At 40.8% G+C, this 129,622-nt stretch overlaps 6 protein-coding genes across 10 annotated transcripts; 4 read left to right on the top strand and 2 right to left on the bottom strand.

Moving 5' to 3' along the window:
* The first annotated feature begins 10,704 nt into the window (after positions 1 to 10,704).
* Positions 10,705 to 19,142, top strand: prdm1c (PR domain containing 1c, with ZNF domain). 2 transcript variants are annotated; one of them, XM_085247146.1, is made up of 8 exons: positions 10,705 to 10,828; positions 12,432 to 12,683; positions 13,985 to 14,104; positions 15,088 to 15,340; positions 16,757 to 17,772; positions 17,933 to 18,061; positions 18,249 to 18,309; positions 18,449 to 18,697. In XM_085247146.1, the coding sequence occupies exons 1-8, from the start codon at positions 10,802 to 10,804 to the stop codon at positions 18,556 to 18,558; spliced, it is 1,968 nt and encodes a 655-aa protein (XP_085103272.1). In that variant the 5' UTR covers positions 10,705 to 10,801; the 3' UTR covers positions 18,559 to 18,697. The 2 variants fall into 2 exon arrangements, with proteins under 2 accessions (XP_085103272.1, XP_085103271.1); XM_085247145.1 differs by having other exon boundaries at positions 18,249 to 19,142.
* Positions 19,143 to 20,777: 1,635 nt separating this feature from the next.
* xkr5a (XK related 5a) lies at positions 20,778 to 26,344 on the top strand. Its single transcript, XM_085247147.1, has 7 exons — positions 20,778 to 21,034; positions 21,975 to 22,158; positions 22,354 to 22,538; positions 22,637 to 22,849; positions 23,184 to 23,353; positions 23,581 to 23,692; positions 24,169 to 26,344. The coding sequence occupies exons 1-7, from the start codon at positions 20,902 to 20,904 to the stop codon at positions 25,110 to 25,112; spliced, it is 1,941 nt and encodes a 646-aa protein (XP_085103273.1). The 5' UTR covers positions 20,778 to 20,901; the 3' UTR covers positions 25,113 to 26,344.
* Positions 26,345 to 29,289: 2,945 nt separating this feature from the next.
* On the top strand, positions 29,290 to 36,680 carry tram2 (translocation associated membrane protein 2). Its single transcript, XM_085246982.1, has 11 exons — positions 29,290 to 29,493; positions 31,307 to 31,370; positions 31,570 to 31,679; positions 32,651 to 32,767; positions 32,902 to 32,960; positions 33,934 to 34,018; positions 34,198 to 34,268; positions 34,681 to 34,785; positions 35,092 to 35,235; positions 35,561 to 35,718; positions 35,921 to 36,680. The coding sequence occupies exons 1-11, from the start codon at positions 29,374 to 29,376 to the stop codon at positions 35,995 to 35,997; spliced, it is 1,110 nt and encodes a 369-aa protein (XP_085103108.1). The 5' UTR covers positions 29,290 to 29,373; the 3' UTR covers positions 35,998 to 36,680.
* Positions 36,681 to 36,952: 272 nt separating this feature from the next.
* Positions 36,953 to 42,440, bottom strand: efhc1 (EF-hand domain (C-terminal) containing 1). Its single transcript, XM_085246981.1, has 10 exons — positions 42,211 to 42,440; positions 40,253 to 40,474; positions 39,882 to 40,169; positions 39,627 to 39,776; positions 39,206 to 39,392; positions 38,688 to 38,914; positions 38,011 to 38,151; positions 37,539 to 37,752; positions 37,127 to 37,336; positions 36,953 to 37,037 (listed from the first exon to the last, which is right to left on the bottom strand). The coding sequence occupies exons 1-9, from the start codon at positions 42,274 to 42,276 to the stop codon at positions 37,155 to 37,157; spliced, it is 1,677 nt and encodes a 558-aa protein (XP_085103107.1). The 5' UTR covers positions 42,277 to 42,440; the 3' UTR covers positions 36,953 to 37,037; positions 37,127 to 37,154.
* A 612-nt stretch (positions 42,441 to 43,052) lies between these two features.
* eva1aa (eva-1 homolog A, regulator of programmed cell death a) lies at positions 43,053 to 115,984 on the bottom strand. 4 transcript variants are annotated; one of them, XM_085247455.1, is made up of 8 exons: positions 115,595 to 115,984; positions 95,920 to 96,143; positions 93,741 to 93,864; positions 91,379 to 91,531; positions 83,777 to 83,920; positions 49,294 to 49,428; positions 46,334 to 46,516; positions 43,053 to 45,083 (listed from the first exon to the last, which is right to left on the bottom strand). In XM_085247455.1, the coding sequence occupies exons 1-8, from the start codon at positions 115,701 to 115,703 to the stop codon at positions 44,704 to 44,706; spliced, it is 1,452 nt and encodes a 483-aa protein (XP_085103581.1). In that variant the 5' UTR covers positions 115,704 to 115,984; the 3' UTR covers positions 43,053 to 44,703. The 4 variants fall into 4 exon arrangements, with proteins under 4 accessions (XP_085103581.1, XP_085103582.1, XP_085103584.1 ...); XM_085247456.1 differs by lacking the exons at positions 83,777 to 83,920; positions 91,379 to 91,531; positions 93,741 to 93,864; positions 95,920 to 96,143; positions 115,595 to 115,984 and adding an exon at positions 70,854 to 71,345; XM_085247458.1 differs by lacking the exons at positions 83,777 to 83,920; positions 91,379 to 91,531; positions 93,741 to 93,864; positions 95,920 to 96,143; positions 115,595 to 115,984 and adding an exon at positions 70,854 to 71,345 and having other exon boundaries at positions 46,334 to 46,512.
* A 624-nt stretch (positions 115,985 to 116,608) lies between these two features.
* On the top strand, positions 116,609 to 119,254 carry mrpl19 (mitochondrial ribosomal protein L19). Its single transcript, XM_085246755.1, has 6 exons — positions 116,609 to 116,764; positions 116,979 to 117,099; positions 117,221 to 117,339; positions 117,439 to 117,573; positions 118,248 to 118,429; positions 118,730 to 119,254. Exons 1-6 carry the CDS (start codon positions 116,686 to 116,688, stop codon positions 118,949 to 118,951), a joined length of 858 nt encoding a protein of 285 aa, XP_085102881.1. The 5' UTR covers positions 116,609 to 116,685; the 3' UTR covers positions 118,952 to 119,254.
* Positions 119,255 to 129,622: the final 10,368 nt, after the last annotated feature.

Here is a 129,622-nt window from a genome sequence, read left to right as displayed (position 1 = left end):
TACTTGCAAAAATAGACTAATACAGCTTGATAAAGCTGGAATTCCAGTAGAAGTCATTTCAATTTAGAAATGAATACACAATATGTATAGACCTGTAAACAGTGTTTATCTTATTTTTTCTTTTCTTTTTTGATAGGTTAGCAGTCCACTCTAAACAGAGCAGCTTTGTTAAATAGTGACATTATTGGTAAAGGTTATCTGAGTCCACTGGGAATCTCCATCACTAGCCTTATCTATCTGACAGCACAAGAGGACGGTCAACTCTTCCCTCTTTTTGCTTCCTGCTCATCATCGTCCCCTCCCTTCCTTCCACTTCTTGCTTAATCAATCAGCGCTGATTTGACCATTATTATCTCTGGCACCTACTCTTACACAATGACTGATAGCGCAGGATAAGGCTCACCGAGGCAGCTCATAGCTTGAGGAAATGAGCGGAACTAAGTGATTAATTATAAGATACAGTGTGTTTCTTAGAGAACTGATGGGCTTTAGTTTTATTTGGCTTATTATGTGTATTTTTAAATGGAATTAAATGTATTTCCAGCAGTGATCTAGCTTGTTTTATATAAGTTTATTTATCTGTGACGCAACATTTTGACTTCATGTCATTCATGAGGTATGCAGATAAGAGGCTTGTGACAGCTTTAATTATGTAGTTGCGTTTGCATCAAAAAGGAAACACATTGTTGGGATACCGCTGGCGATCAGATGTGCAGATGTCTGCAGGGAGATTGGAAAGTGTTTTTACTTTTAGACTTGGCTTGAAGCATTTCCCGGCTGTCACATGGTCAAACCGGGTGGAATGCTTTGAAAAGTTCAAACTGTAAAAGATTCTTAATCAGTGAGATCTTTTCATGGGTGAATTTACAATGAAAGTAAAGAATGAGAGAAGCTAAGTGCAGGTGATGGAAAAGCAAGAAGTGTTTCACCTGTGTTGTCTTTTCCTCTGTTGAGAAAATATAGTTGCGAGCGGGATATATTTCAGGTTGTGTCATTGCTGTGTTCGGGTTGTTGCATTGTTCCTGGGCGGATAGATATGATCTCTTTAGATGGATTTTTTTTTTAGGTCGGAAATGTTTGTGGTGGTGTTTTGAGGTCAAAGTGCTGTCGCTGCGCTCACCCACCCCCACAGCCCCTCTCACCTCCAGCCCTCTTCCCTTTTTAAGCTGGACTCAGGAATACCCTTCTGTGTGAAGGGGATCTCTTCCTGTTTGCCGATTGTCAGGCCATTGTCCTCTGACGCCTCTGTTTCCCTGACAAACTGAGGAGAAAAAAAAACACTCAACAGTTTGAATGAGCATGTTTGTGTTTACCTTGCAATGCGGACTATTTTATGCTCATAGAGTAGTTGGGTTCATGCACTTGTATATTTGACATAGAGCTGGGATGGGCCAGGAGCTGCCCATGCATGAATTACCCCCCCATGCCCAATTTCCACCATTGTCCAAAGCCTGTCCGGAGATCCACGCAACCCACCCACCCCCACTCTAGCCCTCATTGTCGGAAGCACCTGTCTCTGTCGCAGGGGTTTAAGAAGGATGACCACCTGTTGTGTCACCGTGTAGAGTTACCACAAATTTATCTCATTCAAAAAACCTCCACTCAGGCTGGCTCCTGTGATGCACTGCATTTCATTGCATGTGTGAAGCTCTTTTTGGTTTTGGTTTGACTAAAATGCGAACCAAAAAGAAAACGAACAAATCAGTAAAGCATAAAGAAAGCTGCCGATGATGCCCATCTAAGGAGAAGAGATGACACTGATATCAGCACCTGACTGGAAAAACCAGTTTAATGTACCAAGATGAACTGTGCTAAACAGATCTAAGTTTTGTACGGATTGTGAAATCTGTACATCGCTTAGTCATTATAAGAGCTATGTAAGTAAGTAGATCTCTTCTTCAGCTCTGTCTTTAAGCTTTTCTTCAGCATCTACAGATAGATTGATACTGTATTGATGCCATAAGGGAAATTATCATGCTACAGCAGCAGGATAATGAATAAAAATAGTACAGTCTACAATAAATAAACAGCATAGTTAAAATAAGTAAGTAAAAATGCAACAAAGCGCAAAGTGAGGGCCTTATGCTGTGAGACAGTGTACAAATGTATATATGCAAAAGTGACTAAAAAAGTAGAAATAGGTTTAAGTTAAAGAGTAAAAGTAAGATCAACATTGTGCAAAATATTATGTATGCTATAAATCTTTTATCATGGGACAGGCTGACTAGTTTTCATGTAATCTGTCAGTGCAGTTAGTTGTGACATTTTTTTATTTTTCATCTCAGATGCTGTCACTGTGCATTTTCCTTTTATGAAGTGTTTCCCGAAGATTCTTGGTGTCACAGTCGAGTCCCAGTAATTCGATTTAATAATAGTAGTCCAAAGGGATCCACACACAACAAAACAATACCCAGGCAATAATAAGGATGCTTTTAATCACAGAGATCACAGGGGACAGCTTCCTGGCTGGCTGTCATTAGCCAGGGCTGGGATAACAGTGTGTGACGATGCGGTGGTGGTGGGGTCAGTAAAATCTGTCCCCTCAGATATCCTCAGACAACAGGATGTTATTGAGTATCCAGCCGAGGGAAATTACAGCACACGTGGAAGAAGGATGTGACCAGTGCAAAAATTATAGGAAATGCTAAATGCCTTTGTCATGGTGTTCAGACGTGCTACTGTGCCATTTTCATTGACTCTCGGGCTAAGGCAAGATGCCGTGACTCATGCCGTATGTTGACAAGTGACAAAACAGCCATTATAAAATTGGGTTTGAGCTGTGACAACAAGCCCAATGTTGTCCACTAGTGATCTCACGTCTGTGTATTTCGGGATAACGCAGCTAATAAGGTCCTGTCAGCATCTATTCAGACATACAGCCGAGATTTCATTCAGCAGAAAAGCATAAAATAAGAACCGCAATAAGACCAAGTCAATCACCCCGAGGAGAAAAGACGTTTGCCATTGTTTGTACCGATTATGTTGAAAAGGGAAAGAGAGCACTCAGGTTACCCAAAGGCAACGCGGTGAAAGAGCTGAGAATAAAAAGGCAGGTTTAAAACAACACAACTTTCAGGTGCCAAGGGTTTTTGATTGCTTGTTTGTGCTCCTTGTCGTATTCACGCACCCAGAAGTAATGGCAGCGAAAAGAAACGATGATGTCACTGTCTGAAAATAGATCTTCATCTTTCAGTTGAAGCAATTTGTTTTCCTTTATGCTCCGTCTTTCCTCCCGGTCAAACTTGTCTGTGCACTTCTTCCCGCTACACTGAATCAAGTCTTGCCAATGTCTGGCACTCATGTTTTCAAACAGCGATGCTTTCATCACACGCATCTGCAGTGGCTTTGTGGTCTTTATTAGTTAGAAAAAGGGGGAGCTAAGTGGTAGAACAAAACTGAGATATCATGATACTTCGACCTCAGTTAAAGAAGTGGTTTGTAATCACTGTGGTGAAGTCCACAGTAACCGGAGAATCGTTAGGGAAATGATAAGTTTCCCTATGTCATATGTCCATCAGCTCGACCTGTCTCCTGTCTTTATCTCCTTTCCTTTGTTTTGTCTTTGAACCTTACCTGCTTTGTTTTCTGGGTTTGTCACAAAGAGAAGAGGAGGAGCTATCAGGAGGAAAATGAACGTATTGCTTGCGTGCAGACAGATATTACCCTTTCAAAATACACAACAAATATGTGTTTGTGCGTGCCCTGTAATTTTGCAGTTGACATGTGCACTTAGAGTGGGGCTCTGGGACCCTTTTAATGACCGGGACGGGCAACGCTGGAGACAGGTGGAAGACAGCGCTGTCTGACTGGTCTGAAGCGCGTGCGTGTGTGTGTGCGTGCATGTGTCTTTGCATTGGTTTCTAAGTAGTCGCACATACTCAGATGTGCCGACAGACATGCTGGCACCCGATGATGTCACTGGTGTTGTCACTGAATAACTGTAAGCTTCCTCTTTTTGTGACAAAAAAAAAATGAAGTCGCACCATTTGTGCTCACTTGCTCAAACAGGACGTTACAATAATAGCAGCACTCTCATTAGCACAGAGTTCATCAGTGCCAAAAAAAGTTTTTGTTTTTTGTATTTCTCAGTATTACTCTCTTGTTTGCCCATTGAAAGTGAAGTTGTACAAACTTACACAGATAGCTTTGTATGAGAAAAACTGTGGTCCTAGCACAAAGGGAAAAATACTATAAAGTACAAGCCTGCACATGTAGTGTTTCTTGTTTGAGTCAAGAGATGACCTAGCATATTGTTTTTGTTTTGTTTTGCTTTGTTTTTGGTGTAGTTGGTAGAGTCTCTGCACTCTACTTCCTCTGTTCCATTCTCTATGCTAATCTAAGCTAACTGTTAGGCTAAAAAAATAAAGCTAGCACTCAAGCAATAGATTTTACAGTTCCTTAAATGGCCACTTGGGGCTGGCTACAAGAAGAGCAGAAGAAGTGAAAAACCTGACCAAGACAGCAGGAAATGAAACAGATACAATTGCAAAGTGGGCAAAAAAGAAAATAAATAAAATAAATGTGGTTTAACAGGAACCAAAAACCACAGAACATGTGCTCCATCTTGGTAGGTATTTTTTTCTTTGCTATGTTACTTGGAACTAATGCGCAGATATGTGTATATTTGTTATGCACGGATACAGTTTGCTAGCTAAGTTTTCTAGCTTAGATGATAACTTCACTTCACCGTCTTATCTAGACCTAAATAACATCAGTTACCTAATTGTTAAGTGATAAAGTAGCTGTTTGCAGGTTGTAGACGCTATTGCATCAGACAAAACTCCACTGCTTACATTTCCCCATCCCCTTAAACAAAGCAGTCTTTTTAGTTTTATTTTTTTTTCTTTTATTTGATCTTCTTCCTATATTATTACAGCATTTGTCATCATGTGGTATTGATTTAATTTTTAAATTTTTCTAACAATTTAACCCTCATCCGGCACATTACCTTGATTAATACAGTTTATATTAGCCTGATACAACTATAGCTAGCTAGCTGAAGACAAAAGAACACTGTATTTAAACTGGTTTTTCACTAATATTGTTAATATTTAGGATTTGTTTCGATTAACTCATTTATGTCTTATTTTAATACTCCTTGTATTGACAGTTATCAGTGTTTTCAAGTAACTCCAAGATACCCATTTGCTGTATTTAAACAATTTAAGTGCTCATCAAGTGCCTGCAAACTCATTTTCTTTTGTGATTCATAGAGCGATGCTCCTTTGGTGAAGGTATTTCATTTGATACTTTGTTTTAAAAACCATCACACACAAGAAGTGTATTTTGGTCAGCACTGCTAATAATTAAAGAATTGTCAAGGTGAGATTCAAAGGATTATTATTTCCTGTGTAAGGAACTGATTGCACTCACTGAAGAGGGCACTTACAAAGTAAGCAAGGGGTAAGCATGAATACGTATACAGCTAAGCACATTGCATCAGCTCAGGGGTCACAGTCGGACTTCCTGTGGATCTTTGTTCAAAATATAAAAGGAAGTTAAGCATGTATGTGTGTGGGTGTATGAGAAAGAAATAGTGAGGGGAAATTCTACAAGTGGCTAAAAAAATGACTGCATGGATCAGGTTGGCCTCATGGATGGCTACTTGTTCAACAGCCATCCAAAATATGAGGAGGCTGCTCCTTAGAGACAAAAAATATGATAGATATAGACATAGACAAACAGATATATATATACACAAACACACATAAAGACATGTCAAAAAGAGAGTTTTTATGGGATTCTCTAGAGTCCTGTGAAAATCTTCATACACACTATCTACTTCCATAGGAATCAAAAACGTAAATAGCGTGCAGTTGCTGCAAATTTAAATTCAAGTGGTTTTTTGATGATCAAAAAGAGTGAGCATCTCTATAAAAGCATACATTTTGGTAGTTTGTTGGTTTGGAGAATTCAAGTGTAAAATCCTACAATCTTCCCAGGAGTGGATGTCCCAAAAAACCCAAGAGTCAAATTTCAGACTCTTTAGGCCCCAGTTAGCAAGCTAAATGCTAAAGTTGGAGCATGACTTAAGTTCCATATGTACAAACCAATTCTGGAAAAATGTCTAGAACAGACCAAAGTAGATATGTTTGACCATTGGTGGAAACCAAACCAAAGACAGGATATCAGCGCAGACATCTCTTATCAAATGTGAAGCACAGTGATGAAGGGTTGAGGATTTGGCTTATTAAGGATTCACAGGACATGGGAACCTTACTGTCATGAACCCCTCTGTATGCCAAATTCTAGAGTGAAATGTGAGGCCATCTGTCCGACAGTGACAGTGGCAAACCTACAAGACAGTGGCTGAAAAAGAGAATAACCTAGGTGTTGCAATGGCTTGGTCAAAGTCCAGACCTAAAACTCAATGAAATGCTGTGGTGAAAGCTGTGCATAAACAAATGCAAACCTCAATGAATTGACGTAATGTTGTAAAGAAGAGCGGGCTAAAATTCCTCCCCAGCAATGTGAGAGAATGACGTACTGACAGTCATACAGTAAATGATGACTTCAAGTTATAGCTTCTAAAGGTGGTTAGCTAAAAGAATCTTGGTGCGCACTAAGTTTTTCAGAGGATTGTGGAAACTGTTTTTCACATGACTTTATAACACTACTGTGTATATTTAAGAGATTCTGACTACATACCATTTTCTTTGGGGTTGGGCAGATAGGTTGAAAAAGAGAGTGTGTGTGTTTGCGTGAGTATGTGTAATAGTTTGTGTGCATCCTTCCCGGATGACAGGCCCCTCTGTTGGTCATTATTACAGTCTGGCTTAGTAATCAAGAGGAAGACAAAACAATGTGAAAAGGCTTTTGATACAGGCAGGTGTGGCTCCTGGGGGTCTGACACTTCCTTGCTTGTACAACTGTCTGTCTAAAGATGTCTGTAAGCACCCCCCTTGTTTTCCCACTCAATGCTTCAAGTGAAATTTAATGCAGCAACTGCTTCTTCTTTCTTTCTTTCTTTTTTTTTTAGATCAGAAACAAATGCTGTGGCTATTTTAGAGTAATAGTCGGACCTTAAAGAGAGTCAAAACGTTTCCTAATTATTAGTAATGGTGATAAAGAGGCATGATACAACTAAAGAGTGAGAAAAAGTACACCTCATTTCAGACAAAATTCTCAGGAAGGACTTTGAGGGGTCAACCACAATGCTTTGGTTCTCAGAGCAGCATGTTAGTTTCCATTATCAACCATCAGGTTACTGTAAACTCATGTGATACTGTGTGGAAGCATGTGCAATAAAATAAACAGTGAATCGAATTTTTTAAACCCCCCAAAAACTGTTTTTACAGAGAACTAAGGATTGCTATATGCATGACAAGACTGGCATGACATTCTGATGCCAGTTAGGATAAGAACATACAGACACCTATAATTTCTACTATCCAGCCTGTTAAGAACATCTTTTGTGGGTCAGCTGAGTACAGTGATACATTTTTTTCTTCCTGTTCCCCTCATCTCTGTGGGTGGCTTTGTCAGGATCTGAAAAGACATCTGTTGTGAAGTGCAGTAGCATTCCTGGCCCTGAAACCATGATAATAACCCTTGGCCTGTCAACAGGAGATCATCCAGCAATTGAAGGGAGATTGCTGGACTGGGTGGGTGGTGGCTGTGGCGCAGCGCTGTCAGGTTTTGTTTTGTTTTTTTCAGATTAACAAATGAAATGGATCAGAGGAAAGAAAAAAAGATGGAGAAAGACGGCGTGCATCAGTGTATTTCTAATTTAATAAAATAAACCCAAGTCATTCATTGCGTTCACATTGCTACCACCGCCATGTAGATGTAGCTTATCTTGCCTCAATCAACTGTCAAAGACCGGATGAAATGCACGTGAGAGTAAATGTTTCCTCAACCACAAGCTGTCGAGAGTATAGGGTATTTCGAGGTAAAGGAAATCACTTAAAGTAACATGAAATGGATGAGGAGGCTGTCATGGCTGACACGCTGATAACACCACAGTAAGGCAGGGTGACATAGGTCAGAGTAGGGGACAGTGACAGCAAGATAGCTGTGATAAAATTCTAAATATTTCTCCTTGAGTCAGCCGTAAAACTTCAGAAAAAAAGCCAGAGGGGGAGGCTCTGTTGAACAATTGAGGGGTAATGGGTTATAAAATGGGCTTAGTCTTAGCCATCTCTGCCAAAGTGCATTGTCCTCATTCTTGCAGGAGGTGACAAGGAAGGAGTGGTCACCTTTGGTTCTCCTGCGAGACATAACCCAAGGCAGATTGCAGATGGAAATTATAGAGCAACCCATGCCATTAATGGAGCCTTCCCCCACAGGTATTCTTGGCTTGTGTTAAAGCAGGTTTATAATCATAAAATAGTTTTTACATGTACCGCAGGAGATTTAATCAATTTGATGATTAAAGAGAAAAATTCTCAAAATGTGAAAAAATGGGTAGATGCTGTGGTCTATTTTGGTTTAATTAACCCCTTCAGCAGAAAAGCTGAACGTATCTAATGTGCAAAGCAAAATTTAGAGCTGGTGCTATTTCATGTAAGGGCAATGCAAAGGCAGAACGATCCAAGTTTTCCCAGGAGGGTGCAAATTGAAACCTGCTGCTCATTGTGAGCTAGCTAAGAGCTAATGCCTGTACAGTTGGCACACTGACTTCTGTTTGGCAAAGCCAAATTCATGCAAATGATGAAAGTAAAACATTTGCTTCACTTTCTGCCTGAAAGCACTTTTAATCCCAGTCTGCTCAGCGTTTATTGTGATAATGTAAATCTAAGGGTGGCTGTTCTTTAGCCAAATACTCATTGCCCTGGTTTGGGTTCATGACATGTCTACTTTCACTTCCTACAGCACATCCTAAACCGGTTAAAGTCAGTCAGTGATCTTGTTATTGTTAGTCTACTTGTATGCAGCTTACATTTCATTACACTTCCTGCTCACTGACTTCATTCTAAGAATGCCATCTTAATTATCAGATGATCTAAACCAAGTTATAACCAGCTACACGGGCATATGTACAACCATACTCAAAAACCTCCACACGTACGTGTAAGTTTGTCTCCAGGGCCTGTACACAACTCAGACTAGAAGTCCATGCTGTCATTATGAGAATTACTCACACATACCTATGAGTAATAGACATAGTGTAGAGAAGGTCCAGATAAAGAGGCATTAGAGAGGAAGAGGAGGAGGTGGAGGAGAGGAGAGCTGAATAGAAGGTGATGAATGAGATGACTGAAGGCAAAGAAAGAGAACGAAAGAGTGAGAGACAGAAGTGGATTTTAAATTACATGGTGGCTCATGTCAGCAGTCCTAATTAGTAGCTTGGTCAGGTGTGGTGAGTGGGCAGGAAGCATGAAAAGGACAAAACACCACAAAAACAAAGAAGAGTCTACAAGCGCCAGAATCCACTTGACATATGCCAGTTCATTATGAACCTCCCCAAATTGAAAGTGAATGTGATCAGTGTAGATGTTTAATGTGCCGTGTGGAATTAGGTTTACAGATAGGTGTACGGCGTGACGGTTCAGAGCGTGGCGCGTGTCTAGCGCGTGGGTGACGAGAAAGAAAATTCTGACAGTTCCTGAGCTGGCTGGAAGCCGGCCAAATCAAATGTTGTGTTTGGAGAGAAGTCAAGAAGAGGAGGGAGCGGAGGTGGAGGTGAAAACAGGGCTGTTGATCTCAATCTTACCTGGGCATTAACAAATTCTGGACCTCCCCCCCAGTGAAGTAGTGTGTAGTGGCTGATTATAAATGTACATGCACCAGAACACACCCTCAAGAGTTTTCCAGTTATTTGTCTTTATCGCAGCTTATAAAGATTTCTAAGGTGTGACACTGCTTCTTGTTGCACCAGCTTGCATTTTAATTTCAAATAAGGTGTGCATGCACAATATAACCCAGAAACTGTTGTTGTGTATTTGTTTTCAGGATTCTCATTAGAAGTACCTATTTCATCATTCTTAGTATTACAGTGACATAATACCATAACAAGAATTGTGATTAATCTCATGGGTTTGTGTATCTAAAGCTCTGAAGCATCAAGTATCAATATGAATGAGTCAACCAAGCAAAGCAGACATATTTCTACTTACAGCTGTTTATTTAGTGATTTTTAATTTCTTGGTATGTAATAAAAATCATCTTGGTGCATTTATTGTGTATGTTTTTTTAACTGATGATCTTATGTAGCTACAGAACCTAGAGAACAATTGCTTCGTTTAAAAGACTATTACAGACGATGAAGTTTTACAGGTTGTTAAATCTCTATGTTGCTGCAACATTCTTCATGTAAGATATCCTTATTACACGACTACATGAATTACGACTAATCTGACTAACTTTAAACCTACAATTTACAAATAAATGATCTAATTTCCTCTGCGCGTCCTTGACTCGCTAACATAACACAGGTATGCCCTCTTCCAATCCACAACAGACTGAAAATGAAGATGCATTTGTTTGATCCGGACATAGCTGTGTGACAGCCTCCCTGGAGAAAGCCTCTTGCCTCGGGGCAAGAGTGTGACACACACACATGCACATGCACACACACACAAACACGCTCCAAGGAGGAGTCATGGGGCAAAGGGGAGAGAGGGGGAGGGAGCATGAGAGGAAAGGGAGTGTATCTCTCTCTCTCTCTTACACTGTCAAACACACACACACGGTGTATGTGAGCAAGACTCACATACACTGACTGCTCGGTTGCGCAGTCAGTATACTGAGGTCTGCTCAGAGAGAGAGAGAGAGAGAGGAAGAGAAGACAAGAGGCAGAGAACAGCCACTGGTTGCTTCTAGACACTCAAGCTCAAGAAGGGCACAGACAGCCTGACCTATGTGTGGCTCCTCACAAGGCTTTACAGTAAGTCTGCAACATCTGTCTCAGATCATCTTCTTAATTTTTACAGGAATAATATCGATTGTTCTATATTTTCAGCATGATTAAGAAGAGTTAGACGTTTTTGGCTCGACTTTTCTTTTCTGCATTACGACACTCTCCCACGAAGTGCAATCTCAAAGTGTGCTTTCTAGAGACAGCCCGTTACATGTCGCCCCCGAGCCACAGCTGTGTGCTCTTGACTCATGTCTTGATTTTTCAAAATATATTTTCTGCTGTGTCACTTGGTTCAATGGTTTCGGAGTGAGCTGTCACACTTGTGACAGTCATTCCGAGTCAGCTGTGGTGACACTTCAGAGAAAAAAATATAAGGTGTAACATCATATATAAATCTCGTCTCTTTGAACTTTTATTTGCATTTGAGAATCCGTTGACATTCTTTTGTTATTGCTGCATATATGCCACTGAGTACAGTTTCTACCACTAGTGCTGAAAACAACAAAAAGATGAGCGGTGGGCTTTTTTATCGCAGCTTACTGACTGTAGATTTATTTATACATAAATGGGGAGAATTTAGAATTTCTATTCCTTGCAGTCATTCCCTCAGGAGTGAAGTTTTGACTTGACTTTTTATCTCTCATCAGTAAGGAACGTAAGTCACATGAGTGTTTACCATATATTAGCAAGAACCAGGCTTATCTACCACTATCTCAGAGGCAAACTGATGAGTCTACAAAGGAAGAAGTTCTCAGACAACACATCTGAGCGTTGCCTTTTAATCACGAGCCTGCCATCCGCTTTTTCACTCTTCTTTATTTCAGTCTGGGAGCCGTATCTTTTGTCGCGGCTGAGTTGCCTGACAATCGCAATGTCGTGAGAAGGGAAAGAGTGAAAATAAGGGACAGAAAGAAAAGGAAACAGAGAGTAGAGTGGCACTTCTTTTCTTTGTTTCGACATGTAAGAGCAGTTGTTTAGGAAAGGGAGCCACTTCGGGGCTGGCAATCAATGAGCAGACGTACTGCTTTTGTGCTTTTGATCAATTGGTGGTTTTTTTGTTTTTCTTTCTTTACATGTGTCTTCATATTATGGGGTTTTTGTGGACTGAAATCAGGCATATCTCACTCTAGCAGCCCTTCTGTGGCTTTTTAATACGGTAAATAGTCAGTATAGAGTGTTAAGACCTGGCCGACAGCCAAGTCTCAGTCAGTTCGGAGGAAGTCTGGTTGATTCCCTGGTAGTGCGGGTTTCCTTGTGAAAGTGGTCCTGCTTCGGGGCTGACGTGCACAGGAACCTCTGTTATAGCCCCGGGGTTGTATTCTGAGTCACAGGATGTAAAGGACAGAGGGGGGCAAACTTGAAGGTTCCACTTTGAAGTTTGTTTGTCCGGTGTTGGCAGTAGACGGGAAGGTTAGTTTCTCTACAGCATCACAACTGCCTCCTTCTCTGTATCACACTTCACAATCTGGGACCTACTTTTAGATTCATTCAAAACTCAACTCGATTCTGCATCTGCTGTTTTATGAAAGAAAGGTTTGCCTTCCACCCTGTATAACCAAAATAGCGTTTAATAATAAAATCAGATATAGAATCATATGGATTTAAGAGCATTTTTCTTTATTTTCCATAGGCCGCCTCTTCATGTACCTCAATCATGTTAACCTCAGAGAAGTCAGCTCAAACTGTGGGTGCCACTGCAGCGATGCCAGGAAAACACGATGTTGATATGACATCATGGAGCGAGGCAGACTTTGAGGAGAACTGCACTTACATCGTGAAGGACCAACCTCTGGAAGGCGAGTCCGAAAACAATTGCAAGACACGAGCTGAGAGATCGTTGCCCAGGAACCTGGCCCTGAAACGCTGCCATGACTCAGCAGAGGTAACCAAGGCCTTCCGTGTTTGTTCTTTTACAAACAGGCAAGACATTAATGAAGACAAATAGTCCCAGTCCAAATATATCAAAGCAGCTATGTGATGTTTTTAGTAAATGACAATTCTTTGCGTCACTCCAACATCCTTCCATCCTCTCATCTATCCTCCGGTGGGAAGTACTTGACATATTGTTGTCTAATTTGAGCTTTTCCTCTCTGCTATGTGTATGTTGAAGCAAACACAGACACAATAGCCAAGCCTCTGGGCACTCAGCCTGAGGGCTCTATGATTAGTAGTTATCTTAGATTCCCATCCCTTTGTTCCAGCAGAAAATTACACCATTAGGCAAAAGCCCATAATATACATAATACCCTAAATGTTCTTCCAGGTAAAATATGTGTCATCTAGCATGGAGAATTATTTCCATCCTCTCATCTATAAATAAGTGAGTGGATAAGGAACTGACAATCATATAGTGTGGTAAATGCATGATAAAAGGTTAACCGCAAAGAACTAGTCATGAAAAGGAAACACTAAATTTCCTCTACAAAAAGTGTAGGGAAGGGAGATCAGAGGAAGTATCCCTGACATCTGCAGTAAAATACCTGCATTTACCACTTTGACCTTCTTATAAGAAATGTCTGGTTGACGCTAAAGAACAGGATACATGACAGTAATCTGTGACACAAGGGCAAGTCAAATGATGCCTTTAGACAAAGTCATTGAATGCAAGGACAAAAATATCTGGATAAACTAAAGACAAAACTGTAGGCCTGAGTCTACAGTGTAAAGATGAAAGAGAAATACACTACCATCGCTTTAGGGCTTTTGCTTTTTTAACATGGAGCTCAAGGTGCTAGCTGGGGTGTGACCATGACACCTTATCCACTCTCCCCCACCCTGGAGGACTGAGACAGAGGACTGAGTTTCACACCTGGTAGTAGCAGAACAAGACTAGTAGTGAAATTTTAATATGGGAGAGAAACTAAAGATAACTTGGTCGATTGGCTTATTAAATATTTAACATGTGAAGGAGAGAAAACATTCAGTCACAGCCTCTGAAAATCCTCTCAGCCTGTATATTATAAAATAAGGACAACCTGCTTAATTGCCTTTTTCCACATAAGTGTCTCCAGGGGACAAAAATATTCAGTGAATTGACCAGATTCTTTGGAGGCTGTATTCCAAAGAATCTCATCTATCTTAGGATGTTTTAACAACTAAACGTGCCTGTAACTGCTCGCTCAGATCTTCTGTTTTATTAACTGACCTGCTGTTTGACGATTATGTGCTCTCTTTGTTTAACAGGTGCTTGGGGTGATGACTAAGGAGATCATTCCGAAGGGAACACGCTTTGGCCCTTTGGTGGGTGAGAGCTACACCAACGAAACTCTGCCGAAAGACGCCGACAGGAAGTACTTTTGGAGGGTAAGCAAGCCTCATGTGAGACTCTGCAAACTTAAATGTTAAATTCAACGATGTGCCTTTCAGAACTGTTCACATCCTGTATCTCTGACTGACTGGAGATGCTGCTTTGGCTATGTCGTGGCACGAGTTAGCAAATGTGGTCAACGTCTGACATCCTGTCAATGTATGAGTCAAATTTGTCAATGGTCTGGTGTTTTTAAATGCCATTTGCCTTGATAGCTTTCAAAAGTGCATGCACCATATATGTCAGTGTGTTTGCCCGTTCTGTGCGCTTCTGTCTGAGGTCTTTCTCTCTCTCTCTCTGTCTCTCTCTCTCTCTCTCTCACACACACGCACAAGCACACACAGCTGTTTGGTTTCAGTGACGCAGCGGTTCTCCTGTGTCTTCGCTTCTCACAGTAGTGGTATCACTGCCAGTAAATACACCATACACATGTCCGCACTTCTCCAAACTAACAAACTCTCACACTGACTAAGCAAGGAAGTGGCTTCAAGCCTGAGAACTGTTTATGTTACACATTCAGCAGCATCAGGGCATCTTCCATTGCACACATGCTCCTGAGTAATTCTATAGCATACACTCAGCAACCTTGACATCATGCAACTCCAACCAAAATTTTGCAACAGTCTGACAATTTGTTAATAATACAGCCATGACTCAAGCAACAGCACAGAAAGAACACTTTTGTACAATCGCAGAGGAAGGGAGGAGGTGAATAACTTCACCGTGAATGTAACAGGTGAGAGTAAGGAGTGGGTGAAACAGTATACCCAATACTACAATCCAGTCATACAGAGAAATTCTTTTTGAGTGTTCCCTTTGTAACTCATATTGTGTGCTGCAAAGACTTGCGCCTATCCAACATGAAAGAAATTACAGCATTTACCATAAAGGCGCGAGGAAACTGTGACTTCATGGTTTCAGGTTCACTTCTAATAATCAAGTGAATTATTTCTGATCTCTTGTTCTGCTCACGCTATAGGTCTTCTCAGAGGGGCGCTTACACCACATTCTGGATGGGCTGCATGAAGAGCGGAGCAACTGGATGCGTTACGTCAATCCAGCATGCTCTGTGGAAGAGCAGAACCTGGTTGCATGCCAGAGTGGCTTGGACATCTTTTTCTACACCACCAAACGACTTCAGCCAGGCCAGGAGCTTCTGGTGTGGTACTGCTCTGAGTTTGCCCAGCGTTGTAACTACCCTCCACTGGGACAGCTGGCTATTGACAAAAACGGTGAGTGCGTGTGTTTTTGTGTGTGTTGTCAATTTAGGAATGCGCAAGGACCGAGTGCTGCTGAAGTCAACAGAAACTAACACGGTGCCCACGCATCGAGACGTATCTGGTTTGTTCTGTCATTGTGAAGTAAGGCCCCCAGTCAAAACGCCAGCCGACTGACACACTCTTTGTGTACGTGTTTAAGAACTTACTCCGTCACACCCATAGCTCCTTTGTTGACGCAGAAGACAAAGGAGGATAGTGGAGACTTGAAAGCAGAGAAGAGCTGTCTCCAGGTGCAGCAGCAGTACTGGCGTAAGATGAGACCAATTTCAGGATTTTAAGCAATGTTTCAGTTTCCCTTTTAAACTCCCACATAGAAGGCTGCCGGCAGCTCATTCAGCCAGACAGCATTTGGCATTCATTCACAAACAGTAGGAATGTGCATGCTAGCAGAAAGACCACGCAGAAAAATACTAATTCAAACACAGTCACAAAAAGAGGCCGCTAGAGGTGCTGATGGCACTCTGGCACGACACCCTTTATTTATTTGGTTCTTAAGGAGGAAGCGAGGTAGGAATTTCTCTACTGACTACTTGAACTTCCTGACAAGGTGACCTGCTGACAGATTGATATCTCACTCAGTGTTGGCTGTTTGTTTGCTGAGAGCTGGCCTCCCTGGAGTGGGGGCAGGGTAACCTGGGAGTGAACAAAAGATAAGAGATGTGCTGTTTGTGTGGGTTGTGGGTTAATTGTGTCTAAAAGTAGGTGAAATGTACATGCAAACCAATGTATTTGGTCTTCCTCTCTGTTGTCGGTTTGAGTCCCTTGCTTATTCTGTGGTAAAGTCAGTGAAGCAGTACCTTTTTACCTAGATGAAATGCAAATTTCAATCCAGATTTTCAATCCAATTTATAAAATCGTTTCTATCTGTTTGGGAGCTGTAGTTTATTTGTCACTTCCAAATGACAAGTTGATTTTTGTCTCCTGTACACTGTGTATCCTGTCTGTCTTGTGACAGAAAATACACCTTCAACTGCCCAGCCCTCTAATGCAAATAGCACACTGTATCCACTCACTCTTGCTCTCTGTGCTATCTGTATCATGATCAGATCCCCATTGTTTCATTTCTGGTGTCCACTTTAACAGAGTGCAAAGGTCAGGGACATTCAAACAGTCGCATCTGATAAAAAAAAAAGTGCATCTCCTGAAGTTTAAAGTAAATTGTTTGGCTAGCGTAGGTACTTTTGAAAGCAAACGTGCATAGTGATTAAGAAAGAAAACATACAACACGTGTGCTTGATAAGACGAATATGTGCTTGTATGGCTGCATGTGTCAGTTAGTTGAACGATGATAATGTTACATCTAGTCTATGTTAAGAAATGAGTTTCATGTCTCTGATGATCTTTCTCTATTGCTTATCTGTCTAACAGAACAGAGTCCAGTGAAGAAGACAACAAGGAAACGAGGTCATACGGTCTCTGAAATCCTACAAGATGACCTCTCCAAATCCCCTTCTACCTGCATCAGACGTGTGGACAGTTTTTTGCCTCAGACAAATGTCTCAGCAGATTTTCCTTTATGTCCCAGTGTTGTCTACCCACCTCAGCCTATCTCCAAATCTATGCATGCTAATAGATATGCATTTCTACCACCTCTGCCATCCTGTAGCCCTCCAGCTGCCAAAAGGCCAGCACTAAGCATTCCTGTCCCTACTAATGTCCACTTTGCCTTTCAGCACAGTCAAGGCCCTCCCGTAGCAAAGCCTTACCAAGATCCCTGTATGCCCGATATTGCTAATTCTACTCTAATGCACGGCCCCTATCTACTGCCCCACTACTCACTTGGCCTTCTACCTCATTCATATCCATTCTATCGTGAACAACTGAAACCTCACTTGGCAGTCTCACCCCATGTATCGCCCTTTCACAACTATGCACATTTTCAATCGGCTTTAACCAGTGGTTGCAAAGACTTGACACGTGCACTTTCTGATTCCAAACCAGACCTCTTTCTTTCACCAATCTGTGAGCACAGAGACAACAAGGACCTCATATCCAAAAGAAGAGCCTACCTCAGCATACCCTCACACGACCTCAGAGATTTCAAACACTCCCCTCCCACCAACGTTCACACAGACCTCGCTGTGCCTGCCACATCCACCGCCTCATCTATGGTCACTAAAATCCATGAAGCACAGCCGTCTCTCACACCTGGAGGATGCTCGCCGCAAGAGGGAATGGCAGCCTCCTCAAACTGCCTCCCTTCCAATTTTACCTCTGCCACTCAAAGTGAAGCTGAGGATACAATGGACCTAAGCAAGACAAAGCAAAGTGGGCAGACAATTGGCTACAAGACCCTGTCTTACCCTCTGATGAGGCAGAATGGAAAGATCCGATATGAATGCAACATCTGTGGAAAGGTCTTTGGGCAGCTGTCTAACCTTAAGGTTAGTTGCTCTTCAACACATTAAAGCAGTGCGAAAGAAAATGACAACCACCAGTTGAATACAGTGACTGGAGTATAGTATAATTGAATTAACCAGTTCCTCTGATTTCCTGAGTTTGATCGATAACAAATAAATTATCATATCTCCGACATCTTCTCAGGTTCATCTGCGAGTACACAGCGGGGAGCGTCCCTTCGGGTGTCAGACCTGCAATAAGAACTTCACGCAGCTAGCACACTTGCAGAAACACTACCTGGTTCACACAGGAGAAAAGCCCCATGAATGCAAGGTAAGGCTGCAGCTGTCGGAAATTGCTGGAAAGCATTAGACGCCTTATATCACTCTCGTAATAAATACGTAGGTGGACTAAAGGTTTGTACGTCAGAAACAAAACATTGAAACATCGCAGAGGTTATGTGACTAAGAACAAAATAAAGACTCATACAGAGATTCCCTTCTGCTGTGTTTTTACATAGGTGTGCCACAAGCGATTCAGCAGCACTAGTAACTTGAAGACCCACCAGCGGCTACACTCAGGTGAGAAGCCTTACCATTGCAAGCTCTGCCCTGCTCGCTTTACTCAGTTCATCCACCTCAAACTCCACAAGCGCCTCCACACTGGCGAGCGACCACACCGCTGTCCTCACTGCCCCTGTTCCTATCTCCATTACTGCAGCCTCCAAGTGCACCTCCAAGGCTTCTGCCCACTCTTGCCCCTGGCCTCACACAGATACTCGTCAGAGGAGCTATGTCGAGTTAACTCTGAGATTGAGAGGTTTGACATGAGTGAGGCGGCAGAGGAGCTTGAAGCCATGGCTGCAGAGGTTGATATGGACAAGGGGAATGTTACCGACCTAATACAGAAGATAGAGACCCGTGTCTCGGGCCACCGGGATGCTGACAGAAGGGAGGCTGAGAGAACCAACTACAAATCAGCAAAAGAGCGCTCGGGTGTTCAGCTGCATCACAGCAGTCCTGTACCTCTTCATCCAGCCAGCATCAAGCTGGAGTCAAGCTGCATATCAGAGCCCTAAGACAGTCCTGCTAATCCATCCATATAATCCTTACAGGTCAACTCAGCAGCTGTCTGTTACTGCCCTATTTGAAGTAAAGCCTTATCTCAATCATGGATTTCCTAGCCTATACTCTACGTAGACCGCAGCATGTGAAAAATCTAGACTTAACCAGCCTGGCCTGGAAAAAGTGACTTTTTTTTATTAAATGTATAGATCTTTGATAATTTATTCAATTACTTTTAATCTAAAATGTACAAAAAAACAACACATTTTTTGATATTTTGATTTTTATATCTCTGGAATGTCTTGATGGAACAACTACACATGTGATTATGCATTAAAAATAACAAAGATGCTTGCTTTAAAATGTGTTTTTTAGCATGAGACTGAATGTTTCTGTTTGTGTATGTATGCGTAATTGTGTCCCGTGATTCACGTAACTATTACTGTACAAGCATGACTTCATATGTAAGTGGGTTAAGCACTGAAATGACAGCAAAAAGAAAACCTCAACTTGCCTTTTGGGTGAGTATACAGTTCTGAATCGGAGTTGCAGATAAACATCCTGTTATGAGTCTTGGGATACTCACAACCAGTAAATACCAACCCGTCATCATGGAAGGAAAAAAAACAAAACACACACACACACACAAAATTGAACAAGATTATCTTCATGATCAATATTCTGTGAATAATTTTATACACGTATATCTATATTTGAGTTTTGGTATTAGGCAGTTGTCAGACATTTCACTCACACTGTGTGACTCCACAGTTTTAGTAAGACATATAAATAAATTAAAACTCAAACAAAGAGAACAAAACAGACTTAAGATGACTACTTTTATTCACAATGAACGCTGATTCATACAGCGCAGGCTTGTGAATAAAACTGCAACCATATCTCTAAATTAACACAGCTATACTTGCTATACTCAAGAATTATTACAGGATTTTCTATCCAGTATCCTTCTGTGGTTCTTTTACTACAACCTAAAATAGTGTAGTTGTGGAAAGGGTTAAAAACAAAGTGCCGATTTATGCGAGTGATGATGAGGTAATGGGGCTCTTGTAAACTGCTCTGGAGCTTTTTCTCCATTTAAGAAAGTAAATTAAAGAAGTGGTGGGTCAAGTAGGTGTCATTAATGGCTTTCAAAATGACACAATCGTGACACAGTCCTCGAAATATGGGGCGTAGAACTACTGTAAGTGGTGCATGAACTATTAAAGAAAGACTCCAGCTGTTGTCATGACCTTCAATTAATTGAAATTAAATCTTCCTTTTTATTCAGTGTTTATTATTTAAAACTTGATTTTACCAGAAAGCCCCATTAGATTAAAACCTGTTGGGTTTTTTTTCAAAATGACAAAAAATTGTTAAAACAAATATAACATGAAAGCACATAAAGTAGAAAATAAATAAATTAATAAATAAAGCAAGTCAGAGTCAACAAGTAACACAAGTCCTGCTTATGAATAGCAACTGCAGTCTTCTTCCACAGAAGTGGTTATCTTAGGGCTAAACATTCGGATTTGGTGTACTCTTAAGGTTAAGTCACGATCAAGTGCCAAAATAGAAAACACTATTCGGCCTAGACAGCGTTAACACACATAATATGGGAGCTTTTTCTGCTTTTGGCCCCTTGAAACCCGATTATAAAGGACACAGAGATGTGCACCGGTGTGATGTGGGGGATGAACTTTATTTATTGTTCTAAAGTCGGGCATGGCAGACAAAAAACGCACCAGAACCACAGCTGTAAACAGCGCTCACCATGACCTGCGACCTCCACATGCGAGGAAATTCACGCTCAGATCAGTCTGCCGTCTATCACCAGTCTACCAAGTAAGATGCAGCACTATGGAGTCACAAAAGATTTGAAGAAATAGACCGTGATGCAGAAGAGGTTTCCACGGTGGAGGGAGGAGAGGCTCGCTAAACTGATGCACCTTTAAACCGTGCTGTGACGTCAGATATTTTGACAGGGGGCAGGCAGCGGGAGAAGAAGAAGAAGAAGAGGAGGAGGAGGAGGAGAGCGGATGTACCAAGCGGGGGCCAAAGGATGCCCAGGATAATGTCATCGGTGTGTCCTCCTTCCCACCTATCCGCATCATGATAAACGCCGCAGGAGCGGTCGCCCGCAGGATACCGTCGGCGGCGCGGCGGAGCGGGTGCTGGATAGCGTGGTGCCAGGCGGTCCTGCTCGCCGTGTCGGGGCTGGTTATTGTGGCCGAACGGAGCGCTCGTAAGTGGGGATTCCAAGCGCTAGCGTGCTGCTAGCTTGCTTGCCGTGTTGAAACTCAACCTCGTGGAAAATAGATGTTGGGCTTTCTTTTTCTTTTCTTTTGCCGTAATGTGATTGAAAATGATGCTACGTGCTGGAGCCGTCTCAGCTGCGGCCGTACTTCACGTTAGAAGAAGCACATTTGGGAGATGCTATGGCACAGCCGTTAGTACTCAACGGGAAAACATAGCTGAATTCCGTGTGCACTGCAATCCAATATCGGCGTTGGTTAGTCCACCTTTGTTGGCCAAACTGGGCCCCCCGAGACCTCCTGTGATCGTAAAACAGGATAACACAGCCTATTAGTTATTGAATTTAACTAGTGACTTTAATTAAGTGTTACTAAATTGCCGTCGCTGATCAATATTCGCATAATGCCCAACTTTTAAATTATAATTCTCCACCTTACACCTCCCCCAAAATATGATTGAACACAATAAACACTTGTTTTTCCCAAGTCATTTTTTGCACATTTAGGATCTGTATTGAAAACAAGGTGCAGCACAGCGTTATGATTTCCTGACTGTGCAGATCAATGGGGCAAGGTCAGGACACCAGGAGGATACCTGGATGCGTACAGAGTGTGACTTTGTCTTCAGCAAGTATACCATTACCAGAAGATAAAAATACTGTGCTGCTGCCTGAGATTCACACTTGAGACATTCTGCCATAATTAAACATTTAAAAAGTGAATGCGTGCATAAATGAATGGCTATTTAGATTATCAGTAGAGTGGCACATTGATAAAGCTGTACCAGTGAAGCTAAGAAACAGCTAATGGCTGTTTTAAAGTGGTGTGGAATGACTCTGGTGTCTTTTCTGTGAGCTTGCGCCATCCCATTAGAAGATATCATTGTGCATCTGGGTGTTTGTTCTTTTTCTGTGTGTGTTTGTGTGTCAGTGATCTACTGTATAGGGTTTTACCTTTGGAATGAGGAGACACAGTGGGCAGGCCTCACACTTGGCCTCTTTCTACCGGGGACAGCAGTTCAGCTGCTAAGTGTGAAGTGGTACTATGATGATGGTGATGACAGGCGATGCTACCTCTCTGTTATACACATCCTGCACTTGGGCATTTTCAAAAGGTAAGCTCGTTTTTTCCATTCGATGTGCTTTACGTAGATACATTACAAAAGCAGACTATGTTGTTAGAATGTAATAATTTTTAGTTTTTGTTAAAGTACAGGGCAAAAAAAAAAAAAAATTCACATCACTCTGAAACCTTACTGAGTCGGTTATATTTTATGCCTCCTCTGGTTTTTGTCTCCATCTTCTGGCAGGTTGTGGGACTGCATGAGGTCTGTGCTGCGCATGCAGGGCTCAGTGGCTGATCTGGGAGCTGCTGTTATGCAGCAGGCAGATGTTGCTGCCCTTTGGCTGCTGGAAGCCCTTGTCCTCACGCTGCCTCAGAGCCTGCTGCAGGCGTACATCGTGGTGTCTACTGATGTGGGCATCGCATCACCAGGTAATTTTATGTTCAGTTGAATCACGGGATCCGTGTGATGTTTATGGCCTGTAACTTGTTATATTACATTTTTTTTTTTATGCATGTTTTATCTACAGTGGCGTATTGCTGTGGCTTGTGTGTGCTGTCTATTGCGTGGGCCCTGGTGCTGTACAGCCGAGCCTGCTGTCTGATAAGACCAGGCCACCTGGCCATGCCTCCAGCAGCCCTGCTGTGCCAGCTGGTGTGGAGGGCATGCATGCTGGGTGCCAGGGTGACCTGCCTCACATTCTTTGCCAGGGTTTTTAATTGGTGGGTTTGTGGAGTAGCAGGTGAGCACTGAGAAGCGACTTTTATTTTGTTAAGACACTTGAAAGCCGGAGAAAGTGCACAGTTATATTAAACTAGTACATTACATTAAAGGGTACAGGAGACTCAATGACTAGTACACGCACAGATTTCCATGTGAAATTCCTTTGAGCTTAAAAAAACCCATTTTCTATTAACTCACATTTAACCACTGAGTTATGTAATTATCCTCAGAGCACTGTGACATGTCCTCTTGATCCAGTTTTCTGTTTCGCCTCTGCATCAGCGTTGCACACTGTATATGGATCCTGTGTTGCACTTGTAGACCTTCTATTCTATTTTTATGTTGACCTTCAGGTTTTCACTGGCTCACGGCCTCCTTTTGGCTGGTATCACAGCAACCAGACATCTGCACCGGCCCCTGGTGTTGGCGTGCTTTTAATGGCGTCATGGGGCTCATCCACGTCTTCCTCTTCCTCAACATCAAAGATGGACCCTCGCGCTTCCGCATGGCCAGTTTTTATGCAGTACGTCACAAGTTAAAGTTATTATTCTTCAACTTTTCTTTTTTTTTTCTGTTTTCATTATGTTGTTTTGTGCAGCTTTGTCTCATCTGCCTACTCACAGGGCAGCAGGGACAAACAGATATAGATACATAAGTTTGCAGTGTCATCCTCACCTCTGTGTGCTAAGCCCACAGTGACGTAAAGCTGTCTACAGATGACTGATGGTGCGACCTTCTCTCCTTCTTCAGTTCATGCTTGTAGAGAACGCCACTCTGCTGCTGGCCGCCTCTGACTTCCTGAGCGAAGCATCATGGGACAGCATGACCCTTCCCACCACTGTGCTGTGTGGCTTTCTCCTCGGTGAGTCATTTGTTTCTAGAGAATTTGCTGTTTGTATTGGGAGATTAGTCATAGTTAGAATTATGTCACACTGTTTATTAGTTTCTGTCATACCCAAGTGATAAATCCCCCCGTGTTTATTCACAAATTCTTAGAGGTATTGTTGTACAACAAACATAGCTACCGATATGCTGCCCTACTTGCAATACTCTTTATATGTGAGATTTTACTGTGCAGGATATTGTAAATCTCTTTATCTGAATACGTAAGAGTGGAGATGGGACCGTAAGAAGGCAAAAAATAAATGTAACCTTGAATTTTTTGTGTGAGGTTGATATGCACGATAGAATTAATATAGTAACAGCCAGAGTGGCTGCTGTGATCTCTGCTGCAGCCTCCCTCTGTGATTCAGACTGTGCAGTCAGCTAATTGCTTGTGAAAGACCAAAACATACCTGGGCCACTAAAATCAATATTTCCTATTCCTTTGCTTCTTAGGTGCTACCTCTCTTGTCCTATACTACCGGTTCCTGCACCCCAAGTCCACAGAGATCTCCCAGGGAACAAACCACAACCACATGGGCAGTACATGCATAGAACAAGGGGAGTCCTCCTTCTCTCTTGGGGACAAAAGTTTGCCAGCTCATTCTATTCAAAACCATGGCAGCTTCTCCCTCTCAGGTGTTGCTGGTTCTCTGCTGGAGCATCCAGGGAACTGTGGGGGCAGGCCTAACAGCTCCTGTCCGTGTTACCACCACCACTGGCTCTTGATCCGCCTTGCTCTGAAAACAGGAGATCTTGGTAAAATCAACAGGGCGTATGGGGCTGGGGGAGCAGCGGCCGTACTAGACATAGAGGAGTACAACCAAGAATTTAAAAGTAACGAGGGCATCACAATTACAGCTGGAGGAAGCTGTGAGGGTGTCTCAACCTCCGAGTCTCAGGGGAAAGGTCTGGCACCCCTCTCGGACTGTAAAGACGAGTTCCAGAGCGTAAGCGAACCCACGTCGACTGAACAACCGGAAGAAGACGACAGTCTGGAGATGGAGAGCCCGATGGAGTCGCCCACATCGGATTTCAAACGCAGCTCACCAGAGGGTAAATCAATGTTTGGAGACAGCCCAGAGCCCTATTTCTGCCCTACAGAATCAAGTTCAACCTTATACTTCAGCGCCGATCCCCAATCTCCAAGCAGCGCCAGTAACCCCCGTTTGGACCGGGACCTTGGGGCTCTGGAGCAAGGCGTTCGCCTCAACTCAATCCCTAGTGATCCAGCCCTTCACAGAGATGTCCGTGGACTCATGGGCCGGGTTGGACCACGATGTATTTCCACCCCTAAATTGGACTCAGGGGTGTTAGACTCCCCTTCCAGTGTCCCTCATCTTAAAGGTCCAAGAAAGCAGCTCATATTATCCCGAAGGGATGAGGATGAAAACTTTTAGCTTACATGTGACAGAATCAGGGAAGAAGTAAAAACGGATCCAACATTAAAGGAGTACACCAGCTTTTAAAGGGAGTGCTTTTTCAGCAGTCCAGCATTGTAGAATTAGAAAGCTGGCAGTAATTTCTCCTTTTGTGTATACACATATATTTAGTACACTGTGGGGCGTATGCAACAATTGTGGAATAATCCTCTCAAAGCATAAACGATTTTTCTACAAAAGCATTCCTTTGCCCAAAAGCCGGACACAGAGTAATGCCTTCAGTAGAGCTCATTTACCACAAAGGTTGTGTGTAGAGCTCAGACACACCTTCTGCCTGATGTTCAGCTGGCATTTTCATTCTTTTGGTCACAGTGAACTTAAGCCTCAAGAATAATAACAATTATACTGTGCAACAAAATGAACACCGGTCGGTCAAGACCGAAACTACGTAATAAGGAAGTAGGCATTAGTTGTATCAATAAACATCATCAAGTATGCAGATGCTTCATGATCTTAAAAAGGGGGATGATCTCTTTAATACGCACTAAAACTGCTGTTACTCATGTCAGTTGCCAGCAGCTATGAAAATAGAGAAACTAATCCTGTATCTTTCAATGTGTCTGACCTCTGAATCATAACCATCTCACTATAAGCCAGAGCCTTTTGGCTTCCTAAAAGCACAAATATCTTCTGTATCATATGTCTGTTGCTGTGATGCTGTGATTTTTTTTTTCTTCTTCTTCTTTTTTTATCAAAAAAACAAAACAAAAAACTGACACTTTGACTCTCAGATAGGTTATCTTTTGTATGATGTTAACAGGCATCGCTTTGAGCAGGGCTGGTGTGTGGGCCTAGGGAAACTGTTTGATGTGTTGATTTACATGTTGACCATGTAATTGCGGAACTGTTTTTGCAATTTACGTTTTGTTGGAAATGAAACAATGTCTCAGGCACTAACGTCTCAAAGCTTTCATATGTTCTGCAACAAAGTGAAAAGATGCTTATGAGATATTTGTGGTGATTTTTTTTTTTTTGTATGTGCTCTTGATTACTATTGGCAGGGGCCAAATGTACTTTGCCCCTTATTGTGTTCTGTAACAGGATTAAAGTCCACTAACAAAGCAGTGAAATTATGCTGGGTTTTCTCTCATGCCCAGCTGACTGCCTATATGACATTTTGAACTGTGAAGTGTAAAGCCACTGGTGGCTCTGAATAAGCAATAAATACAGTACATGTTTAGGTGAGTGGAGTGAAGATGTGTCGAGTGTTTTATTCTTTTGAGCAAAGTACGGTGATGTGCAGTCTTGACCCAACCATCACTTAGTATTTATTGAAACATGCAAACATCCATGGAAATATAGTATATAAAGTGGGGAAAGAACTCGTTTTTTTACAGTTCTAATCACCTTTGAAGTTAACATTTGAGATGGCCAGCTATCTAGGGAAGCTTTCTTGGAATTTAGGTTCCTGAAGGAGACTTCAGAAATAATTCTCCGGGCTTCTTTAAGGACATTCAAAGCTCTTCTTTGGATGTTGGCTGCCTTTTGATCCGTTTTATGTCAAGATGATCCCACACTGCTAGTGTTTTATTGTGTTTTTTTCTGTCCAGTTATGCTTTTATTGCACTGAAAGTGTGTTTGAGATCATTGTCATGCTGAAAAATTAAGCTCTTGCCAATCAGATGCTTTCTAGGATTGCATAGTAAATCATTATCGGTATTTTTCTGTGTTCAAAATTCTTTTGACAGGATCTCCAACACCACTGAGTAAAATACAGCCCGAAATCATGACAGAACCTCCACCATGTTTTACAAATGGCTGTAGACACTGTAGGCTGTAGGCTTCAAGTAAGTAATTCTTTATTTAAAAAGCCATCCCTCGACACAGCTGTTTAGCTAATTATAGGCCAATCACCAAGCTTCCTTTTATCTCAAAAGTTCTTGAGTCAGCGAACTGAAAGGAATGGTTTATTTGAAGAGTTTCAGTCAGGTTTCAGAATGCCTCACAGTACAAAAACAGCATTAGTGAAGGTAACAAAAGATCTTATGGTCCCCGACAGTGGACCTCATCTTTGTGCTTGTCCTGGTAGATCTCAGTGCTGCATTCGATACAGCTGACCTTAATATTTTATTACAGTGATTAGAGCATGCTTTAGGTATTAAAGTGGTTAGAATCATATCTATCTAATAGTCTCCAATTTGTTCATGTAAATGGAGAGTCATCTTTACACAATGACGTATATGTTTCTGTAGGCAGTATCACTAGAAGGCATAGCATATGTTTTTACTTCTATGCATATGATAGCCAACTTTATCTATCCACGAAGCCAGATAACACACATAGATTACTTAAACTGCAGGAATGTCTTAAAGACATAAATACCTGGAGAAAAAAACCCCCAAAACATTGGCCTCAAGTAACACTGAGGACTCGGAGTCACTGTTGACCAGAATTTCCATTTGCTCAGTATCTCTAGAACTAGAACCATCCTGTCTCAGACTGATGCTGAAAAACTAGTTCATGCATTTATTACTTCTACGCTGGGCTACTGTAATTCATTATTATCAGGATGACCTAAAAAATCATCAAAAAGCCTTCAGTTGATTGAAAATGCTGTAGCAATAGTAATGCAAGGAACTTGAGAGAGAGAGAGAAAGAGAGAGAGAGCATATTTCTCTCATACTGACTTCTTTTCATTGGCTCTCTGTCAAAATCCAGAATCGAACTCAAAATCCTTCTTATCACATACAAGACCTTGTATAATCAGGTCCCATTTTATCTTAAAGACCACACAGCACTTTGCGCTCAGACTCCTGGTTTACTTGTGGTTAAAAGTAGAATGGGGGCAGAATGCAAAGGCACTGCCTTCAGCTTCCAGTCGCCTCGTCTGTGGGACCAGCTCCAGTTTGGATTCAGGAGAAAGACACTCTCTACTTTTAAGATTTGGCTTATAACTTTCCTTTTTGATCAAGCATATAGTTAGGGCTGGATCAGGTGATCCTGAATCCTCCCTTTGTTGTGCTGCAATAGGTCTCAGCTGCAGGGGCTTGACATAATGCATGATGAGTGTTTCTTCTTCACTCACCCTTTTTTCACTCACTATGTGTTTATACACCACTCTGCATGTAATCAATAGTTATTATTAATCTCTGGCTCCATTCCACAGCATGTCTTTCTTATAATTACAGGCACTTTACTTCACAATATAAAGTGCCTTGAGGCAACTGAACTGAACTGAATTGTAGATGGATCGGCTGAAGGGCCTGATTAATCTCTTAAGTCCTGTGTTGAATTCCACCCCACCTCTTAAGGGCATAACATTCAGATACACTTCATCTGCTGGAGATTCTTTTGTCCTGTATTTGTCCTCAGATTTATTTAAGAACATACTGCACATAAATCAAGATGTGCCAAAGCCAACACTAATAAGGCTTTGGGAATCATGTTGTTGCTGCAAAAATACAATTTTGTCCACTATGTTGTCGTTGCCTTTTTTTTTTTTTTTTTTTTTAGATTTAAACTAAAGAAACTAAAGGAGCAAATTACGCAGGCTGCTAGTAACAAAGTCCCTAAAGATACAATTTAAACTAGGTTCTTTGCTTAGTTTTCTGTTATCTACATTCCTCTGAAAACAGTTTGATAATGAAAATGAGTGAAAAACTTTAAAGACCTTCAGAGAACACGGAAAAACTATTGCTCAAGAGTTGGGAGTTCGCCTTGTAATCGGAAGGTTGCCGATTCGAGCCCCGGCTTGGACAGTCTCGGTCGTTGTGTCCTTGGGCGAGACACTTCACCCGTTGCCTACTGGTGGTGGCGCCAGTGTCCGGCAGCCTCTGTCAGTGCGCCCCAGGGTGGCTGTGGCTACAATGTAGCTTGCCATCACCAGTGTGTGAATGGGTGGATGACTGGTTGTGTGAAGCGCTTTGGGGTACTTAGGGACTAGTAAAGCGCTATACAAATACAGGCCATTTACCATTTACCAAATGATGCAAGAAAATATGGCTCCTTGGAAGCAAAATACAAAGAAAACAGGGATAGCTCAAGACTTTTGCACAACATTTTATGCCAATTCTGCATGCAGCTGCAAAAGTGGTTATAATGAGTCTGACAAGGCAGACTGAATCTAACTTTGTGTAAATCGACCCAAAGAAGGTATTTATGGCTCTGGCCCTTTAAGACGACGCGCATGCGTACGTCGCCGAGAAAGTTAACTCACTGAACTTCGTAGTCAGAAAAATTCTGATTTTTAAAACAGAAGGGAAAAGTCCATTGTGTTGACATGGCATTTCGCCGAAGAAATAAGAGCTATCCTTTCTTCAGCCAGGAGTTCTTAATTCAAAACCATGCTGACATCGTATTCGGTTTGGTGATTTTCATTCTGATTGGACTGATGTTTGAGGTGAGATGAACTCACATTCCTTTTTTCCTTCTCTCGTCTCCCTCAGCTGTTTTAAGATGGCAAAGCCTGCGGCAAACTCTAAGCTCTAACTTGAAATCCCACTTAAAGCGATTCCCGCTTTGTAGAAACGGTTGCTCATAAGATTGCCTGTTAATTTAGCTGTTATCAGTTTCGCGGGTTTGTCGTTCGTGCTGTTTTTGTGTTTTAAATTTTACAAGTTTGAGGAAGGAAAAAAATGTTGCTCTGGTCGCAGTCAAAGTAACAATCTATGCGTTGCTCTTAAGGTAGGAGGAAACGGGTTTAAAAAAGCAGCTGTGCACAAACTACAGCGTTTTCGTATTATTGCTTTACATGTTGAAAGTTTCCTTTTGTCTTGTCTTTAAGTTTCTAGAATCTGGGTAAAACCTAAACACTTGACTTGGGTAGCAAAGCTACATGACTGTTTAATCGCATGACAGTGTCTTTCACAGCAAAAACTCTTTGCAAGCAATTGTTTTTGCAATTGTCAGTTACCAGACATTTCTAAAATAAAATGGGTGTTAAAGCCTTTCCTGTATTCAAATTAAAAGCAACGACTTTCCTTCCTATGAGTTCCAACAAACTTCCGCTGCCAGCCGTTTTATTTTGAAAGTCGTGAACGGAAGCTGTCTGACTATTTGTCAGTGTCTTGACGCCACTAGTTAACTGCCACGTCTCAATATTTGCTGCTGTGACCCGGGGGGGTCAGCTGCTCTTAACACGCTTTGACCTGAAGGGATTTCACCGCTGACCTTTAGTGAAATAATTAAATAGATTATTCGTGTAGTAGTTCTTCCTTCTGCGTGAGCACAAACACTCCCAGGCAGCCACCGCCTGGACATTTAGTAAAGTTTCAAAACGGAACCCTGGCTGTGATTACACAGCTGATCGAAGAGGGGAAAAAAAATAGGGGATTTCCTTTATTTTTTTCATCACTGGAAAAAAAGAGAACGAGAGTGCTCTACATGTAGTCAGTTATGTTAAATTTTGATGACATGTCACCAGTAGCCTCCATCCACAGGGAATAACTGGCGACTTGTTTCACTGTGGCGCCCAAACTGGTATCAGGGGACCAACAAGGTCTCTTGGGGTGAGGGGTAGGAGGGGGGCTGTGGTTTCATTTTTTTTCACTTTGCTTAATCATATGTGTTAAGGTCAGAATTAGGGTTAGGGTTAGGGGTTAGGGTTAGGGGTTAGTGACAGGAATAATCAAAAGTATTTGCTGTATGCATGTTGAAATCTGGATCATCTGAATATAACAATCGGATCCTGGATCACACTCAGCAACCTGTAACAGGTGCTTGCAGGCAGGTATGGCTTTGTTTTGAAATAAGGTTTATACTGGGTTAAAACAAAAACCTCTGCCATTCTATTTTTTTAATTATTTTTTTTTTAGAAGGACATCTTAGAAATCAGTTCTCATGAGGAAGTTATGACACCAGATGTGTGACTGTGTGACAGCTCTGCTATACTGATAAGGCTATTTCCTTAATCTCACACACCCACTTGCTAGCTATATATATATATATATATATATATATATATATATATATATAGCAAGTTTATTGACTATATGTTAAACTGATATGGCTATTGTACTTCAGTAAATGACAACCCGATTAAGAAAAAAAAGGTGTTACAACACTGCAAGGGGATGTGGGTGGGGGTTGTCAAAAATCCTTTATGAAGGAAAGACTGACTTGTGTTTGCTCTACTTGGAAGCCCACATTCTTGAGGTTGCACTCAGGCAGGTTCGCTGAACTATGCTGCTGCTGACGTCTCGTCTAATTTCCAGGCAACAGCAAAGACGGCCATACTGTTCATTCAGCCTCAGTACAACGTCACCACGTTGTCGTCAGGTACGAAGAGCCAGATTTTGATTACGTGCTTACTTTCATTCAGCCTCTATTAACCTTTGACTCATGGAGTTTCACTTCTTCCGTACCTTTTCCTCTGCGTCACGGTATTATTGAAGCTGGATGTTCTTCCAGGATGTTTAACACACCCCTGATAAATAACATCCTATGTGTGTTTCATATCTCCTGTGTGTGTTTTTAGAGGGAGAGGTGACGTTGTACCATTACGGATGGAAGGACTGTGCCACCATCCTGTTCTATTTCTTCATCGCCATCATCCTCCACGCAGTAGTGCAGGAATATCTTCTGGATGTAAGCATCTTTTTACTGTTTTACAATGCCTCAGCTTTTTGGTGTGTTTCTTTTGTCTGAAACATATGCTGATTATTTCCAGCAGACAGATTTAAAAAAGATTAAAAAATGAGTAGGTAATTAAAATGAGGGAAAATGTTTTTGTTCTGGGTATGTAAATTCTTAATAATTTAGTAGAAAGGTTTTTGGAAAGGAAGCGCCATAAGGTACCCATTGCCACAAAAGCACTGCCCCAATAAAACCCACATAAAGATTCATTAACCACTATATACACATTCTACTCATTGGTTAAATGAAGGAGAACACTACAGGTTATGACCAGGTTGTACCAAGTTACATAAATCTTTCCAAGACCATAAAGAAGCTTTAAAATAATCAGAATATTACTGTTTTCAGTGTAGTCATCCAGGCTTTGAACTGATTAGCTTAAAAAACCCCTTCAGTGCACAGTATTAGCCTCTTTACTGTTTCAAAAACATGATATTATAATGAGGAAGATGCGTGCCATATACTGAAACCAGGATATGTGCTGTTTCATCTCATGGTGTTTGCATCCAAATGCTCTCATTGTGTCAGTTTAAAAGAAACCACATGGAAAAAAAAAAAAAACCACACATGCCAGTTATGAATATTTTAAACAAAAGAGCTTAAACAGATTGATGTGGGGGGATGGCGGGAGAGCCAGGTTAGTATTTGGTCATTGTTTAGAAATAGGCCAGCGAAAAGGATCGGGTGTTATTTTCGCAACATCACCACGGTTTCCAGCGTGTCTTGAAAGGAATACTTCTTCAGGCAAGTGTTTAAAGTAGCAGCCATAAATAGCTTCTGTCATTTTTTATTTTTTTTTGTCCTCCTTACGGTAATCCTGTAACACTTCCTTGTGCATGACAAACGCCAGAGTCAACATGCCACCCGTTATTGCCGGGATCTAACCTCATTCACGCGTCCTGTTGTTATGGTTCATGTTGCAGAAAGTGAACAGACGTCTTCACCTCTCCAAGAGCAAGAACACCAAGTTTAATGAGTCGGGTCAACTTTGCGTGTTTCACTTGGTGTCTAGTGTGTGGAGTTTCTACATCCTCATTACAGTGAGTGAGACTGCATTCAAGCGACAACTTCCTAGTGAAGGAAATGCCGCACATATTCTTAAAACAGGCGCTCACACGCGCACATTAATAGATAATAGTATTAATAGTATAAGTGTTCTAATTTCTTCACACAGGAAGGATATCTCCTGCATCCCAGCACCCTTTGGGAGAACTATCCTCATGTACATCTCAGGTATATATATATTTATATATATTAATTTAACCATAAAACACTAACTGTAGCTAACAAATGTCATGTTTATTAGGAGTGAGACACAATACCAATACAGCAATCTATCATAACCTTTCCTCTTCTGATACTCTTATCTTGATGCTGCTGCCAGATTTTGATTATTTTGGGGTTTGGTTTTTGGCCTGGGTGTGGACCTGAGTGCAAATGATCTTCAGATGGTTAAGGCAAATTGACAGAATGAGTTTGTGCATCACGTTATATTTAATTTTGGCTGTTAAATAAATAAAGTGTATTAAAGCTATTTAATCTAAGCCCACTTAATATTTCAAATTATTTTGAAACTCTGATTCTCCAACCAGTTTTACTTGGTGGAGTCTCTGCTGCCTGACTTTTTGTGGTGGCATTTATCAAAATAACCAGGGAGAATAAGAATAAGAGGTTATTAGCTATAATCATTATTAAAATATGATAATGGTAGTATACAAATGTGTACTGTAAACCAACGCATACAGATCAATATTTAAGGTTTGACTCTCAACATCCAGTGGAACACAAACTGGGTGTCATCAGGACGCTACAACACAGAGTGAACACCATGCCCACAGATACAGTGGCCAGGAAAACAGAAGAACATATCAAGAAGGCCCTGAGTTTATGTGGTTATCACAGCTGGACGTTTTTCAAAGATGGGAAGGCACCTAGTAAAAAGCTCCAGGAGAGAAAAGAGCATTATGCATTTGTGCAAAGTAGGAGCCTTTTAGGGTTTCTTTTTCAGAAGTGGGGATCATCAATTTTGCTGCAGAAACACGATAAGTTGGCTGTCTACAAGCTTGTTGTTTTTTTTTGTTTTGTTTTTTTGACCATAGTCCTAATTATATAATAAAACTAAGACGAAACAATCAGTGAGGCAGGATGTAGATTATGTGCTTCTCCCTCTGTCTTACCCATGCCTGTCTGTGTGTGTCTGGTCCAGGTTTCAGGTGAAGTTTTTCTACCTCACTCAGCTTGCCTACTGGCTCCATGCCTTGCCAGAGCTCTACTTCCAGAAAGTCCGCAAGGTCAGTTGGAGAGTCCTTGAAACTGGAGGAGTTCTAAAGTGTGATTAGATAAGCTCTGTTTATACTTGGGCTCATGTATATTCTGCATGTGCATTAGACAAAGTTGGAAAAGGACGGAGAGGTGGAGAAAGGTGTCAAGCTTTAAAATCATTTGCAAATAAAGGCTGTTTGTTTTCCAGGAGGAGATTTCTCGCCAGCTCCAGTACATCTGCCTGTATTTGCTCCACATCTCTGCAGCCTATTTGTTAAAGTAAGAATCCCTTTGAAGTTGGCCAGTAAAATCCAAAGGTGTGAGTAGAGAAGACTCACTAAATGCTTGGTATTTGAGTCATTTCGAGGTCTTTTAAATTCTTTGCAGCAGCAATTTTCACTCTGCTGCTCAACTTAGTGTTTCTTTTGTCAGCAGGGATGTAAGGGAGAAACGTGGCACTCAAAGAACCTTGATTTGAAATCTGTGAGGGAAAAACATAAAGATTTTTAGATATTTCAGGGTTAAGTCAGATCAAACTGTACTGGTGATTCAGTTATTTTAGATAATGGCTCAAAATAAGTGTCCAGCTGCACTTCACGGTGACTCCCGAGTTGCAAGATGCTCGGGCTGCTTAGATGATTTCCTTTTATCACCTAATCTCTCGACTTTGTGTCTCCTCTTTCCTGCCTAGTTTAAGTCGTGTGGGTCTGGTACTCCTCTTCCTGCAGTACGTGTCAGAGTTGGGCTTCCACATCGCCAGACTCCTGTATTTCACTGATGAGAACCACCAGAAAATGTAAGCTATCTTACCTGCGAAGAGGCTTCAGCAGGTTTTACTTGATAAAGGAATGAGATAGAAGTAGATCAAGCCCAACAGTGCGACCTTTTAAAAATAAACTTCAGTGTTTTTGTTCGTAAGCAACAGCATCATGTGTTTTCAGCGTTGTTCACCTTTTGACTCGGATAGTTTTACAGTACACAATAATATTACAGTGTTCTTATGATAACCACTACCTTGAACTGATCATCTCAGCAGCTTTTTTTTTTTTTCCTTTTCCTTTTCCTTTCTCTGGGCCCAACCTCGCTGTGTGTCCTCCCCCAGGTTTGATCTGTGGGCGGTCAGCTTCGTGTTTACGCGGATGTCTACGCTGACCCTGATGTTCCTGGCAGTGGGGTTTGGTTTGGCTCGTTCTGAGTATCAGGGGCTGGACCTGGAGATGGGGAACTTCAACACTGTGTTGATAAGGTGAGTTATATTGAGAGAGGGAAAAAAAGAGCAATGTCCAACATCTGTGGATAATGATTTATTTTCTGGTACTGTAAGAACTGTTTAGAGCTACAGAAACAACATAAAAGTATAATTACATTGTGCCCTTCTAGTGTTCAGTTTTGTATTGTTTTGCATCATTCATTTTGAGGAGGATGTATAGGAGCCAGGAAGGAATTTAGATATTTTATTTAGGCTATTAAAAATATCATACATTAGCATCATATGTTTTAACATTTTGCAACACAATCGCCCATTTTTACGAGCACACGTTTGTTTTTGTTCTTTCCTTTGGCCCTTTCAGGATGACCGTTCTACTGTTGGTATGTTTAACTCAATCGTGGCTACTCTGGAAGTTTATTCGCTTCCAGCTGAGGCGCTGGAGGGAGTTCAGACACGAGCAGGCTGTTCGCAAGAAGTCTGCTGCAAAACAACCCCTAAGGCCACTAAAAAGAGATTCACGTGAGTTTAAACACCTGCTCTGCTGGCTTTCATATTTCACATGCATTACCTGTTAAATACTTGCAAAAGAAAAAGGAAATGAGACTTAACATTTGTCTCTTCTCTGCTGTCATTTCTGCTTTCTTCATTTATCTTAATCACACCGATTCTTACATGTGCTGCATTAACAGAGGTACTGATTTCTCCCTTCTCTGCCTGGCAGTTGGTCACCATGAAAATGGAGTTCTTAAAGCTGAGAACGGAGCCTCTCCTCGGACAAAGAAACTCAAATCCCCTTAAGATAACAAACTGACTGGCCTAAACAGGAGACCTTAGCCCTGGCCAAGGCTTCTCATCAGCACCGCAGCGAAGCTGATAGCCACTGGTCATCAAGCTTCTGGATGTGTATTTCCTGAGATGCCACGGGGACTCAGTCGCTACAGACTTAGGCTTGAATGCTGGAAAATGAAATCCAAGGAAACCCCTTGAGCCCCAACAGACATTTTCTCTTCTCATCATATCAGTATTTTTTTTATTTTTTATTTTTTTTATATACATCCACAAAGCCTGTGATCCCACCCTGAAGCACACCATTGAATGCAGAGGGAATTCAAAAGTAAAGTGAACGCGGTGTGTGGCACATTTTAATGTGTATGTCCATGCTGAACGTGTTGATTAGTCCTCATACACAAGTACTGTATTGGTTGTAGCATTGTGAGATATTGCAGCTCTTGCCATTGAGCCGGCTTTGCTTGTTTTCTATTCTGGTCTGCTGGAGCAGAAAAGCGTTACTGATGATAAAGTATGATATGAGCTTACTGTCGAAATCATGCAACTGTCACTGGTCACTTAACAAATATGCATTAAATATGTATGTTGGATATTACCGCATGCTATTTCATGTTTTCTTTTTTTTTTTTTTTTTTTTTCCTTTTTTTGTTTTTAATTTCTTTATTAAATAATGAGATTTTTTTCTGATATAAGTTTTGCATCTGAGGTCTTTTCAGCTGGTTTACATTTTATGCACCACATGTGTTTAAAACAAAACTACAAAAAAAAAAAAAAAGAATAATCACTTGTTGGAATTTATGGTGTGTGAATGGACAAATTTGAAGTCTCCTCATTAGAGACGCCATAAGGTTCATTTTAAAGCAACAACAAAAGGTCGCTGTATTTATCATTTGTCTCACTGTAAGGTATCACTTGAAAGGTGTCATGTTGATTGTTTAATTGTCAAGGAAATTTTAGTAAAGGCTTTGATTTATAGTAGATTTATTGCAGAAGAAGAACTCTGAAATAAGGAATGTCTTCACATCAAAGAAACGGCTCTGTTGCTTCACCTGCCAATGAGAAAGGAGGGGGGGGGGGGGTTGGCAATTAAGATGAGCATGAACTAATTAGCATTTATTTTTTCCAAAGAGATACCTACCTGCACAAAGGTATCATTGACAAATAATTTAGTCTAAATGGCTGGTATAGTCTTTCCCATCTTGGTCAGGTGGCTGGGTAGTTAGAATTTCCACACCCAGCTTCTGCCGCAAAGAATCCAGCGTCTTGGAAGGGATGTCACTCCAGTTAGACTCCAAGTATTTGAGCACATAGTGGTCGGCATCAGTCAACACAAAGCGGTGACCAAAAACTGAAAGCGGGCAAAGGTAAATTTTATAATCTTGATATTATACTAAAGATAACATTTAAAATGTCATAACTGAGAAATGTTACTGTATAAAAAAGGAATATATAATCATTTTCAATTTAAGTCAGAAACACGCTTAAAAGAAGTTGGGATAGTGGCATGTTTGTTTTCCCAGTCCTGATTAACATAGGATTTCAGCTGTTACCTTCCACAGTGGCCCCGATAGCGAAGTCTGCAGGTGAGTAGTACGCAGGTTTGTCTACAGTAGAGCCTGGCTTGGGGACACGAGACTTTTCCAGAAATTTTCCACCAATGACACCAGAGTTGCGTGTGGTCTTTTCAAAAATGCTGATCATGTCATTGGACAGGAAGTAGGACAGGATGAAACGGCGGTCTTCATCTTCAGGATTCTGGGAGTCCTGGAATGCAACATAGGTGGGCTTAACCAAGGTGTAAAAATAAAATAATAGCTTTTTGCATAATCACCCCTTTTTTAACTAAATTTTTACTGAGGAGTAAAAATGTCTCTAATCAGTGTTTCTGAGCAAACCCTGTCCATTGCAGAATGAGGAGCAAGGCTGGGCTTTTTTAATCTCATTAGAATGGTCTACTTTTGGTAACTTTCAGTGATTCAGTTCTTTTGAACTGCTACAAATGCTCTGCTAAATGTTGCTCACCAGTCTGGCACTGTAGCGCAACACTTTATGGTCGTTCTCTAGCATCTTTACCACGTTCACTTTGGGAGGCTCGGGAATCAGACGCAAACAATTCTGAAGAGAATCCTCAAGTGAACCAAAACCATTGTAGGGAGGAACTATCTGTAAGGATGGACAGCATGGAGAAAGAGAGAAGGAAATAGACACAAATGTACAAAAACATATACACTTCTGCTGCTGTAGTCCATCTGCTTAACTGAGCTACTATTGCCTTCCTATCACTTTGAATTGGTCTGGCTTAAAGCGGTATAAAGCATGCCTCCTCAGTGATACAGTCTAGCTCTGACAGCATGGCTGGAATTGCTTTTTACCTTCTGAATCTGTCTGTGTGTATGCAATCATGGCAAAATTAGGTCCTTGAGACACTTACTATAGCAGAAACTACCTCAAAGGTAGTTTTTAGAGCTTTATCGGGTGTTTATATGACTATCTGCAGACAGATTCTGTCAGTATGATGCGTCATCACTGTATAAGATGTGTGTGTATCGCTGACATTATAATGAACGTCAAATTCACAGATGGATGTAGTTTATAATTGTTTTGTCTGGTGTAATCCCATTCCAAGATGGGCTTCAGTTTAAATTAAAATTGTTCCAACATAAAAAACAAAAATAGGTTAAATATACAGTTCAATTTACCTTCTTCCAGTCTTGAGGCATATCAACCTTCTTTGGTATCTCTATGGACTTCATCTCCATTTCCGGGTGGTTCTTCTGGTAATATTCTTTAGTGAAGCCATCACAGTCATAAAGCAGGAAGTTGCGCCCCAGTAGTTTCATCCTTTGACCCACCTGGAAGTCTTTTGGGGAGTAATACTCATCCACCTCTTGCTTTGAGACCTCCATCACTGCGCTGGGGAAGTTCTCTACAAATAAACAAGAGTACAACAATGTCAAAATTAAATATACAAAATATTATCACAGTCTCTGTGTATTTTTGATGTATCTAGAAAACCGAGTACTTTGTAGAAGCCAGTGTAATTAATCTTTTTACATAACATGTCATCATTTTTGTCATCATTGCATAAAGTCGTTTATGTCATACATAAAGTAGGCAAGAAAAAAAACATAACTGATGACATAACTCGCTTTACTGCACTGTATCAAATCAAATCTGTTAAATGCACATTTAACCAACACACAGTACTGCATCAAACCTGATTTGATCTTTTTGGGTAGTCTCTGCCTCCGCATCAGGATGGGGAAGGGATCCAGGCCGCTGTTCGGTTGGTGGACCTCTGCGACCTCCACTGTATCATCCACCAGGTAATAGTGAATGGTAACAGGCCTGGACTCCCCATACAGAGAGTCAGCATCATCCCACAGAGTGAAGAAGCGTAACACCTAACCAAAAAAGTGTAGAAGAATGAAACTACAAATACAGGCATGCCTCTATTATATCTGCCATTTATTTTATGGCAGGGATACCCCATGAAGGAATTTAATTTCTAGCACTTATTAGAACTCTAACACAAATCAAGATCGGTGGATTCAAACCTTGGACGTTGCTGTGATGTGACAGTGCTAAACGTGATAAATGTTACACAGTCAGCTTGTAAAGGACTGAATTTCATTCACCTTGCGGTCCATGTTGAGAAACTTGTGCAAATTATCAAATGTGGAAGGTGTAGTGTGACACGGTGGAGGGTTTTCACGACGGATGATGTAAGGATCCGCTGGCATTGGCTCAGGGTCATTTACAATCATGCCTTCACTTTCCATGAATTCCTGTATGAAGAATGAGAGATCAGAACACACAGGAAGTGTATTTATAACAGCAGACTTCTAATGCATAGTTTCATTTCCACAGCATTCAAACACATAAGGTTGTACCTTAGTAAAGGTATCACACTGGGTGATGCGGTATTTGACCCCATACACGTCCAGGTCCATACCAAGGTTGAGATCTTTCCAATGGTAATGCTCTCCACGTTCATTCTTGGGCAACTGGTGGCGTTTGATCCGCTTTCCCTGTGGTATCCCAGAGTTCTCTACTGTGGGCTCGATGATGCAAATGCTGTCATCCTCTAGGTAATAGTAAATTACCACAGGGCGCACACGGTACTGCTCTTCAGGAGAATACAAGATAGCCTCCATAAAATATCCATAGTAGCGCAGCGCCTGCAAGACAGGTGGTAGTGATGAATAACAGATGAGGAATCTTTATGTTTTTATGAGTTTTACAACTATAGGTGTTACCAGACCTTCTTGTCAAGGGCCACATGAGCAGGGATGAAGTCTTCATGTACTCTTTTACCAAAGGCGCAATAAGTAAGGTCAGGTGTCTCGAAGGCTAACTCACTAATCTCTTGTTGAGTGAGCTGCTCTGATAAAAGAGGGTCGTTGCCAATGCCCACAGTGGGACGTCGGGGCAGAGCATAGCCATTCCTATAGCTCAGAGTTTGGGGTCGATGGAAGGCTGACTTCTGCAAACACAGAGGAAGAAATTAATTAGCTCAGGTAAATACAGACAGAAACGTAATTACATGAAGCACTTATCACTAATTGATGCAGTTTACACTTAAATACCAATATGGGAGTGTTCTGTCCAATGTTACAGTAGTCTGTGCAAGTCTTGAGCCACCCATTGTGTATATTTTGTTCCAAGTAGCCAATAATTCTCCAGGCTTTCTTAAGGTCTTTTCACATTGTTCTTTTGGCTGCTTTTTCAAGGATTTTAATTCAAGTCCTTGTTCCTGACCATTTTTAGAGGAATTCTTTAATTGTTAACCCACTTGACATTGACCTATGAATGACTGAAGCATTAAAAAAGACACCTACTTCAAGCAATGACCTTGTGTTGTCTACACATAGCAGAAAACTGTACAACATACCGATCTAAAAATATATCTCTAGTTATCTTACTAGTATACCGTCACAAAAACACATCATCTGTTCCCATAATACAGTAACACAGTTTATTAGGCACCCATGAGTAAATCGCAGTGGAGGTCTGTCGTGGTTAGGGGCTGAATTTCAGACAGCGGTGTCAAAATTAATTGAATTATGAACCGATTTTGATCAATCATGTCAATCCATAAAATTGCCGAAACCTTTTTTTTCTTTTTTCTTTTTGCCAAAACACACTTCCAATGCGGTGAAGGCATAACTGGATAGAAAAACACACAAGGTAGCACAATCTGTGATAGACTGGCCTCCCCAGAGTCCAGACCTAAGTGTTCTGATAATTTTTTAAATGGCATTTTTCTATTCCCTACAATCCAACATCATCCACCCAAGTGCTTTCTATAAACCAATCACTCACATTGGAGAGCTACTTGGGGTTAGTATCTTACCCAAGGATATTTGGCCATACTTGTAGCCGGGGATCAAACCACTAACTGTCCAATTAGTAGATGACTTGCGCTACCTCCTGAGCTACCACCCCTGTTAATGTAACAAAAGGCAGCTAGAATCCAAAGAAGATTTTTAAATGTCGTCCAAGAGGCCTGGGGAACTATTCACGAAGACTACTTAAAGAAATGACAAGCATTGTTGCCTAAGAGTTCTGTTTGTGTTGAAGAATAAAGGTGCTCAGACCAAATATTGACTTTCAAGGTGATTAGAATTGTACAAACTCTGTTTTTGCCTTCAGTACTGTATTCCCATGTATGTTTGCACGTGTTCCAATACATTCTTGCACCCATTTTTCATTTCCGAGGGGTGGCTCAAGACTACTGAACAGTACTGTAGATCAAGTATGCCTGTAGGAAAACAAAATAACAATAACATCCCTAAAGTAAAGCAAGAATAAATAAATAAATACAGATAAATTCTCTCTGTGTTAACTGTCAACAGTGAATTTGTTAATTTTATAAAAAAATAATAATTATGTGTTATTATGATTCAAAGCATTGCTGTTCATTTTTATTAGGGCTTGGTAAAATAAAATAACTTTATCAAAGACTCTTTAGAGAACATTTAGAGATGTTTTAAAGGTCACTCGAGAGCTGGCTAGTACCTTAGCAACACAACCTAACAAGTGGAGGGATGTAAGAAGACACCTGCATTATTAAAAAAATAATCGACAAATACCCCCCCCCCCCCCCCCCCCCACCACCACCACCTTCAAAAAAAAAAAAAAAAAATTTAAAATTCTGTCAATCGTTAATGTTTCAAACTACTAAGCAAACCCTATAGTTTTGTTTAATCATATTCTTACCGTCACATCTCGAAATGTATATCCCGGTAAAAATGGTAGTCCGTGGCTGTTCCCGGTATAAGACATTTCCAGTCTTGATATTTTTTATTTTTTTTAAAAAGATTTCCTCCTCTGCACAAGATGTTAGCAGTGGGAATTGTGTAATTTGTGGATTTAACAGCCGTTTTCGTTGGTGTGTAAAATTGCACGAGAGCTCTCACGGTGGTAAGTTTATAGTATCCATGGTAACGACAGGAGCGTCTCAGTGGAAACAAAGCAAATATTTCCTAAAACAGATTTAATTTCGCGGTAAAAACCCCATGGAAATACTGAAATTCACAGCGGCAAACACAAACACAAAGGAATAAACACGGCAAACATAAAATACAATATAATAACATGATATTAAGTTGTTATAGTTTCTATTTTTTTAATTTGCATTTTTATTTTAAGTATTTTTTTATGTTATATCCAATAAAACAATGCATTTATCTATATAGTTGTGCTGACTTTGTATAGCTAGCCAAAGTGATTTGCAGTCATAACTTCACTCCTCATGTGCTGCATTAAAACACACTGTAGAGATCTATCTTCATCACAAGGTGGCGCTCAATAACAAATCTTACAGATCCAGTGAGCCGCTGGCTCACAAGTTCTCCTTCTATGACCTCCTTGTGTAAATCCGTATTATGTATGAACTCACTGTATTCTCAGTACTGGAATTGGGCTAAAGCGTCTTCTTTCTCCTGACACTCACAATATAGTCTTAAATTCAAAAATATAGGTCAGTGTACACAGTTGCAGCGTGTTTTTTTCAGAAGAAAGTGCAGAAGGAAAAAAAAAAGACATGTTATTTTTTTTTAACACAGTTTATTCCAAGCACAGGAGTCATATTTTGGTCTCTCACATCACCAGTTATTGGCATATTTTAATCCCATTCAAAATTAAACACAACAAATATCCTTGTTAGAAAACAAACAAAAAAACAAAAAAACAGGAGAAGTGCAGGGTGTACTGTATGTATGGTGGAGGGAGTGTTGTGAAAATGACCTTAATATGTCCTGTTTACTCTTTAATTACGCTCACAAAAATACCAAACTGATTTATGAAAACTAACTCTACGCTTGAAGTCAGGGAAGCACGAGCAGAACTGGACTGACAACTGGTTATAAGATTAAAGTGGCGACATAATTCGCCACTTTCTGCAGCGCTGGTTTCCACGGGCATCTGTTTAGCATCTTTGAAATGAATACACAGATGGCGCAAGACCTGAAATTCACACATCTGTCACGAGACAAGACCATAAAAATATTTTGTAGCAAGGTCACTGATAGAAATTGGCACTTACTGGTAATGCACATTTACATCTGGGGAGAAGTGCAATGTTTAACAGACACATTCAGCTTTTACACATGGTCCACCTCAGCAAAGGGAATATGCATACAACGAGATGAATGTATGATTTCCAATCAATAAATAATTTGACCAGTTACAGAGAGACTCATCAGCTTCATTTCTGACAAAGAGATGTAACAGTTGGAAAAGGCACTGCACTGTGAGTTAAACATACTGTATCAAAAATAAGGTTTAAAAATCACTAAAACCTCTTTGAGGCTCTTTATATGATTTTTCTAGTTCTTCTCTTTAAATGCTGGCACAGCGGTTTAAATGGGCCGATCCCCTTCTTAATAGCCAAAAAACAACCAAAACAAACATCAACCAAACACAGAAACACTAGGATTGCATCCCTGAGGTGCTAGACCAGACAACCTTCGCCAAGTATAAAAATATCTCATAATAAACCATACTTGACAACAAAAATACGCAACATTAATAAACTATTAAATATTTTAAAATATATTTCAGAAGGGCTGAGATGAATTCCCACAAAAATATCTTTTGGTTTTATAAAGCTCAAAAGGCAGCATGGTTATTCACTGTGGAAAGATTATCTTACATTGTCAAGTGCACTTGCTTTATGCTACCCCTCTGCTAAAGTTCACACTTGAATACTGGAGGGTACAGAGCATAAAGCTGTAAGTGTCACAGTCTCTTCCAGCTGCCTGGGGTTCTGTATAAACAGACCTGTCTGAGGCCTTGGTCCTTCAGTCACCATGTAGTCTCTGCAGGCCTATGTATGTCTAAGGCAGCTAACCCATAAATCCCCACTTCAAAAAGGCCTGCGGAGGTCATGGGCAAGGCAGTGCAGCCTTTCACCTCTTGCTTCCTCCAGCCAAGAGGTAAGCTTACCATACAGAAAGGGAGCTTATTGTTTTACTCAAAAGGGGAATAGCTTATGATACCCAGAGGAATATGCAAATCAGCAGAGAAGGAGGACTTTCTTTAAAAGTCTGCAGTACCTTCCACTTTTCTCATCAGTAAGAGTCCAGCTGCTTTTGCATTCATGCTTATAAAGCTTCATCGAGGCCTTGTCCCTTTCCACTCCAACCCAAGTGTGTTCTAAATTTTTGTTTGAGTCAAGTAAGCCGCCTATCAATCATCCCTCTGCAGTCCTCAGTAATACCGATTGAGGCTCCGTGTCCCTGGGATGTCCGGCTGTCCGTTCATCCAGATCTCCCGGATGATTCGCTCCCTTTCCTCAAGCCTCTGCGCTCTTTCCAGCTCCTCCGCCGACGTGAACACGTTCATGTTGAGCGTACGCTCAAAGCGCCGGTGTCTCCGCGCCGACAGATCTGAGGTGGTGTCCCAGTCTGAGTCCGAGTCGCTGGAATCGGAGGATGAGTCGGGAGGACGCGGTCGTTTCTTGGCGGGAGGCCGCTGGCGGGGCTGGCAGTCGGTGCGACAGGAGATCTGTACTACCAGGGCGAAGAGGGTGAGGAAGAGGCCCAAACACACACCACAGACAAAGAATAGTGCAGCCCTCTCTGGGTGATCTGTTGTACAAGAGAAATTGGAAATTGTTAGTTGACTTTATGAGGAAAATGTGTCGAACACTAAGCTGAGTCTTTCTCACTGGGTTTCTTATTTTTTCCTGACCTGTTTAGTCAGATGCATTTCACTCAGTGTAATGAACATTGTCTGCACAGCAAGTGTTCACGTGGCTTGGTTTAGTTAAGATGTCTTACAGATTCTGCTACTCCTGGTTTTCATCTTCAGCAGATGTCACAGCTCTGATGGGGTCTGTGTTTCCCCACTGAAAAAACCAAAGTGACTCTAGCTCCATTAGTACGAGACGAGAACGGCTCTCCCTTTTCAATGAATGAATGCCATTTTCAGCTTTGAATCCTTCGTGTCTTACTTGCATTTTGCATGCAGGTACTTTGCATTTGCACTTTGAATGCATCCAGCTCAACTGCAGACACTTCTGTTTATATTATTGTTCATTAATATAATCAATTTCATTTCTCTTTTACCATTAAGACGTTGAGAATTTTTCTTGAAATCCTAACATGCAACCTTTTTTGCATTCTGAGGAAACCTTTAGAGAAAGCTAAAAGCTAAGTGATCTAAGTAACCACCTGAGCTCATGTTCACTGCATGCCTTGTGTATTTATCTGACCTTCTGTGCTGCACATTTCACTATGTATAAACTGTTTATAGCAGGAAACAGGCAAACTATTTCAGTGACTGTTTTAGCAGCTGCTTAGAGCTGGTGACCCACACTGTGTAATGTATAGAGACATTATCGCTGCTTACATCCTCTGGCTCACATTTACCCACCTATTAGTGAGAAGAAATGGGAAACGGGGATTTTACACACATCAATCCATGCAGTGCAATCCCGTGGTCACTAATCTCATGGGCCAAGAAGCAACCAGGAGCTGATAATGCTCTTGAACACAGAGATCCAGCCTTATTGTTTGCTAACAGAGCAACAAGAATCCCTGCGGTGGAACTGTATCTCTTTCCCAAAGAGATCAAGTTTCTTTCGTCCGCCCCTTTATTTCCCGAGGGGCCGCCACAGCGGTTGGATCTGCATATTTCGATTCGGCACAGATTTTACGCCGGATACCCTTCCTGGTGCACCCCTCCCATTTATCCAGGCTGCAAGGTGAATGCATTAACCTTTACACTGTGTGGCTACTCCCTAAGCAGATGCAGTTAAGATCTCTAAAAGTCTAACTGCCAGAGATTACGCTACACATGTGATGTTACAGTAGATTTCAGAACAATGTTACCCGACCTGATATGTAAGTGTAGGCTGCCAATGCGTTACTAATGAGGGCCATGTTGCCACTCGATGTTGAGTTGATGATGGGATTCATGTCCGGGGGACGCAATGGACTTTCTTCTCTTTCTTCTCCTCCTTTTCCGTTTTCAAAAGACTTTTCCTCGTCGGCGTTGGTCTCCCTGGGTTTCTTCCTTTCTGGAAAAAAATGTAAATTAACAGGACATGAGTACACAATGAGTAGTTTACAGCAGCTACATGTACAGTTACATTATGATGGTGATGCTTTTACAGTAAATCCAGAATCTGCTGTTGCTGATTCATTGTAATGACATCAGTCTCAGTCGCCTACAGTCTCACAGTGGTTTGGGGGAGATTTTATCGCATAAATTTTCTAAAAAGATGCGTCACGCATAAGACACACATACACGCACACACGTACACATTCACAGGGAGCTTTGTGATTCAGAAGATAACACGACATCCTTTTCTGTAATTCATTCTGACTCAGGTCATTAAGAAACAGAGAACCACATGGAAAAGTTTGTACTCTGGAGACATTTCAAAAGCTTCCCAAAATCTTAGAAAAAATGTTTCTATTTATAGATGGGAACGACTACTTCCTGCTCTAGATTTTTCTTTTTTTTTTTTACTTCTTTCAGTGTTTACCAGCTGGGTTTTGTTGTGCACTCACTGCAAAGAGAGTGTGTGAAAGAGAGAGAAAACAGGAGCACCATGAATTAATTATGGGGATTCATACTCATGTTACAGCTGCCTTTAGTTTACCTGACGTAGTTGTTTATGGGGTAGCGTGGAACTACTGCAAGTTTAGCTCCACTGAAAAAAAGCAACCAAACCTCAGACAGTCAAAATAAACAGAAGCATTTAGTTTAGTGACCTGAGCTCTCTCTCTCTGTGTGTGTGGTTGCATAGTCATTTTTACATGCTTTATTTCTTTTGTCAATGAAGGTAAGCATACTCTGGTGATTTGTCACACGCAGGAATGACCTCTAATTGTAGAGTCTCTAAGGTGTGTCGGGCTCTCTTTATCTGATAAATGCAGTTTATACTGGAAGTGCTCGCTGATGAGGTAAATGCTTCCACCTGGACCTACGGCTATGTTGCACACATGAGCTAACGTTCAACCGCAATCTGTCTCAACTCACAGAAAACAGACAACTTTTGTCACATTATCAATGAAAATATAAAATACGTTGTTGTTATACTGTTGTCTCTACGAAACAATACATTTGTGTTCAGAGGACTAGCATTCCTGTGGGAAACTAAAGACACCCTTCTTACTTCCTTAGGCAATAAGAGCATACATACCAGCCAGATATTGCTAATCAAATGCACTTCATTAACTGACAGTCAGCAAGTGTTAGCACCTCTATAAAAACAAAAGTGTTGTCAGTTCATTGGTCCAGTGTGTTCAGGTGTGTGTTAACACGACATCCCAGTGAATTCAACCTAAGATCATGTCGTGCAATGCACAAAGAAAGAGCTTGACTTCAATGAAATAAATGGAAAAAGAAAAGTCAAGTAATCTGTGTGAACTGCACAGCAGCAATGCCACATCAAGAAGCAGCTGGAACCAAAGATGGAGACAATAAAAAGTTCAGTGTTTGTGTTTGTGCCATATGATGTTTACAAAGCTGTATTTTAACTTGTACACATAAAACCAATTTTGCAAGGATAGGAAATAAACAAGACTGCATTCGAAATCCATGTTTATATATATAATGGTATTCCTCTAAAAGCTATGATATCATGGTCTTAAGCATCACATAGTTTTGCTGAATTATAGTAACAAGTACATAAGTGTACAGAGTGAGGAATATATGATAACAGCGATAGAAAAGGCATAATTTATCAAGGCAGTAGTACAACACACAAAGCTTTTAAAATCTGAGAAATCAAAATTGAATGAGAAAATTAATATTTATATTAATCCATGTATGATTAATATAAATATCCTTATTAGCTTATGATGGGAAGCAAATGGATACAAGTAGTTTATTAGTGGTGCATTAGTCTAAAAGTTCAAATCTGCCTCTTCAATTATGCATGTACTCACTTGTGTTATATAGTAAATACAGTAAGTAGTGTTTTTATGGTATGCCACTTCCTGGACTATTTTTTGGCAGAGGGCAGTGACTTCCTGGAGCCTTTGCTGTCTGCATGGCTACCTTTGGTGATCAAGCAAAAAGATTCAATCTATGTCAACATACCCATCATTTTGTGCAGTCTAACATTAACTAAAGAGAAATGCTAAAGTAAGAAGAACAAGGCACCTGAATTTACAGTGAATCACATCTTTATTTGGTTGAATATTTCTTTTGAAAACCTCGTCTTCGCCCTGTTTTATCTGCTATCACACAATCTCACAAAAAAGGTTATTCCAGAGTTAGTTTTTGAGCAGTGCGTACATTCGTGGCAATAAGGAGGAGAAATTCATGCATCAGGAACCGTCAGCGCTACAGCACACGTCTTCTGTCCTCTACCTCTCTTAACTGCTCATTCATTCTTCTATCCTCCTAATCAGCACAGTGCCAGTAGCCTAGCAGAGTAATTAGTGTGCTGGATGCAGGCCACCATTGCTCATGAATAAAGCTTTGTTTAAGTTTCTTTCTTGCTGGCGTCTATTCTTTTTCATTCTCTCATTCCGTTGTTCTTGGTCATTCATTCTCTGGGAATTTGAAAGCCTGACTTAGGTTGTTGTACATGCAGTGCAATCATTGGTTGTTGGGAAGGAGTATATTGTGAGTACCATCAATCAGAAAGGATCCATATGGAAACAGTTGAACTTGTGTTACTTTGAAAACGCACACAACCACGCTCTGACTTAAGACCTGAATTAGATCAAGGTCTGATGCTCAAGAGGCCTCAAACCTGTTTAGCGTTAACTACATTTCATGGGGGGGTGGGGGGTGAGAGTGTATGAGCTTATACACTATAGTTGTCATTTGTCTCACCTGGAACAGTGTCAGGGCTTTTGACTGAGCTCCCCTCAGGAGGGCTGTCTCCCACTATGTTAGGGTCATGGGCGCTGGGTGCTGGGTGGTAGGCTGGTGGTCTGGGGCCCTGCTCGTGGAGCAACTTCTTTGGGACTACAAAGAGAAGGAAGTAAAGCAAGGAAGGGGTGTTTAGGGAAAAGAAAGACAGAACAGAGCATAATTAGACAATGCAGTATTGGAGTATTTGTAGGTAAAGGAGGTAAAGGGCAATGCAGTATTTGTAAAGCAATATACTGGATTATATTTTCAAAGCAACCAGTTTTTGATCAGAACTATCTTCTTCTCTACCCTCTAGTGCACACAGCTGTGCAGTCTGTCGTATTTGTTGCTGTTGTTGATAAGGATTAAGACTCACATCAACTGCTGATTCATTTCATTAGGAGTCAAACAAAGGTAAACATACTCAAGAGTATGCTGTCACCGACGGTGTCAGACAGCGTTGTGGCCATGATTCACACACTCTTCCGGACCATGCATGCAAGTTCCCAAAAGTTACGCTGCCCCCGCCATCACAACCCCCCAACCTAACAGTGTCCTGTTAGTCAAGGAAGTTTCACCCAGACACAAACCTACTGGGCTATACATTCCTGCCGGCTCACATGTGGTTTCGGAGGCCGAGCCGTGCTCCGGTCACCGTGTTTGTCCGCTCTGTCAGACTGGCTGACCATTCACAGCTGAACAGATGACTGTCTGTCCAGCTGTTGGTCATTCTTGCATTTTCACTGCTGTTTGCGAACAACGGCCACAAAGACAAATCTGCTGCTTTTTCCCCCCGGGAGATCATCAGTACTAATAGTAAAATTATGACATGAAAATTGGGGTAAAAATTCAGCATTTGCTTAAAGGACGACGATAAACACGCTGATCAAATTACCAGAGACGTATTTTGGCAGTGATCCAAGAGCCAATCAAAGCACAGGAAGGAGCAGAGCAGGCCACACTCCCCCGTTGCACTGGATGCTGCTTTCGGCTTGTGCACATTTTTCCAGTTGTAGGCAATGATGAAAAGATTGCATGATACAATTTGTGTAATTATACTGTGACATTTTGCCTTTATCGGATATTGGACAGTACTGTCTGATAAGAAATGCTGGTGGCCACAGTTACATGATCTTCGTACTAAACCTGTTCTTCCACAACAGGACAATTAAGCAGACAAAGAGCTCTCTTTGAAGAAGCAATAAATAAAGATGGAGGATATGGCTGCTTAAGTAAACCAGTATGTTGCCTCTACTTTGCAGGATGCATTTATGGTGTTTAAGACCAAATTAATATGCAAACCATTTTCTTAAGGTTGACTTGGTAGATTTTTGTGCCGTGCATCAAAGAAGAATGAGACAACACGGAAAAAATGTGAGTCTTAACACGGAAATGTGGTCAGAAACTTGTAAATAACTCATGAAAGAATAAAGTTACATTGAATCCAAGCACTCCATTGTTTTTCTTGTGACATTACCAATAAGTTTGATGTGTCACATGGCCCTCTTCCTATTTAAAAAACAAATGTATCCAAGATGGCCGACTTCTAAATGGCCACCATGGTCACCACCCATCTTGCCCCCTCACATATACTAATGTGCCACAAACAGGACTTTAATATCACCAGCCATTCCCATGTTATTACGGTGTATCCATATAAATGGCCCACCCTGTACAATCAATACCATTTTAACTTCTGACAATTAAACAGAGAGAGCAATAGACATGAAAAAGACGTTTTTCTTACAGCAGTTTAAAGACTGCACTTAAAGTAGTTTCAACAGCTCTTGTTCCTGGAGGACTTGGATCTAACAGGTCTGACTTTAACCTCCTCAACATCAAGTAACAACCAGTATATGATTTCTGATCTTTGTTTCAGTTTAAAGAAGACCATTAGCAATGTAGTTTCTCACCAGTTGTATAAACATACATGTATATTTGTATTTTTACATATTCTTGGGCAAAATACTGAAATCAGTGCTGCTCCTGATGTGTGAATGTTAGATAGAAAGCATTTGTATAAATTTGTGTGTGAATGATGAATGAAAAATGTTATTTAAAGCACTTTGAATGCTTGAGTAGAAAAGTGAAAATAAGATTTTCATATCTGTAAAAAACTTTATATAATTGTGTTATCTCGTGTGTGATCTGTCAACAGAAAAGATTTTTAAAAATCAGACTTAGAAGCCCAAACTAACCTGGTTTGGTTGGGTCAAACTGAGAGGATATTAAAAAAAAAAGCAAAATTAAGAAGTGAGATTTGGCCTGGCAGGTTCCCTTGTTCCTTCTCATCAGTCTGACACACTAATCACAGGGCTTTACAACTCCCCCACTGCCATGTTGCCGTGGTGCCATGCCACGCCCTTATTATAGGCTTCTGATTGGTCCTAATTGGCTGCACATGTGGACCAGAGTCATAGCTGAAGAGGGGACAATGTGGCTTATACACACTGTGAAACATGCATTTTCCTCACTAACAAAAGACTATGTAATCGGATGCATTACCTGGCCAATACACATGCACACACAGTCCATCAATCATCCAAAACAATAGTCTGCCAAGTTTTTCTGTACACTTTATTTGCTAACAAAAAACGGTACAGTATAGTATAGTATATTGACTGCTGCCTTTCTAAAAATAAGTGTCAAAAAGCTAAAACCCCTCAAAATAAGCGACCGCAAACCACGCTTAAGGAGCCAAGCATTTAAACTAAATCAGTAAAAGAGAGACAGAGGAGTGCAAGGGAGCGAAACCCAGCACATAAATCACACTCTCCAGCCTTCGTTATAATGACATGGTCACATAAATGTGGAGCAAATGAGTCCTCGAACTTCTTAATATAACTCTGTTACATGGGATCTGTCCCAGAACTGTACCTCTCAGAGCCCTGGATCGCCACAGGGAGCGAAGATACGAGGCGGGAAAGAGTGCCCTTAACAATGGGCTGTGTTTACACTGGCAGAGCCCAGCTTTGTTTTCACTGGGCTCTGCAGGCCAGAGAGTGTGTGCATGTCTGTATGTGTCTGTGTTTGTGAGCCATATGCTGACCATTGCAGAACACAGTTGGGACAAAGCCCTATAAGCCAGAAGGGATATAATGAAATATTAAACCATAGTAAATCTCAAAGACCTCGGCCAATAATTTGCACATACTTTTGCCTTTATGGGTTTAGACGGGAGACTGCTGAAGACTAGATGTTTGAGGTATTGTTTAAGGGCATCCTTGATGGTTGGTCAGCTTCAGCCGCCTAAAATTTGACCCCAAAAATGAGCGCAAGAAACTGTAAAATAGACATGGAGACACTGCATAGAGATGGGAGTCGTTTCCCGTGTCAGAAACTTCCAGAGTTTGTTTCAAATGAGATATTTATCATTTCAAAAATAGCTTGACTCTTTAATCTGTTGTATAATGGATAATAAACACGGTTAGATGGCAAAACACATAACAGATTGGGTAATACATTTTTCTTAAATGGACTCTTCAAAAGAACCAGTCGACTGACACAATGTGCACGCACACGTGTGCATGTGTGTAGGAAGTCTGAGCAAAAAGGTCTGGTTTTCATCAGCACACAGCCAGTGCCAACTTAATCTACGACATTAAAGTGCTGGTTAAGGCTCCACTTTCACTTGATACACAAATAAAGGCAGTGCCTCAAAAAACTCAATGTTTATGGACACTCAGATTCACAAAATGCTTTTAATGTTCTATTATGTCCTTTCAAGTCTCTGCTTCCCACACAGGCAGGCATGTAGACAGACATCTGCATGCACATACTCATGAAGCCATCCACCAACCCGTACACATACACACACACAGTCATTTTTCACTTAGCTAATGGCATTCCTGCAAAATAACATGCAAGGTGAATAGGGCAGAAGCTGAAGGTGTTGAGATTGCATTCCACCTCTCCCTCCCTTTGCTCTTTCTCTCCAACCCACAGCGTAACACTCTAACACCATCCAGCTGACAGCAGCTTATTGAGCTTGGGTATCACTGTGTGTGTGTGTGTGTGTGTGTGTGTGTGTGTGTGTGTGTGTGTGTGTGTGTGTGTGTGAATGAGAGAGAGAGAGAGAGAGAGAGAGCACATTTAATAGCAGTGTGGGAGGCTGCCAGTATTCAATAAGCAGCATGATTTTGCATTTTCCAGATAAGAATGGTATAAAACAACATAAGTGCATAAGTGTAATACAAAGCTGGGGTCTTACAGCCATGTTTGTACTACTTCGACCTCACACTGTGAAAATTTATGTTTTTTTTTCTAAATATCCCCGTGCTTGCATGATTGAGAGCGCGTGTGTCGGTGAGCATGATTAACACACTCACTCTCGTCTTATTTATACAAAGTAGACCAGCTTTTGCACCAGTAATGTGAACTCTACCAAGGGACTGGTGGTCTACACCGAAGACCTTTCCTGGTTCTGCTTCCATTTTTATGTGAGTTTGAGGAATCCAAATTTCTTATATTACTCCATTAGGTTCAGTAGCAGTGTACATGCATGTGTGTACAAAAATACTGCACAATGAGACTGTGGTATCCATAAAGGAGAATGCCAGTGGTTTTAGTTCATTAAATATAAATGGTATCAAATTTACACAACTTGACTGTTTTATGATGCATGCTGTAAGTCTTACATTTACTTTCTAGATCAGAATAGCTGTAAATTTACATTTTATGCTACATTAGCTCAAAGACATGCTAAAAGGTTAGTTTTCACAAAACAACCACTTTTTGCCTCCCACACCTGTAAAATACAGAACCTAAAGATGTTAAACTTTACTTTGTGCTCAAAATAATTCTTGAGTCTTTCTAAATGTCTTTCAAAGTTTTTCTTTGGACATTGGCTGCTTTTTCACTCATTTTCAATCTAGTCCTTCTATGTGACTTGGGTATTTTATTTGTTTGTAAGGCCACCTAACATGACCTATGAATCATTCAAGCATAAAAGGCACCTAACTCAAGAGATACACACTGGAGGCTCTGTCATGGTTTGGGGCTGAATTTCAGCCAATGCTTTTGGGGATCTTGCCAAAACTCATTGAAAAGTGCTGTCAGATTTCGATCCAACATGCGGCATCATTTGGAAAGCATCTAAATGGCAATGACTCAATTTCTGAGCATGACAAACATCCTCAAACATATTGCTGTAAAAGCATACGTGCATAGGAAAACACACAGTCGAACACTATCAATCATGGATTACCCTCCTGAGTTCCCAGACCCTGACATTGAGTAAGCAGTATGGGATCATCTTTATAGGGAATGCGACAAAGGGCAGGCGACATCCAGAGAAGAGCTTTTATTGTCCCTCGGGAAGCTTGTTAGAATTTTGCCTCATGTACTTTATTTCCATGTATGCTTTCAGATGTTTCAATAAATTACTGCATGTATTTCCCCTTCTCCTAGAAAAACATAAAAAAAAAAACCAGATTAAGAATTTGAAAAAACTTTGAGAAAATTTGAGAATCAAACCTCACATCTTGGAGGGGCGGAGAAACCTTTTCTGCTTTATGTTTTGGCTCAGATGCTTAAATGAATAATGCAAAAAGTTGCGTCAAGTTATCTTGTCAGTGTGGATTGTTAAAGCTCGAAATAAAAGAAGGCCATGTCCTGATGAAGCTTTTCTAATATGCAATAATGCAGGTATGCAGTCTGTGTAAGACCCATTATGAAGGTGATAGAGTCTAAAAGCATCCAGAGTCAGGATACTGTGGGTTGGGAATGCATTCCAGAATGGAGAGAGTGGAACAGCTCAAAACCCCAAACCCTGCGTAGAATTTTTCCCCACTTACTCTAATGGATAACACACAACCCTCTGCTGTGAGATACCCACAAATGCTAATGTATGCAAACACACATACACACAGACGCCCCGGCATGGGACCTCAACATGAACACTCTCACTTCACCACAACCATTGGTTAAACTTCCAAATCCCAGCCGTGTGGGATATTTAAACAGTCCACACACACAGTTGGCATCATCCACACAGATTCAGAGATAGAAATAGATGCTCTGTTGACAGCGCGGGGGTCATAACAATCAGTGAGAAAATCACTCAGCTGTGGAGCTATCCCCTCAGACCCCACACAGACACATGCTAGAGTTTATATCTTCACCCATGACCTCACTCCGAGTTTTAAGCATGCATTAAAAAAGTAGGCAGTGAACAGATCCACTCAGCCTGCATATGAACCAAAGACAGCCCAACTTGTGTCTCCTGCTATGTTAACATGACATATTTCTCCATTTATAACACCTATCCAGAACACACTTTTAATGCTGGAAGTGTACTTAAATGACCATCTCTTCCACCCACTTTCTTTACATACCTAACACACTGCTACTCCCAAATCTTTATTGGCTGGATGTGGGAGAGTCGGGCCACACTAGAGATCAGCAAAAGCTCAGCATTATCTGATGTTCCACTGGGCAAACAAGGATGAGACCAGCGCTGAATCATCAAATCAAGCCACCCGCCTAAACGCACTCCTTCATGTCAGTGTTGTGAGGTAATGGGATACTGAGTTTTTAGTGTGCAGAGGGCTGATGAGACCAGCAAATGACATAGTCCTTTTGCATACAGGACAGAGGGCGTGAGTTACTGAAACAAAGCAGAGAGGGAAAAAATAGTTGTGAAATAGTCGTGCCGTCTAAAATCCACACGTGACAGAAATAAAGGCAACAGCTTTCAACAAGCATGTTCCAACATATGTCAAGGATGATCTAAACAATGGTGCTATCTTTAGCTGCAAGCAACAACTGGCTGTGCAAGGCAGTTAATAAAATCAACACTTGGCAACATGAAGTCTACTGGGGACCTGCTACTTCAATGAAAGATAAACTGTGATGCTACTCTGAAAAATTATGATAATTTTTTATCATTTTTTGTCATATACAAATGAATGTAAGTCTTTGTGTACTGTTTAGTCAACTTTATTAAAGGTTGGCAGTTACTAAGCATGTTGGCAGTCCACATTCTTTCATTCTCGCTCAGTCTCTTGCACGCCTGAACAAAAGACCTCGTTAAGCTTTAAATTAGCAGTGACAGACGAAGCTCTAAAGTGACAAAAAGGCAAGTTAATGCCAATATCATTCATACTGATGTGAAATGCTCAATTAAATTACTTTAATTTTCCACTTCAGCTCCCTCCTTGCCATCTGTTCATGGAGGAATGATCTGTAAGCCTGCCTTAACAGAATATATGCCATCAGTACTAAGCCAACGTTTTTGTCAGTGATATAATAGGATCAACAACAAATGAGTGGATAATGATGATGAGCTCCTCTCTATTTAAGGGTACCCTCCATATAAGTCAGCTTTCTTCTGATTGGCTCCCCTTTGCAAACAAAAGGACCGGCGAGCAGGTGTGTGGAGCTGTCTGAAACAGAGCATTTAGAGCAACCTTAAGCCTGAGCTTTTGGATGACCTAATATAATAAAAATGTAACACTATAACTGATACAAGCCACTTTATTAGATACACCTGCGCCTCAAAACAAATAGGCAATCAGTGAATTTTGGCATGTAGACAAGGTCAAGGCAACCTGCTGAAGTTCTAGCTGAGCATTAGAGTGTTGTAGCAACATGTTTTATGAGACTTTGAATGTGCCATTGTTGTTGGTGCCAGATGGGCTCATCTGATATACTAGGATTTTCTCATACAGCCATCTCTAGGGTTTAAAGGGAATGGTCCAAAAAAGAGAAAATATCCAGTGAGCAGGTTTCCTCTGTGCAAAAATGCTTTGTTGACGCCCCAGGTCAGAGGAAAATGGCCAAACTGCTTCTATCTGATAGGAAAGCAACAGTAACTCAAACCACTCATCACAGCATTGCTGAGCTACAGCAGCAGAAGACTATACCATGGGCCACTCTTGTCAGCTAAGACCAGGAAACTAAAGCTACAATTCATTTTTCCAGTCCAAAATTGGACCAAGAGTGGTAAAACTTTGCTTGAAGAGATGAGTCTGATTTCTGCACTGACATTTGGATGGTAGGGTCACGTAGTTGGTGTAAATGAATCAGTCCTGCGCTCTATCAACAGATTCAGCCAGTTTTGGTGGTTCAGTGATGTGGATGATATTTTCTTGGCACACCCCTTAATAACAGTTGAGCATTGTTTGAATACTAGAGTGTACCCATCTTCTGTTGGATGCTTCCATAAAAAACATAATGCACCATATCACAAAGCTCAAATCAACAGACTTGTTTCCTGCACATGACAATGACTTCACTGTACTCAAACGGCTTCCAGAGTCACCAGATTTCAGTCCAAATCTGCAACAACTCTGTGATTCTATCAAATATCGATGAGCAATGCTTCTATCATCTTGTTGAATCTATGCCATGAAGTATGAAGTCAGTTTTGAAGGCAAAAGGTGTTCAAACCTGGTTCTAGCAAGATGTACCTAGTGAAGTGTCTGGTCAGTGTATATATGACACAATGCATAAGAGGTTAATTTTAAATTAAGGAATTTAAAAATCAGGAATAATAAAAGTGGATGAGATGCAAGTGTCGTATAGTAAAAGTTAGAAAGACACTGCTTCACACCAAAGATGAATTCTCAAAGATTGACTGAAGTCGGCACTGAATGAGTCTCATTGAACTCCATTAAACTAAGGAGCAAACAGAGAGCAGTGAGTACAAAGATAGTATGGTTCTGTCATTAATGCTTTAAAGGTATGATCCAATTGTGTGCTGCTGTTAATCCAAACTGTGGTCACACTTTTTCTCAACAGAGTAATAGATTAATGCTTTTCTTGAGTATAAAATCAGTGCAAAGCCTCAGCTTCAGAGTAGAAGAACTATACAATTTAGCAAGTTAACGTAGCAATTGTGAGAAAAGACCATTAGGACCCTGTGACAGTATAACCTCACAGTCCAATGCAGTGTTTAAGACCTTTGTATAACACACAGTCTTTTCAGTAAACACTAGAATGGACTAAATTACATTACAGCCCGTTGTTCTAAACAATAGAATACACACTCATAACAGCATAACACAAAAGTTTCAGCATCTGTGTTTCATTACATGCTCTGTGATTTGATTCTTCCCTCTTTATCATTCTGGTTAAACACTACCACCTGCCTCATATAGCACTTGTCTATCATATGTGCTCCTGTGCCCTGTCATTGTCAGGTAATTACACAAACCCAAAGTGAGAGTGAATCATAACTGACAGCTTTCAGACTAAGTAATAGCCTTCTGTATTCCAGAGACAAAAACCTAATGATAACTTAAGCACCATCGTGCTTAAATTGAAGTGTGGGAGTTGACTTGCTCTTGTGTATTTAAATACGTATTTTTTTCTCCATGTGCTGACAGAGCGCTGGGCTATATTAGTGGTCAGGCCTGCACAGTGATAATAACAGTGAGGTCTGGGTCAGCCGTCATCGGTCTTATCATGACAAATACACACTGCACACACAAATGGATGAGACTACACACGGTTCGTTTAGTCTACTACCAAAACGCAGGGTGTGAGCTGGGTATTGTTTGAAATTTTTTTGAAAGCAGTTCTCAAACATTACACTTTAGTTGACACAGAAGCCAATTAGAAATGTTGCTATCATAAAATACTGTCTAGAACTGGCTACGGACACCTTTTTAAATAGGTACATGGGCGAATTTTGGTTAATACCAAAAAGTAGAGGCTCTATACCCCACCCATACACTTGCCAAATGTCTCCCACCTAAGGGGAGTTTTGACACTATTTTAATATGGACTATTATTAGAATCAGTTCCAAAAATAGATTTTAGGAGGCAACTTCTATCGCAGACTGCCCTCAACAGCTGCTTGTGATCAAGAGGAGGGAGGACAGACGAGATAGGAAAAGATGAGCAGAACTGCTAAAAACATTTCATTTATCTGCTTGTTTTTAGTTTTCTTGGCATTTTCACAGGGGAGCACATGCATTACTCCAATTGGAGTATTCAATCTCAAATTCAGTTGATGCAAACGTGTCCTATGAGGCCTCAAAGCTTTGGCATTCCATCCCCATTGCAGATGCTTTTTGAGTACAGTTGGTTATCTATTTGTGTTGCTGCCTGCATTTGTGTGTGTGTCTCCTGACTCGTTTTGCCTGTGTCAACCTAGATCACGGTCTTTAAAAGCAGATGCATATACATGGCCTCAGGGGTAAGAGAGAGCAGACAGACAGAGAACAAGAGGCCATCAGAGAGAGAGGAGTGACAGACACAGAGGCAGCCAGAGACACTTTTACAACAGTCTTTAAAATAAACACCTGCTGCCGTGGTTGAAGTGCCTGGTGGATGTTAGAGATCCAGCATGTAGCCAGCATGTGCTTAGATGATGAAAGGGAGCTGAATCCTTGTCTCTCTCTCTCTCTCTTAGACATACTCTTTATAAAGACAAACGCACACACAATTCAAATGTGCATTCAGGCCTGTGGAGGAGGGTAAATGCACATAAAACTCTGTTGAGACACCAATCAAATTCTACAGCACAAATATGGATCTGAATAGTTTACACAGAGTAACAGAGGAAGGAGTTCCTGAAGGTTCTATCTGCCCTAGGAGGCAATGTACACTGACCTTTGTAGTTGGCAAATTACTGAGTACATTCAAGCAAAGTACCCCTCTGTACTGTAGTGTACAGTCAAGCTAGCAAGCATCATTTATTTATATAGCATTTCACACAGGAGTCACAAAGTGCTTTACAGAAAAGCATTTACGAAAATACCAAAATGACAGAGAGAATTGAAGAGGACAGAAGATAAAAGACTACAAATGTAAAACAACACAGAAAAACTCTACAGGGCAAAAACTGCACAAGAAATGAAACAGAGTTCGGAGTAGTACAAGAATTAAAGCACAGAATCTCCATTGATTAGAACTCGTACATTTAAAGACACTGCCAGAGTATACGCATACGTCTTATGGAAGGCTTTTGACAGTGAGTTGTGGAAGTCAATACAAGATGAAATAAATGCATAAACGAATCTCCAGCTCCACTATAGAGAATATGGATCTGAATTCACTAATATTTCTAAGACGTAATAAAATTAGGTTAAAAGAGCTGTTTTTACATGGGCGCTGAAGGGCAGGAACTGATTGAAAATACCCTTTAGATTAAGGTTATTTAATCTAACAGTTAGTAGATTAAATACTGACCAAATTAAATAAAGGAATAGTACAGAGGGTGTCTTTACTATTCCTGATTAAGAGAGGTACATTGTCTGGGCCAGCATCAAGAAACTCTATTGCACTGAGCTGTATTTTTATTTCACTGATAGCCTTCAGGCAGCTCATTAGTCATATAAATAATTAACTTATTAACCACATATGGTCTGAAGGACAAATAAAGCTGGACATCATGGTGAATAAGTGATATCTAATGTTAAAACTGTCTTCAATGTATCTGTCTTAAACATAACAGATATAAAATGAACTACAGGGGTCCCAGAACCACACCCTGTGGGGCACCACAGATCACAAATTTGACATTAGAGTCCAATACAGGCAGAAATCCATGTGGCCTCTTAATTAGTGCTTGATGTTTAATAATAAAACAGAGAAATCACCTGCACCCAAGGGCACTGCAGGTCATTTAACACTCTCAGAAGTAGTTTAACTGCTCTGACTGAGAGCAGTGGTAGAAACTGTGTCTCTATAGTAAACAGTATATCCTTAACAGAACTTAGATTAAAAAGGGATTTAAAATATAGATATTACAGACAGTAGGATCTAGGTTTGGTTTCTTCAAAATGGGGTACATTGTAAGTCATCCAAAAGACAAATTAGTATTTTTAATAGCTACAGTAGAGCCAATAGTTGGCAAGACTCCTAACACACTGGGGGCTGGAGGATATCTTTATATTTTAAATCACAAACATCAGTTCTTGTAAGCTAATGTAGAAAGTCCAGAACAGTAAGCACAGGAGGTGAGCTAAGTTTCAATAAATTCTGGCACTGATGTTCACTGCTTTAATAAAAAAGAGAAGAAAGGGAAGTTATTACAATTATTATTTTATCAGTCATCTCCCCAATAGGGTCTGAGGTTTTTACTAAAAAAAGTTGTGTCAGTATTTGGGTGGAAATATATTAGTTATGAAACATCAATTTTCTCTTTATTTCAAAACGAGCTTTGTTATGAGTTTAAAGTTACTAGCAAAAAGCAGTTGACCTAACTTACAGTACGAAATACTAGGACTGAAAACAATATTTCAGCTCCTTGTCAGAGATGAGAAGATCTGTGCATTTTAATTCACACTGTGTTATGAATCTTTCCTGTAACAAAAGGTTGTAGAACCGCTAAAAAGAAGCTGTGGCTTATAGAGTTAGAAAATGCACTGTGACCAGTAAGATGTGTATCAACAAAACAGGGATTCTGCAGGGGGTGTGATGCTAACACAAGGGAGACACAAACATATCCTGACACATGGGTCAAAACCTAACACTAACTCATACACACACAATGAAGAACATCCTTTGAGCACACTGAGCTGTTGACCTTTAAGAACAGCAGAGACAGAAAAGCAAGAAGAGAAAAGAAACTGATCATTTCTCATACATTATGCTAATGAGTTAGCTTTGTAGGTAGGTGAGTCAAAAGAGTTATTTTGACTGGTTTCCTGTCTTTATACCACACTAGCATTCTCACCACTCTGTAAGCATATTCAAAGAGCAGATGTGAGAAGGATTTCAACTATTGCTTAAATGTAAGTAAGCATATGCTAATGAGTTTATCTGAATTCATTAAAGTGAGTAATAATGTTTTTTTTCTTATTCTTAATTTTACAGCCTTGACAAATTTTAAGTAACATTTTATGATTTAGACATTTTAATGTAGACGTTTGTTAAATGTTCTTGTAGCGTTAGCTACCAGCAGTATGAGAAGCCAAAGTTTAGATTTAAAAGGATTCTTAGGCAGTAGAAGACCACCCACGAGCTCACCAGCCCTGACCTTTATAGGGCAACTGTCATATTAACAGTGCCAGAGCAGAAATCTTGTGATCAAAACACAGAACGTGGCCGTCTATAAGAATTTTAAAGAGGCTCTGTCATTTTTTAATGCATTTTTATGTTTCTCTCAATGTATTTTTTTACTGTTGTATCTACATAATAGAACATTATTTCATTCATTTATCAACACATCCTAGTGCTTTTCTGTCTCCACCGCTTTACCAAATTGATCACCGGCTTCTTTACAGTCAATCAACTTCTTGACACTTCTGAATTGGTACTTCACTCTATTTTAACCCTCTCAGGCTCAAATTAAACTTTTTGTTGCTAATGCACAACCAAGTCCTGCAGTGGTACTTCTGAGTAAAAAAACTCATAAAATATGTATGTGGGGTAATCAGGTTGTTAGTTTTTAACTGTTGCAAATCGGCAACGCCTGCCTTGAGAGGGTTAATGTGTCAAGGACTATGACAACAGAGACCTGATGAGTGTTTCCCTCTATTAGCCCAGCTACGAAAATCTTGGATTATATAAAGGAGCATCCCACAGTCTGTCTGGTTTGGGGAAGGCTATAACTAGACCTACGGAGCCCTGAATCCAGTGCATCCACTGTGGCCTTGCCAAACACAACTTGGAGGTATGACTTGGCCTTAGCTGACGGACGTCTTTATGTGCGTCAATTAAAAACAAACACAGTAGGAGAGCGGAGCATCCAGCTTTTCAGTGCGGGCCTAAGGGTGGAAAATCCCCATCAGACAGGGTTAGACAGAGAAAAACCAGTGAAAAAGGGAAAGACATGCAACAAAAAGGGAAGGGTACTTTGAGCTGATGTACAAGATGTCCATTTGATACATTTTCACTTTCCCAGTTTTGCTGCCATAGAGGGTGAAGAAGAACAGAGTGGGGATTATCTCGGCTAATCCACACAGCTCTGTTACTGTTATAAGAGCCAAGATCCAAACACTGGCCAGATTAAGAAAACAGCCATTTTAGCCACAGCATATACCTGAATGACAGCTCAAAATGTGCATTTCTTTTCTGCACAGAGTGCTCAGTGTACTGATATTTTTATCTGAAGAACATTCTCACTTTTTAATGAAAACAAGCGTGAAAAGAGTAGAATAATGCATTACCACAATATATCAGCCACTGAGCATGCTCAATACGATTCAGTGACAGAAGTCAGAGGTTCCCACACATTTTTAGCGATGCTATTATATCACACTTGGATCACATGCAACCACATGGGCCAGTTTGTACCAACATAAATGACTAGGTGTATGGCAGCCAATCATAATCCCTCCAATAGCACACGCGCGCACACACACACACACACACCTCAAGAGTAGCAGAACCTAATCGGGCACTGGTGTCATGTTGCAGACAGGAAACAGATGGGCTGCTGGGAAAAGAGGAGAAAAAAAGCATGCCAAAGAAGGCCAGAAAGAGAATGCCTCCCTCCCTCTTTTTCTCTCACCATCCCTCCTTCCATCATCCCTTCATCCTCAGCTGGAAGGGAAAGGAAGAGTGAGGCCATGGTGGTGTTTGGAGCGTAGATCAGCGGGTTCTGGCTCAAGATCAGAGTGCTGGAGTTCTGTGGCAGATTTTTAAATAACAGCGCAGCATGGTTCTACTGTACTGGGCTAGGCTGAGCCTCAGAGCCTGTAGGCTATTTAAGAAAGACTTTGGGATACGTCCCAAATAGTGAAAATATATTTTAAGCCTACAAGCAATAATATTGCTGTCAAGTGTTGCATCTAAAATCAACCCCATTATCCTTTATTTATTCATATGAAAGTGTGATTGAGATTAAAATCTATTCTTGAAGAGGCACCAGAAGTTAAATAAATGGTAAAGAAAATGAATTTGAAATGGCAATCAAAGGTGTAAGTTAATACTACATCTCACAGAGCACTGGATGAAGGTATCAACACCACTCTCACCTTTAGATGGTCATCACTTACCTGAAACAAGGAACCCTAGGTTAGGCGAAAGACTGGATTTCACCAGTCTGGCTTATTTGGTACAGTCAAAAACACCACTGAGGCTCAGTAATTAACTTTAATTTCTTTTTCTTTTCTTTTTACAAACAACAGAAATGCACCTTTTTCTTCCCAAGGACGAACCAACTGTAACCAGTATTGTAGCTCCATGTTTTTAAATTGCTGGTGTAATTATGCCTATTTTAGGAGTGGGCAGGAGAGGCTGTAAAAACTATACTTTCTTTTCTTGAAATAATACTGAAAGCTAGTGCAACAGAAATGCTGCCACAGATCTGGACACAAGCAACAATGGCTACCATGTGGATTTATTAACACTATACTCAGCCCAGCTTTGTGTTGCTGATGCATTCATTCTGATTAAAGTTATCAGTATTATGTTAATAGACAAAAATGATGACGACGCAAACTACAAAAATAAAAAGCAAAAACCTGAACTACCCTGTGATTCAGACGTATTTATTATACTGCTCTGTAAACAGTAGACAGAAAAGAAGTTGGACGTCTGGAGAATAACGACACCTGAATTCCTTGAGACGTATTCTGTTAAGATTATTTCCTTCAGCATATCCTTATACTGTGTGTGACAGCAGCTGATAAGAGATAACCTTTGACCCTGAAAACAACAATTAAAGGTCAATATTGTTTACAGCAGAGCCACCCTCCACACAGGACAAGTGATAAGTGGACTGACCCCGGCTGTTTGAGGCATCGCATTTCTACTTGAGCTCTGTGTCCTGCAGATTGTTTCAGATAATTATCACAGCAATTCTCTCATGCCAGAACTAGGACAGCTCATATGATGTCCGTGCTATTTGAAAAGATTTTTCAATGCAATCTCTGAGCAGATTTGTGGCATAAATAGTGTCCTGATGTCAGGTTGAGAACATCATGCTAAACTCAAAGGTTATAGACTTCAATGCAAGGCCAGAAAAAATGTTTGCTTTTTAATACGTACTAATGCAATATGATTGTATAAACAGTCCTCACACGGGATGACCGAATTTAAAAAAAATTATAAAATGCACTATAACTCCAACATTATTATATTTTTTGTTACTTGTTAAATATTTCCAACAAATCTTACAGTTCATCCAGAAATACCATAAAAAAATTAGCCCCAAAGTTCAGGCGTTATCTTAAATTACAAGCACACATTTATGTAGCAGCAGATGTTCTCCAGTCTAAGAAAACCTAAAACACATCTGTAGATAGTCATTCAATGCTTCATTTGAAAACCCTGGGCTGTAAAATCTCAAGGCATCATTAAGCATGTCTGCTAATTTCTAAAACCTGAACTACAACAGCGATAAAACTACCAAGGCAACACAATCCACAACACATGTTTACTGTATATTGAAACCTATCACATGTGTCCTGAGTTAAAACACATGTTTAGATAAAACAAACTTCATCTTAAATTCTCTTCACTGAGATGCTGGGTCTTCATTAAATCTGTTCCCTGTAATCCTGCTGCATATTTTAACCTTGATTGGAGGTCTCAGTAGATTTCTGAGGAGCGTTTGGGCTTTTTGAAAGTCTGCTGACATCTAATAAGGACTTAACCAGGCACAAAACATAAAAGAACATATAAGAAAACAAAATAAAAGTTAAAACATATAAGAGTTAGATCATAAGAAGTACTGTAACTTTGCAAAACCTTACAGAGCACACACCACACGCTCAAACTACATTTTTGATTAACTGTTTAAAAAGCATTTGTGATAGTGCCTTTTATTTGGCCCATCTTCAAGCAGTTATTTTTTTCTTTTCTTTTTACTTCTCTTCTTCTTCTTCTTCTTTTTTTTTTTTACAGTGTTACCACTAAACTTTCTAAAATACATTTCCCTGCATCGCTTTGCTCATGCAGCACATGCTTCTGGGCTCAAAGTGATCCTCAAGTCTCAGAACAAATTGAGTTTAATGGGGATGAGGCGGGGTGAGGTGGGGTGAGGCAGGGTGAGCTGGGGATGGGGGGGGTAGACGAAGAAAGAGCTATCATTGGCAGATTGTGGCTGACCCACGTCTTGTATACACGTAAAACACTGACATGAGTAGACAAAGCTAACAGTACAATGCTCTTCATTTCTCCAGTCTACTATGAACGTGGCCAACATATTTAGGGACACATTCTCGCTGTGAAGTGCAGTGTCCTTGATCTTTACCAGATTCCCCTCTAGAGTATATTAATTTGGGTAAGCGTGACCTGCTAAAGGTCAACTAAAAGGCAAAAAGCTCTGCTGAATTAATTCTTTCAAGAGGTTCTCTGCCATGACATTGTTAAGAGTTACTTTAGTTAGATCAGCAAGTGTGACACTTTCTACACCAATTAGTATGAACGGGTAAACTTAAATATCTAAATGAACTAACAAAAGAGTGTTTAAACAATATAAAAGTGAATGGGAATAGAATAAATGCTCATCTTACTTTGTTTCTCTTGCACCGTGACCAGTGCATCACTCTCATTGCTGCATGTTCACACGGCAATAGACTACAAGTGCATGTGTCTTGGTGTGTTTCAGATCTTCAAGTGTTAACTTCTGTGCGCCCAAGTGCACCGGGCTAGGGCGCTTTTTTTCCTTTTCTCACCTTGTTGACCTTTTAATTCTGCCACGATCCCGAGGACTTACCCTCACAATCTCAGTGGGAAATAAATTACTCTCAAAAGCTATGAGCTCCTCAAATCCCTTTATCCTGGACCAGTCCAGGCAATAACCTGGACATCAGAGGAGTGATAAAACACTATTCCCCCAGGAGAAGACTAAAGAAGTCTGCTACAACTGCCACTGATTTCATAGTACAAAGAACTGGCCCGAGACAAAAGAAAAGATTCTTGTACCTTTTGGAAGCAGAACTATCAAACCTTTAACATGATTATTAGTTTGTAAAGTCAGCTTGTTATCAGTGAAACTGTAGTATATAAAATTTGAGAGTGGGGGTCCCCGGTATTTAGATTTGAAGTATGGGTTAAGTCATGGCAGATGCTCTGGACTCTGGAGATAATAAAAAATAGAAAATAAAAGTGAGAAGCAGCTTGAGCTAAGGCTACACAGTTAACGTGATGATGATATATAGACCAAGATGCTGGTGGGGAAGTATTGGGTGGGATGTGGGGGGCAGAAGAACCCCAGCCTGGCCTGCAAGCAGCTGCACGTTGGTGCTGAAGAATGTCAGGAACTTTTTTTGTTTTGGGGTTGAGTGGGGCATCTGCTTTGGCAATCAGAGGACCTCCTCACCCCCCTTCAAATGTCTTTCACTTTTTTTTCAAGCCTCATCCTGGAAGGAAAGAGGGAAGGAAGGAAGGTCAGTAGGAAGGAAGGGGGGGGAAAAATGAAAACATCTCTCTAGGAGAGCTGAAGCCATTAGGAATGCATGCTGAGTTTCAAAAACAGAGAACAGGGAGAAAGGGATAAAAATCAAATCAAGTGTAAAAAAAAGAAGATGAGGTTGGAAAGGGCTTTGCTATTTTGTGAAAAGAAGGACCAGGCCAAAGCATAATACTGTGCCAGGTTCCATTCAGACTAGACAAAGTAAATATAACCACTTGATGAAAAAGAGACAAGGGGGGTGAACGGATGGTGGAAAGAGTGCTCCAGGCAGCTCAGTATGAAGCTGTATATATGAAACTATGAAGATGAAGAGAAGGCTTTATGTATGCACTGTTTTTACAACTGAGCCGCCAGCCTTATCTGATGGCTGGACACAGATTTAAAAAGATTATCACGGCATTGTCAAACGTGAAGTCACATCTGTGGGCGCAAAAGACACACAAAGAAAAGCAGAGGGAAAGAGACAGAGAAGCCCATTCATTTTCTTCTCCATTAATCATGTCTACTGTCATCTTGAGCTTTCCTTCTTTCTATGCAGGACTTCCAAAGTAATAATTTGGAATAATAAACAAAATCGGGTTAGCATTGAGCTAATCAAGTAGACCTGCTGCCGTTCCTGTGCCTTAGCCTCTGGCCTGCCCTCTCTTCTCGTAACCCAAACCACACACTAATTCATAAATTACAAACAAAGAGTCCCTTGTGGTTTGGGAGGGACCAGGACGGCACTGCAAACTGGCGCTACGGGGGAACAGCAACGCGTCAATTTGAGGGAAACTTGACTGGCAGGGAGAGGTGTGGACACAGCACACACTCACAGGCTAACACATTTAAAGTAGCTCAAACATGGAGGAATGAGCGCAAATTGCTGCATACACGTGGTCACAACAGACAGTAAAACACACACAAACACATATACACAAACACACAGAGACACACACACCGACAATTTGGAAGCCAGCTAAACAGTCTGGTCATTTTGGCATCCAGGAACTGACTGCACCATTGTGTGCTCTTAGCAGCTCGCTGGTTTTCTCAGGCCTGTTTCCGAAGGGTGACGTGTGCGTTCGGGTGTTGTGCACGCACTGCTGGGAGTTAAACCCACATTTGTGTTGAAAGCAGGCTTCTGTAAAAACACACGGGTTGAAGTGCAGGAAGACTTGCTTAAATTGTACCAGTGGTTTAAACATTAAACATGTTTTCTAGTTTATCATTAAAGAAATGTAAGAAAAATGTGACAAGACTGAAAATTCTGGTCCAGCTTTGCTTTCAGGTTCCTATTGTCACACGGTGTGTCTTTATTTTCCATGCTAAGGAAACTAATGAGAAGTTTGCCATCTGCTGTTTTGCCTTTTAGCCCCCTTTTTAAAAGTTTTGTTGGTTAATGTTCTTCAAGATGATTGAAAATGAAGGTAAAGGAGTATCTTTTGTGGCTAGCTCTTTCCGGCCATGCGGTAAACTATGATGTGAAATGGTTGCTGACTAAGTGTCATTAGATGACATAGGAGTGAGTGTTGGATTACAGTAGTTGGAGTCTTTATAATAGTGCTGGAGACTGCTGAGTCATTATCATACTTATCAAACCATTCAGTGACCCTGGTTCCCTATAGAGAAATTATTAGCAATTTCCATCAGGTTGGAAATATTTTATCACTGGATAAAATAGATCACTTAAAAAATCTTTTGCAGTGACCATAAGAGAGCCAACCAGCCCTCTCACTATACTGGTTCATGTTTTTCTATTAGTTAAACTGACTTACGGGAGAAATACACAAAAGATTACTGATAAAATGACTTATTTTCTACACGATCAGCAGAAAATTATGCTGTTAATAGGTTTACAAATGTTAAAGCTTGGTCCCTTTATCTTAATTTGATCTGAACACATCATCTAGTCATAACCTCAAGGCAAGCCCTGTTTGCTAGGCATTCCCCATTAGTCGATGAGCAATTGCTGGAGATCACTTTGCTTGCTAGTACATTAAGATGGCATAGTTTGTATGAAAGAAGCTGACTTGCCAGCAAACACTCACCAGCTACTTGCAACTGCTGGTGAAACTCTAAAATGTGAGACGCAACAGAAACAGAAATAGAACAGAAACGCAGAGGGTTTATTTTTAAAGTAAATGTTGTGTGAACACTTATTGGCTTCAGCTTTAAAGCTTGTGAGTAGATGGCAAGAGTTTACATACAAATTAGTGACTTCAGTGCAAACTATGTGTGACTGTGGCAATCTGCCACAGCAAAAGGAAGCTTTTGATGCAACATACTTTTCTTGACTGGTTTCACCCAACAATAGACCAAAATCTGCAGCAGCCACCCGGCAACCATTTGGGGATACATCATTTTCCTAGCAACCTGAGTTTGCCTGGTTGTTGCCAACCAGTCTCTAACCAAACTTATCAATTAATACATAAAAATGATCTTTCAAATGGAAAATAACTGTTAGCTACATGCATGAGAAAGAAAGTGATCTTATAGAGTTTTGGAGTTAAGGTGGCCTATGTTTGGGGAGTTCATGCCACTACCCACTCTGAGTCAGCAGTAACCTTTTGGCATGTGTAACAACAAGTCAGTACTTTCTTTACAGTATTATGCATCCTGTGCTTAATTACAGTGGAGTCTAACTGCTAACAGATCCTGTTCATTGACGAAAACACTGACCGTCCATAGAAACCCACACACAAAAGGAAAACCTGAAAACAGAGTTTCAGTCCCTCTATTAAAGGTACCAGTACAGACTGAGACACACGTATTTTATAACTAAGTGATCTTATGATGTTTATCTAAGCTTATGTCTACAAATCTAATCTAGCTAACTTGTTTCTTCACATTTCACAGCCATCTTAAGACAGACTGCTGTCTTAAGTTCCAAATGCTTGGCACTCAGTCTCACACTATTGTATCCCTTCATACATTCTCAAATCCTTAACTGCAAGAGCTAAAACAGCAATAACATTCCTCTGCAAAAGGCAAAAGCAAAATAAGCAGACACAAAAGGACATAAAACATTTGAAGTTCAGAATGTAAAACTTTAACACAGATGAGGATTTGGAAGCCACAGGGAGTCCAAGGGATATGCAACACATGATATGCTGTGGATGTGAAACATAACCACTATTTACTTTGGTTTAGAGTTCAGTACAGTACACTTTAAAACTCTTTAACTATTACAAATTGCATCTCAGATCACATGCTTGTTTCCAAGTCTGAGGCAAAAGTGACCAGAGTACAGCGAAGAGATTTAAAAGCGTGTTCAGACAGGAGACCAGGTGACACTTACACACACATCGCTGAACGGAAAATCCTTTGCGGGTCCAAGCGGCAGCTTTCTCTTTGAGCGTATGTCTCTGTCAAACACTCCCCCCCCCCTAATCCGCCTCCTCTCTGTCCCGGCAAAAGAACTAGAACTGGCTTTGCCGTAAAAACAAGCGCTCACGTGAATAGTCCGCTGTGGGTCTAAACAGAATGAGAGAGCATGGCCCAAAAAAGGCAAAGAAAGGAAGGAGGGAGGAAAAAAAATAGCCCCTTTAAGAAGGTATGCTTCTTTTGGGTGACTCCCCCTTTTTAAGCCAAATGGAGTATGAAGAGAGTTTCCTCGTCTTTTCTTCTTCTCATCCGGAAAGACTAAGGCTCTGCTAATGCCTGGGTTCTTTTTGGTTTAGCCTTCCTTCCTACACTCAGTGAGAAAGAAAGTTAAACCTGGCTTTAGACAACTGGAATGTGACAGCAGGAGAGAGCAAGAGAGAGAATGAGGTGGTGAGGGAGGGAGAGAGAGAGTGTGTGCCTCAGAGAGGGAAGGAGAGAAAGACAAGGGACATGTGTAGTGTCCACCTACACAGCCCACTGCTGTGTGAGCGAGCAGTCAGAGAAGAGGTACAAAGGGGAGGGAAGGAGCAGGCAGGAGAGGAGGAGGGCTGTCTGAGAACGAGAGAAAGTAAGAGAAGCAATGAAAAGTTCGAGTGAGGCTCCGGGGAATGAGCTGAAAATTTCATTCAACTTAGGCTGGAAAACTGGGAATGCGGTGTGCCAGAGATGGAACATGCGGCTCCAGGCTGCATGTAAACATACATGCACGGCTGCAGGGCTGGGCAGTAAGATCATACGTTCCATTAGACAAGATAGATTTGTCAGCGGTTTGTCCATACTAATCATTTGTGTAACATGAAAGCATTTTTTCCCATTATTTTGGTTTCCTGACAGGAAGTTGTACCAACTAAGCAGCTTGTTGCTGAGATTTGGAAAGCAGATCACTGTGCTCATTCATAACCTCTCAGGAGAAACATTAGAAGATTCATGATCTTTAGAAAAAAGATCCTTTTGACAGAAACCAATATAATGAGTGTGTTTAAGAAAAACTTCTCTTTAAACTTAACTGATAATAATATCTCTAAATCCTTGGGTGCATCTTTGAACTCTAAGAACTGTGGGGCATGCATTTGCTTCTTAAGAAATCTAATGTCCTTCTTGAAGGACATTCAAAGCTCGTCATTGCATGTTGGCTTGTTTTTGTTCTGTTCTCTGTCAAGTCAAGATGACCCTACACTGCTTCAGTAACGTTGAGATGCAGGCTCTGGGGAGGCCAATCCATGACTGATAGCGATCCATTGTGTGTTTTTCTATTCAGGCTAACACTATGCCAAGTTTTTGGCTAAAAGCTCTTTGGGAATTACCGTGTTGACAAAAAATGAGGGGAAAAGCAACCAATGTCCAAGGGCAACTTTGAAAGACCTTGACAGCCTGGCTCTTTGGAAGGAAAATATAAAGAAATGATGGGTGACTGAGGACTTTTGGATGTAGTTTTACATAGTACTGGACAAAAACTTGACAAGATATGATAATCATATTCTCAAAATACTAGCAAACCAAAAAATATGAAAGTAAATATGCATTAACTAGAAAATACATTTGAATTTTAATTTGTTTCTTGTAAACATTTGAATTTACACTTTATTTCCAGCTTAAGATATCCTGGGAATTACTCTCTTTGAATCCCCCCACCCAAGACTGCCCCCTCCGTTTACAAATATTCTGCCTTCTCTCTCTTCTTCTCTGTCTTTGTCCACCACAGAAAGAAAACTGAAACCAGCCACAGACTGGAAAGCATTAGCCTGCTCCCCCCCCAACACATCTGATTCAACCCTCCTCACACAAATGAAAACAAGAAGTATGGATCTCACAGAAAAAGCAGAGAGTAGTTTTTGCCATGGGCACACAATGACACGAAAACAGTAGTGTGCACCATTTAACGAATGTGTGAAGCCGACAAAGTTGGCAGCAAATTCTCGTCCGGAGCTTTGCTTATTTTGCAGTTTCCAGCCCAACAAAGAAGCAGTTGCTCATTTGTGAACACCAAGCAAAAAGACCACAGGAAGGGGGCAGACGTTTGTGTTAGTGTGTACAGTTTTGTATATTTTATCTGAATTTGTCCTTACATCCATGCAAATGTGTGACTGTATGAATGTTAACTTCACTGCATGCTTCGATTTTCCTTCATTTGTAAAGGAGGTAAACAGCCCGCAGCTAAATGCAAAACATTCCTTCACTCTGGAAAGAGCTTCATATGTTTGGGGGCTGGAACAGTTACAGGGACATAAGTGGCAGCGGAGCGACAGACCCCAAAATGCTCATCAGAAAAACCCCTTATAACTAAATCGAATAGTCACGACTTTTATGTGACCAATTTGTATGAAACTGGTATAAAAATCTGGTTTAGGATAAACTTGTAATGTAAAAGTCTGAACAATGAAGCTAAATGGGCAAAACATCATATAGAGAAAAGGATTACCATTAATCATTACTAGAATCTAGTAATAAAACAGTCAATATACAGTCTTACATACCTCTGAGGTAATGCTTTGTTTCACATGAAGAATCTTTCTGAAGTAGTGACTATGTGTATGTTTCCCTCTGATTCTGGGCCTAATCAGTGCCCTACAAACTACATCACAGAAACAATGCACAGTATTATCACCGTTTGGGTTTATCTTGTGTTTGGGTTAACAGATCATTACGCATATACAGACATGTGCAAACAGAGCTGTTGAATGCCTCAGAGGTTACAAAAGAGTTAACCTGACCCGGTGAGCGCTAACTGTAAGGTCTATCAAGTCACCTGTGCTATCTCTGTCTGTATCTTGCTTCTTCCCCGCCATGTTTACTAAGCAGTCTGTAGTGGGATCAAAGCGTCTGGCTGGCTCACAGTCCAGCTTCCGCTTTGCTACTTTTTTTTTCTCCTTCTGTTTTAATTTAAGGGGCTTTTTTGGTACCAGCCATAGTGAATAGCTTTGGATAGAAAACACTGCAGCACTGAGGGGAAAAACATAATGGCTGAGCTCTGACAATGCTCTTAATTTGCCTCGGTCATGGATGTTGGTCTCAGATACAAAGTTTTGCGTCATAAAGGATTCTTTTTCTTTTTACAGTTTTAAGCGACACAGTGAAAGAACAAAGGCGTTTTCGCTCTTTTTCACTTCTGACTGTAACCGGGCAAATTTGTGGGTTAGTGAAGTTTAGCTTTGCTTAAGTGCATTTCGCCTGGCAGACTGGGTGCTTTCTTAATATCTAGTTTAAGACACTTTATAAGTGCCACATCAGTTGCTGTAATGACTCCTGTTTATTCATGGTTTTCTTTAATAATCTTGCTTTTTAATTAAAAAAAAGGCTGTTTCTCTCTGTTTTAGTTTTTTCTTTTTATCTTGCATCGGATAAATTAAAGGCTCTAGAGTTTAAGTAGCAATTGACTTTTCCTTTAAACACATTCTGATTATGTGGCATGCAGCTTCGGTAATATGACATATTCTGGGCAGAAAAACAATGTTTACAGCTGAAGCTTGTGGCAGTTCAGTTGATTGCTTTTGAATACTTTGAATATAGCGTAAACCAAGCATTCCCAAAGTCAAAATTCATATTTCTTCTACGGATTGTATACAAAAGATGGTTGCTGCCAACACTTGAAACCTTGAATTAAGCATTGTGGTCATGTTCTTTTTTTAAACTGAATGTGTTTGTGCTTGACAGGCTCAAAAGGTACTTCTCAATCACAAGTCGGACTCGCCCTAAAGAATACACCCGCTTCATTGTTGATTTGACTTTAAATAAGACCGTCATTTACAGAGTGCACATTAGAAAGATTTAAAAATAGCAAAAAAAAAACAAAACCATAGACTATACAAAGGTCTATGGGGTTTGTTTCCTCACAGACTCTTGTAGAGTTGGGTTTCAGGGTTTTGTTTTTTTTGAAGGCCCTTGTACTTTGGCTTCAGTTTTCAGACCTCCATGAGATGTCCATCTTTTAGAAGTTACAATTTTTTCACAAAGAGACACTCTGTAACCTCTTATGGTAATAAAAGGTAGATGTACATAACATGGGTCTAGTGCCTTAAACCTGCATTCTAGCCACTAGGGGTTCTAGAAAAGTCTATAGGACAACAGCACTTCTGGCTTGACCATTAAACACTTTAATGGCTCAGTCACTCATTTTGGTGAAATTTTGGTTATTCTAAGTTTCTGAAAGGTGGGTTATCCAGTGCATGCTCATTAGTTGACATTAGCCAATAAGCATGCAATGTCATAGTCAGAGCCACCTCTTGCTTGTCACATCTTATTTGAAATGGTGGCTCATGGTGGCGACTGCCAAAAACAGAGGCCTTGAGGCTTTGAAAAGCAATGAGGGTGGCAGAAATGTGGGAATATGACAAAGGAAAGAGGGAAAAGACACTGACAGTGCCAGACATACAGTGGGGCAAAAAAGTATTTAGTCAGCCACCGATTGTGCAAGTTCCCCCACTTAAAATGATGACAGAGGTCAGTAATTTGCACCAGAGGTACACTTCAACTGTGAGAGACAGAATGTGAAAAAAAAATCCATGAATTCACATGGTAGGATTTGTAAAGAATTTATTCGTAAATCAGGGTGGAAAATAAGTATTTGGTCACCTCAAACAAGGAAAATCTCTGGCTCTCACAGACCTGTAACGTCTTCTGTAAGAAGCTTTTCTGTCCCCCACTCGTTACCTGTATGAATGGCACCTGTTTGAACTCAACATCTGTATAAAAGACACCTGTCCACAGCCTCAAACAGTCAGACTCCAAACTCCGCCATGGCCAAGACCAAAGAGTTTTCGAAGGACACCAGGAAAAGTATTGTAGACCTGCACCAGACTGGGAAGAGTGAATCTACAATAGGCAAGCAGCTTGGTGTGAAAAAATCAACGGTGGGAGCAATCATCAGAAAATGGAAGACATACAAGACCACTGATAGTCTCCCTCGATCTGGGGCTCCACGCAAGATCTCATCCCGTGGGGTCAAAATGATCATGAGAACGGTGAGCAAAGATCCCAGAACCACACGGGGGGACCTGGTGAATGACCTGCAGAGAGCTGGGACCAAAGTAACAAAGGTCACCATCAGTAACACACTACAACGGCAGGGAATCAAATCCCGCAGTGCCAGACGTGTTCCGCTGCTGAAGCCAGTGCATGTCCAGGCCCGTCTGAAGTTTGCCAGAGAGCACATGGATGATACAGCAGAGGATTGGGAGAATGTCATGTGGTCAGATGAAACCAAAGTAGAACTTTTTGGTATAAACGCAACTCGTCGTGTTTGGAGGAAGAAGAATACTGAGTTGCATCCCAAGAACACCATACCTACTGTGAAGCATGGGGGTGGAAACATCATGCTATGGGGCTGTTTTTCTGCCAAGGGGACAGGACGACTGATCCGTGTTAAGGACAGAATGAATGGGGCCATGTATCGTGAGATTTTGAGCCAAAACCTCCTTCCATCAGTGAGAACTTTGAAGATGAAACGAGGCTGGGTCCTCCAACATGACAATGATCCAAAACACACCGCCCGGGCAACAAAGGAGTGGCTCCGTAAGAAGCATTTGAAAGTCCTGGAGTGGCCTAGCCAGTCTCCAGACCTCAACCCCATAGAAAATCTGTGGCGGGAGTTGAAAGTCCGTGTTGCTCGGCGACAGCCCCAAAACATCACTGCTCTCGAGAAGATCTGCATGGAGGAATGGGCCAAAATACCAGCTACTGTGTGTGCAAACCTGGTAAAGACCTATAGTAAACGTTTGACCTCTGTTATTGCCAACAAAGGTTATGTTACAAAGTATTGAGTTGTATTTTTGTTATTGACCAAATACTTATTTTCCACCCTGATTTACGAATAAATTCTTTACAAATCCTACCATGTGGATTCATGGATATTTTTTTCACATTCTGTCTCTCACAGTTGAAGTGTACCTCTGGTGCAAATTACTGACCTCTGTCATCATTTTAGGTGGGGGAACTTGCACAATTGGTGGCTGACTAAATACTTTTTTGCCCCACTGTACCCAGTGAAAGTGCTTGATTGTTTTCTTTGAGTTGTTGAAACATCTGTGACTGGTGAGAGGGAACGAAACCAAAGGCAAAAGGGGGAAAGAAAAGTCATAGAAACTATGAGAACTTTAACAGAAAATGTAACACCTTTTCTTCATGTGTGCTCAGATGTGTGTGTCGATGTTTATTTATCACGGATTGGCCTCCCCAGAGAGCTGTGGGACCATCTTGACGGAAAATGGTACAAAAGGCAGCCGACATCCAAACAAGAGCTTTGAATGTCCTTCCAAAAGTCTGGAGTCCTGAAGACTACTTGAAGACATTAGAAGAAAGTCTGCCTAAGAGAGGTTGTTCTGTGTTGAAGAATAAAGATGGTCGTGCCAAACTGACTTTCAAGCTTGTCCTAAATGAAAAAAATTCTGGTTTTGCCCCACTTACCGTCTTTTCATGTATGTTTGCACTGCTAGTTTCCATTTCCTAGCAAAATATAAAGATATGAACAATGGCTCAAGACTTTTGCACAGTACTGTATACCTGGTAAATCACATACATCGTTCAATGCTTGTGCGTTCTAGAGTGACAGCAGACACCAGATGCTGTGAGTCAGAAAGACATGGTGTAAGCCAGACATCAGCTGACTGAACATGTTGGCAAAACATGAAACCCGCAAGCTCTAGTGTCAGCAGACTACAAGAAACTCCTCACATGTTCTTCATCCTCTTCCAAAGAATACTTTTTACATTAGTCTGTGACTTCACAAGCTACTGTAGATTAGTGGTGTGTTGAAGGGACAAAAAAGGTCAGCAAAGATGATGTTATACTAGTCAAAACCAATGCCATATATGGCTATTGGCTAAACCCACAACAACTACTATTAAGGCAACACACCCACACCGGTCAGGCCAGGTCACGTGCTTTGTGTTTTCTCGCTGCAGTGTTCATGAGTGTGCCAATTGTGGCAGTTATCACGGGGTTTCTGCAGAGTCAGGCTTGTGTTACAAGGCTGGGGAGCATTTAGAGCTGCCTCTACGGCCTTTGTGCTCACTTCTCCGTCACTAAACTCAGACGCAATACAGATCACATTTTCCAGGTTTACTGGTTGTATTACCCTCATAAAATACTCAATGTGTGGGGTTAGTTATAAGGTGTAAAATGGCATAATCGTGCAATAAGAGCCAGAGTCGTCTGACGTTACCTAGGAGGTATTTAAGGGTAAAGTTAGGTCGTGGATAAGTTGTTGATGCCATACTTGGTACATTTGCATTAGGCCAGCTGTAGCAGAGCACACCTCTGCTGGAAGTGCATTCAGGTGAATACATAGTCAAGGAATTCTTTGTTTCCTTAAGCCATGAATATACAGTGTGGACACACTATGGAACCTACTTAAGTGGAATAATAAAATATTTGTACAACTCCAGCTTACAGGAAATTTGCTTTCATTTTTGCATCCTGAAAGCTCCTTTGTTCAAACTAATAATGAAGTCACAAGCTGATGCTGAGTCATTCATAATAAAACCAAACAGGATGAAAGAAAATTAAATAACGGTGATGGTTAGTTCCAGAAAATGTATAAATAAGTCCTTAAGAGCAAAACCTAGCAACTTGTGCCTTCATACTCAGACGAGCCAACAGTAAATATATTTATTTGAAGATAAATAATCTTTTGATCATCGCATTCACCATGATCATATTTTACAAATGATTTTTTTTTTTTTAAGATGCCTTAAAAACACCTGAATTAAAAAACTAGCAAGACTGTTATTGATGCTAAAGATTAAGAATTTAGGTGAATACTCAGATACTAAGCAATATTAAAAATTTCTATCAGATTAGATAGTCATTTAAAACAGTATTGATAGCAACAGCGCCATATTCGCCATATGCCCCTTCCCTCACTAGCAGCTGAAATGACTGACATTCACAGCACTGAATAACAATTTATGAGGAATTGAAATATTACATTTCACAGTTATCATTAATCTTAATTTGGATAGTACACATGCTACCATTAGCCATTTAGCTATTAGCAATTTCTCAACAGCCACATTAGCTGCTGTTATCACTGTGGCCAATAATAAAATTACAGTGTTAATGTTGGAGCTAGGCAGCAAACATGATCAGTCCTGCTCGTCTGAAATGTTAATAGACATGATTAGTTTAACAAGATAATGCAATTATATTCATCTTAAAAGTTTTATGTTTGTTTTAAAGCCCCAGATAGAAAAGAAAAGCCTACAATAACTAAATAGAAATAGTGGTAGCTCATATTACCAGCTCCATTTGATCAACAATGGAAATGTAGTCCCAAGTGATTAGAGGCACAGCACGATCTCAGAGAGCCTTAAAACACTGATGTCTTTTTTGCACTTTCTAAGAGAGTCTTATATATACCTTACAATTATGTTACTTTATTTTGTAAGACAACTTAAAAACAAAAAAAATAAAAATACTTCTAAGTTTCACGTTTTTTCCCCCTTGTATTTTCCTGGGTAACTGTACTGAGTTTGAAATTCTAGTGTTTTGATAACCCTAGTATGCATGTCAGGTTACACATGCTGAATAAAGGTGAATACCATACTTTGGTATATTTTGGGACATATGACCACCAGTCATACAGCTCTAGGATACGCTCTAAGGGGGAATGATGGGGCCCAGCAGCAACTACTGGCTGCCCAGCTGGACTGCAGCTCTATGCATGAGAGCCTAAATAAACATCAACCTCAGTCTCTTTGCTGACAGGACATGAATGTGTGTGGGGCAGCCAGAGGAGTTTGTGGCTACCAGCGGTCGCATGTGTTCCTCAAGTATCTATGTCCATGTGTATTTGTACGTATGTGCGCGTGAGTGTTCGTGTCCACATAACCAACTTGGAGAATTCAAACCCTCAAGTTTCTGAATTACATCTTTATCTTCCTCTCTTTCCCCCAGTTACATCTAAATCAGCCCCCGCTGAGCTATGTCTGGCAGCCACGGCCTCCACTGCCCGTCCTTTGTCCGTTAAAAATACCATCGGTGCACTCCAGTGACCACACCTCCATATATCTCTGTATTTCCGCATCACACTAAAGTTCAAATACTACAAGAAAAAAGATTAAGAAACAAATGTTGAAAACATAATCACTGGTTTCTTTTATTCTGTGGCTGTTCATAAAGTTAGACTGCAAAATAATTGTACAAGTGAACTACAAAATCACTATGGAGTGTACATGTTTTTGGCACATGTAACTGGCGTGATAGACAGCACGGCGGCTTATTTTTGACTGTGAGGGGCACTATGAAACCACATATACTCGACTTTTATTACTCGACTTTTTATTCCACTGCTAAAGAGGAAACGATTTGTGTTTTTAGCACCATTTACATGTCTGTGCACCTTTGTATGAGCAACATTATGCAAAAAACTACCCATCGGAATTTCATAAAACTCGGTGAAGAGGTGGGGCATGAGCAAACAAAGACTTCTGAAATGACTTATTGTCTTTTAAAATCGCATGATAGGACACCAGGCTTGGTGCAGGATCCACGCTGAGTGAAGTATTTACAAAGTCTACATTAGAAAACAAATAGAAAATAATGTTTATCTGAGCATCTACATTTTGACCAGCTCTAAGAAAATGACACTAAGCCATGAACTGAGATAAACTTAGCTCATTAGCTCTACTTCATTGCTTCACTTCCATGTTTGGTCCAAAGGCCAGAGAAGTGGTGGAAGTTCTTTATATCAAGAACACATAAACTATATTAATGCACTCATTATACTTTCATTAGGATTTTTGAGGGATCCTATGTCCATCAAGCTTTCCATAACCTTTTATCCCCCTAAAGCCTGTGCTACATGGTTCAAAAGAGGCTGTGTGGCCTGATCAGCATGACCCATTATAACACACCTTTGAGATCTGAAGCTTTAATAACTATCAGGCAAGGAGAATAACTGTGCACTGGGTAGGAACTGGGAGACCCTTGACACTTGAAAGAGAAAGATTCATCCAGATACGATCGGATTAGCATGGGGGATCCATAAATCATGTTTTTGCAATAATTCAAAGACAACACCGTGTTTGATGGTATAAAGACATGCACATACAGAAACAGGATGCCTTCAGGCTGTCTGGAAAAAGAGAGTTATTGGCAAGATGGAAGAATTATGTTGCAGAGCTACAGGACAGGCATATTGAGCTCTTCTAACTATACATTGCCAAAATATTTCCACCTACTCTGTATTAAATATACATATAGATAACTGTTGAGTGAGGCAGTTTTTCATTCCAACACCAAACATCTTGACAAAGTAACTAATGAGTCATAAAGGAAGATTGTTCAAAGCAGTCGCAGCGGAACTTTGCTTTCTGCAGAAAGCAGACTCATTCATCAATCTTCAGGAGGAGAGAGGCAAATACTTTCAAGCTTAGCCTATGAATAATTTGGAATACAGGAAGCATTCTTACACATATATTTTAAACATCATCTCCTTAAAATATTCAAATGTTAAATGAACTGCACTCAGTTGGACTCCTGGAGAGAAAATAAAGCTTAGGGATGATGTAAATGATGCTTGACGTAGTGGCTGTGCAGAGTGTGTATGTGTGATCTACTGGTAGACTGATGGCAGGTTCCAGGCCATTTGCTGCTGTTTAATTCCTAAAGAGTAGATCACCCCTGGGGTTGTATGATGAAGAAGCTGGAGCTTGGACCCTGATGGAATTATAAATCAGAGGCAAGCTGAGGGCGATAACGAAGGGTGGATGACTGTGTGTGTCTGTGTGCGAGGGAGAGAGAGAGTAGACACGAGTACAGAGGTGTCATGACTTTTCTTTTTTTTTCTTTTTTATCTGAATTTTGACTGAAACTGAGAATTCTGACTTTTTCCCCTCAGACGTCTAACAATCTATTTCTGACTAATCTGTAGCTCCTAGGGTAGTGGTTGTAAATGGTGCTTGACAGTGGCGTGTGTGTGTGTGTGTGTGTGTGTGTGATTGTGTGTGTGTGTGTGTGTGTGTGTGTGTGTGTGTGTGTGTGTGTGTGTGTGTGTGTGAGAGAGAGAGAGAGAGATCTACTGATAGACTGATGGCAGGTTCCAGGTCATTTGCTGCTGTGTTATTCAGAAGGCATTCCAGAGGGCACCCCTGGGGTTGTATAGAAATTCTGACTTTTTGTTTCTAAAAACTGTGAAAAAATCCGCATTTTCCAAAAAATGTCATAATTCTGGGATTTCTTTTTAAAGTCATGACCAAAAACATCTATTCCGTGGCCCTAATCCTTGTCTTACTTTTAGAATGGTTCAAAAGCATGAAAATAGCAGTTTATAGTCCATTAAAGGTTCTCAACACAGGGCATAGAGAATCACAAACCTGAATACTCAAAGTTAAACATCTAACACATTGTAGATTTTAAAACATAAGTGCAAAAAGTAAATTCTGAACTATAATAAACCTAAGATCAATAAAATATTTGCTAATAACAGGTATTTATTTGAAAAGGCATTAAAGGTGCGATTTCTTTCCGGTGATCATGTGCTCTCAGTCAGTTTGTAAGTCAGTGCCAGTTGGAACAAAGCACACCACCACACTCACACAGGCACATAAATACCACCAATCATGAGCGGACAGACAGCCTTCATCCCCTACTCTGACAAAAATGGGGTCAGTTCTGCACACATTCAACCACCAACGAAAGAGGATCCCCCAAAATTATTACTCTGAGAGAGCCTGAAGAAACCAGTGACTTCATGTCTACTGCAGTTATACTGATTTACTCACGTTCAACCCTCTCAACTCCCACCGCAGCCCAGAAGACCTCCCTCTCCCGCTTCCCCATCCCCCTCTGTGTGTGTTAGCATCTTACATCCGTCCTCTATCTCATTTGTCTCTGAGGCCCTACAGACACTCACACATTTACCAGCCAAACTCAGCACCAGAGCTGTAAGGATAATACACTGTGCTATCAGTGACAGATAAGAGAGGTCGGACACAGATTCATTCCAAACGATTCCATAAACACAGTTGAACAGTCTCCGTATTCTTGTCTGCAATGACTAGCTCACAGTTGACGGTTCTTGGAGATTCAGCATGGAGGATCTCCAAAACCAGACTATAAACAAGCTGTAAACTCTCATGACAACATCAAGATACAGATTATCCCCTGAAGCAAGAAATGACAAGAACTGTATAGCAGAAAGGCAGCAGAAAATTACTTACACAAAAAAATCTCAAAATCTATAAAATAAATTCAGAATTCAGATTGAAATGCCAAGGCAAACAACAGAACGAATGTTACTTTGGGTGTTTGGGCAAATGGATTTTATGGATTTAAGAGATTCCCGGGCATGGTGCTGATTGATCCGTTCCTGTCTGTGTATGTATACTTTTGTGCATGTCTAAAGCATGTGGTTAATTAATTACAGTCTTGACATGTCCAGATTAGCTCTTGGGAGGGGAACTGATAAAGGAAGAAGATCATTAATCTCATCCTTCCGCACAGACATAAGGTCTAAACACAATATCCAGTGCTTAATGTAGTTTTCTTCACTAAAGATCTGAGGTGGAAAATACATGTAGAAGCATTTAAATCCTCGAATAGTTTCCTCATTTCAGTAAAAAACTATTTCCGAAATTATTTTATTGTTTCAGTTTCCTTTCAAAGTAAAAATTATAAGCCTAACAAATTATCCCCCTGTTACCCATATTTATTCACCATAACCACGATCATCGCAGATGATAATCATATTTCTGCAACTACAGCAGAACCCCTTTTAGTGTCCCTCATCCTGAAACTGGGGTCCAACATGATGGGCAGGAGTGCAGCTGATAAATTAGCAAACATCACCCCCTGGTGGCAGGCAAAAATGAAACCATGAGTATTGGTTTCTTGGGGACTCACCACAGGTGTAGATGACGCTGAGGTACTTCCTGGTGCCAGCGTAACACGGATCTCCAAACTCTCTCGTGGAAGCTCGGATGAGACAGGTTTTCTTTCCCTGGCAGCGGTTGGTCAAAACCTGCAGAGCCACGGACGACTGGCACTCTGGAATAAAAACAGAGATGGGGAAACATATGTAATACTCTGTTGTAAAACCCACATCTCAGTAATGTCTATTCCACTGGATCATCAACTATAGTCTACAGAAAAATTCCACTAGCATTGTAAAATGTGGATTTCTGTTAAAAATACAGGCAAACGCATTTTTAAAAAAATGAAAATTTCTGTTAACATATTTTCTATATAAATGGACTGAAAGTCCAAACTACTTCCCCAATAACTATTATCAATTTACATTTCATATGCTCTGTGTTCTTAGATGGCGTGACACTTACAAAGACACACATACACACACATCTCAGATCCCATGATGGAGTTTGTGTCCACATCAGACCCACATAGAGAACCTTCCGCAGGCCTTACATTGTCTAAAGGATATCTGATCCAATACATGTGGGTGTGTGAGTGTTTGTGTATGGAGACCAGTCAAAGTAATGGATACGCCTCTCATACATCATCGCTAAGCACCAGCCAACTCCTCTCCTCGTTTTTTGGCTTTGATTTCATTCCTTTATTCCATAATTGTAACACAGCTGCAGAAGATGACATGGCACTTCTAAGCCAATAATCTGCAAATGAGTTAAGCAGCAAAGGAAATATAAAAGTACTCAAAGGTGCAGTCCCAGTGGAATTCCCATTCTACATATCTCCACATGACTCCAGTGACACTAAGGATAAAGGTGTGAGAAGCACTAATCAACTCCTGTTGTGGTCTTGTGGGAATGTGGAGGGCCCTTGGTTCCACATGGATGCTTCCCGGGCCCCCCACGGGCCATCTAACCCCTAAAAACAACACAAGGAAATGAGCCTTTGAAAATGGACACTCGGCTGTCTTGGTGGCCCACGCAGAAGGAGAAGTGCAGAAAAAAGCTATCGAGGGCATGCTGGCTAAGACTTGGTTCAAGTGTCAGCAAGCCTCAACAAATTATGGCTAAAGGTTAAATGTCATAGCCTGGAAGTGTTTGAGGGTAATCTAGCGGTCATGCATAATATCAAAATTGGGAATTCCTTGGATGGCCTGTAACCGTGCAGGCCTGTCTTATAAGCAGGAGACTTATTTTACAGTTTATGTTATATAACTAAATTGCGGGGAAATCTGTTCCATAAATCTTGTGTGGTTACAGGTCACAGCATATGCAAAGCATTAAGCTTCTCAATGAAGTAAGCCTGAATCACTGTTGGTTCAACTGGACACAGATCAAACGGGTACACCCCCAGCTGGAGCTGACATAGTGGAATTCCCAACCAGGATGTAGTGAGGTGAAAGCCTGTGGGAACCAGTGAGAGTAACTGGATATGAAGGACCATAACTCAAAGGTGGAATAATTCCTGCTGTCACTTAAAACATGTGGAGTAATGTAAAAAAAAAAAAAGTTCATTTGAATTCTGCCATCAGTCTTAAACTTATGGGAAAAACTTGGTTTCTAATTTGTTTATAATTTTTTTTAAATTATGAAAATGGCAACTCAACTTTGTTTTGATTTAGTAAATTACTAATTTTCTTACCTTACCGTTAAATTTGCAGTGCCAGACTTTACATGTTGAGCTGCATCCTGAGGACAGGACAGAAGTAGGACTATGGTACAAGTCATTAAGTACATTTGACGTGCAGGTACATCTAAGTACAACCGCACAACAGATGAAAAAAGTTGCACGGTCACACGAGCCTTGATTTCTACTGCAGCATTCAGAGGAAGCGTCAGAATGTGCTTAATCTGTGCGTCAGAATTCACCCTGGCTCGTATCTAAGGTTCAGCCAGCTGATGGTGGCATAATGGTGTGAGGGATATTTTCTTGGCACATTTTGGACACCCTAGTACTAGTTGATTTCAATGCCACACCCTTCCTGAGTATTGTTGCTGACTATATCCATCCCTTTTATGACCGCACAGTAACCATCTTAATATGGCTGGTTCCAGCAGAATAACTCACCATGTCTCAAAGCTTAGATCATCTCAAACTGGTTTCTTGAACATGTACTCAGTTGGCCTCCTCAATCCCCACTTCTCAATCAAAAAGGGACGTGGTGAAATGAGAGATTTGCATCATAGAACAAATCTGCAGCAACTGTGTGATGCTATCATGTTAATATGGAACAGAATCTCAGAGGAATCTATGCCGAAATAACACAGGTCTGAAAGCAAAAGGGGGTTCAACCCAGTATTACCAAGGTGTACATAATAAAGTGGTGAGGAGGCGTTTAATGTGAAAGTTTATTATCCATATTAGCAGTTTATTATCTGTTTATGTAAGACAAACTGATAAGCAGTCTGTGTCTATGACAGAGATCAATGTTGTAACTATTGGCTTTTATTTCCTTTATTAATCACATTATATTTTTCTACAATATGTACATTTGTACTAGTTAATTTTATGATCACTGTTTATAGCAATATATAAATATATTACCGCCGTTACATAATTACATAATTTCCTTAGGGCTTAATAAAGTATTCTGATTCTGATTCAGTTCAATAACCTCCTGCTCTGACGAATGTGCCTCAATTTTCTCTGCCGCTCTTTTTTCCTGTCCGGAGGGCCTGACAAGCCAAGTCCACTGACAGACAGACCCCCATTAGCTGCACCTTAGATTCGCTGACTGGGTGATTAGCTGAGCACAGAGCTCACAGAAAATGGGGTGGGACTTAGAGGTTCAGGAGCTGATAGAGAGGATGGAGACACACATGTATTCTTTGTTCACCAGCTCAGCCACACACAGAATTTCTATGTAGTTTAAAAGAACACTCCCAAGGGCCTGACCTCCTCTGGCTCTCATTAGTGGTCTTAACACAGAGAGACAAGCATACAACAGTTCCCCTCTCTCTCTCACACACACACACACACACATACACACGGCATGAATAACCCCTGTTACCTCTAACCTTTACCCTCTCCAATTTTCCAAGCTTGGGCCACCACCCCTCTATCCTCCACACACCCAACAAGGACAGGACTATAGCTCAGAAGAGTAGGCCCATAGTCAAGAGAAGCAGCATATGAGGAAAGGGAGGAGCTTCCTGGATACACACACACATGCACACAGATTCACATGCATACACAAACAAACACACACTTACTCTCAATGATGACTAATTACAGCAGGAAACATAAACTGAGGTCACACACAGAAAAGCACCTACAAGTACTTTTCTTAAAAGGAATTACACAGTTCGAAAAGTTACTGAGCTGATTTCCTAATACAATGAAAGGGCGATTCTGGGTGGAGAAACCACCTAAAGCTGTGTGATGTGGCATTTCATGTCATTCAATTGTTTTAAAAGAAAAAAAAGATAATAATTTATCCAGTAGAAAGCCACATCTTGAGTTTCACTCATCACAGAGCACATGTATTAAGCCTGATGTCCTGTAAGGTTAGTGCATTTTCACTGTCATACATTCTGAGGTTGGTGTACAGCAACTGTGTGTTTTCAAATAAACGCAACACACCTCAGAGCACATACATATCCAAACACACAAATGAACACACACGTGCAAAGAGTACAGCAACCTTTCCTAGTAAATTGTCACTACAACCACCATAACAGTCCAAGTTTTCCACCCACGCACACCTTTCCTGGAATTTCAAGACAATGGATGGAAAACACTCGACTCCTCTTTCGTTCTGACTCATCGGCAATACGTATCATTTAATAGGGAGGTTTAACTCATTGTTGTGGGATTTAAACTCTTTGTGTAATAGAAGAGCGACTTTCAGATATGGTGATAAGGTGAAAGGATCTGCACACGCCAAATGCTTTCAGTAGATGTCAATGATACATTGACAGACAACCTTTTACCCAAGGTAACACCACACGCATTTACCCCAAAATGTTCTTTCACTTCTCTGGAAACATATTTTACAGCCAGACATAAACAATACTTTTCAAAAGTCTTGAGCCACCCCTCATATCATCACTTTTTGCTTGCAAGGAGCAGGAACTTGAGTTTTTTTTTAAGTCATCTTTAGCTATAGTAGTTTTTCTTTAAACATTGGCTGCTTTTTCACTCATTTTAATTGCAGTCCTCGTCCCTGACCATTTTCAGATGACTCTTTTGTTGGTTAAGCCAATTAACACCAACCTTTGTTGAATCATTCATGCATAAAAAAGGCACCTAATTCAAGGGATGAACCAGCATTGTGTCTACACTTAACAAACAACTTAAAATGTATCTTTAGGCACTTTGTTACAAGCAGCCTGTCACAAAAACACAAAGTTTGTGTCCATTACTTTAGCTAAATCTGCGATCAGAAGACTATTTAAAGAAATTATAAGAAATTTTGCCTAAAGGAGTTCGGGCTCTGTTTAAGAATAAAGGTGGTCATATTGAATACAAACTCTATTTTTGCCACATATGCTGTACTCCTATGCATGTTTCCAGAAATAACTCCAATTGTTTGTTATATTCTTAGTAAAATACAAAGGGTTTGATGACTTTTGCACAGTACTGTACAGAGGATTTTGCTTGTGTGGGTTTGTAAGGCGATAGCAAGTTATGTCACAATCATTCCAGCAAATCAGAGAATTTGGTATGTGTGCTATGTGTGTTATCACCTTAACCCTGCATGAGCTTGTTATCATAGAAAACATGCAGCCTGAGAAATTCATGATAGCCAGTATACAAATGTCATTGATAATATTTTTGCAAACTTTAGGAAAAACAGTCAACCAGTAACAATTTGTTGACAGAAATCTGTCAACTCAGGTCTTTCAGGACTGATTTAAATAGACAGACCTGCACATTTAACATAAATCTATATCTATATCAGCAAAGTCCAAAACAGCATAAACATGCTACTTATCTGCTCTGCATCTATTAGTGTCTGCAATAAATACAGACAGAGTTACAGTGAAGTATCTCACACCCTAAAAATGGAACAAGCAGTCCAAAATGGAAGTATTAAAGTGTGCAGCTGTGCACAATAATCTAGTATCCAACCTGCAAATAGACTAAAGTCTGAACCATCGTTTTCAAAGCACACACTCAAAAGGGAAAGCACAGTGGCCTTCCTTTTATTTTAGAAAAAAAAAACACACTCTAAGATCCTGCATGCCAAGCATGGGGGGCTATTTAGATGTCAAGAGGTATGTATCGTGGTAATGGGGCAGATGAGAGAGGAGGGCTGAAGCAGGCCCCTTTACTTTGAGGATTCTTCATCGCCGCCAAAAGCCGTCCAACTCCGCCACTCCCACCCAGAAGACAAGATCAAAGAATCCTTGTGTTGTGAGTACATGTCTATGTACATACTTGTTTTTTCCTGCTATACTTTTCCAGGACTTTTGCATTCAAAAGGAAAGCAGACAGTGGTTTTCCATGGCATAAATTCCTTGCGGCAAATCTAATTAAGTTAAATAAGTTGACTAGAAAATTACCTCCAGAAGACATTTGTTTGTTAGACAACAGCTAGCACAAGTTATCACAAAAAATTTCTGTCTATTTGGCAGGTGGCTAGTGTTAAATTGTCTAAATTTGTGCATCTAACAGTGTACAAGCAAAGCACTGTAATATTCCTTAACATTACACTATGCACAGCATACCTGGGCCGTGCAGTCAGCTGTGTGAGTTCAGCGGTTGATCCCACACCTCAGGCTGCAACTTTGCCAGGAAGGTTTGAGAGATTACCATAACCTATTCCGTTTAGCACATTTGAACCTGCATTTAAGGAAACTTAAATTCAAAACAGACACAAAACCAACTTGCGTTTACAGCGACTGCCAACCTCAAGATTAATTCAGACATGCAGAACCACAAATACACACATGCAGCTGAGGCTCCACGCTGCTTCGGGAGGGTAAAAAAAGAAGGGGGAAAGCATTTAGAAATAATTAACAGTGTTTGTCTAAGCTGTCACTTAAGACACCCTCACTTCCTGCTCCAGGTGACATGAGAGCCACATTAAAGATAGAGATGACAGGGGAAATCCCACTACAGCACCACCAGACTGTCTGGAACAGCTCAGGGGGTGGTTGTGGGTGAGTGCAGTGTTTACATGCACACACATGTGTGTATGTGATGGAGAGAGGAAAACTCATTCTATAAAGTGGGCGAACAGCCGTTTGTGTGTATCTGAGTCTCCAGTCGACATAAACACACTAATGGTGAATATGTGATTTTTCAGTAAACACCACGTCTCCCCTGCTTCAATTAGATTTTTGATCAATACTCAGAGCTACTGTATTTAACCCCAGAGTCTGAAACCATATCTGAAACCAGCCCTGTCTCACCTGCTACACCTACTTGCCACATGTCTGGTCCAATGCTTCCTCCTTGTACAGAGGAAAAGACTACCTGACAAAAGGGTCAAGGCCACCACAACAGCACCTGTGGTTAAACTAATACTAATAGTTGCCACGGATCCAAGTTTAAAGTCATTAACATTCCTCTAAACAAGGCCAGGGGTACATTTGGGTATCCCATGCACTCACACATGCACATAACAAACATGCATACTTGGAGGGAACTCAATATGTTCCTTTTCAACAGTCCAAACTCAGTGCTTTTGATGACAGGGACATCTGATCTACATTCCTCCTCATTCCCCTGGCAATGTGTGCACGTTAGTGTGTGTCTACCTGATGCTCAGTGGTGGTTTTCTTTATCTCAAAATGCTCCGAGAACAAGATGATGAAATGACAAAAGGTAAATTGCTTCTAAAAGTGAAATTATCAACCAGTGATTGTGGAAGAAGTGCAAAGAGGTTTGAATAGATGACATCAGGGATGGGTGTGACAGACCAGTGTTTGCTCTAGAGCCTCTCAGTCAAAGAAAGTGGAGGAAATGAAGGAATGAAGGTTTCCAAACCACAACAGCATCTCAAGGCAATATCGCCCACGTCAAAGACATTTCATGAAGGGGGGATTCAGCAGGTGTTTTGAACCTGACTGTATTTGTAGTTCTCTTTGTGGTTCACTGGAGTTCGAGTCCAGGCGTGTAACGCTCATTATTAAAACCTTTTCATTTTTCACATCTGCTCAATGTAATGACACCTGAATGTTTAGATTATGTCTTCGCTGCAAGGCATTTTTGTCTTTTAGCAAAAAAACGGCGACCTGAAGTTGCACTCTTCCCATTCATTAATATGTATAAGAGCATTAGCACGACAAGGAGACTCTTTTTAACTTCATGCAAACACATGTAGGCCTGATTTGCAAGCCAAGCTAGTGTCTTGTTTTATGACTCCTTACTTATTACTCCTCCCCTGACCTCGGACTGACCCCTAAATTGATTATATGAGGAATGATACAAATGTGCAAAAAGTGCCACCTTTCATGAAAATACATGACACAATCACACGATCGAGGCACCTTTGTAAAAAAGGAAGTCATTGAATGATCACGAACTATTAAAAAAAACTGCCAAAAAATACAGCTTTCAAGAGCGAAGTAGATTTTTAAACACTGCATACTTGAAGTGACAGAAAAGGAAAACAAGAAGGTTTCTCACCCACTGATGGAGACCTCCTGTGGAGAAGGGGACACTCGAGGGTGCCCTGCAGAGTTCGGCCGAACATGGCGGAGTAGACGGCGATCTGCATTCCCTGTTTGCAGCTTAGCCTCATCTTATCTTCCTCACAGACCACCTTACTCTTATACTCATCTGTGGATACAGAGAGAGATTATTTAATAATATTTGATATAAGTTTTCATTTCCTGGATATTTGCTGATTAGATACAAATTAGAACCACTAAATTAGAACCTCTGCTTAGCAGTTTATCATATGCGCAGAGCACAGACTCCATTTTTCATTCAGAGTAATGGGCATGAGACAGAGGGAGGACAGATTGGTGGACATGTAGAGCCATGCAGAGGCATTCCTCTGACACATCCACCCAAAGTGACCTGTGACAGCAAGAAGTAGCTCCACTGGCCTGCAACTAAAAACACAACAGCAGAGTGTTTCTATATCCATGTGGGAAGTGGAACAGGAATGCAGAAAAGAAAAGTGAGAGAGAAAGCAAAGAAAATGTTCAGGACTAGTTTGTTATACTTCTTTGTGATGGACTCACTCTTGTTCTGTCTCAGACCCTCCCTGTTCTCCTTCACTAACACCATCCTCTAGCCACCTCTCTTTTCAGAGGCAGTGACACCTGCCCGTTGCACCTCACTAACACCCCATGCAGCCTTTCTCTCTTCCCCCCCGAGAAGTCATTGGTTAAGTGACAGTGAACAAAGAGCTGCTGATTGGTCCTGGGGTCCAGTGGAGAAAGGAACAAGTAGGAAAGGCAGGGGGATCAGTGGATTAATGCTGAGTTGTGGGCACTCTTGTGTGAACTTTTGCACAGCTCAGTGCGGCTCGGCTCAGCACAGGACTGAGCGACGAATGAATACTAGAATCAGGGTGGGATTACTGCACTGCTGTGGCTCCCCTCCGGAGTGATACTCTTAACTTCCTGGATCACAAGGGGAACGATGGACAAGGATAAACAGCGAGGCACGCAAAAGGCGGGGGTTTTTTCAGATAAAAGAAGCAGCACAGAGGGAAGTCACACGGATACTGATGCCTAAATTAATGCAGACTTTATAGAAAAATTATAGAAAAGGTTTTCCCTACAAAAAGTAGTTAAATGAGAAATACATTTAAATACTCTTGCCAGGTCTGACCCCCTTATGCTCAAGAGTATTGTTTGGGATTTCCATCTGAAACAAAAAGCTTAAATTTAGTCAGTAGCAAATGCAAAAGTGTGAGGCTAGAGTGAAACAGCGTCAATATATGAATGAGATATACTTAAGAAAATTTTGACCAGCATTAAAGCTATGTGTCTACCTGCTGCAAAGTATATAAACGGGATAAGCAAAGTCACAGCATGTTTTTCCAGTTGAAGACCAAACGTTACTATTAACAGGCTGCCATATAACGGTCAAGCTGCTGAAACAGCAAAATGCTCCTTACTGCATGCTACCATGAATGTCATCCAAGCCAAGCCATACCAACTTTATTTATAACACACTTTAAAAACAGCAACCACTGACCAAAGTGCCGAACATACGAATAGAAATACATGCTAATAAAAATAACAGAAAATAAGAGAATTAAATTCAATCAGAAATGACAGATTAAGATGAAAGATGGCCTCTATAGTTATAACATATTATAGAAGGTCTCCAGTCACAGCTGGAGAGGTGTTAGCTAGCTCCTTCCATCTGAGGTTTTTTATAACAGATACAGATTAGACAGCCACGATCACAACAGATATAGTCTCTTCATCCAGTGAGTATGAGGCTATAACATATGGTTGTCAGTGTCCAGTACTGATTGATGCAGATTCAGTATTGCCTGTGCAGCCAGCCTTATTCCTCAATTGTTGCCAATATACTTGATTTCAAATATATAGCATGTCCACTAATTGACATAGTGCTTTATCATGACAAACAATGGCACTTTGGCTTTTGGGTTAGCTACACATACCACATCCTGATGCTAGATAAAGTAAAGAGTCAGTAAAGAGTCCAGCTGTGTTGGAAAAACCTATTATGAGCATCTACTCTACGGGCATGTACCTCACAGAATGATGAAAAAGCATAATCATCACCTGTAATATATTAAAAAGTATAGCTCAGCCCCAATTTCTATTTCAAATTCAGATATTTATAAGTGGCTACAGGGGAGAGCCTTGGTACACAATTTTAAAGGTTGATTTGGGATTTCCTTTGATTGTTAGTGTACTAGTTTGGTTTTGACCTGACACCACCCTTGTGTATTGTGTATTGGCGTTGTGAGGGGGGGAAACAAAGAAAGAATGGTTCAAGCACAGGGAGGGACAGAGATTTTTGTCACTGTCACAACGCGGGGCGACGAGGGACTTACTCGGTCTGCATTTGTACCAGACAATTAGGTATTTACTGCTCCCAGGACACTGGTCCGTCCCAAACACGCGGCTGTTGACAAGGACTTGACAGCTCCTTCTGTCTTGGCACTCGTCCTGCATTTTCTGAAGCAAAGTGACACAAAACGGGAGAAGAACAAAGGCACGTTTAGAGGGAAAACAACAAGCCAATGATAGTGAGACCAGCAGCAAAAAAACCCTAAAACCACTTCAAACAGGTTGCTTATAGCTATTAGGGTATATGGCATCAGTTCACCCACTTCGTTTTCTCATGTTTTAGCCTGCTATAAGCCCAGTGACCAATCCAACACACAGGAATAGCTGAAAGGTTTCAGTTCAGAGCCTCCCTTAAATTAAATATTAAAAGAGTTGCATTAGTTATGAAAAAGCACGGAAAGAGACATGAATTACCACTGAAATAGTGCCGGGGTAAGATAACAAACGTAATTTGTGGACTTCCACCTAAAAACACACTAAATAGACAAGAAGGTCCTCACTGTGGTGCCAATTAAGACTAATACGTCTGGAAATATACTTTTTGTTGTCAGCAGATCTAACAAGAAAACCAAATCAAATAATGAAACAATAAGCACTGAATGAGAAGTCTTATTCTTCTGTGTACGTCCACTGTATTACATAAACAAAAAAACACAGTAAACCACTGAATTGAATTAGCTGTTACATTAATAACATGCACATGGCTGGGTACTGATCCATGCTTGCAAACAGGCAGTAAATGCAATATTTGATCCTGTTTGTTACAAAGTATATTTAAGTTTGTGTTTTTTAAAGAGCGATATCTTTAGGAGAAACGACCACATGTGTTCGTGCTGAAGAATTAATTATGTTGCAAAGTGATGGCCATTGTTGGTCTCTTTTATCAGACTGCTTCAGCTCCGTTTAATCCACATAGCAACAAATTAAAGTCTTTTCACAGCTTTTCAAATAGGAAATAAATAAGATCACGCTCATTTTTGAGAGGATCTCCCCGCCACACACCAAAATTCCCCTTTTGAGCATGAATCTGGTGACAATAAGTAACCTTAGAAGGCTCAGTGAAGGTGTTCATCTTCCCAGACAAGTTTCAGTGCCAACTGTGTTGACAGTCAGAAAGAATACAAAATAAGACAAAGCTTTTTACTGAATACACCAAAGAATGACTCTACATATCACAGATTAAGCACACAGCAAAGGCTGAATTTTCACATCCATCAGACTACATGCTGAAAATCTAAAAAAAAAAGATATTATTGAATGCTATTGCCAAAATTTCACTGTGAGAAAGTTATGTTATGTTAATTAAACAATTATGAACTCAGTTACTGGCAGACAGAAATGAATTGATTAATCTGCCTTTTTACAGCAAAAATTCTAAATATTTGCTACTTGCAAAATCTCTATGGTGTAAAGTTTGATTGCACAAAAAGTAATGAATCAGTATAAATGGGATTTGAAAATAATTAGGTTAAAAGATAAGGACAAATGTCACTTGGTCAACCTGAGGCATCACTAAACAAGCATTAGTAGATGGAGGCATTCTTTCTGTAAGGCCAGCAAACCAAAGGTCACGAACAGGTGGTGCTCATGTGGGTGGCACGGCAGTCATTCTCTCACTTCGACACAATGCAGCCTCTGTGTCTGTGCATTCATGGCAGCCCTATCTATTATGGAAACGGAGGGTGTTTGATGCTAAAAGGCAGGGGAGCCTAAGAATAAACCGAACAACTGAATGAATGCCGAACAGGATGTGTTTGTGCGTGTTTGTGTTGGTGCTGCAAAGCGGGTCTCCTTGTCCAGCCGCATCCCAATTTGGGAGAGGATGCTAAAGCAAAGACCCCATGAAATCGCTTTGTGTCACAGGAACATACAAGCCTGCTTCCTCTTTAGAGAGTGTAATTTGCCGGAAAACGTTCCCACAAAGCATTACATAATCGTTGGTTCTCCAGAGTTTAACCCTTGGCTAATTTGAACCTTTTACAGAACACTTTCTCTCAACCCAAAAAAGAAAGGCAGTGCATTAAGAAGTGACTTACAGAAGGCGGGATGCCAAATGTGGGAGGAGATTCTTTATTCTTAGGAAAAGTCTGGTAAATACCAACTCAATACAGTTGTGAATAATGATGATGTAATAGCGCAAAAGGAATGAGCCTGGCTATTTACCTGTAGTGCAGTGGACACAGAGCAATATCGATCATCCTCCCGAGCTTTATAGGAGCTTAGGAGGGCCTGGTAGGTCTGAGGGCACTGCTGGGGATCAGAAGCACCTCTTCTTCCATAGAAAGCTGACTGGATGGTGATGGTGGCACGCGAAGGGCAGCGCACCGTCAGGAAGTCTCCGTCACAAGCCCTCGCTGTGTAGTTCCTCAACACTTTGGACAGATAGCCTGTGAGAAAGCAAGAAAGCAGAACCGCAGACATTCATTTATTGCACATTAAACAGTACCATCTGTTGATAATTAATTTCTTGATACTTAACAATTTTAAGCATTCTCGAGTTGTATAATTTTATGATGCACTACTTAATCTCTTATTCCATCCCATTTCCATATGCAGAGAGTTGTAACCATGCTAGCCTAGCCTTCATTTAAAGAACTACATCACTGCTTCCAGCTCAAAGATGCCTTTAAAGCCTTGACTAGTGCAGCAAAAAAGAAAGTAAAGATTTATCTTATTCAGCTGTAAGTTTTAGCCCTTTTGTTATCGCTACAGAACAAACTGCTGTGTTTTATATTATAAAAACATGTGCAAAGTATGATTTTTAAAACATGAAACTATTATTCTTTTATAGAAAGATTTTGCACCGGAATTGAACTGAATTAATATTGATCCAAGAACAATTCTGAAACAAAGTCTTTCTGGAATGACCTGTCGTCTCTTATTCGTAAACCTTTAATGTCCAACTCCACATGTTCGATATCTATTAGCATCTCATTTGTTTGCTGGAAACCATGTTTTCTTGCACTATGCAAGGCAGTTCATGTGAATAGACATGTTATATAACCATTTCATGAAACAAGGAACTCAGATGCTGCTTCAAATTAAAGAAAAGGTTTCTTTCTTCCATTAAGAGTCTTCGAGAGCTGCCACTCGGCTGTCAGTCACTCCAGAGGACTCCTCACAAAGCCACCATTAACATTCCAGTCTGTGAGAAGGAAACAGATAAAGAAGAGAGCTGATCCCTTGGCCGCTGCCATATAATGTCTTTCTCGACCGTCTGGCTCATTTATGAGCTGGCTGCCAAAGAACACTTTGCTTCTTCCATTTGAAAAACTGGCTGGAATTGTAAAATCCAAAATTTAAGGACTGAGTTAATCTCTTTTCTCTGAAGTTATAAAGGTCTGCCATATCTAAAAGGAAACGCAGCCACTTTTTGTTAATCCAGGTGGTAAAATATGTTAAAGAGCTACTTTTCAACAAAAGAAAACACATTCCAACGTAAGCTCAGCCTTCTTTCTGCAGTTAATGCTCTGCAAACATGTTTACAGAGGAGTAAAGTCACACATGTTCACACACAAAGTGGACGCACTCTCATTCAATTACCTTTATTTGGTTAGGGTTTGGTAGAAAAGAGGAAATAACACCAAGACAGCGTTCATTAACACACACATTAGCAGATGTGGACTTGCAGAACATACACACAAAACACACACATTGTGCCCTTATCACCATGGCCACAGATAAAGAGGCAGAGGGGAAACAGGAGACAGTCTTGGGTGTAGAAAGGTCAGCCTCGCTCTAAATAGAGATGGTTATTAAACCACCATTTCTCACAGTAACCGGTTTCCACCTGTGGCTGTGATGTGATAAAGGAGAAAAGGTAGATGTGCCATAATACTGCGATGGTATAGATCACTTTTAAATTTACTACTGTAACAGCTGTATATATTACCTGCATGCATTTGGGTGATTCTATCTTTGTGAGATACTAAGTTGTTGGGCTGTGGTTAAAAGAAAAAAACACAAAACATCCTGAATAATGAGCACGTAAGCATTTGGATTTGCATGTGGGGGACTTTTTGCCTAAATTTACAATTCAGAGGCTCTATAAGACATTGTTGAAGTGCTAGGTTATGTATGGTTAGCCAGAGTATAGGTAGAATGATCAACTCAGCTGTTAAAATAACTAAAAGAACTGAACTGATGTGAGTTTTCAGAATTTAGGTTAATAAGCTGTTGAAATTTGGGACTTAAGAAAGATAATGGGCAAAAACAGAACAAAAATAGACCCAGCTTGTTTTACATATATGTAAAAAGCATTAATGGTATAGATAACTGAGGAAAAAGTTTATAATTGATATCGCTGAAATATAGCAACTAGCTAAACTCATGAATAAGATATTAAAAGACAATACGTTTGAATAAAAAGCTGGAAATGTTTCTAAATATATGGGACAATGAAGGTAAAAAAAAATAGTTCTTGGTATGATAAGCATGATTTAATATAAAAGTATGGATAATCTAGTTAAGTTGTCATCGAAGACCACAAACAAAACTGTTACCTAACCATAATGGTTAAATAGTTAATAAATTATTAAAAATACCTATAGTATGGCTAACAGTTTAAAATGCTTATCTGGATTATAAACTGTCATTATTTTCACAAAGAGTATAACAGACTGTTGGCAAACAGTATAAATTAACAATTGATGAGAACAAGGAAAAGGAATTACATTGTTTTCTAATACAAACAAAATTGTTAGCTAACCATAATGGATTAATATGTGAAATTAGTCACAAATTGTCATGTAATTACAAGTAGACAAATAGTACAAATGGTAAGGTAATAGGTAGAATAATTGAAATGTTTAATAGCTGAGAAATGGTGAGATATAGTGGTCTGATACAGGATGATACCGGAACTAGAATTCAGGCTGTATTTTTTTAAAGGGCGTTTAATGCTTTTAGTCTGAAAACTATCTGCATTCACGTGTAAACCCCCCACAAACAAAGCCTACGAACAGTAACCGCACGGTCTGATGTCAGTACAGGAGATAGGCACACACCTGTGACTTACAAGACAAAATCTTTGTTTTATTTGCTCACACACAGATGCAGAAACAGAGTTTATGAAATCTTCACAGTGCAAGGAGTTTTTCAGTGACCCAAACGGCTAAAAAACACACACACAGAAAAAGCTGATAGTAGCTGCAGCTGTCAGATAAATTAGAATTAGGTGTGTTTTATAAATTACACTTTTCACATCATTATTGCCCTTGATTCTTTTAATTCTTTGGTCTTAGCTCTAATCTCCTGCTTCCACACACACACACACAACCACACAGGTCTGCTTTGCATGCCACATTCCACACAGGGTGAGAGGGAACTTGGCATTCCCCAAGCAGTTGGACCACACACACACACACACATGCATGCAAAACGTCAACACAAACAACGTGGTAGGAACAAGCCCTGCTGTTTGGATCCTGAAACCAGGGTGTGGGTGATGGTGTAACAGTATCACATTATTAGGAACTGGTTCTTGGCAAAGTGCCGTGACAGACCACGATTTTGCGCGGCCCTCCAGCTACCCAGGCCTTGGCTGGGGTTGTGTAGCCATGGAAACATCCGAGGTTACGAAAGGGGTAAATGAGAGGGAACTGAGGATAGATAAGTGAATTTGAACGGACCACTCGCAGGAGGAGTTTCTTGAGAGAGCGATCCTTGAGCAACAGTCTGAGCACCGCAAACACATCGATACGCCTTCCTCCACCCGACAAAAGGAGGACTGTGAGTAAAAGGCAAACAGATTATCTCACACAAAACCCTCAGGTGCCTTCTAAAGAATCCATTTTTTCTCCACCACTACACCCTCCCTCCACTCTGCCTCGCTCTCTTCTTCAAGATCGTCATCATTGTTTCCATTACCTGTTGACTGAAGCCTCATTTTAAGGACAACAAATCAGACGGCGTTAAGGCACCTGTGTGAACTGCCCAGCCAATGACAGGTGTCCCTCAAAGGCACAAGGCTCGACAATGCTGCAGGAACACCCAGGCGTCTTTCCTCCTCCCTTTTCCCCTGTGTTCTTTTTCATGTGGGGGGCAGACTCCCTATTTAACTAGCTCTCTGCCCTTTTTCTTGACAAAAGCGCTGCACTATTATGTCTACTGGTTTGTTTATTCTCTCATTAAAAGACAGGAGGCTGTGGCTCTGATGCTTCACGTGTAAAAACAGCTCAACTCTTGTCATGAACTGAATTGAAAGGCTAATTTAACGCCTGCACAAGTACACACGGGGATTTGTTAACAGCACCTGTCTTTTTATTGTCCTACACGAATAGGATTTTGTCACATTATGCAATTTATCCCGGTAGCAGGAAATAATGTCCACTGTCACAGCCAGTCATGAAGCATAAAAACAGAGGCTCTTGCGATTATTAGCCCCCTATATCTGGTCATGTGATGACCCTTAAGTCTGACCCAGGGTTGGAGCAGGTCACGTATGATGGAGATTAGTGGTGGTCTGCTGTGTTGTGTCAACATCACATAACAAAAACCCCAGCTGGCATAGTGGTTCTCTCAAGGGATCAGTACTAGTACGCAAACTAGTGCATATCAAATGCCTTTGCTAATTTACACCTGGGTGTGGGTAAACAAGCTTAAAAGATTGCCTTCATGTCTTGTACAAACTGATGAAAAGCTTATATAAAGTGCTCTCACACAAGCTGGAGCCTCAGCTGAAATCTTACCTGTCTCACCTTTCAGGTCAGCCTAAGAGGAAGCTAACTAATTCACTTTTGGTACACTAAGCTGGGGTGTTCAGTGTCTGCTAAGAATGAGCACGACAGGTACTTCTGACATGAACTGAGGGGAAGGTGGAGGTGAATAAAAGAGAGGGGGAGCGGTTCGACTACAAAGTCTGTCAGTTACTAATGCTCAGGGCTTTCCCCGGTTTTTGAAAGACGCCGCTTTTTCCTATTGGCCAGGCCTGAAGAAAGACAGAAGTATTGCAAATGCTACCAACGTGTTATAATACCATTAATGCTGCTTCTTTTTTAGCTGCTTACTCCTTTAAGTCAGTGTTATGGTGCTTGTGCAGTAATGTAAATCCTCTTGTACTGGGCGAGTATGTATAACATTGCAGAAAATTGTGAGATTACAGCTTAGCCTAATGCCACAAAAGTGATTGCTTAAACTGTACTTTAGAGATAATTGACAGGCTGTAACTATAAGCTAAAAGTGCAAGAACATTCACATATGATAAAGTATATTTGTAACAAGACCTCAAAAAAACATTCCACAGAAACTAAATAATAAAGACATTCCCGAGCGCTACAGCATGAAAGGCTGTATTGCGTTTCATCTTGGTGCATTAGGCATTTATTTGCCGCTTCATAAATTTATTGGTGTTATTTTAAGCAAATTATAGCTATCAAACCATCAAATGTTCAAAGATGGAGGGCTGCAGGCTCGCTTGCTGGAAAAGGAATTCCCTTTAAGTGGTAATTTCGGGGAAGAGATGAGGTTTGCCTCAAAGACACGGGCCACACTCCAGCACTGCTCTGGAGAAGTCTGGTACTTGAAAAGAGGAAGAAGAGAATGAAGAGGGGGGGAAGCAAAGAATAAGATGAATGCTGGAGAAGGAGCTTAATAATTTAATGCTTTATGGTGGTTTAAATAAACAAGAACAGAAAAACAATGACCGTTTTTTTTTTTGCTGAGGAAGAAAGCTGTATGGAGAGAGGAAGACAGAGCTTCTAAAAGCCACCACTCACAGGATGTGGCAGCAGAGGTCCAAAGGCCAATGCTGGTGGCTTTAGGCCCTGTAGTAATTACATTTCCTAAACGACAGATGAGATGCAAAGGCCCGGAGCAGAGCATGACTTTGAAATACCGCTCCTCTTGAAAATAGTTGGGAAACAGAATGTCTTTTTGACTGATAAGCCTAGAAATGATCAAATATTGACACCTTTTCATTGGTTGTTGGAAGCTGTGTTTTTCTTTAAAGTCATATTCAAAAATGTTGGAATGAGCTCATATCTGTGTTGCATCACCTCTTCTTTTAACAACACGCCATAAGAAGGAGACAAACTGCTGTTTTAAAAGTGAAATGTTTGATATGAAGTTTCAGCTGCTGAACTATTTCTTTTGTCCTACTTTTCATTTTCATGATGCAGTAAATGTCTTGCGGACTTGTGACAAGTCCAGACTGCAGGAAAACCAGTATGTATGTGCATAAAGTGTCTTGCCTTATGAGTCTCTAAATGCACTACTTGGCATTCAAAGATGTGCAAATTTCTCATCAAATCCATCACAGAGTCTGCTTTTAAACTGTGCATTGACAACAACCCAGATAGTCCCGCTCTTCCTGCTACTTGAATTATGACCATGCAACATGCGACAATTTGCAAAACGAGCACAGGACAGTTACAATTTCTACTTGGATTACAAAGATTTCTCCAGATTCTTGCTTTAACTGTGTTATGAACAACTAAAGACAAACCCTCCAAATTCTTGACTTATGTTGTTTTACTTCAAGTCTTTCGCAAATCGATGGTCATTCTCAAGAAAGTCCTACTATCTCCAGTCTTGTAATTGTATTCTATTGAAAATGTATCTGATTTATAGTAAGATTCTCTGCCAGGTTTGTTTACATTGCTTAACTCTTTCTCCCATAAAGACGAGAGTTATTGACCACCCCTGTACCCTTAATGACGAGTCTTGTCACCTCAGTCTATATCGTTAAAGACGTGGTTTAATGACCATTGGAAGAGGGTTTTTTTAGGTTTTTTCAATGGTAGACAGTAGATAGACAAAGACCACCTTCACTAACTACTGATGCACACCCAGTCGCTTTGTTCTACAAGCACACCTATATTATGACATATACCCCTCAGTTCAGAAAAGCCCTTCAAGGATTACTCGTAGTAGAGTTTCAAAGGCTAAAATATTTAACTTATCTCAACATTTTTTTAAATATCAAAGTAAAAAAAATTAAAAATGTATATGCACAACAACATTGCATTTTTTAGTTCATATCTTTTTAAGCAGAGTCGTAAAACAACCATTAGTTGTAAATCACATCTTCAGGCCATCTTCTGCTACTACAGCTGGGTAAGGCAAACTAAGTTACTAAATTATATCAAAAACAACCTAGATAAATGAGCAAATGTTCACATGGATGCTACTAAAAACACACACATAATGGCATCCGCACCACAAAAATATAATGTCAAGGAAAAGTGCCGAACTGCTTTTGTAAACATGCCATGTACAGTCCTCACTGCTAAACTGTTCTGATTTGGATTTTAAAAAATGCATTCCTCAATTAATCTGCTATGAATCAAACCAATCCCAAAGAGGTTTTTGCAGCCACATCCTCTTTGCAACACATTTAACTAGCCAGCTGCTCCCATTGTTCCCTAGCAACTGGCTGTCGCAAAGGGGCCGCCGACCAGTCTCAAGGTCTGTGTGACTGAGGTCTAACCGGTGCAGTGTTGCCTTTCCTGAGCATGTTAACAGACATGCACTTTACATACGCTGTGTGCACTACATTTAGTTTTGCTGTTTGACTGATCAAACAATAGCTAATGAAATTGGAGAACGTGTGGCAAAAAGAGAAAGAAAACCTAAGGAGAGAGAAAATAAAGAGTGGGTAAACTGATGTTAGAAGACAAGCTGAGGGTTTTGCTGCATTAAGATTTATAAGCATGACATTCAACTGTGGGTATGCTTGTGTGTGTTTCTTACTTGTCTTTTACACAGTGGCAAAACTGTGAGCATATGGGTAAATGCAACACTGATTCTAACATTTTAGACAGATGTGAAAAAAAAGCAAACAAAAAAATTCCTGTGCTTTGATCAGTTTCACTGGTGCACAAAATTCTCTGGTTTGGAATCCAGAGGGAAGAAAAGGTCTGTGTGCTAACTTGTTTATCCCACTTTTTAAAAATAACAGCACGGGTTGGCCTCATGGTGTGTATCAATACCCTCGGGCAATGGTCGCCTTATTTTGAAAATCGGAGTTGCTTACACATCTACCCTTCCTCCCCTCAAACGAGAGAGAGAGAGAAAGAGAGAGAGACCAGAAACCAAGCAGCTGAAGTCATTAAAACCAGACACACAAACACAAACACTCTGTTCTCCTGGTCCTTTCCTCCTCCCGGTGATAGCTTATCTTTTTAACACCTTCACACACAAACAAGCAGCCACACACACACACGCACACTCACATTTAAACCAACAGACTCATGTATAAGTAAACAAACGAACGTCTACAGCCCGCTCTGCCCCCAGCCTTTCCGAACACAGCTCATTTATTTGTTCACAGCATGATGTATGAATCCAAAAGCAGCACACTGGCAGGCTTATAATGATGTGTCTGCGTTTTACGGCCTGAAACTCTGCAAGTCGCTTAAACTCTAATAGAGGCATGAATCCCACTCTTCCAGGGGTGCATAAAATGCTACTAAAATGAATGATCTAGCGAGGAATGTCACATGCTAAGTCATGCACATGCCAGGAGGGACAAGGAGTTTGCAACAACTTCTTTTTCTTGCTTGTTTATCACAATAAGGGAAAGAAAAAACCCCACACTGGACAGTCTGCTTTATATGAAAGCACAGGAGGAGCGTGCCCTGACAGCTAAAGTCATCTTAGCAACGAGGTCACGCTTGATATTTTAGATTGTTGACAAGAGCCGACCCCTGCAGACAATCAGAGGACGTCCACCTGTGGGTCTGCTGTCTAAAGATGTCCCGAGGGTGCTGAATGGGTATAAATCTCTCAGCTTGGGGATGTCCTCACAGCATGACAGTGGCCGCTAAGTCTGCCTTAGGGAATCATCAAAACCCAAATACTGGACACTCCCATGACCTCTGTCAGCACGTGCCTCTTTTTGTGACCTCAGAGGGTCAAAGGGCACAAGGCAGGAGGACACTTCCACTCCAAGCTTCAGAGCATGTGTGTTTCTTTTTAAACGGTGGGATGGAATATGGGGTTGAAGGGTGAAGGAGTGAGGGGCACTGGGGTTCCGGGAATATCTCTGGCTTTTGCATGCAGATGGAGAAAAATATGGACAGACAGAACCAGAGGAGGGCAGATCTGTCATTTTAATGGTCACTTTTACGGTCTGGAAGAGTTGGGTGGCAGTCACAGTGCATATCCCTAATCACCAGACAGATGCATCAGTGTGTAAGCTTCATCGTCACAAAGTGAACGACAGATGTATCCTTCCTCAGTCACCATCATCACAGCAGATTGGATTTAAGTGACTGCTGGTTGGAGCAGTTGTAGCCTGAGGCTTGGACAAGTGAGCTTTTGACAGTGAGGTCACCACTGAGACAATTCATTGCACTCATTTAAACTGCCAGAGAGAAGGCTAGACAAGAATACTTATGACAATTTGTAACAATTGGCTATACAGCGTGGAAACTTCAAAGAAACGTGTCCAAATTTCAACAGAGCAGCAAAACTTTCGCTCTTCAAAAATACGAACGTCAATATTAACACTTGAATTAGCATACACTTAGAAGGTTAGGAGTCCTCAGGGAAATTTTATCAGTAGGCCAATGCTCTCATGGTAATGGACTCATGGTCATCATGGTAATGGACATAATTAAGCTTTTTTGTTATCCAAAAAACTAAAAGAAAGAAAGAAATAGAAAGCAAGAATTTTTGTTTTTACAGCTCTAGAATCAAACCATACATTAAAGTCATGTTTAAGAAGATTTTTTTCAGTCTTATTCATTAAATATTATTTAAGTTAGAAAAATTGTCTCCTGGATGGGGCCTTTACATATCATACTATACATGACAAAGGTAAAATATATTAATGCATTATTAAAAACCTTCTCATGATAGGATGTAGTGATGTTTTTCTGCAGAACAACAACACAAGCCCAGGCATGTCTGAGAGCAAGAGCAGAGTGTCAGCCTGTGTAGTACCTAAAAAGAGAGCTACTTGAATAATATGAAAGTGGTTTGGCTACAAAAAATTAGACATCTAAAAAAACAAAAGAGTCCAGTACGTGCTTACTTGTAAAATCTGCAAGAAAATGGTTTCAATGCATGATATCAAAACACACTTTCCAGTACAATTTACTAGTGATGCGCGATACCACTGATTTCCTTTCCGATCCGAACTTGAAGCAAGTAGTTTCAAAGCTCAGCCTGAGATACATCTAATTCTTTTCAATTTCAATTTTACTATACAACAATAGTGTGCAGACTGCTGAAGAGTTACAATGTCATGTTACTTTAAACTACACTTTTAACCAGTTACGGTATTACCAACAAAATGATATTTTTGTTATCTGCTTAAGATTTATTGAGCTCAGCTCTGACTGAGTCAATAAACAGTGTTATTACAACAAAATAGAAACTGAAACACAGCAGCCAAATTAATGAAGTTAATTAAGCTTTACTTTTATTTTTGAGTGAAGTTTCACATCTTTCTTGACATTAGTAAAAAAAAATTTATTTTAAATGATAGTACGTTATAATAGTCATCCTAAAATGAGAATGAAATGTACAGTCAAAATTCTCCTTCTAAGCCTTCTTTCCATCAACTAGTTTCCTAACGCTGTCTAAGCTGAAAATACTCTTGCATTAAAAATAACAAACCCTTTTGCAACACCATCAAAACAGCCTGGCTGTCTGGCAGGCTGTAATCCTGCAAATTGCTGTATTACATTCATCCTTCTTTATTTTTCTCAAAAGCCCACAAAACTCCCTCCAAAAGCAATCGTCAGTCTTAATGCATTAACAGCAAGACCACATACCTCTATCACAGTTCAGGCATGTGCTTGGCAAAAAAGAGAAATATTTCCCTTAAAAAAAGGGAAAAAAAGAAAAAAGCATAGGAGTGGGTGGGCACTGAAAGGCTGAGCTTTTTGGAGGGAATTAACAAGCTTATCTGGTGGGGTGTTCTGTGAAAACAAGCAACAGAACAACTTCAGAAGAACTGCGAAAGTAAAAACCATCTGCAGGATGTCCACTGGCACTTAGGAAGGAGATCCCTTTCCCTTTACAAAAAAGTCAGACAGATCTGCAGGGACAGACTGAAGGTGAAACCTACTTTGTTTTAGTTATAAAGAGCTTCAGTTACAAATGCCATTGAATGCTATTGAAGAAAATCCAGTCTGTACTTTACACACATTTTTGTTTCTTTTTTTATTATCGTGATGAAATTGTGCTGAAAGAGCAACAAACACAATCTAGGTTTGGGTGGTAAAAATTTATTTGGCTTAGGGGAAAACGCGTGGAATCTGTCTCCTCCCGTCTCTGGTTCCCTCCCCCTTTACCTGAGCTGGCCAGAGGGGCAGTAAGCAACAGATTAGCAGTGCTTTGGGGAGCAGGCTGCTGTAGCGTGCTGTAATGCAGACTGTCAGTCCAACACAGTTGGGGGGCTACACAATGCCTCCTTGTTCTGACTGGCCCTTCGGTGCCCCACCTCTCTACCTCTCCATCGCTCTGTGCCCTCTGTCTCTCTCTTAGCCTCCAAGGGTTTCAAACTATAAAAGGAAGAAATGCTGCTCAAATTGTTTCCTTTTCTCTACTATAGCAACCTGCTCATGGGTGGATGGATGGAACGAGATATCAACTCTTGAGCCAAGCACAAATCAGCACCCAGGGAACAGACTTAAAGACAGAGGAGGCATCAATGCATGGCTAACATTTTTCAAGTCACAGAAATAGTAAAGAGTGACAGGGTTTTTTTTGTCTTGTATCTTTTTGCATGTGAGCATGTCTTCCTGCTTGTTTAGAGCATAATAATAGCCAGTGCCAACACCCTTCAGCCTTTTCCTCCCCACATGCTGCTGTTTATTTACAGCTCAATGTAAACTGTCCAACCCTATGTACTAGCAGCAGAAGACACAACTCAAAAGACTTTTTCTGTAAAACAGCCTGTGGCTGTATTGGAAATATGAATTATTATTGTTAATTTATTGTTTAATTAGAGCTTAAATAGACACAGAGATCTGTAGATAGTTTTGTAAGTGCAGCTGCATACAGCAACGCCAGGGTGCCACTCAAGAATCTTCTTCACAAGTTTCTGTGTGTTTTCTTTGGATCTTCTAACTCTCCCTAATGCAAGAAAGGGCAAGTAGAAACGCACACCTGCAATGTGTATATATACATCTTTTCAGCTAAATGGAATTAGACCCTCTCTTCTCTCCCCAATAACAGTTATTACTATAACACCATCCAGCTCAGCGTCTGATTGGGCCATTTGGGTGTTTTTACGTACTGAGAGAAATCTATACAAAATAACGATTATGGTGCAGTATTCACAGCTGACTGGACGAGAAGTTCTCTCCTGATAAAAAACCTCGATTCTCAGCTGCTAGTCAGACTTCCTTCTCGGCCAACATTAGTAATTTAAAATTCAGCCCGGATTTAATTATGAAGTTCAGCCTAAAATCAGGATTGAGACAGGCGTTGTTTGAAAAAGCAACACCAACATGGTAAAATTATAGTGTTTTTCTTCTTCTTCTTTTTTCGTCAGCAGCCAATATAAGCCCTCAGTCAACACACAGATAACAGTCCGTCACAGTATTTTGCTGAGTTTGCTTTCACACAGCTTTGGCTCTTTTGATTCAGACCCCAGAGAAAAACGTGTGATGTTCATCATCACTACTCGAATCTACCTGCAAAACTCAAAGAGCCCAAAAAGGAAAAAGTATGACCATTATTTGTGTTATTAAGCCCCCTTCATTCACAGAATAACTAACACTGCGGGCTTCAGTCATCTATTAAAGTCAAAGTCAGCAACTACGTCACTATGAAGGAATTTCTGTTTCAAATCCACGAGTTTCTGGCTCTGCACATGCGATTGCAAAAGATTTGCAACAGATGTCAACAGATTTACAATTTTTACCAGTTTATCACAGTTAATCACCATATTATCACAAACAGACTGCATTTAATTGCCAAGTTGACCCACTGAGTCACAAACACAAGCAGACTGATGGCTGTGCCATTTTGTTGCCATCTTAAAACAGCAAATTTCCTTTGAAAACAGCAAATGACAAGAAACCATTTTAAAATATAACAAGACTGCAAGTTCGCTGCACAATTATTTTGTTCATGCAGGGATTTACTAGTTTTTCCTAGTGTGACAGTAGTGTAAGATGACCATACTAAAGATATCTGCTCTCACCAACATCACACAGAAAGAAACTGAACATTTAGAGCATTCCGAGTCTTTTTGTATTAAAATTAGGGCTGCCACAAACGATTATTTTGATAGTCGACTAGTCATCGATACTAATCAGATCATGCATCCATTGAAGGTAAAACGTACAGCTTATTGCACCAGCATGCATCTGCTCTTATATAACTATCATTAGCTTACAGCTTTAAGTGTTAGGGTGTTTGGGTGTTAACTAAAAATAAAGGCAAGATGATAGTTTATGAAATTTTAATGAAATTTGCAGATTGTTTCGGTGAAGTTTAATAAACTCCTTGCTATCTAAAATATAACGGGACACTGGAGTATATTCTCCAGCATCTCACACTTCTGATAATCAGTTGTCTGCTTGACATTTATTCAGCTGTGTAAAAACTATAACTTTAATCTCAGCCAAACGGACTTACTCAGGAATAAATGAAATACTATAAAGAAGCCAAACAATAACATTTTTAAGTTATCTAAGTGACTTATATATGTTTAACCTGAGTAGCGACAGACGCGGTGGGTTTGAAAACAATTTGCCCGGAGTTCGGGGTTCTCACGGGCTCTAGTGAGCTTTGCCCCCGGCTAGCTATCGAGCTAGTGGGTAACAGACATCGGAGCGCTTTTCAAAATATGTGGTGTCTTGATAAACTGAGCAGATATTTGAGGTTTACACAGTTACATTCTCGCTTGAAAATATGTTAAACGTTAATTTTTTGACCCAGACGCCATTGTTGGAAACTGAGCTGGGCTGCGCTATGAATTCTGGGACAGAGCTACTTCTTCTTCTTCGGGGTTTAACGGCAGCTGACATCCTTGTACATGCAGTGCTGCCATCTTCTGTTTCAGTCCATTATTACACTCTTAAATACTACTACTTATTCCTGCGTCTTTTGTGATCTTACAAAGCTTCAAACGACGCGTCGACTATTAAATCAGTCGTCGACGATTTTGATAGTCGACGTAATCGTGACTAGTCGACTAATCGTGGCAGCCCTAATTAAAATGATTAATTAATATGAACATTCATGTCCCGTTATACGTATAACAGAAAAAAGGAAAAGGAAAATAATTCCTGTCACTAGGAGGCCCGTGACCTCTAAACATAATGCGCAGCGCTTTTAACCCAGCTGTGTTATGTGGGTAATGTCAAGTCAAATATGAAATTCCCACCCACTCCATGACATGTTGGTCAGTCACAGGAGCTCGTTCAGTGAGAGACTGAGATTACCGAAAAGCACCACTGAACGACACAGGAAATCATTCCTGCCTGTGGCCATCTCCCTGTACAACGCATCCACTTAACACACTGTTTGCTGCTACAGCTACACATGTTTCTTTTCCAACTATTTATTTATAAGTGACATATGTATGTATGTATGTATATATATGTATATATTGTACTATTCTTAGTTAGCGTATTGTCTGTCTTGTCTTAATGTTGGTTTAAAATGGAGCACTGTAACAAAAAATAATTTCCCCCAGGGATCAATAAAGTATTCTGATTCTGATTCTGATTCTGAAATTCTAAAGTGTTTTACTAAACTGCCTTCTGACTCGTTTGGACCCAGGAACTGCAAAACCAGCCCGAGCCCTTCCAGACTCTTTATATCTTGAAGTTCCTGGGAGCATATGACAAATGCAGAATATATACTTACAGGTGCGGGTGTGATCTGATGTTTGAAAGATAAGTTGATTTAAGCAGTTAGAGAGTAGGTAAATTTTCTTAATTACATCCCACTCTCAAGGGTAGAATAAGCACTGCTGAAGTTAATCTTGTAATTAATTGTTGCTTAACTGTTATATCCTGTAGTTGGAGGAGCTCCTGAATATATTAGCAGGAGATACACATCCTCTGGAAAGCATCAGTGTAAATGACTTACTGTCAGTGTCAACTCTAGCAAAGGAAAACTATAGTTCTGAATTCTAAAATCTCCCAATATGTTCTCTGTTTTTGTGTGTGTGCACCGCTGTGCTGCTGAATAAGCGTCACTCCTTCACATGTCAGTGTTTTGTGTTTTTGGTTTCCTAAGTTCTGCTGATTATTAATTGTCTTCAGTTTCATTCTTATTTCATTGTGTTTTCAGCCATGTGCCATTTGTTCCAGTTCCAAGTGAAATTTTTAAACAGATTACTGAGATAAAATGTCATTGTGTGCTTCTGCTGTGTAAAAGAAAAAAGGTTGCCCAGAAATAAATGCAATCATTAATTCTAGTCAGACCTGGTGAGAATGCCGTCACCACTGTTGCTTACTGTGTGTCTGTTCTTTGGGTGGTACCACAACATTACTAACACTCCATCCTCTACTACTTAATTTAGCATAACATTACCTCAAAAGGTGCCAAAACATTTATTACACATTACCTCACTCAGGATACGATCGCTTCCAATGCATCTTTTGGCAATGACACAATAACTCATTTTTACTGGATCGTGTTAATGAGCCCATATGCCACTACTTGACTAACGCAAAGCTCACCTTTAAGGCTATTCGTCCTGTGAGCACACATAGAAACATTAATCATGTCAGCACTTTATTTTAATTCATTGCTTTGTCTTTTCTTTTCATTTGAAAACACCTTCAGGGGATTGTGGGTTTAAAAAAAAAAAGCTGATAAGGAATTTGATTTATGCAAAAAGAAAAGCTTAAAGTCTTATTTACATCTCAACAAGCCACTTTTAATCACAGCCACAGCAAAACAGAACAGAGTTTTCTCAGTTTGTTGCACTGCGATGTGGTAAAATTTAATTTCCTCATGCCAGTCTTAAATTAGCGGAGGAGAAGATTTGCTTCCTGTTGTAAACAGCCATCTCTCATCTCCAGCTCCACTTTGTTGTTCCCCTGTGTGATGTCAAGCTCTGCCTTATGCGTGTGTTTGTTTATGTACTGATTGTATCCCGGGGGAGGAACTTACGTGGTAGGTCATGTCTTTCATCACATCCATGTTGCGCCAGGCCAGACTTCCATCTTAAATTACACACACACCCCACGCACTCTGCCATAAATGCATACAGGGGCAGAAGTTATCTACATTATATCCCCAAGATTTCTGCACCCACTTTAGTTTCCTATTTCCTAAAACTGTGACTGTGGTGTATGTGGATTTGCAGCCAACATTTTATGCTTCTCATATATGAACATATTCTCTGTGTCAGAGCTGCGTCAGGACCTAAACTAAATGTAAAACAACCAGCTTTAGTTTTGAATGTTTGCTTGTGATTTTAAAAGACCGAAAAAGGATTTGGATCCTATAAGTAGACTCAAAGCATCATTCAGATGTGATAACGTGCTATAAACCCAGTCATATCCCTATTCAACCACTCGGCATATAAGTGGATTTAAAAGATGAAATCAAGAGAGGACTTTGGTTTAAACTTTTGTGTGTGTGAGCTCCCTGTACTTGAGTCACTCCTTTGGGAAAATCATTCACAGAAACCATTCTTCTGAAGAGACGTGTAACCTCTCGCTATTCAGCTCGAGAGAAAAGCGGCCTTATGCCAGGTCCTTGCTGTCCGCCTAGCCGCCTGCCTCCACCGCAGTAGACAAAACAAGTGGGAGGCAGGATTTGTTTAGACAGAGCTCACCTGGCACACACGCAGACACAGAAACAGTGATCAGGCAAGCCCAAGGGAGGAGTAGAGGCAGCAAAGAGGCGGGGAGGAGAAGCAGTGGTGGTGGAGGTATGATGAGCCTATGGAGAGGGGGAAGGGGCTTGGAGAGGAGAGCATGGGGTTCAGCATGCCACCCATATCCAGGACCATTAAAAAAATCAAAGCAGATTAAGAATTAAGGGACCTTGATTGGCTTTCAAAGAAAGAATGCTCTTTTCTCCTTGTTAAATAAGGCATTTGTTATTTTACAAACTTAAAAGTCGACATCACAGTTAGAGTCCCAGTTAAAAGCCTTAAATGCAAGTCGAATGGATCACACAAGCCAGAAATGACCCTTTAAAATGACCTAAAACACAGTGCTGCGGTGACTTTCTCGCTACCTTGCTCATCTTTGAAAAACATGTGAGGTGAGGTTCGACAGGGGAACAAAGCACAAGATGGATGGCAGGTCCCTCTAACCACACACTGATGGTTACTATAGGATGACCTCAGTTGACCCTTTGGCCCCTCAACAGCCTCACTTCCCTTTGAGTAAGGTTAAATAAGGGATGCCTGGGTGGGGGGTTAAGACATAAAAAGAGAAAGAAAGTGGCTTGACTGTAACTCTTTGGCAACATCATCAGTAAAATCTCATTAACAATGGTAGCGGCTCTAGAACATTCTGCAGTTAAAAGAAGCATACGCTATTGTATGCGAGTGTTTTGCTGGAAATGCTTACAGATAAAGCGAGCAACCGTCAGGCCAAAAGGCACGGCTGCAGCAAAAGCTTTATTCCTGTTATTGTTTTGACCTTTTTCCAAACAGCCTGGCATTCATCACTTTCCTTTAGCATCACAACTACGTGTTGACAGAAATGATAATCTGTCCTACGTCAGCTGGTAATGGCACCGAGACAGAAACACAGAAATAACAGCCAGTAATCATGTGGTCCTCAGGTTCCAGAAAATGGGCACTAAAACGACTGTGGTTAGTATTTGCACAAAGAAAGCGTTTTTGGAAAGAGAGGCTTGGCAGTTAGATGTTACATTACAAGCTGAGTGCTCAGTCCATAGCGTGAACAAAGATGGGGAGACAAGGTTTTACACTGAATTCTGTGAACTTTCAATTTAGATAAAGTAGCTAGGCTGACACCATTGTTAGCCTATAGGCTCTTAAGTGTTGCATGGCTCACTCTGTGCCTCTAATTAGCTGCTCAGATTGCTGTACTGTAATAGAAAATGATTACAGGGCAGGAGAAGAATTAAATAACCCACCAACATAGTTTTTGTTCCTCCATTTCACCAGTGCTCTCAATGGCATTGATGAAATATGAAACTATGGCTACATTTAGTTGTTAACAACAAATTCAAATGCAAATGAAATAAACTTCTACTGCCACAAATGGTCACTTGAAAAGATTCATTAAAAGCAGAGACAGAGGTCCACTGAAGTGAGCAGATTGCTCACCATCATTGGTTCAACCATCTGACTGATAAAGGTCTGATTGACAGATGGTAGATCAAAACTTCTGTCACCCTGCAGGGTGGCAGCACCTGTCAATCAAAAAGGTCTGCACGGTGTCCAAGAACAATCCAGCTAGTCAAGAATGTGAGGCTTGAAGGTTTTCTTTGTCACTGAGGTATTCTGAAAAAAGTCTCTTTCTCATCGTATCCACAGGAAAGACTGGTCAGCATTTCTGTGCGTCTGGGGAGTCAGCAACGATGACTCTACAGGGCAGAGTCTAAAAACTGATCAGAGGTCAGTGGTCTCACTGGGGGCAGAGGAATTACAGGTTTCAGAATCAAGAGGAAGTGAATTTGCACCAAAGTTGAGAGTTCAGCAAATGAACTCCTGCCAGACATGCTTTTCGTTTATGTTTGCATAATTGCGTGTAAGCCTGCAGCAGAACTCGAGATGGAATCAGCTGCTTGTTTGGTTTTTACTTGCTGGCTGATTAACCACCATGTAATCCGTTCAGTCTTATTACTTGTGACAAAATTAGCATCCATCACATGTATGTGTGTACATGTTAATTACAGAAATGAAAGCTTGTTAACAGCCTTCACTAGACCAGGGTCTTTCACAGCTAATTAGGCAGCAACATGGACACATGCACACAGAATCATACACGGGGGACGCGTTACATGCATCTGCTCTTTAGCACCTTTCCCCGTAGCGTTAGTCTGCTGATTCCAATCATTAGACCCATTAGAGGCCAATTAACACCATCACAAAGCTCCCTTTCTGTTTTATAGCACCATAAACAAAACCTGCAGACTTGCCTTGGGCCCAGCAGAGCTCAACAGACTAATGCAACACAGAATAATTTAATTCAGTAATATACTACCTTTTAGGAGCAGACACAAAGGCTTACAGCCTCCATCACACTGGCTTATGTATAAATTTTGACTCTTTCCTGAGGTCTAAGCACTGATATTCACTTTTACCTTTGAAGCTGATTGCAGCTTATATGAAGTACAGAAAAGCCATAAAATTTCCTCTGTAGTCGGCTTTTGCTTTATTCTTTGGGTTGTAAATCTATAAAGAAGGGCAGCATCTGGCCTAGACCACAGTTCCCATCCAGTAACACATTAACCATTATTCCATTTATCTCAACTGCATCATCAATGGTGTGTGTGTGTAGCAGGTTTATGCTGTGCTGATAAACCAGCCTCCAGACTAATCCATACAGTCGGATCGGTTTAGTAAAAGAGAACCTGTTTGAAGTGCCTTATGTGGGTCAAACTGTGTCAGAATAGGCCTTAAAGATAAGCATAAGGGTGTTTTCCGCATGTTTAAGTCGTGCCCTATAGTGGGTTTGCGCAAACATTTGAGTGTGCATGCTGCAGCACGCCACAGGCACGGGCCGTCCCGAGAGGAGAATTTGATGCGAAACAGCACTGAAATCAGTTATAGTGGCAGTCGTGCTCAGCAGTTATTCGTGATGTGTTTCATTTCCCAAGGGGGCAAAAATAAACTCTGCACACAACACGCTCAAGTTTCAAATGAGCGCAAGTGCAGTCACGCAGTATAAAAGCAAGTTCTAAGAAAAGAACGTGCCGCTTTGTAAAGTCTAGAAAACAAGATTGTATTTCGTGTGTATTGCAAAACAAATAACAAAATCACAACCTGAAAGGTCTGGAGAGCCCACGGTGAGATCGCAGAGTACGGTCAGACACGTTATTCCCAAGAGGAGCGTAAAACTGACGGCTGAGAGAGTCCCATCTGAGAAGAACATCCTTGAAGCCTCGCGTTTTTAAATTGTCTCCGAATCATTAGAAAGTCCAGCAGCATCAGCAGCAGCGGAAACATCGAGGTTCAGACTGTGAGATGAATTCAGGAGATGTGCGCGTCCATGTCTCTAGCCTTCTCCTCAGCCTCCCACCACACCGCTGTGAGACTGAGACTGGGATTACTCAAGACTGGAGCCGTACACAGCTCTCTGACTACACTTCCAACTGCGTGTTGTGGAGGATGGCCACCACCTGCGGGATTGACGCTCCCCTGCATGGTCTCAAAGAGCCAGAGTTAGCTTAGGAAGTCTTTTTCCTTCTTCTTAAATGTGCAATGTTTGAGTCCTAATTGACAGAGGTGTCTATGTTACTTATGTATATTATATCTATTTTCCACTTTATATCTACTTTCGTCTACTTTCGTAATCTGACAGCTACAACGACCAATCTGATAAAATACGATTTAAAACAGAGTAATAACAGACTATAGCGACAGCCTATAGGTTATACCTGTAACAAGAAGCTCCAACATAATGAGAAAGACCATACAAATGCTACATACTTCTGACTTAATTCTTATTATTTTTAACCACTGCTCTTCTATATAAAATAATTGAGGTGGGATTTTTATCAGTACGGTGTGCCCTGTGCCATGCTATTTTGGACACATTTTGCTATTGCTAAAGTTTTACTTAAGCAAAAACTGAAATAGCTAGAAAGCTAACTGTCAGCACGTGAAGCACTTAGCGCCTTAATAATGTCGTCACCATCTCAGCACATATTATTATTATTATTTTATTATTATTATTATTATTATTATTATTATTATTATTATTGCACGTCAGGACCAACCGATATCAAATGAAGGAAGAGTTTCACCATCTTGTGGGCAACTTGCCGCATTACAGCTTGGAGAATTCGCGTTTCAAGTACGTTTGACCCACACGGCTTCCGTACAGTCTCACACGCGACAACAGAAGGTCAATTATGGCAGCCTGCACTAAAAGGCTGGACAGATTTATAATCTCACTGAGGTTACTGCGAAACTTGCAGCTCCAAAATGAGCGTAAGTAAATGGATTTACTTTTTTAAATCTTCTGTATTATTATATAACTGTGTATTTTCCTGACATGTCGTTGGACGCGCCGTACTTGTGTCCACTCTGAGCTAACGGAGCTAACGCTAGAAACAACCTCTCCAAAAAAAATAACATGCGTAACCCTTATGTTTACAACTAACTGATGAGAAACAAGACGGTCTTAGTTTCTTCTCGATTTCAGGGTTTCTGTCTACATCTCCGTGTCTTCGTGTTGCTGGGAATGACAGCGAATCGCCGAAATTCGTCCCTCCATCGAAACCTGTCATTGTAGACAAGACACAGACTGTGGCATCTCTCCGAAAGTATGAGGCTCATTTGCAGAGCAGACACCGCAAAATTTCAGTGACATTGTGTAAAGTGTGTATGAGGGCGTAAATAAGACTTTTTTTTGTAACATGTCCCCCCCTGCTCCTCTTTCCTTAGGTTCTTGAGCCCAGAGTTTATCCCTCCTAGACAGAGAACAGATCCTTTAAAGTTTTCTATTGAGAGGAAAGACATGATTCGCAGAAGAAAAGTGCTCAACATTCCTGAATTTTATGTTGGTAAGAACCTAAACTGTCAGGTGTAGTACCACTGCATGTTGAGACATTTGAATATTTTGACCTGAATGTAGAGATTTATAACAGTTTTGTTGGTTTCAGGGAGTATTCTAGCTGTGATTATGGCTGATCCAAATGCCAGTGGGAAAAGCAACCGCTTCGTTGGCATCTGCATCCAGAGAGGAGGAAAAGGGCTGGGAGCCACATTTGTCCTGAGGAACATCATTAATAACCAAGGTGAGGTTTGTTTGTTTTGTAAGAAATGTCTTCTGAATGCAGAGGATCAGGGGTACTGCATGAGGAAATTAGGAGCAGCAGAGAAATATGTGAGCATGGTCCAGGACATGCACAAGGACAGGAAGACAGCAGCGTTCTGGGATTATATCACGGATTGTTGAGAGATGAGATTAGGCAGGAATCTCTGTGAACTGTGTTGTTCGCAGACGGCATTATGATTTGTAGTAAGAGTAAGGAGCAGGTGGAAGAGAAGAGGAATGAAAATCTGTAGAATCAAGACAAAATACGCATGTGAATGAGAGGGAGACTGGTGGAAAGGTGAGGTAGAGAGATAGTGAGGATAGATGAGTTTAGATACCTAGGGTCAAACAGCCAAACAAGAAGAAGAGAGTGCAAACAGGGTGGATATGAGTTCCTTTTTAGTCTCACTTTTTAGCAGTGAGACTTAAAAGGAAGCTTTACAAGATAGATATTGAGACCTGCTGTGATTTGAGATACTAATAAAAAGTTAAGAGGATGAGCTGAAGATGTTAAGGGTTTTATTTGGAGTGCCTAGGATGGTTTTTGCTTTATTCTTTGGGTTGTAAATCTATAAAAAAGGTGTTGCAGATCACCAGCCAGGTGATCAGGGATAACCCATGTTTTAATAATGTACGCCTGTGTTTTTGACCTAGGTGTGGAGATCTGCTATGAGCTGTACAACCCTCGTATTCAGAAGATTGAGGTGCTGAAGCTGGAGAAAAGACTAGACGATAATCTGATGTACCTGAGAGACGCTCTGCCCGAGTACAGCACTGTGGACCCTGAAATGAAGCCGGTGCCTTTCTCACCTACTGGAGAGGTGCCTGTCAACAAGGTGAGAGAACTTAAAGGTGAACTGAAACAACTGGATCAAGTTGGGCTTCTCCAAAGCAAACTCATCTAATACACTCAAATGTTTTTTTTAAATATTTTTGATGAACCTTTATTTATTATTACTGATATTACTACAGGTCTTATTTGTAGCAGTGCTGAAATAAATAGGCCAAATGTGTGGGATTTGATAAGTGTTGAGCCCAGTCCAGTTCAGTCTATTTATTTAACAGACCTAAGATGCAAGAATAAAACTGCAGCCTTTTGAACCAAAAACAATTACTTGTTTTTATCTGTCCTCCAGATCAAGGTAAGGATGCGTCCAAAGCCATGGTCTAAACGCTGGGAACGGCCTAAGTTCAACATCCAGGGCATCCGCTTCGACCTCTCCCTGACCCCAGAACAGATGGAGCATGCCCAGAAGTGGGCACAGCCGTGGCTGGAGTATGACATGCTAAAAGAGTACGACACATCCAAACTGGAGGAGCAAATCATCAAAGAAGTCCAGCAGGAGATGAGCAAGTGAAACAAACAACTTTTTTTCTTATTACCATCAGTGCAGACTTTTCAAAATTGGAAGATGAGGCGGTCATGGATGTGGAGCAAATCAAGTCTTATTCCAAGTGGTTTACAACAGCCACACCTCTTTATGTAACAAGAAGTGAAAATGGATATTGATGTTCTATTTGTAAAAGCATTGTCTTCTTCATGTCTGCGTATCAGTCTGCTGAGGAGTTCTTCCAGTGTCACTAATTTTAGCTGTGACATTCACAGTATGCGATGAAGTATCGTCTGTAATAAAGCTAATTAATCCTGCAAAGCATTACAACTGAATTTCATTGCCTTGTTATGGTCTGTGTTCTTTGTTTGGAGTTGTGACACCAGGTGGCGGTGTTTCTCTACTCAAGTCGCCTCCCGTAGCAGTTACATAACTCCCGCACTGTTTTGAGGAGAAACCACTGCCGTGCTAAATAAACAAATAATGTTTTATTTAAACTAATGATGACAGGACCATTCCAAACAAGCAGGTTAACTGAGATGTTTTTTTTTTGGGTCGATTTTTCCATCCGTTCATGTTCTAAGGGGTTTATGGGCTAAACCTGGCAGCCGTAACTCAGAACCTTGGTATTGAAGGAGCACACACACCAAAGACACCCGGTAGTGTTTTACTGTTGTGGATGGAAAATTGTGGTGTTGAGATGGTATGTTAGAGCGTCAGTTGGGTAGTATAAAAACTCTTGGACTCCTTATGTTATGTCTGCTCACTGTGAGTGTGTGTGTGCGCGTGTGTGTGTGTGTGTGTGTGTCTGTGTGTATAAACATGCTCAATGAGTCCCTGCACTCTAATTTCTCCATATTACAGGATGAGATGTGGAGAAAATGGTCTCTAATACAGGAGTAGCAGATGTTTGCTGAGCTCATTATGGACCACACAGATTCCCTGTGTGGAGATAGAGCGGAATAAAGGGAGTGAGGACTCGTGTTACATTTAGGGTCATGGAGTGGAAGAAAGCCTTTAACTGTGATATACAGCAATTCACAGTGTATCTGCTAAAGTTAATGGTTTGTAATTGTTTTAGTCGAATTGCCAAATCTTCTGCACCTGTTGAACAAATAGGTTTCCACATCGGTGCAGTGTTATACACACTGTGTTTACTCCGGCTAATTTATTCTCTGCCTAATTAGATGTGACCTGCAGCAAAGAAAGCCAACTCCATGTGCTTCTGTATACAGTTGACTGAGAGCCTGTCCTGCGTGTCGTCATTATGCTACCTACTGAACCTGCAGGCCCTTTCACCTTTTTCGGTATTTCTCTTTGAGGCTGAAGTTCCCATGTGGAGGCGGCAACAGAAATGTTTACGTTGCAGCATATTACCGAGTCTTTAGGAGCATTCCACGGCGACACCACTGAACTGGTAAACCACAAAGTTACACAGTCCGTGTTACTGCTGTAGGGAAACGTTGCCGGTGTGCGTATGTGTGTGTGATTTAAACTGTATGTGCCTCCCCTGCCCTCAGGTTGACTGCTGCACCTGGAGTGCAGTTGAAGCCCTTTGGCTGGGAAAGAAGATCAAACACCAGGTTTTTTTCTGTCTCTGTGTCTTGCTCACACACACAGACACATACAGTAACTTGCAGACAGGCTATCATACCAGCCCTCCCTAACAGACAGACGCTCTAAACAGTGCCAACTGTAAATGTCTGGGGCAACCTGTCTGTCAATCCTCATGCTGAAACTAGATACACTCCATTCACGGTTGCTGTGAAATCGAGGTGTGGCATAAGGGTTTGTGGAGACATAACCTCACCCCCTCAATAACATCCAACTGCAAAGGATGGAGGCCTGATGATAGTTACAGTGCCACACACCACACTATAGGAATGCAGGGAGGGACATGCTCTTCTAATCTGTCTTCCTCCCTTTCCCTGGTACTCCCATGACCTTCATCTCTTTTTCTCTCTAAGGTGGGATAGCTCTTGAAAAGCAGGCAGGTTGATGAATTGGAGAGGATGTGAGGGTGTGCAGCAACTCCCACAGATTGAGATTTTGAGGTAATGTCTTCCACTGGGCCAATATAGCACAGTCTCACTCTACTGGATCAGAGTGCTGATCTCTTAACATCTCTGTCATCGTGTGATTTCTTATTCTCCTGTCTGCAGGCCTGGGGAAATTAGTTTCAGTCTCTCTATCTCTGTCAGCGTGTGTGAACTGTGTTTGAGCTGTCTGTGTGTATGACAAGTGCAATGGGATACTGGGCCACCCATAGGCCCCAGGTAAATTACACCCTCTCACTGTGTGCATGTGTGCTTACACATGTGTGTATGTGCTCCTTGGGGCCACCCATAGTCCTAGGTAAATTACACACTTGAGTTTCACCATATGTTTCCAGTGAAACGACACAACCGTCTGCTCCTCTCCGACTGTCCCACGGGACACACATGTGCTCTTGCTGCCATCACTCTCTTTGTTACGCACACACACACACACACAGACAATCTGACAGTGTGACAGCTGTTAGGAAACATTACATTGCAAGCAGCTGATAGCTGAAGTTGAACAGGCACATATCAAAGTCTTTTTAATAGTGTGATCCTGTGTGGAGTGGATCTGGCAGTGCTACTGGGGTCAAGGGTTCACTTCCAGTTGGGGCCAAGTATCTCATCCCACAAGTGTTTGGATAAAAGCGTCCATCAAATGGAACGTGTTGGACAGTAGTTTTAGGATTATTCATTTAATGCCAGGAGAAGGATGATGATACAGCGCAGGAGGAGAATGGAATCAGAAATTTCAGTGGCCAATCAGTTTCATCGGAACTACTTGTCAGATGGCAAATGTATAAAAATTTCTCATCTCGGGGGATTACGTTTTTCTTTTTGACTGGATCCCACTAATACAAATATTGTCTGTGCTGGCAATGACTGATTAAGTATTAACAATGCATTTAGGCATGTAAACATGTTGAGGTTCAAACTGAGTATGAGTAGTTCAAACAGAATGGGAAAGAAAGGAAATTCAAAGTAAACTTTGATTGTGGTGTATTGTGATCTCCTGGGATTTTCCCACACAATTATCTCTAGGGTTTACAGAGGATGGTCTGAAACAGAAAATATCCCGTGAGCAACAGTTCTCAGGGCATAAATGCATCACTGATGCCAGAGGTCACAGGAAAATGGCTGGACTGCTTCAAACTGATAGGAAGGCAACAGTAACTAAAATAACTACTCATTCCAACTAGGGCATGAAGAAAAGCTTCAAGTGCACAACACGTTGAGCCTTGAAGCAGATGGGCTAAAGCATCCGAAGACCAAAGCATCAGAAATTGGATTTGCCTAAGAACAGGAAACTAAAAAGGCTGCAGTTCACACAGGATCACCAAAACTGGACAATAGAAGGTTGGAAAAACATATGAGCAGGTACTCTTGGTGAAACGGTGCGGGGGATATTTGGGCTCCTAGTGAGCTTTGTTACTAGGCCACATCCTACTCGAGTGTTGTTGTTGACCATGTCCATCCTTTTAGTTTACCCATCATCTGATGGCTGCTTCTAACAGGGTAACTTGCTCAAATCATCTCAAAGTGGTTTCTTGAATATAGTCAACAGATATGAATCCAATAGAGCAGCTTTGAGATTTTGTTGGACTGGAAGATTCCTGAAGCCATCAAATCTGCTGCAACTGTGTGATGCTATCACGTCAACATAAACCAAGATCCCTGAGGAATGTTTCCAGCAGCTTGTTGAATCTGTGACACAAAGAATTACGGCAGCTCAGAAGGCAGAAAGGGTCCAACGTGCTGCTAAAAAGATCTATCTAACAAAGTGGCTGCTGAAAATACTTTATTGAGGACCACTCTGCAAATGTCAATAGTTACACTCCCAACATCTAGCTATTTTTTATACTTAGTATGTGCTTAAGGTTTTTCCGGGAAAAAAATTAAGGACATACGTGAACACATCTCAAGATTTCTTCAAAAGGATCATATTGTCCTGGAATGCTAGTGACGGCTTGAAGTCGTGATTAATAATGAGAGTCACAAGAAACGTACTATTGGTTCATTCCGGGCCACAACAGTAAAACTGAGGAAAGTTTTCCAGCTTCACACCGCAGACTAAAGTCCCCCTCAGTCATATGAGGAACACCGTGGCCAGAACTGAGCTGAAAATAACACTTAAACCTTTTGTTTGGAGACAACCCCAGATATCAAATAATCACACATTTCTTTAAAAACACTAATAATTTTTGGCATGACTCGAAATATTTTGAAGGCATGATAAATCAGGAAAATAAAGCGGGGAGTATAACTTGTACTTCATTGATTTTATGTCCTGAGGATAGAAACATAAAGATGAAAGGGAAAACAACTCAAACAGCAGCATGAACAATACATGCTTCACAGCCATTCACTCACTTATGAATTGACATATGATATTTTTGCCAACCTGAACAGCATTCCTGTCTATGCACGCAGGACGCAGCTGTCTTGAGTTTGACCTTGGTTGGTTGTGTGCCCTTTTCAGCAATATCTTGAGTGTTTTCTGCTTTTAGGATGTCACTGTCAACATGCAGTCCGAGGAAGGAGCGCCCAAGGCTCTTTGGTGCATTCTTTACATTTTGTTGGTATTACTGTTTGTTCTTGCCAAAGCTAGCTTGTACTCACTTGTGGTTTATTGCTGGGGACGCGAACCAGGTCATAACAGAATAATATTCCTCATGACGAGTTTTCTTCCTCTCTGGTCATGATAACCCTGCCCTTGTACTTTTTTAAAACAGTCATGAGCGCTGACTCAAAGCGTGCTTCTGCTTTGAAGTGAGGAAAAATTACTGGGGCGGAAATATTAGCAGTTTGACTTCCTTCCCTCTGGGAGGCGCCCTTTGTCTTCTTGCTACACCTGTATGCAGCTCTCAGTTCGGTCCCCCTGCACAGCTGGTCTTCTTCTCTCCTGAGCTGTAATTGCAGCTCTGTCCTGGGAAAAAGAGGGAGGAAATCCCAGAGCTTTTGCTTCGCAACAATGACAATAAAAAGAGGTGAGGAAAAGAGGAAGAAAGCATTTCAGCTGAGATAAAAGAGGGAGGGAGGCTTAGGAGGAAAAAGGGAGGTGGAGGAGTGCTGGCTCAGGAGTGCAGGGAGAGGTGGAGGTAGAGATGAAGGAAGAAGGAGTTAGGAGGTGGTGGAGGGATGGCGTTGGTGATGGTAGTAAAGTCTTGAGTTTATTAACCTCATTTAGTTTAAAGGGGGCCGAGAGCAAGGGGAAGGGGAGAAATGGTGTGTTCATACTGTGAACGCAAGGCTGGCGTTTACTAATGAGGGCTGAGAGTGTACACACACACACCAACACAGTCTTACTTTACTTAGCTCATTCCCTTGCTCATGCCTGATTCACCTTGATCTAACGCCAAGTATGCAGGCAGAACACAGATTCACAGGACTGGGTAGCAGTCAGATCCGTTTTTTTCACTCATATCTAGCAGCAGCTGAAAGGCTGTTGATATAAATAGAGAGAGAGAGAGCTGCCGAGGCACATAATCACCGATTCCCAGACGCACCACACTGCTTTAGATTATGACATTCTGGACCTTATAATTTCTCATGCATTGCCAATGTATTATACATGAAAACACAGACTAAAAGACAGACACGGAGTCTTTCTTTCTTCAGCATCCCTTTAATGCTGGTCTTTTGTATGTGGGAGGGAACCAAAGGATTTAGAACAAAACCCAGCCAAGCTCTACACTGCGAGGCCCTGGGTCAATAAGGTTAACAAACAAATAAGTGATTTATATAAGGTCTTGTGAGGTAACATGGCTAACCCTGTTTGCTAAGGTTAAAGCAGACTCAAGACAAATGTTCTCAACAACAAAGTTCTAAAAAGCTCTAAAAAAAAAGGAATTTTTCCCATTGAATAAAACAAATGTATAAGTGTGCAATAAAAGTTAAGATCTAACTGCATTTTTACAGACTTTACACTAAGAAAAAGTCGACTTTAGGTGTAGGAGCGTGTATTTGGCAGCTCAATGTATAAAGAGCCTTCTGCTGTTAAGTTTTGTACATATGTCATCTTGCACAGTGGAGCTCAAGCATGCATATGAAATAATCGTGTTACAGCCATTGCAATTAGCACTGTTATAATCTTTCTTCGTGAAGCAATGCTTTGTCCTCACTACCATGATACACGTGTATGACATTGCTGATTTGCAATAAGTATGCAATCGCAGCAGCCACAGGCACCGATAAAGGAACTGATAAGCATAGACGCGTACGACTCTGATGCTTTGGAAAACTTGGAACCGGTGTTCAAGAGGCATCGAAGTTTTCGATTTCCCTCCCTTTCAGTGACAGGATTTCATATATCAAAATCAATCTTATATCGCTGGTACCACCGATATAAAACTAGAGCAGTTAGTGTTTGTGTACATTGATGTTCGCGGATCAAAGGGCTGTTTTAACACTATTGTGGAAAGTTGTACATTTAGTTTGAGGCAATAAGACAGACCCCAACCCATTCATCCATTATGCACGGCGAGCACTAATGGACACAAAGAATGCACACTTAAGATGCTTGCTGAAGATGAATGAATGAAGATGCACTCTGAACTATTGACAAATGGCGTGAAACATACACACACCACCGACACACACACAGAATTCACCGCAAAGATGGATGATGGCACAGGGAAGATGCTCCCCGAACTGAACTGTAGCTGACAAATGAGCTGACACCTCAGTGCATGTACTGACCCCCTGCTATGGCTGACGATGGGTGGGTTATTTTGTGATTTGACAAGGGGTTAAGAGACCATTTCTTCACCTTCATTCTTCTGCTGATTGTTATAGCCAGAGATAAACTATGCACCCCCTTTTTAATCACTATTCAGTCATTTTCTTTAGGCGATGTCAGGTCAGTTTTATCAATCAATCACAAATTTGCATACATAAAACACAATTTATGTATGTAGAGTCTGATTCTAGTGTTTCGATTGGTGTTTTTGCAGTAAAAAACATGCCGTAAGTAAATATATATTAAATACATCAAAGGTCTCCATGCTCTTCATCTCTGCTCATGATAAAAAACATAACACTGTGAAGCAATATTTGCATTTTTTTTAATTCAACTATTTGGAGAACTGAATGAGTGGTTAAATGTCAACTCTGTGAGCGAAAACCAAATACTCTTTGATCTGATACAGTAAACCCTCTACCATCTGGATCTTTGAGCAGGTAAAGTAAAACTAATTAGCAAATATTTGACCCGATAACAAAAAAATCCTCTAGAAAAGAGCAGATTCCACAGTCTCGAGGCCTCGTTTGAACTGGCAACCCCAAACCCATCAGTCGGGCACTCAAAGTTTGATCTTAAAGAGCTGTGACCGGCCATTCAAGGCAGCTTTGAACCGTTTGTCTGCGTGTCAATACACTGCCCATTCACCATGTTTCACACACACGCTATCATTAAACTTTTGACCCTGCCGCGTCTGTCACTCCTTGACAAAACTCTGTTCTTTGAGCTCTGTGACTACTGTTTAAGCAGCGGACAGCTCTGTCACATTAGGTTTACTTATCTCGTCTTTATTGTTTGCTTGTCATTATCTCTCTTTTTAGGCCACACACCTAAGGGTGCAGGTCAGCTGTTGTACGTTGTGATTGTATGATAAATCCTAAAATTCATGGTAAAGACTTTGATTGTTGTGTAGCGTCCCTGCAAAAGTCTCAAGAAGTCCCACATTTCTTTATAGTTTACTAGGAAAATGGGTAATAGAATGATAAATACATTGTTTAGTCCATATTTGAGAATCTTTTAAACAATAACAATAACAAAGAAGTATGAAAATAAAATAAGTGGGGTATTTTATTGAAGCGTGTACAAAAATTTATCGAAATACCGTATATAAAGCAGTCTTCTAACAAGCTTGAAAGTCAATATTTGTTATGACTGCCTTATTTTCTTCAGCTGAGCATGGCTACATTTCTTGTAATTTCTTCAAGTAGTCTTCAGGAATACTTCTGCATGTTTCTTGAAGGAGATTTAAAGCTCTTTTTTGGATGTAGACTGACTTGTTCTGTTTTTTGTTGAGATGATCCTACAGTGCTTTAATAATGCTGAGATCTGAATGCTGGGGAGGCCAGTCCATGACTCATAGTGTATTTTTCTATCCAGGTATGTTTTACTCACTCTATAATCACTCTATAAGATCTGTGGCTGCTGATTTTCAGTCCAGTTCTTGTGTAATTTAGCATACCTGGATCTTTTTCCCTGTTTGCCTTCCTTAAGAATCACTTTGTGACAGCCACCATTTCTGATGATAATTGGGTGAACAGCATTATTAAGGTCCTGTGTCAGATGTTCTTTTTTTGTCCTCCACTTGTTAACGTTTCCTCAGATATTTTAAGGGCACACAATACCGAGATATGACATGTTTTTGGCTAACAGGTCTGTCAAACTCTTATCTTTGAGATTTTTCACAGATTCAACTAAAAAAATGCGAACAAAGTATGTGTTTTTGTCAGGCTGCTACAAAGCTACAGATACAATTTTAGATAAAATTTTTCTAGACATACCAATGGTTCATTCCAATGAAGTTGGTGTCTTTTAAGCTTGAATGGCTCAGGTCAGTGTTTAGTAGCTTAATAAAGAAACTTAACAAACTAAAAAAACAAAAAAACATTTCTTGGAAATGGTCAGGAACAAGGGCTGGACTGAAAATGAGTGAAAAACCATTCATTGTCCATAGAAAAACTTCTATGACCTGCAGATTGCCCGGAAAACCGTAGCTAAAGACCACTTAAAAATTATTTTAAAAAGTCTGGCTCCTTGGAAGCAAAATGTGAAGAAACAAGGGATGACTCAAGCTTTTGTTGTGAGCAACCATGTCAAAATTATGCTCCATTAACCTGTAATATCCCACAGTAACAAATGACTGAGAGCTGCTTCACAGCTCATTGCCAAGCAATAATGTAAGACAGTTTAGTTGTTTTATTGCTTAACCTTCAATGTAACAACCCACCTTATATAATTGTAGGCAGTGAAATATCATATACTCTGAGAAAGTCACACCTGTGGGGGGCTTGACATTGTATGTTGGGTGTGGAATGGCTATTTCCGTGGTTTTGCTACAGCTTAGCCAGCTGATCACTCTGATAACAATGTAGTATCCATTACTCGATGCTCAATCCAGCCACCCAGACAAGTAACCTGGAGGTCACGGCCTCTCAGCCATTCAGCCACTATCCCAAGCCAACCGCTGGCCAATACCACTCAATACCCCAGGTCCAGTTTCCCCATCTGTATCAACCCCCATCCCTCTGATCTCCACCACGGTCCCAATAGTAATGTCTGGATGGGGGTCTGTTGGCGCCTAACCAGCAGCAGATGTGGCTCCGCACAGAACACCGGCCCTCATTAACTTCAATGGATTTCCTAATGCGACAGCTACCATATTTCATTTACCGCGCACACAGACCCCAGCGGACCTGACGGAGCTAACTGATACTTCCATTCTCCTGCATTGCAGAGTGGTCGTAGGGGTTTAGGGACTGGGGGGAGAATGGTACACTGAGAGTCAGGCGGTGAGGAGATGGGGAGTGTGAGGGGAGGGAAGAGTAAGGGATGTCAGGAACCAGAGCAGAAGACGTGACCCCTCTTACTGAGAGGAAATCAATTAATTCAAGCTTTTTGCAGAGCTGTGCCTGAGAGGAGTGGCTGCAGCCAACTCAGCAATCTGAGGCAGACATTAAATTTAACAGTAAGAGCTTGCAACAACTGCATTAAATCAAAAAGAGAGGAAGGGATAAAATAGGAGTGTCATTGTTGGTGCGGAAGAGAGAAGGAAAAGGATAGCGGAAGAGATTAAATGCGCAAAACATGGATGCTAGGGGAGACTTATGCGGAGCGAGAGACAGAATGAGGGAATTTATGGTCCTGGGTCTCATTGTTCCTGTACACGTGAGAGTGCACAGCTGGGGGAAAAGAGGGAAATGGGGTACAGATGTACTGTATCCAACACAGAGCTCTGAACTTCAATAGATACATTATGATGTGCTCCCCTGCTGCACTCCTTTTCCAAACATCAAAACCTCCTACCTTTCTCACCCTTGTAGCTACTGCTCCTCCCTCCCCCTTCCTCCTCCCAGCACACACACCCGATTACCCCTTTTTAATACACCAATATCCGCTGCTTTTTTTTCTTTCTCTCTGGCAGTAGGTTGTATTAATTTCACTTTCATTTTATTCTCCTTATTTAACAGACGCAGCGGGTATCGCCAAGCTGTGGCCTCCTTTGAACTACTTGTTTTAAAAGCTACCTAAACGCGCATACAGATGTAAGCTGTAGCAATGTCCAGCCTTAATGACATGGGTATATTATCATGCCCCAGACGACAGTTCATCACAGCTGTTCACACTTTCCCCCACCTCTTACTTCCACATTCCTTTAACACGCGCATACAAATCATTATGAGAGAACATATGGAAGTAGAAGAAGGAAGCATGGGAGGGTGGGAGAGAACCATGCCCCCTGAATCTTCAGGATTTACCCTCTTTCAGGATTCCCGGGGAGCTGGCTGAACTAATGCGGAGCAGGGGTATCAGTGGAGGCTCTGAAAGTGGGACTGGCCATGACCCTCTTCTCCTTTAACTAAAGAGCGAGACAGGGAGGGAGAGAGTGAGAGCAAGCTTCCCTAAGGAGCAGAGAGCTGAGACGCT

This window comes from Mchenga conophoros, linkage group LG15 (genome assembly GCF_057382185.1).
Source record: "Mchenga conophoros isolate Kocher_MC1m ecotype Shallow Benthic linkage group LG15, M_conophoros_male_GT1.1, whole genome shotgun sequence".
NCBI classification, from domain to species: domain Eukaryota; kingdom Metazoa; phylum Chordata; class Actinopteri; order Cichliformes; family Cichlidae; genus Mchenga; species Mchenga conophoros.
The sequence above is the reverse complement of the archived record's forward strand: the minus strand, read 5'-3'. Positions and strand labels throughout refer to the sequence as shown.

Coding starts and splice junctions, on each gene's coding strand:
- prdm1c (XM_085247145.1), top strand. CDS start 10,802: ATGTGTGGCTCCTCACAAGGCTTTACA. Junction 10,829..12,431: donor GCTCCTCACAAGGCTTTACA/GTAAGTCTGCAA, acceptor TATTTTCCATAG/GCCGCCTCTTCATGTACCTC. Junction 18,062..18,248: donor AAAAGCCCCATGAATGCAAG/GTAAGGCTGCAG, acceptor GTTTTTACATAG/GTGTGCCACAAGCGATTCAG.
- xkr5a (XM_085247147.1), top strand. CDS start 20,902: ATGATAAACGCCGCAGGAGCGGTCGCCCGCAGGATACCGTCGGCGGCG. Junction 22,159..22,353: donor CACTTGGGCATTTTCAAAAG/GTAAGCTCGTTT, acceptor ATCTTCTGGCAG/GTTGTGGGACTGCATGAGGT. Junction 23,693..24,168: donor GCTGTGTGGCTTTCTCCTCG/GTGAGTCATTTG, acceptor TTTGCTTCTTAG/GTGCTACCTCTCTTGTCCTA.
- tram2 (XM_085246982.1), top strand. CDS start 29,374: ATGGCATTTCGCCGAAGAAATAAGAGCTATCCTTTCTTCAGCCAGGAG. Junction 31,371..31,569: donor CGTCACCACGTTGTCGTCAG/GTACGAAGAGCC, acceptor GTGTGTTTTTAG/AGGGAGAGGTGACGTTGTAC. Junction 32,961..33,933: donor TATCCTCATGTACATCTCAG/GTATATATATAT, acceptor TGTCTGGTCCAG/GTTTCAGGTGAAGTTTTTCT.
- efhc1 (XM_085246981.1), bottom strand. CDS start 42,276: ATGTCTTATACCGGGAACAGCCACGGACTACCATTTTTACCGGGATAT. Junction 39,777..39,881: donor AGTGTGATACCTTTACTAAG/GTACAACCTTAT, acceptor TTCTTCATACAG/GAATTCATGGAAAGTGAAGG. Junction 38,915..39,205: donor ACCCAAAAAGATCAAATCAG/GTTTGATGCAGT, acceptor GTTTATTTGTAG/AGAACTTCCCCAGCGCAGTG.
- eva1aa (XM_085247455.1), bottom strand. CDS start 115,703: ATGTTCTTCTCAGATGGGACTCTCTCAGCCGTCAGTTTTACGCTCCTC. Junction 46,517..49,293: donor AAGCCCTGACACTGTTCCAG/GTGAGACAAATG, acceptor ATTTTTTTCCAG/AAAGGAAGAAACCCAGGGAG. Junction 45,084..46,333: donor AGCCTACACTTACATATCAG/GTCGGGTAACAT, acceptor CTTGTACAACAG/ATCACCCAGAGAGGGCTGCA.
- mrpl19 (XM_085246755.1), top strand. CDS start 116,686: ATGGCAGCCTGCACTAAAAGGCTGGACAGATTTATAATCTCACTGAGG. Junction 116,765..116,978: donor CTTGCAGCTCCAAAATGAGC/GTAAGTAAATGG, acceptor TCTCGATTTCAG/GGTTTCTGTCTACATCTCCG. Junction 117,100..117,220: donor ACTGTGGCATCTCTCCGAAA/GTATGAGGCTCA, acceptor CTCTTTCCTTAG/GTTCTTGAGCCCAGAGTTTA.